The sequence below is a fragment of the Acomys russatus genome, chromosome 19, assembly GCF_903995435.1.
Source record: "Acomys russatus chromosome 19, mAcoRus1.1, whole genome shotgun sequence".
In the NCBI taxonomy this organism is placed as follows: domain Eukaryota; kingdom Metazoa; phylum Chordata; class Mammalia; order Rodentia; family Muridae; genus Acomys; species Acomys russatus.
The window spans coordinates 31,962,182-32,084,275 of record NC_067155.1 but is presented as its reverse complement, the minus strand read 5'-3'; the positions used below and the strand labels follow the sequence as shown (position 1 = coordinate 32,084,275).

Below are 122,094 nucleotides of genomic sequence, written 5' to 3'. Positions count from 1 at the left end.
AGATCCTCACACTTGTGTGACATGTGCTTTAGCCACAGAGCCATCTCCCCAGCCTGCAACATCCACTTATTTATAGTGACGTCATGTCTGCTGGACCTGCGTTTCCTACCTTTGTTTTCTTTTGGACTGGCCAAATGATTTATTTGCAACATGGTGTTTGTGTGTGTGTGTGTGTGCATGCGTGTGCACATGTGTACATTGTGTCTACTTGTTTGCCTGCCCACTGCATGTGTGCTAGTGCCCAGATCCCCTGGAGTTAGAGGTGATTTTGAGGCACCTGGTTGGATGCTGGAAACTGAGCTAGGATCCTTGGAGCCATCTCGCCAGACTGTTTGGGGATTTCTTTTTTCTTTCTTTCTTTCTTTCTTTTTTTCCTTTTTAAAAAGATTTATTTATTTATTATTACATATACAGTGCTCTGCCTACATGTACACCCGCAGGCCAGAAGAGGGCACCAGATCTCATTATAGGTGGCTGTGAGCCACCATGTGGTTGCTGGGAATTGAACTCAGGACCTCTGGAAGAGCAGCCAGTGCTCTTTTAACCTCTGAGCCATCTCTCCAGCCCTGTTTGGGGATTTCTAAACAGCACATAGGCTATTGAGGACTCTACTGTTCTCTGCCCTTTGGCACATGCCTCCGTTCTTTACTTTGAGCACATGGCGTCTAGCTATGTAGCCCAGGATGGCCTGGCCTTCGTAACGCAACCTGGGCGGTCCTCAAACTTCTGATCCTCCTGTGCAAGCCTCAGGTACTAGAATCATAGGCAAGAGTCGCTGTGCTCAGACTAGCTTTAGCCTAAGTGTTTAAGTCAGCCATACCGATGTCTTCAGAACTCCCCTCCCGTGACCTGAGGACCCACCCTTTCCTCATATGGCTATTGCCTCCTGGCTAAGTTCCCATGGCCACCCACATCTTCTCCAAAGACCCCCCTCCCCCCGTCCTTCCTGGGCCTTGCACAGGGCTGTACGGGGTCAGCCGATCCCAGTGGGAGTTCAGCTTTCATTCCCGCATGGTTGACCCAGGACTCGACACAATGGAAGCCACTGTTGACTGTCCGGCCCTGCTGCTCAGCCGTCGGCTCCTTCCTTTTGTGCAGTAAGTTTGTCCACACTTGTCTCCTCCCTGTCTGCTTTTGAAAGCAGCTGCTTCCCTGAGACCAGAATCTGAGTCCAGATTAGAATGTTATCTGTAGTACCGTCCAAAGAGCTATTAGTCAGGAACTAAGCTCCCAAGTGACACTGCATGGTTGAGGGCAGCACTCAGGATGGCTCAACGAACTCTCTCATGTCTGCCATTAGCTCAGCTCTTAACCTGCCATCCCTTATTTGGCTTTTTGTTTGTTTTGGTTTTTCGAGACAGGGTTTCTCTGTGTAATAGCCCCAGCTGTCCTAGACTTTGTAGACTAGGCTGGCTTCAAACTCACAATGATCTGCCTGCCTTATTTGACTTTTCAGACAGGGTTTTGTTGTGTAGCCTAGGGTGGCGGGTTTTTGTTTTTGTCTTGAGACAGATATAGCTCACGCAGGTCTCGTACACATTTATATAGGCCAGGCTGACCTCAGACTCAAGACATCTGCCCCACCTCTGCCTCCTGAGTGCTGAGATTAAAGGCGTGCACCACCTGGCATCTTTGTGTTCATGGGCAGCGTGCAGAGGTCAGATAACTACTTGTGTCAGTCAGTTCTCTCCTTCGACTCTGTGGGCTCCCAGGATTGAACTCGGGTCCTTAGACTTGTTCAGCATGGGCTCTTCCCACTTAGCCCAGCTCGCTAGTCAGAGTTGGAGCTCTAGTAATGGCCTCCTGGTTCCTGAATTTTTTTTTTTTTTTTTTTTAAAGGCCAACACTTGCTGAATATTTACTAGACACTAGTAAATGCTTCAGGGCCCTTTATTTACTGTGTTGTGTTGTATATGTGTGTGTCCATGTCCATGTGCTGTGGTGTGTGACTAGTGTTCGGGGACCTGTGTTCTGTTCTTTACTTTCACTGAAGGATCTGGGGAGTGGACTCAGGTCATCAGGCTGTGCAGCCAGGCACTTCGACTGCAGCCGTCTCATCGGCCCAACACTTGGTTTTCTTTTTTCTTTCTTTTTTCTGATAGTATGTTGTAACCCAGGCTGAAACTCCATATGGAGCTGAGGCTAACCCCTGCTCCTCCTGCCTCGCCACTTCCCTCATGCTGGGATGATCCGGGTCACTGTTTTTGTACAAAGCTAATTGGTATAATTTCTTCTCTTCATAACAGCACTCTGCTGATGCCTCGTCAATGAAATGAAAATTCAGAGGTGATCCTGTCACCATCCTCCTTAGCCGTCTCAGGGAATTGGGCCTGGGCTTGCTCGAACATCCAGCGCTCTCACCACCTGACACTTGGTCCTATGACCAGAGTGATATTGTAGCACCAAGCTGGACAGGCAGGTTAAGGGTGTCTTCACTGCTGGGCAAGGACAGGCCATTAGGGGTAGAGTTGGCAGTCTAGGGTCAGGTTACCCAACCTGTCCCTTCCTGTAGCAGCAGAAGACAGCCCAGGAAGAACAGCAGGGTGGAATGGGAAGGGAGCATTATGGGTGATTGTGGCACCTCAGACCACATTGTGGGTGCTTGGATGGGTAGGGTCTAATCACCAAGCAGGACTGCCCAAGTCCAGAGCTATTCAAGGAAGAACCAGGATGGAAAGGGCTGAGGGTGACAGGTACAGGGCCCCCTATGGCTGGGGAGCTGGCCCAGCCTGGTGTGCAGAGTAACTTCCACATCCAGCTGTCCTGGGTAGAAGATGTCAAACAGACCATCATGTAGCGCCTCCCCTGGACATGCTCCCCAGGCCTCCTGGGCATGCGCGTCTCCCCTCCACAGTCAACTGTGGTCACTGGGTTTTCCAGGTACAGTGACACCTTATCATCTCCAGCTGTGAACTGCAGGCCTAAGACCCCTACGGCTGAGGACACTGCCCTCAGTGTTCCCTGACAGGTGGGAGAGAACCGGCATAGAGATGCATAGAGACAGCAAGTGGTAAGTGACACCAGCCTGCCACTCTGTCCCTGGGATGCTCTTGATGAAGCAAGAGCCTCAAGGCTTTTGTGTGTCCCAACCCCCCCACCATAATTCCTGTATTGAAGTTTCAACCTTTACAATGACGGTCTTGGCAGGTGAGCCCTGGGCGGTGAATGGGTCCTAAGGTAGGATCCTCATGGAATACCTCAGGGCCCCTCACTGCTGCTGCTGTGTAAGGACACAGCAAGGAAGCACTACTGATGCTGAGAGTGGGGTGCGGCTCCCACAGATGCAGATGGGACCCGACAGTGCACTTCTCAGATGCGCACAATCTTGAGGGAAGTCTGTTGAACACAAGGCACACAGTCTGTTCCATTTTCTCACAGAGATGAAAGAGACCAAGTACCTTCCGGGAAGGAGCAGGGCTTATTGTTGCGACTAAACTAGCTGCAACCCAACTCCACCGGGGGGCGTCAGGAGGTGTGGCACCATCTCACAGGTGAGTGAATGGTATTTTTGACTCAGGACAAGTTTACCGCAATGTACTGTCTTAAGTTTTATGAGAAGCATCTGCAGTAGGAAGGGTCCTCAAAAAGTTAACATGGGGCATGCTGACCCAACAGTTCTACTGTGATGTGGATTCTAACCCATTTGTACACTTGTATTCTGGACAGCCTTATTCAAAATAAGCAAAGCAGAGGAGAGCTTACAAGGGGCTGGCTCACCAGCTGCGGTGGTGGGCAGAGCCCCAGGGAAGGCACGTGCTGCCCCCTCAAGTCCAACGTGGTAGGGACAGACTGAACTGTATTATCTACTACGTCGGGTTAGCACTCATATTTTCATTTGTTTTCCCCCAAATTCTAGCTTTTCCTTGTTTTCTTGGAGGCTGGACTTTATTGCCTGTAAAATTAAATGCACTAGAATCTTGTGTCCACATCAAACTAACAGATGGGAAAAAAAAGTAAAGTTGTGAGTTTATTGCATATGTAACAAAATGACCTCCCGGGTCCAGCCTGCTCTACAGTCATGTTTCCTGTTTCCAGCTGGTTCCACAACTGCATTAAATAGAACTAGCATTTCTTTAAATACTTTCGATTCCGACATAAAACAGAACATTAGTGTACAACTGTCACAAGTAAATGGTAATAAAAACTGGGAGAGCAACTAGGGCAGCAGCAGCACTTCAAACAGGACCTTACAAAATAAATTAGAATACATTAGAAACACATTGAAAAATCCACACTGTTTCAGAAGGCTGCCAGGTGGCCCTCTACCTGCTGCAGTAGGGTGGGGCATGTTCTCTGCAGAAGGCCAGTCCAGGGTCCACCTATCCTGAACCTGACCATGTGGCCAAGCCAGGGTAGGGGTCAACATCCCATCTTGTGGCAGTCTCCCAACAGAAAGCAAGAGGCTGCAGCTTGCTGCCTCCCCACTGTTGCAGCCGGGCACTTCCTCTCGGAGCACTGCGGAGCAGAGTGGTGTTGCTGCATCCCTGAGTGTGGCTGCGGGCCGCTGGTGAGGGAGCCTGGAGAGCAGGGCTCCTGAAGCATCTGGGTGACATGGTGACAGTGGATCGCCTGGGGCCACCAGAAGGGACGACAATCAAGATCGTATAGGAAAGGGCTTCACCCAGATCCAAAGCAGGGCAACCAGGAGCTTTGCCGTGGGCCGGCCACGCAGTGTCCTTTGAGGAGCTTCAGAAGGGCCTAACCACGGTAGACGGACAAGGAAGTGCAGCGGCACCAACAGAGGACAGTGCTACGCAGAACAGACACCTGGGGGAGGCTGTGACACTCGGAACTGGCAACGGGGGAACCCACAGGCGATGTGAGCAGAAAGATGGTTAGAAGCCTTAGTGGGGTGGTATGTGTGCCCCTGAGGGCCCGACCTCTGGCTCTTCCTCAAAGGAAACCTGACAAGGGACTCCTAAGGCTTGTCCCCCATCACTCCAGCAGCAGGAACGCTGTGACTTGACACTTCGACAGCACATCTCCCAAGCACAGGACCCTGGTTTCCTTCATCACTGCAGCCTGGGACACCGCGATGGCAACAGGCAGGGTTTCTAACCTTCAGAGTGTCACTCTGCAGGGTCTGGCTGCTTCCCATGGACTGGCTACAACTTAGGGCACAGGCTTCCTCACATTTTTTAAAAAACTCTGAGTCCTGAGGGAGCTGGGTTTTGGAATGCCCTCAGAAGCACGATGATGGATGAAACACAGAAGCCCTATTGGGGCAAGGCAGACAATCGAGAGACGAATAAGGCCCCAGGCTGGCCTGGGAGGTGGGACGGATCCAGCCCTTGTGCGACGAGGGTACCTAGCATCCTTTCTGTCTGCGAACCTTGCACTGCAACCAGAGTGCAGCTAAGTCACACTCTGTAGTGCCAGTGGCCACCAAGCTGGACAAACCTCGGGTGAGGGGGTGCGTGGGACCTGTGAATCCGGCCGCCCCCCCCCCCCCCCCCCCCCCCCCCCCCCCCCGGTCACTTCAAAACTGCTTCCAGAGTGCACTGGACAGAAGCAGCAGGGACAGGAGGGAAGACACTTCCCCACCCCCCAGCCTGAGGGTAAGCAATGAAAAGAACACAAAAGCCAGTGGCCCAACAGGACCATCCTGGTCATTCCCCACACAACCGCAACTCATGGCTGAACCTGAACCCCGGTACCCATGAAATGTCTTGCTAATGAATTACCCTGTTCTGGTTCCCAGCACAAACTAAAACAACAAAACCACACGTGGAGAATGGCCGCTGCTCTGCCTTCCACCAGACTTCAGCTGCCTGAGTCCAGCCGCTCTGGTGAGTCAACGCTTCTGACACTTGTGCAGATTGGAAGTGGTGTTTGAGATGCGGCCTTAGGCTGGCTTTGGCCTTGCTCATCAGAAGACAAAGACTGAGCAGCAAATCACCGTTGCCACTGGGGGAGAGGGCCATGTAGGGAGGTAAAGCCCCCACCCTGTTGCCACAGGCTCCGTCACACCCTGCTTTGTGCATAGCACCAACCCTGGGGAGCTGCATCAGGGGACCCCAGGTCAGCAGTCTCTCCTGCTGTCCCAATCCAGTGGCTGTGGTGACAAAATTGTTCGGTTAGTTTAGCTCTTAGCAATTCCCATATTTAAAAAAAGTCCAGTAGCATTTCAAGACAGCCAGGAGCCTCCGGATCCCCAGGCACAGGAACAGAGCTGGGTCCAGGGGTCTGAGGCTGATTTTGGTCATTCTTTGCTTAGCTCCATGACGTGAGAATTTCAAACTGGGTAGAGAACACAGCAAATTGGACTTTTAAAGATTTTTTCCCCCTGTGCAAAGCCATCTTTTCAGCCAGGATACCCTGAAAAGAAATAGCCTGGGCCTCCATGAAGGCTGCTCCAATTCCTTTACCTCTCCAAGGAGAAAACACATTTTGCCTCGAGCTTCCTGCCATGGTGGAATCCCAGCAAGCATACACTGTGTGTTTATTTCCTGCTTAGAAATCCACCTGCTACCTGGAACAGGCAGCTAGCTTGTGATGCCTGGAATCTGAGCCTGGGAAGCTATCGGCAGCTGCTAAAACTTGAAAAGGGGCCTTTAGGCTACACTGAGAGGGGAGAGCTGGCACAGAGACCATGCAAACCAAACCCTCAGGGGCCCAGCTTGGTCCTGATCATGGGTCGATACTCCCGGAGACACCACAGCCTTCCCACCATGCCAAGGAGGCTGAGGGTGAAACCTGGCTGCGTTTTATTGGATGGGTGATGGAGGGTGGGTGAACTGTAATAAAGGAAGGATAAACGGGTGGGAGCCACCTGTGAAAGTCCCCTGGCCTGCCCGCCCCAGAGGAGGAGGGAGACGAGCCTTTTCCCTCAGGTTTCTAGAATCTCAGGCCTCAGCCCGCTATGCGGGAGGCGTGCAGACGCCATTTGCTTTGGGTCTGGTGGTTGTGAGCGAGACTCTGCAGCCTCTGGCTTCTCGTCACTCCACGGCAAAGCCACAGGTCTCCTCCACTGCCGTCAGCAGCTTCTCATAGAGCTTTTCATAGGACTCATAGGGTGGGATGTCGATCCGGTTAAAGCTGGAAAAGGACAGAGGGAGCCAGAGTCACTGCTGGGCGTCACTGGGCCCTCAGACACACTGCGAGTAAGTACAGTGGCGCAGGATGGGGAGTGTCATCTTCCACTGGGAAGAACACACGGCTTCAGCTTTCAGCACAGGTTCTTGTTTGCTTTGGTTTTGTATTTCCAATCAACCCACCGCAAACCTTAAGAGCTACAAAACCAAAATGTTAGCCTGTACACTTCCTGCTCACCGTTCTGTCTCTGGCTGCGATTTCTTCACACTGGCCTGACCATCAGGTACCCTACCGCCCACTGGGGGTTGGTCAGTTCCCTACTAGAGCATGCTGGGTCTGACAAGTGAGACAACACCAAATCCTAGAAAGAGAGATGAATCCCAAACTCACCACCTAAGATTTCCAGGGGGAAACTTATTTTAAGTATTTGTGCAGAGACACACCTATTATCTTATAGTAATTTAAAAAACCAATAAAGAGAAGAGCAGTGGCCTGTCAGTCAGTCACAGGCACAGAGCAATCAGGAATGGTGGTAAGGAACTGGGTGAAGGGTATACTTTTTAAAAATCTAGATCAGAAGCCTGGCGTGGTGGTGCACACCTTTAATCCCAGCACTTGGGAGGCAGAGGCAGGTGGATCTCTGTGAGTTCAAGGCCAGCCTGGTCTACAAAGCGAGTCCAGGACAGCCAAGGCTACGCAGAGAGACCCTGTCTCAAATTAAAAAATATAAAAATCTAGACCAGAGATGCTAGGTTACTGAAGGACAGAGGCCTTGTAAAGGGACATAGTGGCACGTGCCAAAGCCACACACCCACTCTGCAGGAACACATGGCATACCGTGCTAAGGTAGCCTGGGTGTCCTACATGATCCTGGGAATGAATGTGTTAGCCCATTAGCCCATCGTGCAGATGTGAACACCAGCTGCAATACATAAACTGTTCACTCTACAAACGTCTTCATTAGGTCACAGCCAGCATTGGAACCTTCTGTCCTATCATGGAGCACCCCAGCAACCTTGGGAACTGGACCCTGAAGTAGAGGTAATGACCCTGAGACAGAATCAAACTACCAAGACACAAATCCATGGTGGACAATATTGTCAATGAAGTTCTGAGAAGGAAAAATGTGAAGACACAGATCAGATAGACAGTGACTCTCCCTTTCTGCTGGGCACCTGTGTGCGCGTACACACACGCGCGCGAGACATCTATGAGCCTTCAGGGTACAGCCCAGGTGGTAGGCACCATAGCTTTAACTGCTCTGTATCACATCAAAAGCAATGACACAGTGGGACCTGCTGAGTCTTGTGTGACCCTCGGGTGTGATCTGAGATTCTACTGAAGATGACACGACACATGAGCCCACAGGGGGGGAGCTTACCAGGTATGGGCCTTGGGTAGGTTGTCTGTGTTGGCGTCTATCAAGTGGATGGTGAATAGCCGGGGCCCTGCCGCGCCTGTAGAGCCTTACAAGACAACATTCTAGTTAATGCACTTCAGAGACAAAGCCTGGGACTGCCTGGCGAGGAGGCCCTGTGGCAGTGTGATGCATTCCTGAAGCCCCTACATAGGGCCTGCCCAGGAACCTCTTTTTTGGAGTAACTGAGGCAGACTGGTTTGTCCCTGTACTTTAGTTGACGGGAAACATGAGCCACAGGACTTTGGTCTCCTGGATGCTTGTGGCTGTTCCTAGCCTCCGCCTGTTGCTGCAGCTACAGCAGCCAGGGCCTGTACTGTGCTGATAGGTGGGTTACACAGCCAGGCTTGGCCCCGCTGACACAGGCAGGATGGGCAGTGTAGCCTGCTGGGCTGGGGAGATTAACCCCTAGTGCTTCGTAGTCACTCTGCACCTGGCCTGTGTGCCTCCAGTTGAAGGCCTTGCTCTAAGAAGCATTCGTTCTTTCTTCCCAGGGGACCAGCCACTCTGGGACTGGATGGGGACTCTGTTCCCAAAAGGGTTTTTCTCAATGGGAACGTTTAGCAAACACGCCAGCGGTGGGGGGGGGGGGGGGGGGGGGGGCGCGGCGTCACAAATATCTGAACCCCTACACAACTCACTAATGAACCTGTTTTTTCTTTAGCGGGCAGAGAATAAAGCCCATGTCTTCAGTGTGCTGCAGTGCACCATGATGTATGAGGGGCAGCAAGCCCTGCTCCGCCCACCCACTTGGTGGGGGAGAAGCAGCAAGCCCAGGCTTAGCCAAGTACTAGCGGCCATGCTAGGACAAGGTGAAGACCCCAGAGTCAGGGTGCTAGGCAAGGAGCCTTGTTGCTCTGAAGAGTCTCCTACAGGCTTGCCTATGAAAATAAGGTCGCATTTGGTCCCTCAAGGCCGGGAGGACTCCACACTTGCAGCAGCTCTGGAGTAGTTAAGCTCCTGACCTCCACCCGCCCCTATAGGGTGGTGTAGGCTGTTGCTCAAGGCTCAGGGGCATCCATGTTGGTTTGTGAACACCAGAGATGACTGGTAGCCCCTGCTACTCTTAGATTTTTAGAGAACATGGGATCCATGGGCCCACAGGGGGCACCAGTGTGACCCCCCCACACCACACCTGCCAGGCACCCCAGGACTAAGCATTTGTTATGAGAACACTAGCTACCATCATTCTCTGGTGGAATGGCCCACATTTCAGTGCTTGCTTCTGAAACCTGGGACAGAATACACCAGACAAACACCCCAGGGAGTGGCCCTGACTCCACGTCAGTCACCTTGCAGAGCCTTGAAGCCTTGGAGAGGAACGCGCGTGGATCCCGTCACGAACTGCAGAAGTCTGGCCCGCCTCTCCTCGTCGAAGGTCTCCACCGCCTGCCAGAACCACCGGACGATGTTGCTGTCGGCCACACAATGCTTCAGCCTCGTGTTTGACTTCCAGTCGTTGAGGTCTATCTTATCCAGTCCACCTATTATCAGCTGGGGAAAGGGATCAGGCTGGGGGTTACACCTACAACGCCTAAGACACTGCCCCACCCCCCTCCATGACTCCCGACACTCAGGAAGCACTGACAGTGCAACTCCCAAAGCCCAGCAGCCACCTCTGGCTGCACAGTCTGGCACACTGCTGCCAGTGGGCGACACCCCAGACCCTCAGGCATAAGACTGCTCTGCACCAGGGAAGAGTGACTGGAAATGGCTGACAGGGAGAGAACCCCACAGGGCACGTGGGATGTGAGGCCCTGGAGCATGCTCTCCACTTTGTTTAAGAGCTTGCTGGCGACTTACTGGCTCACACAGAGACGCTCCCCTCCAAAGCCCTCAGCTTCACAGTGTGCAGATGGCTATGAGAACAAGATGGAAGGCTCAGGCCACTTGGCACCAGGCAGAGCTGGCGAGGAATGAATGAGTCACTGTCCAAGTCTATGACAATGACATGTTCTTAGTCTATTAATAGCCAGAGTGGAGAGCAGAGAACTGGCCTGAGCGAGGCCTGGTTCAAGATAAGGGCTAGAGATGCCAAAAATCCAAGGCACGGACACCTGGAACTATTCAGGAAGATTCAGCCATTGCTCGCAAGGGGACAGACTCCTCCCAGTGTGTGATGAGGCAGTTCAGGTGGCCTCAGATTCCCTCCCCACAGAGGCCAGCCGGTGGCCTAGCACTTACCTCTAGTTCCTTCTGGTCAAAGGGCTTCAGTAAGTGTTGGGGAATGAGTTCATTAAAGCCTTTCTGCAGCGCTAAGAACTGGGCTTCAATGCCTCTCATAAACCTCCAGTTTACGTACAACCTGAGGGGAAAAGCCATACAACTGAAGTAATTGGGGAAAGACCATGAACGCACTGTCCCCACAGTAGCTGGAGCAGCTGTGACAGCAGGCATGAGGTTAATGTTAGAACCTGCTGAGTGGACACCAGCCTGCCCCCAGCCTCCCCTGGTAGCTCTTAGTTTGGTCATCTGGTCTTATCTTTAATTATTATTTTAAGCACATGCATGTTCTCCCTGCATATCTGCATCAAGTATGTCCCTGGTGCCTGTGAAGGCCAGAAGAGGGGATGCAGTTACAGTTACGAGCCACCATGTGGGTGCAGGTCCTCTGGAAGAGCAGCAAGTACTCTTAACCGCCGAGTCATCACTCCAGCCCCTTTTGAGACAAGGCGTCATTCATGTAACCCAGGCTGGTCTTGAACTGGCTCTCCTAGAGGCTGGCCTGGAATCCCACTGATTTGTAGCTTCTGAGTGTTGAGATTAAGGTCTGTCCCATCCTATCTGGCTTTATCTGTCTCTTTTCTTCCCTCCCCGCTCATCCTGAATAAAGGGTCTCTGTAGCCCAGGCTGGGCTCCTGTGTCAGCCTCACAAGTGCAGGACTTACAGCTCTGCACCTTTATAGCAAGTTAAAAACGAACCAGTCCTGGCATTCTGGTTTTCTACTAAAAAAGGCAAAAGGGATTAGTGAGACCTGCCAGGACTGCCAAGATTTCCAATTGGGTCTGCAAGGTGCGCTTGACAGTATGACACATCCACAGTTCTGAATGGCTAATGCATGTAACTGTCCCTCAGGTTGGCACTGAGATACTGTAGGGGAGTCCTTGGACACACTGGCAGCTACCGCTGCTGACCCCAGCTTGGCACCTCTGCACCCAGATCTGGGCTGTCCCACGGAAGCCAGCCCTGCATATTACCGGACGTATTCTTTCTTATTCTCCTCAGTGACGGGCACATTTCTGCCATTAGGTTTTAGTTCATGCTGAAGGATCCGCCCGAAAGCATTGTGCTCCACGCAGAAGGTGTGGTCCAGCACTGGCGTGATGTCATTCTCTCTGTGGACACAGGCAAACGCTGGTTAGGCCTGTGCCAGGGAGTCCTAGGGGACTGGAGAGGCCTGTGCTGGGTAGCTGGCAGGCACAGCTCAGGTTCTGCCCTGACTTTGTGACTCCCATTCCCTGGGGGTGTCACTCAGTCATCCTATGACACCATGGGACATGAGGCCTAATTGCTCTAGGGGCAATTAGTCTGGGAGGATGCTGTGAAGAGGCAGCTGAGTCAAAAGGACAGAAGCCAGGAAAATAAGGCCTCTTTTTCTTTTCTTCTTTCCTTTTTCCTTTTTTTTTTTTTTTTTAAGATTTATTTTATTTATTATGTATACAGCACTCTGCCTGCATGTGTGCTTGCCCACCAGAAGAGGGCACCAGATCTCATTATAGATGGCTCTGAGGCACTATGTGGTTGCAGGGAAGTGAACTCAGGACCTCTAAAAGAACATCCAGTGCTCTAAACCTCTGAGCCATCTCTCCAGCCCACTCTTTGTCTTTTCAGGCCCTGGCTCTTCCACAGGGACACACCAAACCCATAGCTCATCCTGTTCCTGCTACCCTGCAAAGCATTTTGGCTAACTCTAAAGCAAAGGTGACTAAATATTAATTTTGTTTTAATACTTTCTCTTGCCTTCTACAGATCACCTGAGAAACTATGGGGGTACTTGCCTGTGTGTGTTTCTCTCTCTCCCTCTCTTCCCCCCCCCCACACATCAATTTCATTCCACTACACCTGGTTTGTTAATTAGTAATCACAACACTATGTTTGTTCTTTACTCTCTGTAGTTCACTCCTATTCCCCCCAAAGCATGTGTACACACGACAAACACACTCCGAACTCTGGGGCTGTGGGACAGGAGTGATGACACTTACAGAATCCACACCAAGCTCTTGTGCAGCTCTGGATCCACTGACTCCAGATCCGACAGCTGGATGGGTTTCCCCAGGAGCTGCTTGTAGAACGGGACTGTGAAGCCCCCGTTTATGTAGTGTCCATGGAACACAGCCAGACCCATGATGCGACCCACAAAGTGGAAGTAAGACAGATGGTCCTATAGGTGGCACCAGACAACAGCAAGCCATTAGAAGGATGAGCTGCTTGCGGGTGGGAGGGTGGGGTGGGGTAGGTGACCCACAGGTGACATCCAGTCCCCACACGCAGGCTTCCCCTGACTCGAGAAATAACAAGACATATCCTCAGCAGCCCATCACAACCCATGGCCAGACAGACAAGGATGGTATTTAGCTACACATTCACTCACTTCTAACTCAGGTGGGATTGGTACTGAGAATCCTCCTGTCTCAGCCCTCAGAGTCGTGGGAGGACAGGCATGTGCCACCATACCCTGGCCTAACACTCTGTATATGGATCCAGGTCCACTATCTTGCTGAGAACTTTGACTTAACTTGCAGGGGCCTGGTCCAAAATTAACATGTGGCGGCTGCCCTGACAATTGAGAGGGTGTGTCTCCTTCCTCGCTGAAGCGCTTGTGGTGCTGAGGCAGACAAGGCTCATGTTTCTGATTCCAGCCCAGAATGACAGCCACCTCAGAACACATGTCAGAACTCCACTCCCAGGCTGAGTAAAGGTTTACTCACACTGTGTGTCTGTGCATGTGTGGTGTCTGTGCATGTTGGTATATGTCCAAGTGCACATGTATGTGCGCAGCAAAGCTCAAGGTCACTTTGATTCCTCAGGTGGCTGCCCACTTTTTTGAGCCGGGACCTTTCACTGAACCTGGATCTTACAGGTTAGCTGCCCAGCCATCCAGTTCCAGGGATCACCCATTTCCACCTCCCTGCTGCATACACCACCATGCCTGGTTTCTGGGATTGTTTCTGGTTTTTGTTTGAGATAGTTTCTTTCTGTAGCCCTGGCTGTCCTGGACTTGCTTTATTGATCAGGCTGGCCTCGAATCAGGCATTGTTGATCTGCCTGCCTCCCCGAGTGCTGGGATTACAGGCATGCACCACTGTACTCAGCTTTATTTGGAGTTTTAAGATGGAGTTTCTCTACATAGCCCTGGCTGTCCTTGAACTCACTCTGTAGATCAGGCTGAGCTCTAACTCAGAGATGTGGCTGCCTCTACCTCCCAAGAGCTGGAATTAAAGTGTGTGCCACCACACTCAGCCACATCAGACTTTCTGTGTGGGTTCTGCAGTCTGACTCAGGTCTTCATGCTTGTGTGGCTGAGCCATTCTCCCAACCACAGGTCTATTCGTATTTAAATTCTCTAGTAGAGCTTGACCCCGATTTCAACTCTGTGGCCTTGTGACACTGGCTGTGGTCCCACAGAAGTCCCCCACGGTTTCAGACCCACCCTTGGGTGTGTCTCTTATATCTACCACATGCTGAATTATGGGCCTTTTCCAATTTTGACCAGAGTACAGACTTGGCAACCTAGCTCTTAATATGACAATCAAAGGGGCATGATCTACCACCAAATGAGAGTTCCTCAAAGGTGAAGTGCTGGGCACAGAGCAGCTCAGATCCACAGCCCTCCCCTGCAGAGAGCGGGCCCTGCAGCTGAACTTGGCTAGAATCTGGGATGGAATCAGGTCTGGCAAATTAAGTGGTCCCCACCCCTGCCCTGAGTTCTCCTCAGCATCTCCAGCTGGACTCCTCAGTCCTCACTGTAATACTCACAGGGTTGATAGAAGAGTCTGGGTTGATCTGCAGTGTGTAAATATTGTCCGTAGAATACTGGAAGAGTCCATAATATGGATTCAACATTTCATGGCACAACAGATACAGCCACTCCCTGGGAACAATAACAACAGAGCTCACATGGGCTAACAGTATTGGTTTCATACTCTTTTGCTGTTTTTTTTTTTTTTTTTTAAGTACATGAAAATGTATGCTACATGCATGCAATACCCGAGAAGGCCAGAAGAGGGCATCAGATCCTCTGGAGCTGAAGTTTCAGGAGGATGTGAATTGCCATGTGGGTGCTGGAAACCTAGGTCAGATCCTTTGCGGGAGCAGTAAGTGCTCTTGACTGCTGAGCCATCTCTCTAGTTCCGGTTTCTTTCTTTCCTTTTGAGGTAGGGTTTCTCTGTGTAGCCTTGGCTGTCCTGAGCTCACTTTATAGACCAGGCTGGCTTCGAACTCACAGAGATCCACCTGCCTCTGCCTCCCAAGTACTGGGATTAAAGACCTGCGCCACCACTGCCCATTCCAACTTCTAAGCACTCTACAGTAAAGAGTTTGATAGGGGAACGTTTCACGTTTCCAGGAAGCAGAGAGATTCTGTGGACAACTATACTCTTCTAGGTTCCAGCTGAATTCTTACTCTGGGCCGCATGGACCACTTTCATTTTTGGAATTTTATTTGTATATGTGTGCGCACATGTTTATGTGAATGTGTTCATGTGAAGGTTAGAGGTTGACTTCATATGTGTTCCCTAATTGCTCTCCAGGTTGTTTTTTGAGGCAGGCTGGTGAGTGAGTCCTGGTAATTTCCTGTCTCCCTTCCCCAGCTGCAGGGTCACAGACACATGGCCTGTGCCGGGCTTATGTGGGCTCTGAGGCTCGCACTCAGGTCCTCACGCCTTCAGGGCAGACACGCTACAGACTGAGCCTCTCCTCAGCCTCTCATCACTGTATAATGTAAAAACAAACACCAAAGCCAACTAGATGAATCTACAGACATTAGAGAACGCTGAGAGTTTAGACATCTGGCAGGAATACATTGGCTAATTTACTTTCTACATTCCTTTAATGCTTGAATTACTCTACTGTTTAAAAAAAAATTCCAAATCAAAAGCAGCGAAATGCAATAACTACTTTCGCTGGAAACAGAATTAAGGGCTGTGGTGGAGCGTGAGGCACTGTGCTATGGGAAGGGTTCAATCCTGCAGGTACTTGGGGCAAAGCACTTTCCAAAAGGATAGACCTCGAGACAACAGCCTCAAGTTTTATTGTGGAGTTTCTTACTCCTTCAAACAGAGAGGAGGTAGGTTAGGGGAGGGTAGCACAGATCAAAGCCATCTGTACAAGAAAGTGATGGAAATATACCAACGATACATAGACATGTCAGACCAAATTGGCTAAGACTGATGCTCTCCCATCTGGACTTTCTGTTGGGCATCATCAAAGGACTAGGGGACCTCCTTGGTCTCATCTGCCAAAATGTGCTTCCCTGCCCTTCTGTGCTTCTCTAAGCACTACGTCCCTCATCGGGTTAAGAGTACATGACTGTGGGGCCGAAAACATGCCATGGTGTGCACCTGTACCCAGCACCTAGGTCACTGCCAAGCCTCCAGAGCTGGTGACTAGTGAGTAAATGCAATTCCTATGGAACACTCTTGTGGTTGATGGGAGGCTCTCCAGTGAGAAGACTTCATTATGCGTTAATGCATTAAATTCCTCATTTCGTACTTGTCTAGAATGGAATTCAATAAATTATTGTGTTATATGGTAGCTTAAAAACACTGCCTTGCCTCCAAGCACTGGAAGATAAGGTAAGGAACCACTGCAGAAAGGAAAGAGAAAAAAGGGGAGAGACAGAAGAGAAATAAGGTAGAAGCTGTGAGCAGGAGGAGGAGCTGTGAGACAGGAGGAAGAGCTGTGAGCAGGGGGGAGCTGTGAGCAGGAAGAGGATCTGTGAGACAGGAGGAGGAGCTGTGAGCAGGAGGAGGAGCTGTGAGACAGGAGGGGGAGCTGTGAGCAGGAGGGAGAGCTGTGAGCAGGAGGGGGAGCTGTGAGACAGGAGGAGGAGCTGTGAGACAGGAGGAGGAGCTGTGAGACAGGAGGAGGAGCTGTGAGACAGGAGGAGGAGCTGTGAGACAGGAGGAGGATCTGTGAGCAGGAGGAGGATCTGTGAGACAGGAGGGGGAGCTGTGAGCAGGAGGAGGAGCTGTGAGCAGGAGGAGGAGCTGTGAGCAGGAAGAGGAGCTGTGAGACAGGAGGAGGAGCTGTGAGACAGGAGGGGGAGCTGTGAGCAGGAGGAGGAGCTGTGAGCAGGAGGAGGAGCTGTGAGCAGGAAGAGGAGCTGTGAGACAGGAGGAGGAGCTGTGAGACAGGAGGGGGAGCTGTGAGCAGGAGGGGGAGCTGTGAGACAGGAGGGGGAGCTGTGAGACAGGAGGAGCTGTGAGACAGGAGGAGGAGCCACAGGAGGAGGAGCTGTGAGACAGGAGGAGGAGCTGTGAGACAGGAGGAGGAGCTGTGAGACAGGAGGGGGAGCTGTGAGACAGGAGGAGGAGCTGTGAGCAGGGGGGAGCTGTGAGCAGGAAGAGGATCTGTGAGACAGGAGGAGGAGCTGTGAGCAGGGGGGAGCTGTGAGCAGGAAGAGGATCTGTGAGACAGGAGGAGGAGCTGTGAGCAGGAGGGAGAGCTGTGAGACAGGAGGAGGAGCCGTGAGGCAGGAGGAGGAGCTGTAAGGAGGAGGAGGAGCTGTGAGACAGGAGGGGGAGCTGTGAGAAAGGAGGAGGAGCTGTGAGACAGGAGGAGGAGCTGTGAGCAGGAGGAGGAGCTGTGAGCAGGAGGAGGAGCTGTGAGCAGGAGGAGGAGCTGTGAGCAGGAGGAGGAGCTGTGAGGCAGGAGGGGGAGCTGTGAGCAGGAGGGGGAGCTGTGAGCAGGAGGGAGAGCTGTGAGACAGGAGGAGGAGCTGTGAGACAGGAGGAGGAGCTGTGAGACAGGAGGAGGAGCTGTGAGACAGGAGGGGGAGCTGTGAGACAGGAGGGGGAGCTGTGAGCAGGAGGAGGAGTTGTGAGACCGGAGGAGGAGCTGTGAGCAGGAGGAGGAGCTGTGAGCAGGAGGGGGAGCTGTGAGACAGGAGGAGGAGCTGTGAGACAGGAGGAGGAGCTGTGAGACAGGAGGGGGAGCTGTGAGACAGGAGGGGGAGCTGTGAGCAGGAGGGGGAGCTGTGAGACAGGAGGGGGAGCTGTGAGACAGGAGGAGGAGCTGTGAGACAGGAGGAGGAGCTGTGAGCAGGAGGGAGAGCTGTGAGACAGGAGGAGGAGCCGTGAGGCAGGAGGAGGAGCTGTAAGGAGGAGGAGGAGCTGTGAGACAGGAGGGGGAGCTGTGAGAAAGGAGGAGGAGCTGTGAGACAGGAGGAGGAGCTGTGAGCAGGAGGAGGAGCTGTGAGCAGGAGGAGGAGCTGTGAGCAGGAGGAGGAGCTGTGAGCAGGAGGAGGAGCTGTGAGGCAGGAGGGGGAGCTGTGAGCAGGAGGGGGAGCTGTGAGCAGGAGGGAGAGCTGTGAGACAGGAGGAGGAGCTGTGAGGGGGGGAGCTGTGAGCAGGAGGAGGATCTGTGAGACAGGAGGAGGAGCTGTGAGCAGGAGGAGGAGCTGTGAGACAGGAGGAGGAGCTGTGAGACAGGAGGAGGAGCTGTGAGACAGGAGGAGGAGCTGTGAGACAGGAGGAGGAGCTGTGAGACAGGAGGAGGAGCTGAGACAGGAGGGGGAGCTGTGAGACAGGAGGGGGAGCTGTGAGACAGGAGGGGGAGCTGTGAGACAAGAGGGGGAGCTGTGAGACAGGAGGAGGAGCTGTGAGACAGGAGGAGGAGCTGTGAGACAGGAGGAGGAGCTGTGAGACAGGAGGAGGAGCTGTGAGACAGGAGGAGGAGCTGTGAGACAGGAGGAGGAGCTGTGAGGGGGGGAGCTGTGAGCAGGAGGGGGAGCTGTGAGCAGGAGGAGGAGCTGTGAGCAGGAGGAGGAGCTGTGAGCAGGAGGGGGAGCTGTGAGCAGGAGGAGGAGCTGTGAGCAGGAGGGGGAGCTGTGAGCAGGAGGGGGAGCTGTGAGCAGGAGGGGGACCTGTGAGCAGGAGGGGGAGCTGTGAGGAAGTGCGACTTCTGTGCATAGCAGGAATGTACAGAGTTGGGAGCTTGGGATCAGAGCCACTCTGGAGCTAGAGATGTGTCTGGCCATGAGCTAAACAAAGTTCCTCACCATGCAGCTACTGTTAGGGGCACAGACAGAAGAAAATTTACACCACACAGGGGAGAAGTCAAGAAAGAGGCTGGGATCCCAATGTCAAGGGTCTGACCCAGAAGCAGAGGCTGACGCTCAGGCTGGAGAGCCATGGACAGACCAAGCCTTTAAGGAGACGGCTGCCTTTGGTGTCCTGGGGCATTTTTTAATTTATGGGGCATGGAAGATAAAGCCTGATTTTAAAAAGAAGCCACATGTGGTGCTTCCTATCTGTAATTCCATCACTCGAGAGGCTGAGGCTGAAAGATGACTTTTGTTTAGACCAGTCTATGCTCTGTAGTGAATTCTGGGACAGGGCAAATGGGGAGGAGTATGTGGAGAAACAACACAAGAGAAAACATGGACTCCACACACCAATCCAACTCTAAAGGGCTAAACATTATTCTGTGATTTAAAAGTAGAGGGGCTGGAGAGATAGCTCAGTGGTTAAGAATACTGACTGGTCTTGCAGGTTACCTGATTCACAGCACCCACATGGCAGCTCACAACCATGTGTAATCCCAACCCCAGTTCCAGGGGAATCTGTTTTTTGTTTGTTTGTTTGTTTTGTTTTGTTTTGAGACAGGGTTTCTCTGTGTATCCTTGGTGGTCCTCGAACTCAGAGATCCACCTGCCTATTCCTCCGGAGTGCTGGGTTTAAAGGCGTGTGCCACCACACCTGGCCCTCCAGGGGAATCTGATGCCCTCTTCTGGCCTCTGTAGGTACTGCATGTCCATGGTGCATAGACACACATGGAGTCAAAACACCCACACATAAAGTCAGTCAGTCTTTAGAAAGAAAAGTGTTTCAGAGAGCTTGAGTGGCAGGCATGGAGGGCTGAAGAGAGACCAATGTTAGAGCAGATGCTCATCCCTTCCCCACTGCTGCCCAGCATCCATGGCTGTGACCAGATCCCTGAACTTGGATGGTGCCATCTGCCTGGATGATACCACAAGCCTCTTAGGACAAACTTGGAGACTTAAGAAGCCCTTGTCTCAAAAGTGAAAAGAGTTGGGCAGGAAAGACAGGCTTTCATTATTCTTTTAAAATTTACTTTAATTAGTCCAACTAGAATGCCAGCATCTTGTAATTTTTCCTGGGGACAAGTAGAATTTACACGTGTGTCCCACCCCCATCTGCCTCCATGTTAGGCTCAGGAGCGGCCCTTGTGCTCAGATTCGTGAGGTGAAAAAGGAGTGTGCTTAAGAGTTTAATCCTGACTATGCCAGGTAGACAAAGGGACAATCACCCATTTTCAAACTGGTGACATCAGTAGCTCAAGTCAGCAGGAGGAGCTGGGTGCCCATGCGGATGCGGCCAATGGAGCAGGGCATGCTCCACTATGCCACTTGGGAAGTGAGGGGCAAATAGCTCCCCTGAAATGCAGCCACAGTGACCCGAGACTCGTGGGAAAGGAGATGGATAGTAACTCACCGTGCCACTCCACCATAGTCCAAACCTTCCTCCCCTCGGAACTTTACCATCAGGCGCTTCTTGAGGTCTTTCGGCCGCATCTTCATGATCTGGCGATATGACTCCTACACAGCAAAGCCATGGTTCAGAGAAAAGGCTTTGTGTGGGCCGAGGATGGAATGGATGGAACCCAGGTACTCCAACATACTAGACAAGTGTTACAAGTGAGCCACACCCAGCCCCTCACTGGGGGATTCTAGGCAGGGCCTCTACCACTGAGCCACACCCCAGCCCCTCACTGGGGGACTCTAGGCAGGTGCTCTACCACCGAGCCACACCCCAGCCCCTCACTGGGGGACTCTAGGCAGGGGCTCTACCACTGAGCCACACCCCAGCCCCTTACTGGGGAATCCTAGGCAGGGGCTCTACCACTGAGCCACACCCCAACCCCTCACTGGGGGATTCTAGGCAGGTGCTCTACCACTGAGCCACACCCAGCCCCTCACTGGGGGATTCTAGGTAGGGGCTCTATCACTGAGCCACACCCTAGCCCCTCACTGGGGGGAATTCTAGGCAGGTGCTCTTCCACTGAGCCACACCCCAGCCCCTCACTGGGGGATTCTAGGCAGGGGCTCTACCACTGAGCCAGACCCCAGCCCCTCACTGGGGGATTCTAGGCAGGGGCTCTACCACTGAGCCACACCCCAGCCCCTCACTGGGGGATTCTAGGCAGGTGCTCTGCTGCTGAGCAGCCCCTTTTCGTTTTTACAACTTTGAGACAGATGCTCACCAAGTTGTCCAAACAGGTAAACTGCCTCTGATAGTTTCTGCCAAGTGTCTCCACATAAGTGGGCAGGGTGAAGGCCAAACACAGCTCAGGTTTTACCTCATGAGCCACTTTCTTGTGCAGAAAGCCCTAACCATGTTGAGATTTTGACTGCCAGGAACTGGCAGGGGACAGAACCATTTTCCTTCCTCCTCTTAAGAGACAAGACCAGGCCATATGGCCACATGCCGTCTTGAGAAGGAAGCGCCCCAGCTGAAACTCTGGAAGGAATGAGTGGGTGTGAGGAGAACACCCAGGCTGAGAAATGATTGACATCTGCTCATGGCCAGCTAGGATCCCAGCCCCAAGTGACCAGCTTCTGCATAGAAGCCACTGAGCACTTAGCACTGCTGTCAGAGACAATTCCGCTCAGCACGAGCCTTGGTCCTGAAAAGCCCTGCATCTCACAAAACAAGAAAATTGACCCCTGGAGGGGGGAATGTTTGCTAGCTGTACTCATTTAAGAGGACTCATATATATAGTATACAGGGAACTCAAAAAAAAAAAAAAAAAAAAAAAAAAAACTACACAGGGAGTCCATTTCACTCCTGTCCAAACAGTAGGCAGTAAAAAAATAAATAAATGCTATTGAGAATATGAACAAAGGGAAACGCTTATACACAGCTGGTGGGAGTGGGAAGTAGTCCAGCCACCATGGAAGTCAGTCTGGAGGTTTCTCAACAAAGTATGACTGGATTACAATGTGCATGTATGTACTTCAGAGTGCTTCATGGGTCCACAGTCATCCATGCTTGTTCTCAATAGCTGAATCATGGAACCCAGCCCGGTGTCCAACAAGAGGGGAGTGCACAAAAAACATGTGGCGGGTACAGGCACCGGAATTTTTCTTATGTGTAGAATTAAGCTCTATCTTTGGAGGGAAAATGGAAGCGAATGGAGATAATCAAGTGAGCAAATTAAGCCCGTCCTAGAAAAATATGTGGTTTTTTTTCTCATTTACAGGATTCCTAAATTTTATAGATACATAAAATCATACACATATCTAAAAGCAGAAGTGAAACTTTAGGGAAACAAGACTATGGGAGGGAAGAAAGTGGAGAGCGGAGGCTGGGTGAGACGGGCAGAGAAGAGTGTGCAGCAGAGCCTTGTGTAATGACGAGCCCTGATGAAAACAGGCTTTTTTTTTTTTTTGAGACAGGGTCACACTGCATAGCCCTGCCTGTCCTGGAACTCACTATATAGACTACACTGGCCTCAAACTCATGAAGACCCACCTGCCCCTGCCTCCCTAGTACAGGGATAAAAAGAAAGTGCTACTACACCCAGCTATAATAAAATATTGAACAACAGAAACAAATCAGTACAACTGATCCTTGGAATACCAAGCAGAAAGCAGAGTCCACCAAGGTGGTAAACACAGCTCACCTGACACAACACCCTCCACCCCCGTGCGTGTTTCTCCATGGCACTACACGGTTTAGCAAGATGTAATTCTTTACCTCAAATATTTCTTCTCTGGAAACTTCTATGCGACAATGACCAGCTTGGGGCTGCTGAAGAGAGAGCTCGTGCCTCAGAACTTTGAGCTTCTGGACTAAATCTCTCTCGTATCTCTGGGCAGGCAGCTCCTCGTCCTCCACTGAGCCCTCGCTGGGCACCTGCAGCGGCTGGCTGGGCTCCTTGAGTTGGCACTGGTGACTGCAAAGAGACCCAGCCGTCACTGGAAGGCCACACTAGACCCCAGCAAGCACTTCTAATGACAGGACTGCTCAGATGAATGATGCTGCTAGCCTGGGGTGCAAACACAGAGACGCCCAATTCCCAGCAGTCATTTATCTATGCAATGGCTATTCTTGGTTGTTAACTTTACTACAGGGATGAACTAAAACCCAAATGGCTGGGCACACCTAGAAGGTTTTGTTTTTTGGTTTAATTAGGCCATCTGAGGTAGAAAGATCCATTTCTGATCTGGATCTGTAAAGTGGGGAGGTACGAGCTTTAATCCAGATCCTTTAAGGTGGGAGATCCATCTTTAATCTGAGCCACACCTTCTGGTGGCAGCCTAGATAAAGGACACAAGAAGGGAAGGTCGCTATCTTTGCCTGCTTGCTCTTGCTCTGGTGAGTCCATTTCCCTCACTGGCAATTAATGCCTACTTTCTTCAGGATCTCGAATAGACTGAGCATATACTGAGGCACCAGGCTCATGGACTGACCAGCTCCTGGATTCTTGGACAAGCTGTTGGTAGACAGCCATTGCTGGATTAGCTGGACCACAGCCTGTATGCCACCTTAATCAATCTGTTCCTCTAGAGAACCTGACTAATACAATCTGCTATATTATTACTGAAAATTACGACAGAAATTGTCACTGTGTGTCAGGCATCTATGTATGTCCCTGATGCCAACTAGTACGCCACTGGAAGGGTCTTGGCAGAGATGCAATGAGGCTGGCAGGAGACTGTCACAGGAGGTCACTGGGAGCCAGGCCAGGAGGGAAAAGCAAACTGCCCGTGACACCCAGTGGCACCCACTCCTCTTCCTGATCAAGCTAAGAATGAAATCAGTGACAGGACTCGGGCCACTAGGGACAGCATGCCATTTTGCTTTATTCAAGTTTTGCCACTACGCCAGCCACACTGCAGAGGTATGTGTGAGGCTGTGTCTGTGGACTACAAAAGATCACACCCACTTCCAAGGCAGGAATGCCAGGCACGGGAAAGCCTGCAGCAAGCAGCAGCCCCGTAGCAGCAGGGCCTTACAGAATGTGCTGTGAGCAACGCGCTTAGCCTTAGGAATGGTTATGCTAATCTCCAGGCTTATTAAGCGGTGTCACTGTTCAAATGTCTGCCTTGTTTTCCTCGTGCCCACCATCAAGCAAACACTACAGGAGATACATTAAGAAAATTATTCCTGTGGGGTTGAGCGAATGGCTTCAGGAAGTCAAGTGCTTGCTTTGCGAGCATGAGGACTTAAATTCAGATTCCCAGCACCTAAGTAAAAACTCTAGTGCTGGGGGGGTGGAGCCAGGCAGACCCCCAGGACTTGCTAGACAGCTAGACAAGCCAAAGGGGTGAGTTCCAGGTCACTCTGCTCAAAAATTAGGGTAGAGAACGATGGAGGAAGAACTCGACATTGACCTATGGCCTCTGCAGGCACCCACACCATTGCTGGGCGCTCGCTCCACAACCCGCCCCCCCCAACACCAATGTTGATGCAAGGAAGCATCCAATTATAAAGCAAAGATGCTAAGGTCTTACTTCATGATGTGGTGAAGCCGTGGGTCTGTAAACTGGGTTGTCCTATTATTGTGATCTACAAAATAGATTCTTCCCGACACTGTACTTCTGACTTCCCAGCCTGGAGGCAGCGGCCCGAGTTCATCGCAGTTCACACTGTTAAGGTCTCTAGCAAAACGGAACATACACAGAGCTTTAGCCCACTGAAAACCAAGGAGTAAGACGGAGCCCAGCGCCAGTGGCCATTGGGGTTTCCCAGCAAGGTGTTCACGTCCCTGTCACACTGCTACTCGTGCCAAGCCCAGTACGTCCAAGCCTCTGGCCTACAAACAGCAGCCACACCTGGCTAGTAAGAGCTACCACAGGAACGGAGGCTACCCCAGGGACACCCTTTCTTACACAACAGAGGGCCAGACTAGCAGGAGGCACCTGACTTCTGTCCGTAAGCTCTTGGGAATCACAATCAAAGGAACCAGATGTTTGGTGTAGCAAAGATTCCTCCACTGAAAAGCTCCTGAGGCCCCCACACTTTCAAGACTGGGGAGGGCTGGCATGACGGCCAACTACAAGGCCTCCCCAGGTTCAGCAAGTGCTTTCGCTTCTGGCCCCTTGATAACTTCACTGTGATCCAGGCATAGGGGACCTGTTATTTCTTACCGATGCACGCCAGGAGGGGTCTCATTCATTTGCCGGTAATACTCCCATGCAAATGACAGGCCCTGAGTACTCAACTCAACACCAGAGGTGGGAAGCTGCTTTTTGAGGGGAACAAATTATGAATAAAAAGGAAATGAACATTACCCAAGGTCTCTTAGGGAGTAATGCTACTGTAGAAGGGAACAGAAAAGGAAGGAAAACAGCAAGGAAAGAAAGAAACTTAACTCTGGCACGGGGTGGGGCGGGATCTCTCTGACCTGGGCTCGGATGTATGGCCTTGCAGAAGGAATTCGTATAGAAAAGCTTCATGTCCCCCCGGAATGGTCCCCAAGGGACTGAAGCAAGAGGGGCAGCAAAGCAGAAGAGAGAAAGGGTGACTAAGTCTTTATCTTTCCTGTTTTAACTTTTTATCATGGAAGTTTATACACTTACAAAAACGTAGAGAGAGAGAGAGAGAGACCACAGTAGGTGGCCATGTGGCCAACTTCAACAGCGACTGAGGCCCACCATATTTCTGCTCTCCCCCACACTCGCCCCTGCCCAGCAAGTCCCAGCCTCCATCTCCCCTCCCACAGCGCTGCACTGTTAGCTTCCAAGAGCGAGGCTGGCTCCTCAGGCCTGTGAGGCCTACCTGGGGATCCTGGGGTCGTGCCACGTGCTGACTCCAGTCTGTGTGTGCAAAAAGTAAACTTGTCCCTGTATTGTCGTCCTTTGCTCTGCGTGAGAAAGGGGATTTGTGTAAGTAAATTCAACCCCAGTTTCTACTCTAATCCCAGTTTCAGACTCTTTTTTTTTTTTTTTTTTTTTTTTTTTTTTTTTTTTTTTTTTTTTGGTTTTTCGAGACAGGGCTTCTCTGTGTAGCCCTGGCTGTTCAAGACTCACTTTGTAGACCAGGCTGCCCTTGAACTCACAGTGATCCACCTGCCTCTGCCTCCCGAGTGCTGGGATTAAATACTTTCAGACTCCTAAGATTTTTATTTTTAAGTTATATTATGTATGATGTATATATGTACGTGTGTACGGATGTACATACGCTGGTGTTTTGACACAGGTCTTGTGATGTAGCCCAAACTGGCCTTGAACTCGTGACTCTCCTGCCTTAGCACCCTCAGTAGTGTATAGGTGCGCACCCCTGTACCTGTCTGACACCCTCAGTGGTGTATAGGTGCGCACCCCTGTACCTGTCTGACACCCTCAGTAGTGTATAGGTGCGCACCCCTGTACCTGTCTGACACCCTCAGTAGTGTATAGGTGCACACCCCTGTACCTGTCTGACACCCTCAGTGGTGTGACTACAGGTGTGCACCCCTGTACGTGTCTGCAAGTGTGCACCCCAGGTACCTGCTTCTTTCAACACTCTTTATGATCACCGAGAACAGAACTGTAAGGCTGTGGCTGGCTTCAAGTCCACTCTGTCCCCATCTTTGGGGAGAACCCATTTCTCCTGGGCCTTCCCTCACTGAGCCACCCTGAAGCAGATGCCTCCACCCACTTCTGCCACAGACACAACCTTCCATCTCCTAACGTGCATACATCTGGGTGGTCTGCTGCTGTGGTCAACACCCCCTCTTGGCCCTTCACTCCACCAAAGCCACGTGGCTCTGCTCACTCCATCCCGTGACATCCCTTCCATGCCCAAATCTCAGACCACCATGAGTTTACTTGCTTTCTTCACACTGCCTTGTCTCTTTGGTATGGATGTAGCTAGCATTTCCAGGTGGCCTTTCCACAGAGAAAAAGGATGCCTGCTCCAGAGTTCATTACGGCTTTCCTATGCACATGTGGCCAGGGCCATCCAATGTCACAGCCACGGAAGGCACAGCGAGGCCACTAGCAGTGGTGCACAGGATACTTGAAAATGTCTCCACCAGATTGGCCTGTAGGCCAGTCTGTGGGGTACTTTCTTGATTAATGATTAACTTGGGATGGCCTAGCCCGCTGTGCAGGTGGTCCTGGATAGTATAAGAAAGCAGGTGAGGCTAGGCATGGTGGCACATGTCTTTAGTCTTAGCACTTAGGAGACAGAGGCAGGTGGAGCTCTGAGTTCAAGGCCAGGCTGGTCTGCATAGTTAGTTTCCAAACCAGCCAGGACTTCAGACCCTGTCTCAAAAAACAAAACAAAAAAAAAGCCAGCAAGCAGGGTGGACGAGCTGTGAGGAGCAAGCAGCAGCAGCAGCAGCAGCACTCCTCCATGGCTTCTGCTGCAGTGTCTGTTGCAGCTCCCACGCTGCCTGCCCTCAGTGGCAGCTATAGCTGGTAAGCCTGAGCAAACCCTCCCCCCACCCCCCAATTACTTTGAGTGTTTAGCACAGCAACAGGGAACAAACTAAGACACTCACCATAGCCTTCAGGCAACTCCGGTGACTGGTGGCCATGTGGTCGATTCTGGGGCGTCTGTAGGGACCCTCGAATCTCAGGATTTCGGAGGCGTTGTACCTGGAGTCTCTGGTCTTGGCTTGGAGACTCCACAAACCGACAGTTGCCACCTCCGGCTGCTGCACCAGTACCGTCTGTATATGGGGCAGGTTCCTCCATGAGGCAGCTGAGCGGCCTTCCGGGGCCTGAGTCCTCATACACTGTTCTGGAAGGGGGCAGAGCAGGCGTGGAAACATCACGAAAGGTCTCAAGACACACTCAAAGGTCACACGCATTTGCTTTATATCCCTTTAATGAGGGACAGTGTTCCCACTGCTAAGTTTCATGACATTCAGAGTGTCCAATGAGAGAGGGATCCTGACGAGGAACAGGAGGCCAGAGCGAACCAGGCCTAAGAGCGCTAGCAGAGGCACCTGAAGTGCAGCTGATGATGGCCTAGGAGAAGCAGCAGGTGCTCCTCCCATTTCATTTTTCCTGATTTTATCCAAATGCTCCATTTTTCCTTGTTATTTTACTTGAGGATGGAACTCGTGGTTACATAAAATACTATGAGTCTAAGTGCTTTATAACTCTCCCCACCCAGCAGTTTAAAAAACAATTCACCTTAATGAGTCACTTCCCCTTATGATCAAATACTTTAAAAAAAAAACCTCATATTAAAATTTTTCAAATACATGCACGATGTGAAGGACCAGAACAATGGGCCTCTGTCGGGAGCCAGCAGCCAGTTATGGCGGTGTCACCAGGCTGCTCTCCATTTCTCCCGCCACCAGGTCACCGTCAGCCCCATCCCGGCATTTTACCACTTACCATTTTACCTGTACACATTTTAGCACAGAGTCTTTTTTTTTTTTTAAAGAAGACAATGGCCTCTCCATTACTGCAGATGAACACCACCACCACCGCAAATCACACGCAAGCCAATGTTCAAATGTCTAACTGTCTTATAAATTATGATTAACATCCAGGGCCTGAGGAGATGGCTCCGCTGGTAAAGTGCTTCCTGTGTAAGCGGTGGGGACCTCACCAAAGCCCAGCTGGTGTGGAAGCCTGTGCTGGTAATCCCAGCGCTGGGGAGGAGACAGGTGCATCCCTGGGGCTCACTGGTGGGTCCTAAGCCAATGAAAGACCCCATTTCAAAAGCCAAGGTGCATGAGTCCTAGGGAGTGACATCAAGGTTGACCCATACAAACGCTAGCTGTTTCTGTGGCCTCTTCTTCCTCCTCCTCCCTACCTCCTGCTCCTCCTTCCCCTCCTCATTCTTCTTCCTCCTCCTCCTCCTCCCTACCTCCCGCTAGCTCAGGCTCACCTGGAACTAGGGATCTTCCTGCTTCCGGCCCCTTAGTGTTGAGATTACAGTCCTATCCACCATGTCCAGCTAAATTGTCACCTCTAGCTGGTAGGAGGAGCCCTGACTTGGCTCCTGAGTCTTTGTGGTAGAATCCCCGAGCTAGTTACACCTTCCTTCATAAACCAGCAGCCTGGAGCACAGTTTATCCTACACAGTCACATACGGTTTGGCGTTTCCTTCTATGGGGAAAGAGAAAACGGCTGGCATCATGGCAGGCGTACGTACCCTTCATTTTCCAGCAGTCCTCTGCAGTCCACCACCGATCCGCCACTGCCTATTCTGTCTCGAGTCTGTAAACTAACTACAACACAAAAGAGAAGCTTGCATTAAAACCCAGGGCTGCTCCGTGCCCCGTAGCACAGCGCGCCACTGACACTATAACATATGTCTCCTGCCCTAAAGAGGAGGGGAGTACGCAAGCCCATGCTTTCAGTGCGAAGCATCTCAGGCCGACAGCTGCACACATCACAGATCATCTGAACACTCCTTGAAAGTAGAAAGCAGAAGAGGTGCTGGGTTTCTCATGCCCCCCCCAAGCTATAGAATACAATATTTAATTCCATTGAGTTATTCCATCTTAAGAAGATTTGATTTATGTTTAGTGAAGGTACAAACAAACACCATTGATCTTAAAACAAAACAAAAACCAAAAACATTCATGTTCTCGCCTCACTGGTGCAGACGAGAAAGACGTTTTGCTCCTAGGTTTTCAGGGTTTTGGTTTCTGCCCTCACACCTCCCTCCACAGAGGAGAGAAGACATTCAAGTGGGAATGCAGTGCGTGAGAACTTTTTCCTGAAGTGGCTTCCGGGACAGATGCGCTGTTCCCTGTCCTGGGGCCTGAGGCATGTGGCATCGCAGAGTGACTCAGCCTGGCTGCTGCTCCACTGACTCCGTGCAGTGCACACAGCCAACATGTGCTTTCCCCTAAAACACTGCCAAGAACAGGGTGGGCAAGGGGACGGGCGACTCGGACAGGTCACTCCTTCGGCGTGCCTCCAGGCAACGCTATAAGCACATTTTACTCTCTCTCTCCACACAGTGGAATCCTCTGACTAGCAATCACATTACATGGAATTTGTCCTACATTTTCTTTGCTTTTGCCATATAGGATGGGGCTTCCCAGAGAAGCCATATATTCCAGCTCTTACGTATGTGGCCGCCCCAAGTCCACTCTTCAGGCATGTGGCCTCAGCTCATATTACCCCTGCATAACCTAACAGCCAACTGTCCATGCTGGTGGTAATTAGCATGGTACTTATGAGTCACAACCTCCCATCTCAACTGGAGTCACATGAACTCAGTTTCAATGACAGGATGAAGGGAACCAGAGAAAAGAATGAAAACCACACAAGAGGAAAGGCTTAGTACTGGAGAGATGGCCCGATGTAGTCTGCCCTGGGAGCCTGTCCCCCATCCATACTGGGAGCAGGACGGCGGGTTCCGTCAAAGTGCCCTTTATGCAGATGAGAAAATTCTTACCCACTATTTGGCCACGAACCGCATCAGTATCTGAGGGATTTAGTTTGCATAGATCCAAACGCTGGTCTGCAAACAAACAATTCAAAACTTAACCCAAGGATCGTTAACTAGGGAGGAAGGCAGGAATTCTGTATTCAGCTTTCAAAACAAATCAAAGAGAGAAAAGGGTGCCTCCTAAGCTTTCTGCAGCTGCACTGAGAGGCAGCAGAGCATTTGGTTCTTACAGCCAGTGTCTTTCAATCTGCTGATGGCGTTGGAGAGCAGGCGCACGCAGCCCAGGAAGCCAGCCCCCTGCTTCTTGTGAATCTTCTTGTGGTTCCACACGCTGATGGTTATGGAGTCGGTCTTCCCAACGTACCTGCGGGAGCACACGGTTTTGTTCAGGCACACTTCTGAACTACGACAGCCGCATCTACAGTCATCTGGCTGACTCAGAATCCTTGTGGTGGACATAGAGATGGCCGTGTCTCACAAGCATAGGAAAAGGACCCCAGCCAGACACACAAGCACTGAGTGCTGGGAACCATGCTGTAGTAAGTGTTTTAAACTTTGTTTTTCCTTTATTCATTTATTTATTGTGCTAAGATGGAGCCGGGCGCCTCCTTCAGGTCAAAGCAAGCACTCCACCACTGACCTACACCCTTGACCTCTCCCTGGCAGGGGTGAAGAACATTAGGCACATGTTCTGTCTGAGCCACATGATGAATCCCATCCCACTCCACCCCTTTTAAAAACAACAACAACAACACCAACATTTTGAGATGGAGTCTAAGTTGCCCATGCTGGTGTTGGGAAGCAGTATCCTTGAAGTGAAATATCCTATATGAGGAGACTTATTGAGACTCAGGCAATTCTAAAGGAATTGCAATAAAACACAGGAAGTAAGCAACTCACAAGTCTCAGGAAGTCCTTGAATTTACCATATTAACAAGGCCCCTCCCTCCCCTTCCAGGTTGTATGGTAAGGACTGCTGAGGAGAGGGGACTCTCCAAGCTGCTAAGCTGCCTGCAGGTCTTGCAGAGAACAGGGCCCACCTTCTAGGGGCTTTCACTGGTGCTGGTGGGGGAGGGGGGAAGGGGGGGAAGGGGGTGCTTTCAGAACTGCTGCTCCTCCTCTAAGTCACCCCTTAGCCATCCTCCTGTAAGTAACTCCAAGCTGAACTCTGGTGGAGTCACTGCCTTGGTCTGTATGTGTTTGTGTTTATGTCTCCCCATGTAACCGCTAGATTCAACTGGCTCTGTAAACCAGGCAGGCCCTCAACCTGCAATGCACCTGCCTTAGCCTCCCAAAGTGCCAGGACTACAGGCCTGTTCCAGCAGGCCCAGCACGTGGTAAGGTCTTGTAAAGAGGCTGACTACGCTCTGGACTTCTGGAAGGCCACGGCCCAGGCTTAACAGAGAACACGGGGCTCCTTACTGTCCCGCGGTCCATCCAAAATGCACAAAGGCACACGCAAGATCAGAACCTACTCAGTGCTAGGGGTCGTCCACAGGGAGAACTATCAAGATGGAGGCAACTACATTCCCAGCCATGTGAAGAAAATCACAAAATGTAACTACTACTAACAACCCCACCCATGCATGCACACACAGGGCAATTTGTGTTACTAATCATTATGTGGGGACATGGGTCCGTATAAACACAGGATCCTAAATTTGGAATGAGTATACAAAACTGTACGATGGGTTGGGTAGAGAACATTAGTACCAAAAAAACATTGTTTCACTGAAAAAAAAAAAAGCATTCTCAGGCATGAATCATAGCTCTTTTTTGTTTTTCTGCTAAAAATGACAAGGAGGGTTGAAATGTCCAAGATAACAACAAATCGTGAAAACCCGTGAGAACAAAAGCCAAGAACACCAGAGGATGTTAACTGTAGAGTCGGCAATGAGAATTCGCTTGGCCATCCCTTTAGCTATCAGTAAAAAGTCAGCCATCCTTTTTCTTTCTCTAAGTGTGTTTGTTGTGTCTCTTCAAAGTTTGACACCTGCTTACCCGCAGCCCCAGAGCCTTATGGGAGGTTTCACTCACAGGTCATAGTGCTGGTTCCACTTTGGGTCCAAGGTGTTTTTCACAGTGTCGGTTGAGTGGCACTGCCCAGAGCCGTCCACTACAATCTTGGCAAAGGGGTCAGGAAGTCCTGGGGGAGAGAGAGCAGACACACTCAGATGAGAGGACAGTCTACCTGCACAGTGCATCCTACAAGCAGAGACCGGCAAGATCACCCCTTGGGGCAAAGGGGCACTGCTCACTCATCTCGCTTTGACGGTCAGTCCTCATTAGCAAAGACAGTCTGAGACATGCCGCACTCCGTCACACTTGGATTATCAGAAGAGCCTGAAAACAGGCTCAAATTCAAATGTCCGTCGCCAGTGAGTTCTACATTGCTACAGTTGCGTACATGTGTGTGGGTACAAGTGTCAGATCTCCTGCAGGTGGTGAGCTGCTGCTGAGAGGGATGGGACACAGACACTCCAAGCCATGTGTCGTCTCTCTCAGCCAGCCCCACCTCTCGCAGTCATTAAAGAGACTAAATGTAGGAACAGGATCTGTGAGGAAGTACACTTCTGGATAGTCACAGTCCCCAGAAACTTTGTTTATTGGCCTTCTGCCTGTGTTAGCTATGGCATCATAGAGTCCCCAAGTCGTAATTGGGCTAAGTCCCTAAATGCTAGCATATGAATCTGACAGGTTTATGGCAGCTGACAAGTGGCAAGGCAACATGGGAGGTTTTGGAACGGGCTGGCTGTGAGTTCCCTGGCCACTTGGATAAAGCCTTTGAGCCGAAGTCTCTTCATCTTGAAAGTGTAGATGATGCCACTTAAGCACTGAGCCCCTGGGGACCGGGAAGTGAGAGTTTTCAGGGCTGTAGGCGCTGACTTCACTGTGGGTGAGGCACACTCAGGGCCACGGCCCTCACTACTTTATAGTTCCTCCCATTACAGATATGTTAAAATGGGATTTAATTTGCAAAATTGGATTGGCAATTTTAGTCAAGCCACTTACATCGGAAAGGCCTCATTTGCATTGGAGCAGAGAACATGACCCCACTCAGCAAAGTGCAGGGTCCTACCAGCTACTAGGTCAGGAAGCAGGGGACACGGGCATGCTGGGATGGAGGATGAGACTGATGCTGTGTGCAGCTGGGAAATGTTTGTCAAGCCCTGGACTCCTAGACTTTTATAAAACTACATTCATGTTTAAAAAAATTAAATATCAGAGCCAAGAAGATCTAAATTCAATCCCTGGTACCAATATGGAGGAAGGGGAGAAGTGACTCCTGCAAGCTGTCTTTGGACCACCACATGCACGCTGTGGGAAACACACACAGACACAAGCATGTGTGTGCATATACATACACACATGTAAAAATTAATTTTCAGAAGTACATAAATCGCATTATACAAGAGCAAAGCTGGATGATACTTACTGAAGAAGTCTTTCTTTGCAAGGTTCTTGGCACATAATACTGAAAACAAACAAACACTGTAGTTAGCACTGATAGAGCAGACTTCCATGGCACTTAGTGTTTGCAATGGGAGGGGGAAATGACAGAAGTTAATGTGCCAGTGATCTCTCAAGCTTAGTGTCACATTAGATAAACATCCCTAGCAACTATCGGAAAAGTATCTTTCCTCAAGTTGGGGAATCAACAAATTTAAACACTGCAATTTAAACTTAAAACATTAAATGCACAAACACAGAGATGGAATTACTGGTATGTTTTAAAGCTTACACAAACACTAATTTTTAAAGAGCTAGTGCATTTACCTTTACAGAGCTGCTAACAACATAGGCAGCTATGCATTCTGGGTATTCTGAAAACTAACTGTGTGGGGGGGGGGGGGTAGAGAGGGAGAGGAGAGGCTTTGCATCCACTAGGCAATACAGTCTGTCGCTGAGCCATACATTATCCTGTACTTTTGCAAACATAAACTTTGGTACACTGGAGACTAGAAGACAGGAAAGAATAGTAGAAAACACAGCTATGAACAGAATATTGTGGGAAAAAGTAAGGCTGTATGTTTAGAAGGTTGTACAGGATCCAGGCAGTGATGGTGCACACCACAACTCTGGAAGGCAGAGGGAGGGGGAATCGTTTAAGTTCAAAGACAGGTTAGTCTGCAGAGTGAGTCCAGGACAGCTAGGGCTAAAGAGAGAAATCCTGTCTCAAAACAAACAAACAAACAAACAAACAAACAAACAAAAAACAAAAAAGGAGGAAGAGGAAAAGGCTGGCAAGAAGGCTCAGGGGAGAAAGGTGCGTCCTGCCAAGCCTGACACCCTGAGTTCAATTCCCCAGGACCCAGAGGTGGAAGGACACTCCCACAAGATTTTGGGTGAGCTGCCCTTGTACCATCCCCCACATAAATAAATAAATGTAGTAACTTTTTAAAGAAGGTAGGACAGCGAGAACGTAACTAATTGTATCCTTATCTTCTGAGTGAAGGCCTCACATCTGTAGTGGAGGCCACCACCAGGCTGAAGCAGGGGACCATGAGTTCAACCTGGGCTAGCTAATGAGTTCCCGCCAGCCTGAGCGACGTGGCCAGGCTCAGACAGACAGATGCTAAGTGAATAGCTGGTGTACCTTGCCACACATCTGCCACACGGTGGAAGCACTGAGAAGATGCACAATCCACTTCCCTGTTGTACTGTTTCACAAATCTTGCTAGTTTTCAGGGATATGCTGTTTTATGTTCAAACTGCACTGTCTACTTTTCCACTTCATTCTTAAGGAACAGCTATAGCGATGCCATCCACACACCACACAATTCCCCGACTCCAGACACCATATAACCCAATGGTTTCTCATGCACAGCTATCACCATGATCCATCTTCAAATTTTTTTTTTTACTGTCCCCAAAGAACTGCTGTCCCATTAGCAGCCACGTCCATCACCTCAAACTTTCCAGCCTGAGGCAACAACTGGTCTGTTTTTTGGTGCTGGTAATTTGCTTAATTGTGAACATTCCTGATGAGTGGAGCCACAGGCTGTGTGGCGGCGGAAGGCTGGTACTACGTTAATGTTTCCTAAGGAGACCTGCGCAAACAGAGGCAGTCCTAGCTGAACCTAGCACACCTTGACCTCTACCTCCACATTACTCACTTGCCACAGCTGGGCCCCAGTTTTCTGGGGCCCTGGAGCCTGACGACTCCTGAATGGAGTAATTCTGATCTCACTTTTCAAACCTAAGAATCATCATTCATATTTACAAAGCTACTGATGGTTTCATTTGAGCTCATTCCAGTGGAATTTGGTTACATCATAAAATGGAGACAGTCTTGGTAATAACGTTAGTGTCAAGAAAACTTTGCCTCGGTTTGTGTACAGGTCACTGAGGGTCACTGAATCTAAAGAGACGGAACTTCTCTTGCTAAAGCAATAGCTGCCAACCTGCAGTCTCTGGCCTCTCCTGATCCTCCTGCCGACACAGGAGGGATACGGGATAATGGGAGCTCACTCTTCCTACAGTCCAAAATGATGCTGCACAGAGTGGCCACTTTTACCACCCTCTGTTGCCCCAATTGGCCTGGAACTTGCTATGTAGTCCAGGCTAGCCTCCAACTCACAGACATGCTCCTGCCACCACTCCCCCCGCCCCCAAGTGCTGGGATTAAATGCGTTCACTACCACGTCTGGCTCTGTCCTTTGTTTTTTAAACAAATTCATTTATGCACTAATTACACGTGGGACTCTGGGGACACGGCAATGAGTCGAAGACATTTACTCAGGTTGGGGTTGAGACTCGGATGGTAGAGTGCTTGCCTAGCATGCACAAAGCTGTGGGTTTGATCCTTAGCACTTCATAAAGGTTTGTAATCCCAGCACCAGGAGGTAGAGGCAGGGGTGGGGGGTGGGGATGGGGGGATGAGGAGTTCAAGGTCATCCTTAGCTATGTAATGAGACAGAGGCCAGCCTGGGCTACACGAGAACTGTAATGTCTAAAAAAGTAAAAAGACAAAGAAAAGGAAAGAAATTTATGGAAAACTTGACTTATTTTTCAAAACAGACCACTGCGCGGTTGCCGCCATTTCAGCTCTTGGTTTTGGTTTTCATAGAGCCTGGGTCTCAGGTAGTCCAAGCTGGCCCTGAACCCATTAGACAGCTCAGGGCGACTGTGACTGCAGACCCTCCCTCCAGCTCCCAGTGCTGGGATCACTGCTCCTTATGCCCGCTATTGCCTAGTCTCTACTCCTGCAGGTGTGCAGCACCAGGCGAGGCTTGCTTCCAGCTCTGAAGTGGCCTGGTCCTTGGCCCCCTCTCCTGCATCCCATGGTCTCCTAAGCATATTCCACTGCTCTCCCAAGCTGTGGCCACGCTAAGAGTAACCACGTTCCCTGAGCCTTAAAGTTTGGGAGGGAGGCGTTTTTGCTCACAAAATGGCTATTTGTGACAACATACCATCCACATCAGAAGTTGAGAGCTTTATTCTGGCCTGAGAAATGGCCAAACTTGTGTCACTGTTTTACTAGCTTCCTAGTCTCAGTTTCTAGAAACTGTTGCTGCAACTTTAAACTTTCTTTTGGGGGATCGAGTCTCACTGCATAGCTCACAATGGTCTTACACTCGAGGCAGCAATCCTCCTACCTCAGCCTCCTAAACCCTGGAATTACAGCACTGTGTGTTTGTGTGTCCACGGCATTCTTTTTAACTCCTCTCTCGTCCTCTTAAATATCTAAGCTCACCCACCCAAAAAAGCTCTGACCGCAAACCCACCCTGCCTAGGAGAAGAGCAGGGATAAAGATAGAGCAGATAGTGGAGAGACTGAGGGAGTGTCCACCAATGCCTGGCCCGACCCAAGAGCCATCCCATGGGAGAGAGCTAACCCCTGACACTTAAGAGATACTCTGCTATGCTTGCAGACAGGAGCCTAGTAGAGCCTCCACCCAGCAGTGGTTCCAAACAGATGTGGACACTCACAAACACTGGATGATGTGTAGGGAGTCTTGTGGAAAACTGGGGGGAAGGAGAAAAGAACTTGGAGGAGACAGGAGCGCCTCCACAAGAAGACCAACAGAGCCGAGTAACCAGGGCCCAGAGGAGCCTGCTAAGACTGAAGCACCAACCAAGGACCCTGCATGGACTGGATCTAGGGCCCCAACACAGATGTAGCTCAAGTTTCATGTGGGTCCTCTAGAAAAACTTTGTGGAGTTAGTTCCTCCTTTCACCCTTCTGTGAAATGTTGTCATCAAATTCAGGTCATCTGGACTTGCAAGGCAAGTGTCTTTACCAGGTGACTTGGGTTTTGTTGTTGTTTGTCTGGTTTTTGTCAGGGTTTCTCACTGCATCTACAGCTCCATGCTTTGGCTAGACTAGCCAGCAGGAGCCCAGAGATCTCCCAACATGTTTCCACGCCCCAGCCCTAGGATTACACGTGTATACCACTGCACCTAGCTGTTCCTGTGCGTCACCAGGTAGTCTCACCATGTAGCCCAGGCTGGCATGAAACTACGTAACCAGACTCATCATGAACTTGCCATCCTCCTGCCTCAGCCTTCACGTGCTAGGATTACAGGTGTGCAACACCGTGCCTGGCCACAGGTGCATCTGTTGAGCCATCACTTGTCTGTTCGTCAACTCTGTATTACATCACACTGCGTGCTAGACTCCTCCCTGTGTTCTGAGGTTTCCCACGCCCTCGCGGCACATGGCCTCCCCACTACTCCTTGTTCTCCACTCCTGGCTACCCCAGACCTGCGACCGGCTACTCACGTCAGTTGCCCGGCACTTCCCCCATGAAGCCTCACTCAGACCAGATCTCCACAGCATCCCCCAGGCAGCACTTTCCCCAGCCCCAAAGAGCACAGACAGACAATGGTACAGTTAAGCAGCTATGCCACATTCTGACACCAGGCCCTTGTCAGTTTTTCATCTTAAAATGTTCTTTAATTAAACGAGACAAACGGACATCAACGGCTTTAACACTAACACCCTGGCCATACTGTGTGGATACCCACATTGACATAAACGTCTTGACTGTCCTGGTAATTACTGCTCCATCCACCTGTGACCTATTCTCTCCCTTGTAATCACATTTTAAGAAGTACATGGCTGAAGGGGGCATGGTGGCACAAGCATGCTGTGAGGCAGATGAATCAAGAGTTCCAGGCCTCTCTGAGATCTTGCCTCTAGAAGGAAGGGCGTGGGGTGAAGAACCACATGGCTTGAACGCTCATAATGCAAGTAGTCTTGCCACCCCAGTGAGGTGGGTTTCTCTGAAGGGGAAGGTTTCCACCATTAGAAATGGTCTGGTAGTGACAGTGGCTATGGCATGAACATACATAACGGGCCTGTGAAGAAGAAGCAAATAAATAATAAAAGGAAGGAAGGAAGGAAGGAAAGAAGGAAGGAAATTATGCTGAAAACTATTGTTGTAAAGCTTACAACCCATTACTAAAAACAACTGTTAGAGAGCATGGGTGCGGCTCAGCTGCTGGAGGAGAGCGCTCAGGGCACACAGCGCTGTAGCTTCTCCCTAGCACCATATAAATAATTCATGCCTATAACCCCACACTCAGGAGGTGGAGCAGGAGGATTTTGAGTTTCCGGGTGGCCCAGGCTACATGATGAGCCCCAGTGTTCAACTGACAGGGACTAAGTACAGCCCAAGGCAGGGCATGAGGCTCTTGAGTTCGAGGCTGCTGTCCCAAAGCCAGTGCCCGTAAATTCTCCTACAATCTCAGGAAATCCCTAAATGTGTATTAAGTGGCAAAATGAGAGCTGGAGAGCCAGCTCGGTGGCTAAGAGCACAGACTGGTCCTCCGCCCTGAGTTTTCAGCACTGATGTCAGCAGGCACAGAGCCTGCTACTGTGCTAGCTAGCTCAAGGGTCCAACGCCCTCCTGCAGCCTCCAAGTGCACTTGCACACATACAAACAAATGTGGTTTTGTTTTGTTGTTTTTCAAGACCAGGTTTCTCTGTGTAGCCCTGGCTGTCCTTGAACTTTGAGATTCACGTAGCTCCGCTTCCTGAATGCTGGGATTAAAAGTTTGCACCACCACCACCATGCATATTCTTTTCTCTTTTCTTTCCTTTTCAACAAAATATTTTAAGACAAAGAATGAATTAACGAATAAATAAATACACGCTTAATCACATTGCAGCTTATATCTAAATAGACTTGGGAGTGAAACCGCAGCACAGGGCAGAGCTGACTACTGCATGAGCAACCTACCAAAACACCTCTCCCCGGCCCTCAGCAACTTCCCATCACACATGAACTCTTCAGACACCACTAAACTGACAAAACTTGTGTTCTCCCTGCGTCAAGTTACAAAGGAACAGAAACGCCCGAGAACTACTGCCAGGGAAGTGTGGAGTGCTGAGCTGCACTCACGCCCCAGAACCTGTAGGTGAGGGAGGTTGTTAAGAGCATGGCCACCTGGGTTCCTTGCTGGGACTGAGGTTGTCTGCCCTGCTTGTCGCGACACTCTACCCACTACTGCCACCTGTGAACACCTGTATCACTTAATACGCTCTTTTGGGCTGAGGAGGTGGCTCAGTGAGTAAAAGATACTCTGCCAGCAAGCCTGACATCCTGAGTTCAAATCCCAGGCCCCACTAAGTAGTAGACGATTGATTGCCTTTCAAAAATTGTCCCCCGCTCCATCCACACCGCCCCCCCCACAGAGTAAAATGTACTGAAAGTATGTATATATATATCACTTGCACTCACTCTCACAGGATGTGGCAGCCCAGCCCAGGGCAGGGCTGCTTCTCTAACTTGGTGGGTTAAAGTGTCTGATCCGGTGGCTGCACACTGGGGTCTACCCTAGTACCATGAAGCTAATCTCACAGGCTCCAGGCACCTCATCCACTCCACTCATTATCAGACACTGCTGTTCTCTTCAGAGGCTGAAACCAAGTCCCCTGCTACCCGTAACCTCCTAGACATCCATCTGCACCGGAAAGAAGGCCGTGACTTCCTTCTTCCCATGTGTCCCCATGGCCAGGCGGACCTGCTACCCCCAGAGGTAACTTTAGAATCAGCTACTAGGCAGATGAACTAGGCAATAACCCAGTCTCGCCAGCTTCCTAGGACTGCCTATCTATCCACTGAACAGACACTCAAAGGGACAGGGCTGTCTTCTGAGCCATCACACCTAAACACCGCACAGGGCGTAGGAAACCAGTGAGCAGTAAATGCTGAGATGAATGAAGCACATGCTTGGCTGGCTGAATGAATGAAGGCAGTTGATCTGCAAGAGCCTCTTCAGGGACACACCTGGGTCCTGTGACAACTTCCCAAGACCAGAGTTCAAAGCACAGCGGCCCTGCATCCTGCCATCCAACAGAGTTTATTCTTCAGAATAAGCTGCATTTCTTATGGCAGCATTACTGACAACTTTAGCAGAAGAAAAGAATACTCTGTAGTTTCAAGCCTGAGGTGCTCTTACAATAAAGGAAAGGAAAGTATGTGACAAAAGAATGCAATAAAATCCCAAAGATGTTTGGAACTTTTAAGAAAGTCTCATGAATGGACAGAGCCATTACACCTTAAGGTATGCGCTCTAAGGATTTGTTTGGATGCTGAAGTCTAAGAAAACTCACATTTGAGCTACATGGTTTCTAAATTTTACTTTGTGCAGTACTAATAATGAAACCCAAGGCCTCGTGCCTGGTAGACAAGTCTTCTACCCCTGAGCCACACCGCAGCCCCTCACTGGGGGATTATAGGCAGGGGCTCTACCGCTGAGCCACACCCCAGCCCCTCACTGGGGGATTCTAGGCAGGTGCTGTACCACTGAGCCACACCCCAGCCCCTCACTGGGGGATTCTAGGCAGGTGCTCTACCACTGAACCACACCCCAGCCCCTCACTGGGGGATTCTAGGCAAGTAGGTGCTCACAGTTGAGCCATGCTCCAGCCCCTTCCTAGGGATTCTAGGAAAGCACACTATTGCTGAGCTACACAGTAACCCCTAAATATTGTTTTTTTTAATCCCCTGGGTTTGGCCCCCTGAAACAGTATGGCCCCTTCCTGGCAAAAGAAGTTGTTCTCACAGGACATAATTTGCAGAGCTCCGTTTTTTTATCATTTCTTTTCAAGTATCACTTATTGTACCCCATAGCTTTGGGAGATAGGAAACCAGTCTCAATTAGAGCCTGTCTCAGTAGAACCATTTCCATCCATGGTGGTTTCAGTCAGAATGGCCCCTAATGGCTCATATATTTGAACACTTGGTTTACAGTTGTTTGAACTGTTTGTGAAAGATTAGGAGGTGTGTTACCGGGTGGACTTTGAGGTTTGAAAGACCAGAGCCATTTCCAGTTAGCATTCTCTGCCTTCTTCCTTTCTCCCTCCCTCCCTCCGCTACCTGTGTGTGGATCACACACAAGCTCTCAGCTACTTCTCCAGTGCCATGCATGCCTCACTGCTGCCATGTCCACACTATGATGGCCATGGCCACTAGTCCCCCAAAGCATGAACCCTAAATTAAACGCTCTCTTTTTATAAGTTGGCTTGGTCATGGTGTTTTGTCACAGCTATAGAAAAGTCACAAAGACACTATGCAGGTCTTATCTCTCTCCTATCACCAGGACATTTCTCAACAGTGGTCCATAAAATCAGGGCACTTAGAGGTAAAGACAGATTTCCTTCCCTTGAACTAAAGGAAGACTTGTGTTTTATCAGTGGACGTTTTAGTTAAATACTATAACCCAGAAGTATTCAGAAATCATTAGCTATTGAATGCTGTCTCCATATATAATTTACTTCTCCTTTCCAGTATCACTAATTGAAAAACCACATGTGGGACAGTGCTTATTAATCCCCCAAATGCATCCCGCAATCATTAGTTGTCACCCATCTCCTAAAGAGCTCAGGGTAATTCTATAGCCAGGAGCTAATGAGCAAGTGCTTTGCAAAGCAGGTGCTTCCAACACCATCCCGGGGAACAGACTGTCACCCAGACAACCGTCTAACCCATCCATGCCCTCGCCGGAAGTATTCAGTGAAATTTATCAATGGAATGTGCTGGGCTGTTGGCACATCCTGTTATGTGAGAATTTAAAAATACAACCTACTTCTCTTCAGTGGAGCTAGTCACAGGGTAAGCAGGCACTGCCCGTGCAGCACAGCTAACCACCATCACGGTTCCACCAGATGGCCACAACTCTACCACCATTTCATTGGTCATAGAAAACTAAGGTTTAAGAGCCGAAAAAGCTCAGATTAGGAATGTATCTGCGGGAATGTTTGCCCAGCATACATGAAGTCCCATGTTCCACCATCAGCATCACAAAAGCCAGGCATGATGGCGCATGCCTGAAATGCCAACATGTGGGAGGGGAAGGGGAGGGGTCAGAAGTTCAAGGTTTGTGTCTTGGCTCTGTGGAGAGTTGGCAGCTAGCCTAGGCGATGTGAAACCTTGGTGGGAGAGAGAATGAGAGAGGATGAGAGTGGGCCCTGTCCTAAACAGCTTAATAAGTCACAGTTGGGAAGATCTGTGGGTTCTGAACTGCAATGTCATTTTCCATTTAACCAACAAGTTACTGTTGGTGGACCACACACCAAGGTCTGACGGGAGCTGAGGACACTGGCAGGAACAGACACAAAGGCTGCTTGTCCTTGCCAGACCCCAAGGGCTTGACTTTTAAGCAAAGTGAACTAAGATCACTCTCAGTTTTTTGTACTTTTTACAGTAGCTTACAACTGACGTCTTAGGCGTGGTCCGGCCTCTTTAAAGCTGTACCATAAAAAACAAACCTTCTAAAAAAGCAAAGAACTTTAACCCCTAGCTGTCTCTCAATTGCAAAATGGATCTGATCATCACCCCAGAAGATAACAGAATTAATTCTACCCTTGGAATTAACCCCACCCCTCACCCCGCCTCTTTTGAACAATGTCTCTCACTGTGTAGCCCAGGCTGGCCTAGAAGCTGAAGCCCAGTCTCTAGAATGCCAGATCTACAGGCATGCATGCACCACCATACCTGGCTCCTAGAAACTGTCCATGCATCTAAGACATAGCTTTCTTTTGATGGAGCCAATTTAAACGCTCAGAGTAAAGGGGATGGCTGGGTGACTTTACAGATAAAAAGTGAACGTAATTGGTCTCTAATTCCATCATCAGACCAGATAAATGGGGGTGGGGGTGAGGGGGAGAGTAAATAACAGTGAGAAACAGCACTGCCAGAATGTTCTCTCTTGGCTGCTGCCCCATCTCAGCAGCCTAAGTACTACATTACCAAAGCCACATGTAGAAGGCCAAGAGAACTGCCTCTGGAGAGGGACGAGGCTCAGCAAGGTGACATGCTATGAAAGCACACACATGCCATGGAGACCCCCCCCCCATATCTATCACCAGCTACAACAAGCTCCTCTGGCCTTTCTTTCCTGCGTAGGTTTCAGAACACCTAAGCACTCAGGGCTATCTTGCATACAGTGTAATTACTTAGCTAGCCATCACTCATAGTATAAATCAGGTAGTATAAACGACAGTAGATAAGAAAACAGGTGCCGAGATCAACGCTACTGCTCAGGATGACCCAGCAGAGCTGATGACTCATCAGCACCCATCTATCTGGGGCTGGGGCTCAGCAGGTAAAGACACCAAGCTTGAGGACAGGACCCACAGGGAGAAAGGAGAAAACCCACTCCTGTCCTCTAATGTCCACAAGCACATTGTGGCATGTGCATTCCTCCCCACAGAAAGCAAATGTAAAAAAAAGCTTCTTAATTGATCTACTTTATGAGTTAAAGCTCCAACAGGACACTGGAGTCTGCTGCTGCACTAAAGAACCATGCTCAGAACGGGACAATGTTTCCAACATTAAGATGCTCAAAGCACTGTGTCCAAAGACAGAAAGGAGAAGATCCTTCAAAAGCGTCTTCTTTTAGCTGATCATGAGCCACCAGGCTACCCTGTGGTATGTAGCCAATGGAAATGCATGTATGAAGTATGCATATATCACTGTTCACAGTACCATTCCAGGGTCATAGAGCGACAAGTAAGAGACAAACCACTGAGATGCAGATGTGCCTCAGTGCACAATGCATGCAGGAGCCAGGCATGGCTCTAAATGGTTCAGTTACGGGTGAGGGGGAGGTGGGACAGGAGGTCCTCTTAGGCACAGGAGTTAAGGGCCAGCCTGGGTAACACAACAAGACAATATCTCAAAAGAGAGGGGGGCGGGAGATCAATGGGCTGGAAAGATGGCTTAGCAGTTATAACAAGTACTGTTCTTCCAGAGGACCTAGGTTCAATTCCCCAGGCCTTCTCCTGGGCTCTAGGTCACATGGTACAGGGGCATACATAGAGACCATATACTCATACATATAAAATAATAAAAATTAAAAAGAAAATGCTTTAAAGGGAGATCAGCCCAGACTGGCTGAATCATTCCAAAGGATGGAGGAGTCAGTTAACAGCTCATAAAGACCAGCCTGGAATGTTCTATACAATGAAACAAGGCAATACTAAGCTTTAACCAAAACAGGACCATCAGTGTCCATGAAGCAGTCATACTGATATGGCTAAATGAGGCAGTAAAGTAATTAAAGTAATAACGAAGACATCTGAATGCGCAGAGGCACTCCAGATCAATGAGGCTGACTCCGACCTCACAATGTTGCAGAACTGCCCACACCCAAACACCGACAGGTATGCAAGGAGCAGAACAGAATGCCTTTAGAGTGGGGATGCAATCAACACAACCAACTATAACCAAGTGGCCACAGTCACAGTCAGCACTGTTAAGTCCCATTGCTAGTGCAGCATGTGACATGGCACATGACAGCGGTACCCAAGGGATCTGCCTCCTACAGTCTCTTAGTGGGAAAGACAGCCAACAACTGAGTAAGTCCACAAAACACTCAGCTAGTATGTCTAGAAACTGCCCAGGCTTCCTAACAAGAAAAGGTTGAAAGACTGTCTCCCCAAGAGGAGCCCAAGGAGTGAAAAAGAACACTCTGAAAGACTAGGGAAACCTCAAGACCGCAAGGACCCCAGCCAACAGTGACGTATTAATACTGGTTCACTGACTCTAGCCAGAGCTCATGTCCATTGGGACTGGGAAAGCTCTCAGATGATTAAAACAAACAAACAAACAAACAAACAGGAAAGGACAAAAAGCACAGGTTGTATAGTACGACCCTGTCTGGAGGATGTATTGCTCTTCCATGACGGATCATACACAATGGAGTATGGGTTGGTGGGGTGACTCCTAGCACTGTAGAAATCTGGCATGGAGGCACACACTTCCAAGTCCAGCATGATACATGACGGAGGATTAGAAATTCAAGGTCATCCTTGGTGACGTTGAGTTTAAGTCTAGCCTGGACTATGAGATACAATGCACCACAAACAAACAAACAAACAAACAAATAAAAAGACAAAACAGGGGCTAGTAAAATAACTCCGTGAGTACAGGCATCTGCCACTAAGCCTGATGACCTGAGTTCAAAACATGAGGCCTCCACATGCACACACAGCAAGTCAATGAGGACATGTACACACACAGTAGGTTTTTTGCTAGGTGAGGTAGAGCATGCCTTTAATCCCAGCACTCAGGGGACAGAGGCTAGTGGTTCTCCATAAACTACTGGCCAGCCTGGTCTACAGTTTCAGGTCAGCTAGGGCTATAAAGTGAGACCTTGTCTCAAAAACAAAAACTCACATCTGGACACAAGGGCACATACCTATAATCCCAGCAGAAGTCAAAGTATTAGCAGTTCAAGGTTAACCTCAGCTTTGTAGCAAATTCAAGGACAGTGTGAGCAACTTGAAGTTGTTACAAAAAAGCTGAGAATAATATTAAGAAATAAGGCATAATTTTCTTACTTTAAGGTTGTAATGTTTTTATTTCCTTCCAATTGACTATATGAAAAACATTCATGAGGAAAATCTTACCTTTCACATTATCAATGACTTTGTAGAAGAGAGGGGAGGGCTAGGAGCTGGTGTTCTCGTCAGCTTCTTAGCCAGTTGCCAATGCTATGCTAGCTCACCCCATGCAGCCTCTGCTTGGGTTATTAATATGCCATTTATGATTCTCGCCATCAGCCAGCTCAAAGGCTGACCACGGCACTGCTCCAGGTCAGTGCATAAATACACCAGAAGAGGACAAAGCAACTGAAAAAGGGATGAGGTTCAAGACATAATAGCAAAAAAATTACAGAAAACCCAAGACTATCCTCAGTATATACGCTTTCAAAAATTGATTCACAAAATAGTTTTCACAGGGCTGTGAGGATGTCTGTTTGCTTGTTCTGTTAGCTGTGCTGCCTTTTTTTCCACTTAAAAAGGCAAACAGAGGCTGAGAATGCTCTTGCCTCCAGTACACAGATCTGGTTCGATCAACCCCAGCACCAAGAGAGCACAGTGAGGTGTGTGACCATGTTGGCATCCCGAGTTCCCACTTCCTACCAAGGCGGGGCTCAAATGTGGAGGCGGAGGTTGTCAGGCTGCCCATGCCGCTGCCTTCCGCCTCCTCACTGAATAATAAAGGCAGCAGGACAGAGCTCCTCCGCGCACTCGCAGAGCTCCCTCATGGGCAGCATTCCTAGCATGCCCATGTGGGTGTGTGGGCAGGAGAAGTCCAGAAGAGATCTCAGGAGGGAGGTGGGAGCACAGGACAGAGCCTCAAGAGAACACCTCTGCATCACATCCCCACCTCCTCCCGGCTCTCAGGCGCTGGATGGAGAGGCAGGAACCCCAGCTGCAGAGTGAACGCAGAACTAGCCACTGCCAAACTCTCCCACAGAAGTCACAGGCATAGAAGAAAAACACCAACTTCATCAGCTAGAATCAACCCGCACATAGAGAGATTTTTCAAGTTTTCTAACAGCTCTTGGATGAAAAAGAAAGGCAATGGGGAACTGAAAGCAGTGGAATACAATAACAAAATCCTACCTCAAATTGCAGAGGCAAATTTCATTTGTTAGAAACCAGCAAGGGAGCTGGGAAGGCAGCTCAATGGTCAAATCACCTGACACGTAACTGCAAGGACCAGTGTTCAGATCTCTAGAACTGATGTAAATGCTTGGTGGCCATGGCAGCCAGCCTGTAATTCCTACCTCAGAAGATGAGGATGGATCCCCTGAGCAAAGTGGCCACATAAGTGAGCTCTGGGCTTGATTCATAGAGGCTGACTCAATGAACAAGGCACAAGAGCTAGAAGTTAACTCCAGACACCAACCTTGAGCCTGTGCACACATATGGACGGGGAGGCACACAAACACACACGGGCGCGCACGCATGCAAAAATATGCCTACACACATGAAAAAAATAGTCTAGCAAAAGCAGCAGCAGGGGGAGGGGTGGGTGTAGGACACACCCATAACTCTAGCACCCTGAAGGCTGAGATAGGAGAATCTTGAGTTTAAGGCCAGCCTAAGCTAAGTTATAGGACACTGTCTTAAACAAACAACCAAAACAAAACAAAACCAAGGACTGTAAACAAAGTAAAGCTTCTAAGTAAAGAACAATAAATAATTCTAAATAAAGCTGACAAACAGCCCACATTAATTTACAAAAAGACTATAGGAGTACTGACCATCAAACTAGAGTCCAAGTCCTGATCTAAAAGGTTAGGCTAGGCAGGCATGGGAACACACCCCTTTAATCCTAGAACTCAGGAGGCAGAGGTAAGCACATTTCTGAGTTTGAGGCCAGCCTGGATACAGACTGAGCTCCAGGGCTACAGCTACCCTGTTTGAAACAAAACAAAACACAAGTAGACAGGCACTGGCTAGACAGCTCAACAGGGTGGAATGGCAGAACACACAACTGGGTATTATCCTCCAACCTCCACGTGTCCACACCCCTGATCTCCACAGCCACGCCTTGGCACATGCGCACACCTTAACACACAAAATAAATAAAAACACAACTAAACAAAATAAAAAGAACACCTTGTGCCAGTAAGCCAGAGAAAAAAAGAAATTACAACTAATATCTATAAAGACCAAAACCAGGGGCTGGGGAGATGCCCCGTGGTTCTCAGAGTGAAGCACCCTTGCAGAGGCTCCACAGTTGGCTCCCAAACGCAGGTCGGGCAGCTCCTATGCCTCTGGCCTCTCCGGGCACCTACTCTAGTGTGCCCACCCACACAGAGACATGCATACACCACATAATTAATACGGTGCTTTTAAAATCTTTAAAAGATAAGGACAAGATGGGTAGTGGCAGCGCACATCTTTAATCCCAGCACTTGGGAGGCAGAGGCAGGCGTATCTCTGGTCTACAGAGCTAGTTCCAGGACAGGAACTCTCAAACAGACTTTGTGGGGTCAGACGTGGGAAGGAGGACAGTGGGAGCTGAGGGAGGCAGGCATGCAGTTCCTTTGGGGTGAAGGAAACGCTCTATAATTGACTATGGTAGTGGTTCTAGAATATCCTAAAAACCACAGACTGGTATACTAGAAGGCGACATTTTACGGCATATAGTATTTATATCTCAATTAAATGTTACCGACCAAGAAAGAACAGCGTTCCTCTGAGTACCAAGACTAACTAACTCAGCATACTGCTGCACAGTTACCTAGACAGGATCTGTGAGGCCAATGCAGAAGACACACTGTTACAACACTGGGGATTTAGTCGAGAACTTTTGAAGTTTTTGAGACCAAGTCTTGCCTCATTTTTGCACAGCCCCAGAGACTTGGCCCAGAGTAGGGAAGTGAGAGCAGACAGACAGATGGACATGCAGGAAAGCTGGGCTCTCTGATGGAGTAGCTGCAGCACTGCAGAAGCGGCGTGTGTTGCGATCAGATGGACATGGAGGAGGCGTTACTACAGACAGACAAGGCGGCAGGTAAGTATATACAGCTGAACAGGAAGCAGGCTTAGCTAATCTTAGTGGGAACAGTCTCTGCAGGAGAGCAGTCTGCAGGTGGGAAACATCCAGGGGTAGAAAGCAATGATGGACATTTCTTAACAGCCACACCTGGAGCAGGAGGAAGACCGCCTTCTGCCCAGGGGCCTGAGGCTGTGGTCCCTGACATGTTCATGGCCACGCCCGGAGCACACACCCACTCAACGCCTGCCCCACAGTCTCATGTGCCCCAGGCTGGCCACAAGTTCTTTAGGTAGCTGAAGAGGGCCTTGGACTTGGTCCTCCTGCCACCACTCTGAGTGCTGCCACCTTACTAGGTTTTACTCAGAAGCCGCACATTTCTGTTGAGTCAGACTATTAACGAAATTCCAAATGATTGGCTGGAATATGAAACCATCAGAGGAGGAGAGCAAGCCTCTGCTGCTCCCTTTTGCCAGTTATTAAGTGGGACGCTGATGGACTAACACTTTAGACTGACACATTAGTAGCCGTCCCACTATCTTGGACAACGATTCACACTACCCCTGCTACCTATGCTGAATTATTCTTCAGCTTTAGCAAAATCCTCCACAATTCCCCAGACTCTCCACTGCCTCAAAACTGCTCCCTTTCGAGTTCAAGGCCAAGACCCTCGACGGCCCCCCTGGTCTCTGGGGACAGCTGTGATTTTTCTCTCTAAATGCACAGATCTGCAGATGCAAACACACAGAGCATATGTTCTGAGGTCAGAGATCAATCCTTCCACTAGCTTTGCCACGTAGGCCAGCCTCCCATCCCATTGCACTGGGGTCACAGGTGCTGCCATGCCTGGCTATTTATATCAGTCCTCTCCAGGAGGAATGATTCAAATTGGAGTCTTCATGAACATCTTCCAAACTGAGCCATTTCCCAGTTTTAGGCTCACGCAACAGCTGAGTGGTATAGGAAAGGGGAGAGAAACCATCCGTATGCCTATCATCTGATTAGGCAGGAACCAACTGTGGCCAATCCGTCATAGAACATCATTCAGCTGCAAAATAGAGGAGGGACCTGCCATATGGGCTGAGGTGACACACAGCTGGAATCCCAGCATTGAGGGGACTTAGGCAGGAGGATCATTAGTCGAGGCTAGCCTCAGCTACACAGCTCAAGATGTTTCAAAAAATAAAAACAAACAAAGGCCATAGGCGGGGGTACTAACATGACAAATACATGTAAAAGCAATGTAGTATGAAAACTCTGAAAAGCCAGAAGTAGTAGACATATGTCGCACAATTCCACTCATAGGGAATACCCAGAACAGGCAAGCAGAAGCTAAGGACACAGGAAGTTGATTAGTGGCTGCCAGTGGTTAGAAAGGAGAACAGGAGAGGGCTTTGCATATACTAAAAGCCTGCCTTGGGGGCTGGGGTGATAGCGCAGAGGTTTCGAGCACACACTTCGCTTGCAGAGGACCTGGTTCAGTTCCCAGTTCCCACAATGGGCAGCTCACTACTGCCTGTAACCCCAGTCCCAGGAGCACACACCCACACATACATTAACAACTAAAAAGTCACACTTTAAAGACTGAAATAACTTCCAGGTGTGAGGTCTACCGTAGTAGAGAAGCTTATGGTCTAATTATATTTCAGTAAAAATCTGGCTGGGGCCACAGCCTGAACAAAACCCTGGAATCCATCTCCAGCACCACATAAATCAGGCATGGTAGTGCACAACTACATGCCAGCATCCAGGAGGTGGGAGCAGAAGAAGCAAGAGTTCAAGGCTGCCCTCATCTCCAGTGAGTTCCAGCCCAGCCTGGCCCAAGGGAGTCCCTGTCTTAAAAACAAAGAGCAAACGTAACAGTGTCTTGGAAATTACTCAGTAGCATTTGCCCCTTGCAAGACAAGCCCTTCAGTCTTAGGGCACTGTACTGATGAGTACTGCAGATGGCATTGGCTAATTGCACATAACCCCTCACCCGGTCCCCTCAATTCACCATTGTCACAGCTTCCAGTCGGCCTGTCCTTGGCTGCAACTGCTCAGCCCCAGGCAACTCTCCAGTCAAGATTGCCACAACAGGCGCTGGCACCTCTTTGCTCTGATTCATTTTCAACGTGAAATAATGATTTGTTGGATGAGTGAATAAAGCACTTCATTACACAACACCCGGGGCAGCTAAGATTAGCATCACTCACAAAACAATGTAAATAAATATAACAGTCCTGTAAACTGAGTCTAAACACCTAGCACTCGGCATCCACTTCCCACGTGATCACCATCATCCCGAAGCCTTCCCTGGGGTAGACAGCCAGGTGCGCCTGCTTGTACTGATGTAAGCAGTTGTCTACACACAGTGTGTGCACACTGTCATAGACACACCTGAACACACTGCATATACCTCCAGGTCCCCAGAACTGCCGCACAGCCCTGTAACATGCTCCTCCATCTAGCGCCCACCACCTCCTCCTCTCCTGTCCAGACCTTGCCCCAGGAGCTACTTCAAGCTTTCCTTCCCGCCAGCTGTCCTTTATGGCTCTATAAAGCTCCTCATATCTCTAGCAGCTACCCATACAACTCTCCAAGCAAGTTTTCAACTCCCTTGATGCAGAATCTGCAGCAGGTAGGGGTCTTTCTAAGGTAATGGATCCTGACAAGTGGGACAACACTTCAAAGTGAAGAAGACGAGAATTGAGGAAAAACCTGGGCTGGGCTGTAGCTCAATCTAGCATGCATGAAGTCCACCGCAGACCGGGTGTGCTGTGCCCACCGCAATCCCAGCCCTCGGGAGGAGGCCAAGGAGAATCAAGAATGCATGGCTGAGCTATATGATATCTGTCTCAAGATAGTGTGCTGCACTGGGACCAGGAAGTCTGCTTTTATCTGAGGGTTTGCTTTGGTGCATGTGAGACCGGCTATCTGCAGGAGTGGGTGGATTTGGGACAGACATAAAGGATGTAGGATGAGAAACCAGACATGGTGGGTAGATCTCAGCACTTGGCTGCCCATTGCTTGCATACTGTGAGGTAGATGGGGTTACAGAGTCTTGAAAATCTAAATGATGAGGATTCAGTGTGGCTCCTGGGAGAGCTCTTGCCCAGCATACTAAAGGCCATGAGTTCAATCCCCAGCAGCCCCTCCAAATAATAAAGCAACAGGACCAAAGATGGCTTGGTCAAAGATGCTTGCCGCCAAGCCTGATGACCTACTGTGATCCTCAGAACCTACATGGTTTAGGTGGAAGGAAGGTTCAAACCAACATCCTGAAAGTTGTTCTCTGACCTCCACATGTGAATTGTAGCACATGCATGCCTTCCCCCTGCCACCATAATAATTAAAATTAATGTATACATATAAGTTGATAATTTTTTTAAAAAGGTAAGAAAAAACTGATTAATGATTTTTTTCCTGAAGCCTTTAATAAAAAGCTTTCCTGTCAGGACCAGCCCACAGGAAGAGAAAGAACACACACTAGGTAGCTCAGTTTGCTCCAGCAGTCAAAGGTCAAAGTTCCCCTCTGTGACCTAAGGCAAGCTTTTCTGCAAACCCAGCTGTGTCAGTCTTTTATCTCACTGCTGCATGCACACAGCTTTTCTAAGAAGTGGGCTTTCTACTGACTGAAGAACAAGTAATCACTGGCCAAACAGGTTGACCCTGGCTGAGAGGCTCGAAATCTGGCCCTTCCCTTCCCTACAGCAGAGGGGTGCTGAGGCATCTTGCTGGGGGAGGGAGGGAGAATTCTTGACTTTGCTGCCACATAAACTGCCAACCTCTGACAACCAGCTCCCATCATACCACAGGATGAAGAGGGGAAGGGGAGAGGCCAAGAAAGGGGAACATGGGAGCGCAGGGTGAGGGTGGGGGTGGGATGATGAACAGACGGACAGGACTGACCATGACACCAAAGCAAACACTCTGCTTTCCATTTGAAAAATATCAAATACAGGAATCTCTCACATCTTAGGGCCTGGTTTCTGAGGTATCAGAGGTCAATTAACAGTCTGAAAGCATTAAACAAGAGGCGGGAACAGTGGTTCACTGCTATAAACCCAGTCCTGAGAAGGCTTAGCCAGGAGGATCACAGCAGAATCCAGGCCAGCCTGGGCTACAGAGTTAGACCTTGCCTTAAAAACTAAGGGGTATGTGTCTGCAGTTACGGCTGGCCGGACAATAGAACACTCCATGTCAGAGAGAGAGGCAGCACTCACTAACTTCTCATAGCTGGCGCTCTGGCTCCAGGACGTCCTGTGCTCTCTTCTGGACTCAGCACATACCTGCTCTTACGTGCTCTTACTCACACACAGACACACAGCTTAATGATAATAAACGCAAACCTTTAAAAAAAAAAAAAAAAAAAAAAAAGGACACAATGCCCAATGACTTGACTGGTTTGGTATTATGATCTTTTTCTCCAAGTTCCATGGAAGTATCTTTCTGACATGGTATGCCTCGGCTGCCTGTGTGCAGGCCTCTGCAAGGGCTTAACCCTAGCTGCTCTGAGCTAGCCCTCAGTTGGTGAACTGGGCCTGGTTTTATATAAAATTTCACTGGCACCCAGCCACACTCAGGGGCTTGCTTGGTTTCCATGGCTACAACACCAGAATCGAGTAGCTGCAATAAGGACCATATGGCTGCCGAGCATAAAATAGTTACTATCTGGGCATTTCAGGAGTTTGTGTGTAAACCCCAAGAATCTAAGAGAAACGCATTCCCAAACCACAGCACCAGCTTTTGGGTACTTATTCGTTTCTTTACATGAATTGGAAATACACACAATTTGGAGCTCATATAATGTGTATCCACCGAACTTGGAACAAATGTAAATATGATACAGTCAGGCCACAGGCAGCCCAGGAAGCATTCCTCTCAAGTTGCTATGTTGGCATCTCCTGAAAAATATTTGCAGGATAATGAAGAGGAATTAGGAGAAAGCTTGCAGGAGGCTCCCTAAGAGCTTGGACTCCTACAGGTTCGCTTGGCCTGGGCTCAGAATGTCCTTTCGAGGATGCTGGGAGGAAGAGTGGAGGTGGGTGTCTTCTTGAGGCCTTACACAGAATTGGGGCTACACAGGAAATGAGATGGCCCCCAATCCGTTTCACATACACACCCCTGCCGTGCCAATATTCAGCAGCACTCCAGGAATGAGCTAAAGCCCGCTGTGGTGACACGTGCCGAGCTACACACACCGAGCCTAGTCTCAGAAGTGAAAAGGCACCAGCACCTTTCCCATGTCAGCTGTCCATAGGAGCGAAGGTTCTCACAGACTAAGGACTTACCAAAGTCAGGAGCTGCCCAGGCCAATGAGGACTGACTAGTCTTTGCAACTTTAGGTATGGGAAGCTAGGAAGGTGGCCCAACTAACTGAAAATACCAAGAGGCTCAAGTCACAGCCTTCTTCAAACACAGCAGGTGCCCTGCCAGGTTCCTTTCCCAGATTTCGGCAGTCATAGCCACCAAGCAATGGATTTTATTTTCTTTGCCTCCCAGGATGGGCCATAGAGCTTAATTTCTAGCCACATGTCACAAACGCCCCTGTCCCCCTTTGCCCTCAGTGGTGTGAGTGTGCCCCAAAGTCGACTATGCAAGCCCCGGGCCACGCAGAATCTTTCTTCACTACCCTAGGCCAATAGGCAGGTGGGGGTTTTAAAAGTACTAACGCACAGTCCAACAATTCATACTTCAGCTCTTTATCAGATGGCGCCATGAGGGAAATTATTCAACTTCTCCAGACCTTCATCTTCCCACCTGTACCACGAGGATGCCAGTGCTACTGCAAAAAAAAAAAAAAAGCGCAAAACAAAACTATGGAGTCACCGGCAGTGTGTGTTCCTGGCTGAGGTCAGATGAGCCGCTACTCTACCAGACTCGCTACTATAAACAAGCTACCTTTCACAGTCTGCCTGGTGTCAAGTTTTTTGTTTTTGTTTTTGTTTTTTAACAGATTCCTGGTTTGTCTGTACTTAACAACAATCCCCAAACATCATACTAAAGTGCCGGGTAGTGTTTCCAGGCATGGATGCGAGGCTGAGCCATCTCTCCAGCTCCTTGATGTGTTGTCTCTTTTCAATAGGGAGGGAAAAGCCAACCAAACAAGAAACCAAACAGCCAAACCTGAACGGAGACTAGAAGCCAAGTCTTCAACTGTGAACTAATTCTATGTTACCCCGATAGAGTAAAAGGCTTGGGGCCTGCGAGTGTGGCTTGGTGGATGCTTGCCTGGCAAACACAGAGTTTTGTCTGGACCTGGGTTACAGAGTAGTTAGCCCAGAGTTCAACCATCACGAATCAACAGCCAGAAGCAACGTACGTGAAACTAGGCTGTCTGTGAGGCAGCTGGTGATGGAGGCTGACAGAAAGTGAGCTCTGTGTTCCTCCAGGAGCTCAGACCTGGTGCTCACTAATTCACTGTCCTCAGAGGACCTGGGGATCTTAAGGGCTGTGAGCAATGAGAACTGACCCATCTGCCACCCTCTTTCCACTGTCTGTCAGAGCAGTTTTATTCCCACTGGGTAATATACAAGTCTCTGGTGACATTCCCTCCCCTGGCCACACCACATCACCCGTGTGACACGCAGGTGAAGGGCTGGGAATGTGGACGTGGGCAGGACCAAGCATGCCACAGTCAGGAGGCGGCAGACAGAGCATCCCCAGGCAGCCTGTGGGGAATGACAGAGAGAACTCAGCTGCACACTCAGAACACACTGCTCCTCTCTGCCCACTCCTTCCAGGATGTATAAGCAGCTTTGGTGTCCCTGAAACCGTCATATTTAGGAAATGTTCCCCAGAGTGAATTACGAATCAATCTAATTAAAAGCCGCCTTCAGCTCGGCTCTGTGGATAAGTGTTGGCTTCACTCTCCTCCCCTGGCAGAGCCCCTCACCCACTGTTTCCAGCTGTAGTTACAGAAATCAAGTGAGAAGTAATTACCACCATAGTGATGTGTGGAGTTGTACCTGGGAGAAGAGTGCCAACACGTCAACAAAAGCCATTGCCCCCATAATAACAATAAACTACTGCAAATGCTGGAATTTTCTAAAAATGGCACCCAAATCCCAAGCAATTCTGCCATTTCATGCCTAAAATTTTCATATAGAAGTTATCGTGTGCCAAGTGAAGTACAGTTCATGTGTATACTATGCTCATATGGGAGAGTTCACTTAAGAAACCTGGCCAGAAAAACTGGCCCCACTCTAATACATACATTGTATACTTTTACACTTTTACTATTTCTATTATTTACGTGTATTTGTGTTTGTGTGTGAGTGTGGACATGTGTATTCAGGTGCCAGTGGAGCAAAAAGGAGGGCATGGAATCCCTTGCAGATGAAATCATAGGAGGTTGTGAGCTGCCCAACATGGGTGGGTGGGAGCCAGAGTAAGGTCCCCTGGAGGAGCAGCAAGTGCTCTTAACAGCTGAGATTTCCCTGATGCACACGACAGGAGAAGACTACTTAGCCCAAGCTGAACTACCATAAGAAGCCAAGTCTTCAATTATGAGGTGATTATAAATTAATCTCAGGTATGGAGTGGGGGTGATGTAGCTCAGCATCAGAGAATTTCTCGCACGTACCAAGTCCTAGGTTTAATTCCTCGCACTGTACGATGAAATGAAATGAATGAATGAACCAAGCAAGCCTTTTCTAACTTGGCCTCAGCATGAACCTATCCTCAGGCTGGGCCTCGATGCCAAGCTGAGGGCTCACCAAGCACTGGCTGCTGTTGGTGGCCTTTACTTACAGCCAACCATCTCCCCAAATGCCACCACCCATGCATTACTCAAACACTGCCAGGCTTCCACTTTGCAGGGCTGGGCCCTTAGTTCGGTGGGCAGTGTGCTTGCCTAGCATGCACAAAGCCTTCAGTCTGCTCCCAGCACCACATAAACCAGGCCTGGTGGTGTTCACCTGTAATCCCAGCACTCAGGGAGTGGACACAGGAGCTTCTAGACATTCTTGGCTAACAGCAAGGTAAAAGGCCAGCCTGGGCCACATAAGACCTCATCTCAAAACACATACTAGGTCCAGATCCACAGCAGTGCCTGAAGCTACCGGGAACCCAGGGGCCCGATCTTTGTCTCAGCCTTAGCCTTAACCAGTGCCTTCTGGGTGAGACTGTGGTTCTCTAACTACTCAGGGTCCCTGATGAAGTGTTGGTCCCTCTGGGTCAGCCCTCAAAAGGACAGTACCTGGGGGTAGTGTACGGACAGCAGCCCTCGCCTGGGCTCAGGGTGCTGCACGACAATGGGTGGCTCTCAATCACAAATGACTAGCCCCGGGTGCCACGTGAGCACCAAGCAGCAAACCAACGGACAGACAGCACTGTCTTTAGGCTGGAGGCACCATAAAGGCTGGCTACAATATATGTCCTGAGACAAGCAGCAGTGCCCTCCTACAATACCCATTCATAGCACATTGAGTCTTACTACATACAAGTCAAAAAGGTGGGGCTAGAGAGCCGGCTCAGTGATTAAGAACACTAGCTGCTCCCCCAAAGCCTTGACTCAGGTTTGACTCTCAGCAACTGTGCGGTAGCTCACAACCATCAGTGAACACACTCCCAGGGCATCCACGAGCTCTGCAAGCACATGGTGCACAGACATGCATGCAGGCAAAACACCCATACACATAAATTTTTTTAAAAAATAAATAAATCTTTTTTTTTAAATGGTCAGAATGTAACTCTGGTTGGTACTCAGCATATGAATAGCGATGACAATCTCAGCTCAAAAAGGAAGAAAAAGGGTTAACATGTAAATAATAATCATAAACAGACTGGACCAGCTGCATCCACACACACCAAGTAGACTTCAGGGCAAAGAAAATCACGAGGGATAAAGGCGGACATTGCATAATGACAAAAAGATCAGTTCACCAAAAAGTCTGCAGTTCTATCTATGTCTATGCCTAAATCCTCAAAATACATTAAGCAAACATGACAGAACTCCAAGAGAAATAGAAAAGTCTAGAATAGCAGCGGAATATGTCAACATTGTAATCGCTAGAACTGCAACCATGCGATGAATGTTTTCTAGTCATGGAATGAAAGCAGGAAGCAGTGTAAGAAGACAGGAAAATCTGCAGACACTTGGCTATTAAGCATCGCACTTCTAAATAATCCTTGAATGGCTCATGTGTGGAGGTCACAGGACAGCTTTTGGGGCCCTGGTATCTCCTCCCTCCTGCTGCGGCATGGACCCCTGTGTTTCTGACTCGCAGCATGTCTCAGGCCAGCATGTCTCAGCTGTAGGGCAATTCTCTTTACTCTGCTTCCCATCCTGTCTTAGGGATGCTGGGGTACAGGCGTACACTACCACATCTGCTTTTGTACAAGGGTTTCAGGGCTGAACTCAGGCATTCACAATACCTGCTGAGCCATTTTGTTGTCCCCTTTATAGGAGAAAAAAAAAAAAAAACCTTAAAACTAAATGTCTTTATTGGAAAAGAAGGGAAGCCATAAATCATGAGTCCATACCATGAGTCTGCCTTATGAAACAGAAAAACTGAGCTGGGCGTGGTGGTGCCTGTCTTTACTCCCAGCACTCGGGAGGCAGAGGCAGGTAGATCTCTGTGAGGTTGAGGCCAGCTGGTCTACAGAGTTCCAAGACAGCCAGGGCTACAAAGCAAAATCCTGTCTTAAAAAACAAACAAACAAAAGAGAAAGAAAAACTGAACTCACACAGTAAGAAACTCTAAACTGAGCGTAAGTGGAATCGCAGAAAGAGAGGAGGCAAAAGGGGGATAGAGGCTACAATGGAGGGGTTTGCAGCTGGGGATGTTGAGGAAATGATAAAGCAGGACACGGTGGTGCAATCTGCCCACTGTCTCTGGGACTGAGCTCCATCAAGTAATAAAAGAGGGAGCTGGAGATATGGCTCATCCTGAAAAACACTCTGCAGTGTGAGCCTGAGGACCAGAGTTCAGACCCCCAGCACCCACAGAAAAACCCAGCACACTCAGTGCCAGAGACACAAATGCAGATCCCTGGGACTGCTGCCAGTCACTAAGCGCGTGAGCTCTGCGATCTGTGGGAGAAGTTACAAACCAGAAGCTGGAGAGTGACAGAGGAACACCTCAACATTGACCTCTGACCTACAGGCGCAGAAGCAAACCAAACACATGAACCGTAAGTCTGCATAAAATAGCTCACACGGAACAGGCAAAAACAGTATGAGCTTGGCTAAGACACCCCAGACCTGCAGGTAATGAAAACCAGCAAGGTCTTAGAGGCAACCCCCGCCCCCCGCAAGGGGAGCTCTTCCCAAGTACAGCTGACCAACTTCCTGGGAGCACCTGAAGGCACCCACGGCAGCCCTCAAATCCTCTACACTGCACAGCAGTTTTCACGAGTCAAGAGGACATCAATAAAGACTACTCAGCCCAATTCTAACTTAGGCATCTCCAAGTCGCCATCATTACCACGAGAGATACTTTGATCTGAAGCACACAAAGCAGCTCCTGGTTGCGAGCTCTTACAGGCACACGCAGTGGCTTCCCTGGGGATCAGTGACAAGCTGGGTAAGTCGTCACCCCTGTTAGAACAGCCATCCTTAACTAGAGTCAGAGCCTGAAAGCCAACAGTGGAAATGCTCTATTAATAGTCAAGCTGAAGCTCGAAATAGAAGACTAGAAAGGAAGAGTTCCTGGCTACAGTGAGGAGGAAATTGAGACATCTATGCCCTGGGACATACAGGGACAAAAACACAGAGGCGGAGAGGCGAGGTCATCCCTCCAGAGTTATCCAGGGATGTTCAGACATGAACAGAGCTTCCCCAACAAATGCTGCACACACTGACTTGATTTTGAGGTCCTCATGTGTCCACCTGTGTTTGTGTCTGTAGCATATGTATGCGCATGTGGCCAGGGACTGATGTGGGGGTGTTTCCATCAATCCATTCTCCACCTTACTGTTCTGAGATGAGTTCTCTTGTTGAGCCTAGAGCCTGCCATTCTCGATAGGCTAGCAAGCCCCTGGGACCCGCCGATCTCCAACCACCCCAGCACTGAGATTACAGGTGCACGCTGCCATGCCCAGCCTTTTCATGGGGATGCTGGGGATGTAGACATAGGTCCTAATGCTTAACAGGCAGAGGGTTTCTGCTCATGTTTGGAGCACAAGTTTAAACGCAGGAAGACAGTGTATACTCACACTCCAAAACAGACAAAATACATACATATATTAAACATGTACAATCCATCTTGTAAGCGGGACGCTGACATTTCAAGCCCATGCTAATAGAAGAATAAACAAAAAAATACTCAATTCAGATTTTCTTTTTCGTACTGGCACATACATACATACATACATACATTCATTCATACATACAAACAAGTTCAAAGACTTTGAATGTGATACTATAACGAATATTTGAATTTTTTTAAGGTGATGGAGCTAGAGAGATGGCTCAGTGACTAAGCAGAGGCCCCAAGTTTGACTCCCAGCACCCAGCTCAGGTGGCTCACAACTGTCTGTAACTCTAGTTCCAGGTCTAACTTCCTCTTCTGACCTCTGCAAGCACCTGAACACACACACACACACACACACACACACACACACACACACACACACACACACACTACATAATCCTTTGAAAAAAATAAGTGGCCCTTTCAATAATATCAAGATGAAATACGGCTGGTATGGTGGTATGCATCTTTAACCCCAGCACTTGGGAGGCAGAGGCAGGAGAGGCTCAATATAGCAAATACCAGACTAGCCAAGGTTACATAGTGAGGCCTTATCTCAAAAATCCAAAGCAAACAAACAAACAATAGAAGAAGAAAGCCTTGCCACTATTTAATTTCTACTATTGTTTTTCTCTTTGAGTATCTCACAATATAATCTTAAATTCTGCGTTATGTTATTGTTTGTGTATGCTTACCCTATGTGTGCACACATGCACGTGCACGTGCAAGCAATAGGATTACATACACAGGATCCAAAGAAGGCTGACAAGAGCACTGGATCCCTGGAGCTGGAATTACAGGCAGTTGTGAGTGCACGGTATGGGTGCTAATCCCCGGTCACCCAAGAGCAGCAGGTACCATCAATGTGACTTCAGGTTTGAGCTGAGACAATGAAGAGCAATGGAGCAGAGTTCTTGCTGCCCAGTCTCCTCCAAACACAGCACTCATGGAACAACCTACCGAGGGCACATACTGGGCCCTTCCCCTAAGAGTCCTCTGAAATCAAATGCACTCCTGGGAAATTTCACTCCTCAGAAGATGTGTAGACACAGAAGAGGATTGAAAATGGGTGCCGCAGTGCCAGCTAACGCGCTTGCCATGAATTACTGCGGTAAACGCATGGCTTTCATGCTACAACATGACAAAGCAGAAATTTTTACAGGTAGGTATTATGTCAGGCACTGATTTCAATCTATGACTCAGCATATTTTAAATATATATGTATGGAAACCACAGTCTCTTCATAACCAGACTTTATAAACAAATGGATGCCAAGATGTGACAGACGCACATTTTCCAAAGCTGCACACAGACCTTCCATTTACAGCAAAGACGATCTCATCTCTGTTTTTCTGTCAGTTCAAGGACACTGCCTGGTTTCATGGTAACTGCTCTCACAGCCTATGGTAAAACACTGGATGACACACAAGCTCAAAGATGAAATTCCTCTGCCAGTGGAGAGGATGGCTGGAGGTGAGGTTCAGGATTCTTTTCCCTTTGAGACACGGTCTTACTATGTAGCCCAGGCTAGCCTCAAACTGACAAGGATCCTCCTGCCTCAGCCTCTCAAGTGCTGGGATTATAGGTATGAGCCATCACACTTGGTTCACAGGATTATATGTTACATATAAAAGAAATTTCTGAAGCAGGCAAGATGGGTCAGGTGGTAAAGGCACTTGCTATTGAGGCTGGAGACATGAATTCAAATCCCAGGACCCACATGGTAGGGGAAGAGAACAGACTACAAGTTGTCCTGTGACCTCCACATGCAGGCCAAGGCAGATGCATGTGCCATGGCATACACACTTACACATGTGTGCATAAATATACATACACATATACAAAATTTAAAAGTAACACAATTTTTAAAAAAATTAATAAAACACGTCTTTAACTCAAACACTCAGGAGGCAGAGGAAGCAGTGTTTGAGGCCAGCCTGGATAACATAGAGGGACCTGTCTCAAAGAAAGAAAGAAGGGAGGGAGGGAGAGAAGGAGGAAGTGAGGGAAGGAGGGAGGGAGGGAGGGAGAGAGGGAAGAAGGGAGGGAGGGAGAGGAGGGAAGGAGAGAGCAAAATAAATTCCCTATGGGATATTTCTAAGACATAATTTTTCACCTTGATAAAAAAAATTCTAAAACTTTCTGGTTTTACATTGCTAAATATGAATCAGTTTGAGGTCACCTAAAGACTGCTCCTTTTTTGTCTCTGTCCAAAGACAAAAGAAGTGACCAGGCATGTGATCCTGGAGCCTGACCCTCCAGCTCCAGGCCTCCCCATCCACTTAAGCAGCTGCGTGACCTCGGGCAGAGCAGACAGCACCTCTGTCCGACGTGACTGGACAACAGGGCCTGTGTCACTGCTTTACACCCTTTTCGCTAGCTACCATCCGCACTCAGTAAAACCCAGGCCCAGCGTTGGAATCACCAGTTATTCTTCTAGATGGCAGGTAAAGCGTGGAACTCGGGCCATGGCCATTCTACCATCAACTCAAATCTCATGAGAGGCATTGCAGCTGCTCCTAAACTTGTCTGATAGCTTGTCATTGGGCAACGACAGGAGAAGAGACAATGCTCCTCTGGAGGAAAACCCCAGCTACAGAGGCAGCGGCCACAGCCCAGGCTGCCTGCTCAGGTCCTCTGCTGTGCTTCCTGGACACCCAAGCCTGTCAGGTCTTCCCTGCTCTCAACCTCGGTCTAACCTTCCACCATTCCAAAGGCCAACAAGACCCTTCCATTACAGTCTCTTCAGTGTAAATTAGCCAAAGTCAGACTGCCGACTATCACTGCAACACCTCATCGACAGACAAGAATCCAGTAACTCCAGCTGGGCGGTGGTGACACATGCCCTTAATTCCAGCACTGGGAGACAAAGGCAAGCCAATCTCTTAGCCAGCCTGGTCTACAGAAAAGCCAGGGCAACACAGAGAAACCCTGTCTGGAGGAGTGAGATGTGAGGGGGGAGAGAGTCTGATTGCTCTGATCCACAGTAGCCCCTTGATTCCAAGTTGACACTGAGAACCTGTAGCACAGGCACAGGTGTGTTCAAGTGTGTAAGTGTACACACACACACACACACACACACACACACATATAAACTCATATTCATGAAGCCAACCTTGACATTCCGCCATGGCCCAGGCACACCTGCCTTGCTAAGCAAGGGCCACATCCCATTCCAAGGGCAGTTTTGCTGCTACTCTCCACATGTGACAAGCCTGGAGGACATAATTTTACCATGTAAAACTGAACAAAATATACAAGCTTCAGAAAGACCAGTTTCCCTGCAAAAAAAAAGAAAGCACGTTGTACCCATGTATGTATACAAAACCATGCACTAACACACATATTGCATTATGTCATGACTACACTACATAAGCCTGTATATTCCTCTACTATATGCCACCCATTGTTGTACATATTATCTGAACCATCTAATTCTAGCAATTAACCTGTAATAGGTAACTATTATTATCCCTACATTAACTAACATTAGGAGACTGAAGGACAAAGGCACCAAGAAGACCAAGTAATCTACCCAAGATGGGAGTGCTAAAGAGTCTAAGTTTGTTTATTGTTTATATATTTTCCAGCGCTAAGGATGTAATCCCCATACTAGGCAGGTGCTCTACCACTGAGCCGCACCCCAGCCCCTCACTGGGGGATTCTAGGCAGGGGCTCTACCACTGAGCCACACACTCAGCCCCTCACTGGGGGATTCTAGGCAGGGGCTCTACCACTGAGCCACACCCCAGCCCCTCACTGGGGGACTCTAGGCAGGTGCTCTACCACTGAGCCACACCCCAGCCCCTCACTGGGGGACTCTAGGCAGGGGCTCTACCACTGAGCCACACCCCAGCTCCTCACTGGGGATTCTAGGCAGGTGCTCTACCCCTGAGCCACACCCCAGCCCCTCACTGGGGGACTCTAGGCAGGGGCTCTACCACTGAGCCACACCCCAGCTCCTCACTGGGGATTCTAGGCAGGTGCTCTACCACTGAGCCACACACTCAGCCCCTCACTGGGGGATGCTAGGCAGGTGCTCTACCACTGAGCCACACCCCAGCCCCTCGCTAGGGGATTCTAAGCAGGTGCCTTACCACTGAGCCACACCCCAGCCCCTCACTGGGGGATTCTAGGCAGGTGCTCTACCACTGAGCCACACCCCAGCCCCTCACTGGGGGATTCTAGGCAGGTGCTCTACCACTGAGCCACACCCCAGCCCCTCACTGGGGGATTCTAGGCAGGTGCCCTACCACTGAGCCACACCCCAGCCCCTCACTGGGGGATTCTAGGCAGGTGCTCTACCACTGAGCCACACCCCAGCCCCTCACTGGGGGATTCTAGGCAGGTGCTCTACCACTGAGCCACACCCCAGCCCCTCACTGGGGGATTCTAGGCAGGGCCTCTACCACTGAGCCACACCCCAGCCCCTCATTGGGGGATTCTAGGCAGATGCTCTACCACTGAGCCACACCCCAGCCCCTCACTGGGGGATTCTAGGCAGGGGCTCTACCACTGAGCCACACCCCAGCCCCTCACTGGGGGATTATCAGCAAGTGTCCAGGCTACCAACAATCTGAAATCAAACAATTGAGCTTCATGCTGTTACACATAACCACCAGGTGTGCTGTTCTTCATGTTTGTTTTATAAAGACAGATATTTGAGTTCTAATCACATATCTTAAGCTTACACTGCATTTCACAGATGAGACCTAAATGGCAAAAGGATGTTCACCACACAGTTGGGCTCCCATAAACACCATGATATTTCCAATATTGCTTCTCTCACAAGAACGTGCCAACCAAGCCCAAATGACCCACCCCTTCCCTTACCATACAAATGGCACCTGCTTCCTTGCCCCATGCCTTTGCCCACTTTTCCCCTCATGTACCCAGGCCCCAGTCCACACCCTTGTGGTCTTCTCTATCTCCTGGATTATCATTTGCTCCTTCCCCGAACTCCTTTACCAGTATGAAATTCTAGAAAGCAAAGACTTTTAGTCAAAGTCTCTCCCTTTGCAAAGGAAATAGTGCACAAAATAGCTGTCAATCCATCACTCCTGAAGTTAGAGGTGTCTGAGGCATTCAAACTTCTCTCTCGAGATGTGATCCCCCAGAAACCAAGTGGGAAATATCAAAGAGTTAGGAGTGTTCCACCCATCATTAAACTGCTCCAAGACCTCTGCAAATCTGAGTTTTAAAACCTACCATTAAGACACACTGTGTGATTTCTGGAACTTTAACATTTATCTCAATGGGTCCTTTTATGGGCTGAATGTACACTATGTGAAATGAAGGGCAAAATTTGGGGGAAAGTATTTGAAGCATTTGGTAACAGTGGGAACACAAGGTCACAAGAACCACAGGAAAACAGCCTGAACTCTGGCTGCCACTACAGTGAACAGTGGGGGTAAGCAGGGCACCCAGGCAGACAGGTGGCAGGTTCTCACTTTAAGAATTCTAAGGCCTTGGGCTGGCGACTGCTTGCCTAGCATCCACAAAGCCTGGGCTCCATCTCCAGCACCATCTATAAACCAGGAGGGTGGCCTGTGTATGTGACTCCAGCACTTAGGAGAGAGAGAAAGACAGGAGACCCAGAAGTCCAAGGTCACCCCCAGCTACATAAGGACTTAGAAACCAGCCTGGGCCACCTAATACCCTGTATTTAAAGGAGTAAGGAGCCCTTGCCTAGTGCAGTAGTACACACCTACAATCCTAGCACACAGGAAATAGATTTTTGAGCTCAAGGCTACCCTGGGCTAAGTAGTGAGTATACATTTAACCTGAACCACAGGCAGGGGCAGTCAGAGACTGAGTGAATGCCACATCCTTCTGCCTTCTTTCCCTCTTAGCTGGCCCTCCTCAGATGGCCCCAAAGTTGTCAACATTAAGAAGCACTTCCTAGTTGTCACCCAGGCAACAGTGCTGTGCTGAAGATGAACCATGCACTTTCCCAACTGTCTTAGGGTTTTCACTGCCATGATAAAACACCCTGACCAAAAGCAACGTGGGGAGGAAAGAGTTTCTTTCCGCTTAAAACTCTGTGGTAACAGTCCATTGCTGAGAGAAGTCGGGGCAGGAACCTGGAGGCAGGAGCTGATGCAGAGGCCATTAAGCAATGCTGCTTCCTGGCTTGCTCAGCCTGCTTTCTTATACACTTGGGACCACTTGCCCATGGGTAGCACCATCCATTATGGGACTGGACCCTCGCACATCTGTCATTAAGCAAGAAAATGTACCACAGGCCTGCCTACAGGCCAATCTGATGGAGGCATTTTCTCAGCTGAACTTCCTCTTCCCAGATTAGTCCAGTTTGTGTCAAGTTGACAAAACACTAGCCAGCCTCCAAGTATATGTAGCAAGATAAAAGAAACACTAAAGCTGCTTTATTACCAACCAAGAGGAAAAGTAACATTAGAATCAGTGACAAGTGTTTAATAATGGTACATCCTGTGTCACCAGAAGAAACAAGATTGAACAAAAAAGTGACTGGTGGCCCACATTGCTATAGACCAAGGGAGAAAGAGGTAATCTAAGAAGCAGTAGACATGACAGCCGTGCACGCGTGTACACACACACACACATACACACACACACACACACACACACACACTCCTTACAATGGGAAGTGTGTTGTCTGAGTAAAAACTAAAGCCTGACAATGAAAAATAGGATGTAACCCTGAAATCGCTCCTGACTGGGCTTTCTGGCTCCTCATGACCCAGCCACAAGCCTTTTCACGGAAACCCCCTGGTCTCATATCCTCTATAAATGGGGACAACTTCCCTCAAACACAGAGAAGGTGAGTATTAATCCCAGCAGTTCCCAGCAGCAGCAAGCTTCCACTCAAAAATTCAGGAAGTAAGAAAACCGGGCTTTCCCCTAGGCTTGCTGAGGCCAGCTTAAGGGACCTTTCATGACTAAAGAGGTGATCTTTCCTGCCTCCTGGGTCTTAGTAACAACAAAGAGCTATTAAAGACATTCTGCTCCTCTTACCAGAAAACTTAATTTTATGGACACACAATTGTCCCAGAAAACACGTGACAAGCCTCCAAAAGGATGAAAAACAAGGCTGCTTGAGCTTGTCTAAGAACTCATTGCCCACAGACACCTCCAAACACAGAGGTTTGAGGAAAAAACTATGAGAGCCCCCAAGAGAGGAAAGCAAGTCAAATGTGAGGAAGCCACACCCTGCTCACACGCATGAGGCACAAGGCCGATGCCATAGTCTAGAGCCTGAGTAAGAGGCTCACAAGCAGGCATTCCCTGCTAAGCCCTTGCACTTAAAAACTGTAACTGTGAAATCCTAACAGGCTCGCTCATCTTGAAAGAACTGGCCCGCCCCCCAATACTCCCCTGGCACTGAGGTATACCTCAAGGCAAGAGCTCAACCACTGAGTTATATCTCCAGCCCAAAGAATTGTCCCTCTATTCAACAATAAGAGCACTTAACACTGGAAACAAGCTCTGGGAGCGAAGGCCCTCATTTGGGGCCACAGAGACCCCTTTCTCTTTGCATGCCTGCCTCACATGGTGTGACCTTCAGAAAGAGTGAAAACATGAGAGAATTGTAACTTTAAAAGGTCTAAAATAGAGAGTGTTCTGGAGAAGCTAGCTCAGACATCGGTCAGGTAGATTTTGTGTAAAGCCGCTCTTCAAACAAACCAGAGAACTTCCTAGAAAAAGGTCATACTATAATGATGTCAGGACAACAGGTTAGATATAGAATTGGTCTAGACAGAATCAGAAACTGGGGCTATCCTAGAAGATGACCTCCAGGAAAAAAAAAAAAAAAGAAAGAAAAAGAAAAAAAAAAACTTTCCTTTTTCCAGGAAATGATTTTCTGTGTGCCACAGATGCCACACCATGACATCACCCATCTCCTGTTAAGCCTATAATTGAGCAGGGTGTCCTGAGAGTACAGACAGAGGCAAGCTACGGCAGGGCAAAGGCTTGACCTGAGCCTTCTTCCCATAAGCTAAAGCAAGAGCCGGCTCACCCCCTACCCACTGCAGGGGGAGCTGGGGCCCAGCAGTGCTGCCCAGCACAGGTCAGGGCTCTGCAAAGCCACCTTTTCTACCTAGTCACTAGAGACACCGCTGTCAGACTAACGCAATATGTACAACTTTATTCCACCAAGACATCAGCCATTTAAAGACATCAGCTTATCCTGACACACTATGAGGAAGTGACCGCGCCCCACAGAAAAGCACTCTGGACACCCAAAGCAGCATGAGAAAGATGAGGCACCCGTCTTCATGCAGTTACTTGCCCATTTGCTCTCTTCTCCAAACCCACTCTGGTACGCTCCCCTCTGAAGTCTCCCAGAACCCAGCAGGCCGGCTCCTACAAAGGGAAGTCTCAGCCTACTGGACTGGACTGGACTGAAAAGTGCCTAGGGGGGACAGTGAGATGGCTTACACACAGGCCTGAAAGAATCCCACAGGGTGCGAGGAAAAAAGCAAGAAAAACAACAAAACCAATGGCAAAGAGCTAGCGTCTGACCGTCACACGTGTGCTACGGCATCCGCCTGTGAGCACACACACTCACACAGACACTGAACATCTTTTTAATAAGTAGCACCCAGAAGATTGGTACAGCACACTTGTGTTTGCAAGGGCTTTTCCACATCAAGAGGGACCCGATGGCCAAACCACTGACGCATTCGAGATTGGAAACTGGCTATTGGGAAGCAGAGCTGTGGGAAGAGGCACTGCCTCGTTCAGGTTTGTGGGTCCCTGGAGATGTTTCCTTAGGGGCTAGCTAGGTCTTATCCAGGCTTCTTCCTGGTACTGTTTGGCTCTACTTCCTGCCCACCATGATGTGCTCCGTCCACACCTTCCTGTTTGGATGGATGGAACCTTCTAGAACTATAAACAAACAGTCCTCCTTCCCCTACACTTCTCAGGTATTTTGTCAGAGCTCTGAAGTCTGACACCAAGAGAAAGATCCTTCCTGTTTCCTTGTTTCTGTCAGTATCAGCACAGCAGAGCAGATGGTGGCTCCAGCCTCCACCTTCTCTCCTCACTCTTATCCAGCCTTCCACACTCCTCCAAGACACCCTGTAGGCTGAGCTCCAGGCTGTCCTCCAAACCGCCCTGAATGGCTGGAATCACCACAGACACCAAATAACATGTGAAAAAAAAAAAAAAAAAAAGCCTCACATCCTTCATCATCTTCAAAAACCTGACAAAGAAGGCAGAAGAATGTTCCCAACACAACAAGAAATATCTACTTCAACTTAAAGCCTAGGGTTAGGCTTCGCAGGAAACAAGAAATATTTCCATCAAAGGCAAGATCAGGCAAGGACACCCAGAGCCACCAGCTCCCCTACCACTGCTCACGACTTGCACAGGATGCTAAGGCCTCAACAGGACACAAGGAAGTGTCAAAAGTAAAAGACAAGCTCCTCTGCCATCCCAATTTTAAACACTGTGATTACTTCAAGAACCAGCTGAAGCACTATCCACAGGGATTCCGGAAGAAAACCAGGCATATACACTAGTCTCAGTTCAAAGGTGAGTAGGTGGGAGAGCTCAGGAAGAACGTATAAAGGTAAGATCCCCAGCTGTAAGTGTCAGCGGTAACACTGACAGGAATTAAGAACTGAGCATTCGGGGGAAATCTAAGCTGCGGAGGGAAAGAGTCAACATTATCATGTTCTTTCTAAATTAACCTAGAAACCTAAAGCAGCAGAAGAGCAGCCCCACTCTTCTCCCGGAGAGATGATATCAACAAATAGTGCACAGAAAATAACCCTGACCAGCACTCTCGACTCCGTTAAGATGCTCAACCTCACACAACAGATGCAGATTAAGCTTCCATGGAGGTGCTATTTCTCACCAGCCAGACTGGCAGAATCCAAGGTCAGCAAACAATTCATGAAAAGACAGTGAAGAAAACAGACTGGGACAGACATAAAATCATACAATGCTGCACAGGAATCCAACCATCTAGAACAGTTCTCAAAATATGTGTGCCTTTAGTGGGGAGCCTTAACCTTTCATGGCCACCATCCCTCTAGCCCATGTGTGTGTTTTATTGAATTCAGCAGTCTTGCTCTGGGAGTGCAGTCCACAGACTCCTGGCGCATGTACAGAAATGTTGTCTGCAAGTGTTAGCTGGTGCATCGCTGAAGACTGAGTGGTCCAACAGCACAGGATGGGGTGAGAAAATTGGCCCAACACTGTATGTGGTCATAAAAAAAAAAAAAAAAAAAAAGATAAACAAGATCTGGAGGGAAACAGTAAATGACAAAAGCAGAACACTCCACGTGGGGCACTACCATTAGAGAAAACAGGCAGATCCCTGTGAGTTCAAGCCTAGTGTGGTCTACACAACAAGTTCCAGGGCAGCCAAGTCTAAGTAATGAGACCCTGTTTCAATAAAATAAAATAAATAAAGGAAAATACAAAGGTTAAGTCTAAAGCCCAATACTGTAGTTTTATCCTGTAACTTCTTTGTTTAGACAAACTACTTACCTATGGTGATTAGCACAACGTAGAGACATATATTTTTATAATAATAACAAGAGAAATGAGAGCATATTTTCTATATACTATATCAATAACTAGATAGTCATAAATTAAGATTTTAACTGTGACTGGGCATGGTGGTGAACGCCTTTAATCCCAGCACTCAAGAGGCAGAGGCAGGCGATCTCTGTGAGTTCGAGGCCAGCCTGGGCTACAAATAAGTCCAGACAGCCAGGGCTACAGAGAGAAACTGTCTGGGAAAACAAAAACAAAACAAAACAAAACAAAAACACAAAACAGCAATGGAGGAACAGAGTGATGAAAAATATGTAAGATATGAAAACAAAAGGCAGACTGATGCTGAGCACAGTAGTGCATGCCTGTGACAGCAATTTGGGGAGCCGGGACAGGAGAATTCAGAGACGAGCCTAGGCAACATAGTGAGTTCCTGTTCAAAAATTGTTTTTTAAATGGATGTGTATGTATGAGCCTCTGTGAGTTTAAATGCAGCATGTGCACCCAGGTGCCCTTGAGGGCCAGAGGAAGATGTCCAGTGCCCTGGAACTGGAGTTATGGGTAGTTGCAAGCCATCTGATATGGGTGCGGGAAACAAACCCACGTCCTCTACAAAACACAGCAAGTGTTCTCAAACACTGAAATCTCCTTCTAGCAGCCCACCCTCCAAAAACAAGGTAAGCACATGAACACAAATAAGTTCAACTCTTCAAGTAAAGGTAGAGATTGACAGGATAGATGGCAACACAGTTCACAATACACTGTCCGGTTTAGCAGAGATCCTCTTCAATCTAAACACACAAAAAAATAGGTTGAAAGTGAAATGCTAGAAAGAGCTAGTCTACACAGAGTGCCCTCCAACAAGCGGATGGCTGTATTAATACCCGCTCAAATACACTTGAAGCCAAAAATTGTCACAGGGGACAGACTCTCGTGTAATGGCAATGGTACAAGAACTACAAACATGTGCACTAACTAACTACAAGGTTCGAAACACTTGCATGGAGACTGACAGACCTGAGGGAGAACACACAGGCCTCCAATGGCTGCTGGAGACATAACCCATTAGAGGAACGGACAGAAAACCATACTGGTCAGCAAGGAAACAGAAGACTGACACAAGATCATAATCCAACTAGACCTAACAAGGCCACAACACCCACCCAGCCATAACAGAGGCCATATCCATGTTGGGAATGGACGGGGCATTCTCCAAGGTGTCACTAGTTGGGCCACAAACAAGTTTCAATTAATTTTAAGAACTGAAATCATTAAAGTATCTGGAGTGTATGCACATGTGAAATCATTAAGTATCTCCTCGGCCCGCAGGAGATCTGGAGTGCATGCATGTGTGAAATAAATGGCAAATTTACCTCAAGGGAAAATGACAGAGGAGGGATGGGAGCCAGTGCAGTGGGTAAAGTGCTTGCCATGCAAATGTGAGGACCTGAGTTCAGATCCCCTGAGTGTGTAGAGAGCTGGGCACTGCAGCACATCTCTGTAATCCCAGATGTCCTATGGGGAGATGGGAGACTCTCCAGAAGATCTCTGGCTGGCCAGCCAGTCCATACTGCACAGTAGTGATGAAACCCTGTTTCAAACAAGGTAGAAAGCAAAAACTGAGACCCAGGGTTATCCTCTGACTTCCACATGAGTGCCAGGACACACACACACAAAACAATAACAAGGCAAATTAGAAGTTCTCCAGAGAAAGAAATAAAGATGAACTACTGAAGTGCTTGAGATTCCACAGAAGTGGTGCAGTGAAGGACAGTTGCAGCCATAAAGGCCTGCATCTGCCAGCATCCTCATGAACACAGATGCAGACACTCCTGGGCAGCACTAGAAAGCGGAACACAGCACTGCAAGGGAAGCGCTATGCACCACCACCAAGAGAGTCATCCCAGGGACAAAAAAGCCATTCAGTACACAAGTCAAGGAGTGCAATGCATCATAAAAACTATGGTATAACCGGAAGTAACACAGAAAGGGTATTTGACAGATTCCAACAGCTTCTCCTGGTGCAAGCACTCAACAATCTACCAACCCAAGGGAACTCCCTCATTTACATAAAGGGCATCTATGGGCCCCACAGCTGACATCACACTCACTGGTGAGAGACTGGCTCATCTCCCTTTTAGTAACAAGAAAAAGGCCGGGCTGTCTGCTTTTGTCAAACAAGAGGCATACAGATTAGAAAGAAACCTTCATGCAGAAATGACAATGCCACACACAGAAGGCATAAAAGCTACGAGAGCCGGCCAGGCAATGAGTTCTGTAAAGCTGCAGAATAAGAATAAACTAGGTTCAAACGCCCTTTTGTACACTAGCCATGGCTATCCCTATGTGAAAGTAAGGACAACGATCTCTATAGAGACACCAAAGAATAGAATACACACGAACAAACATGAGCAGAGAAGACTCACACACTAAAACCTGCAACACACTCCTTCCAGAAATACAACGGAACGGAAAGCTAGCCTATGTCCACCAACAGTCTGAGCTATTAACAGGAAAATGGCAACATGCTGGAGTCAGTCTAGAGTCAAACGACCTCATCCTAAACCCCAGCCACCCCTTAAAAACAGAAAGTGTGCACTCCTGCTAAAATCCCCATCAATTACAGGAATTCCAAACAGCTAAAGCTATCTTGGAAAAAACAAAACACAACAAAAAGGAAGAAGGGGGAAGAGGAAGAGGAGGAGAAGAAGAAGGAAAAGAAGAAAGAGGAGGAGAAGGAGGCCTTTCGTCTCCTCTCTAACCTTACTGAGAAGCTACAGCAACCAGGGTGGAAGCACTATATATCAACAGAAGACAGTGACTCCAAATAGCGCGCACACGCACACACACACACCTCATACACGTGAACATCCATACCAACAGGTTAAAATTTAATTAAAAAAATATATAAAGATACAGAAGTCCATAATACAACAAAGACAACTTAATAACTGATACTTGTCAAAAAAAAAAAAAAAAATACAAATACTCCAGAAAGGACACAAATTATCATCAGCCACTAAATCAACACCATCAAGAAACACTTCAGACCCATCATGGTGGCTATAACACCTAAAAACAACCAATCCAAAACAAGCAACATAAAATATCAGGTGCTGGCAAGGATGTGGAAGACTGAGGCCCACATAAGGCACTGGCTGGGGGTGGTGAAACAATGTCACCTCAGGGGAACAATGTGGAGTTCCTCAGAACTGAAAGAGGACCCCATCGAGCCCAGCCACTTCCATACCCAGGTCACCCAAAAGCAGTAAAGACAAGCTCACGCACGGTCCACAGATGCTTACTAGCATATTACGTGCTAGCCAAAAGTACAAACCCCTGCAATGTCAACAAACTGACTCGTGATCTCTCTGGACGACAGGATACTATTCAGTTATAACAAGGAGGCAAGCAGGCCAGCTGTGGCGGCTCTCACCATAGACACAGTCATCAGGAGGCTGAAAGGGAAGACTATGAGCGCGAGGCCGTCTTGGACTGTGTAGCAGACCTGGTACTAACAGATTCCAAGATGAATGAAGTCTGAAAACATGCACCAAGTTAAAGAGACCACATGCTACACAATCCCTTTGTTATGAAATATCTGGGACATGTATGTTCTTAGAAACAAGCGCATTAGTTGTTGCCAAGGCTGGGGTGGGGGTGGGGGTGGGCAATGACTCTGCCTAAGGTATGCTGATTTCTGCTGTTGTTTTGGGGGGTAGAGGTGGGAGGTGGCAATGAAAATGTTTTAGAGCAGTGGTTCTCAATCTGTGGGGCATGACCCCATCAAATGACTCTTTCACAGGGGCCACCTAAGACCATAAAAACACAGATGTTTACATTACGATTCATAACAGTAGCAAATTGGTTATGAAGTAGCAAGGAAAACGACTTTATGGTTGGGGCCACCACATGAGGCGCTGTATTACAGGGTTGCAGCCTTAGGAAGGAATGAACTATGCAGTGAGTATCTGTCTCTAATTTTTTTTTTTTTTTTTAAGATTTACTTATTTTGTGCTGAGTGTGCTGCTGGAATGCATTTCTATAGCATGTACGGCCTGGAGTTACAGGCAGTGTAAATGGCCCACCGTGAGTGCAGACAACTGAACTGGTGAGCCACTTCTCTGGCACCTCAACTTAAGGTTCAAAAGACATGAAACCGTGCTGTTGTATACTGACAAAGGAAGATGTCCAAAATACAGTGAGTTCAAGCAGCAACACAAAAAAACTATGAATAGCAGGCTCCCCCTTTAAGGGGGCACAGAGGACGAGGAGATGAACAACTGCAGCTGCCCCTGTCGAGAGCCATTTGCGGCCATGGGCCAAGCACGACACCTCAAACGGTCCACGTCACAGCTTCCATGCTGCACGTGCATACATTACCTTCTCACCAAAACAAATTAACCTTTTTTGAAGGAATAAACATTTAAGGAAAGGGAAGTTATAGAAGGGGAACTGGCTCCCGGCTCCCGGCTCCCAGCTCCCGGCTGCTGACCCACACTGGGGAAACACTGGGACTGAGATTCAGGGTGTTTACTGAACAGTAATGGACCTTGGTATAATTCTCAAGAATGGGATAAGGCCCTAGTCATGCCGCCTTTAATCCCAACACTCAGAGGCAGGTGGATCTGAGTTTGAGGTCAGCCTGGTCTACAGAGTGAGTTCTAAGACAGCCAAAGCTACACAGAGAAACCCTGTCTCAAAACAAAAACAAAAACAAAAACAAAACAACAAAAAAAACCCCAAAATGAAATAAAAACCAGATTAGGCAAGTCCCACAGACACACTGCAGAGCTGAAGGCTGTGCGGGAGAGGCAGCAGGCGAGGCCTTCTCTAAGCTCTTCCCCAGCAGACACCTCTGAGGACACAAGTCCCTCAAGGGCAAGAACATCTCCACATGGGCCTCCCACAGCATCCTCTGCAGGGCTCTTCTGTCTGTGCCTCCACTTCAAGTCCTACGAGATCAGAGAGTGCCATGCCAAGAGAAGTCTTAAAACACCGCTGCTTTAGTAGGGCGGTGGTGGGGCAGGCCTTTCATCACAGCGGAGCCAGGCAGATCTCTCTGAGTAGTTTGAGGTCAGCATGGTCTATACAGTGAGTTCCGGGACAGCCAGGGCTACACAGAGAAACCCTGTCTTGAAAAACGAAACCAATCAACCAACCAGAACAATGAACAAACACCACTGCTTTTCATTTGGTTTCGTTGGCAATGGGTCTCCTTACGTAGACCAACCAAGGATCCTCCTGCCTCAGCCTGCCAAGGGCTAGGGTTACTTGCCTTAGCCAGGTGACTCAGCTTCAAATACCATTTCTGTGACTCAAGGAGGGAAAGTCACTGTACAAAACACCCGTGATTCAAAATCTTCCAATTCCATCACTATCCTTAACCCCCAATGTCCAGATTCAACTCAACCACTGTCTATACACTGATGGTGTGTGTGTGTGTGTGTGTGTGTGTGTGAAAGAGAGAGAGAGAGAGAGAGACAGGTGAGGAAGTCCACCCAGGTGCTATTGTGAGTGCATGGCCCCCAGCTCAGATGACTTCCACGTCTGCCATACTACTACCAAATCCTCTCTCCAATATGAGAGAGGAGGGAGAGGGGGAGAGGGAGGGGAGGGGGAGGGAGAGGAAGGGGAGATTCTTTTAAAATTTGTTCTTTGAGAATGTCATTCATGACCTTCCATTTTCTTAAGACAGGGTCTCAGGTAACCCAGGCCAGTGTCCAGCTCACTACGCAGCCTCCACCTCACAGCCGTGCACACCATGTGTGGTGTCTGCGGGGGGGGGGGGGGGGGGGGGGTGCAGTGCCACAGCATGCATATGGACTTAGAAGACAACCTGTGGGAGTCAGTTCTCTCCTGTCACCACATGAGTTCTGGAACACAGTCATCAAGCATGGACAGCAAGTGCCTTCACCCTCCAAACCATCTTGCCAGTTCTCCCTCCCAATCTTGATTTTTTTTTTTTTTAACAGAAGCCCCCAGTGAGGCAGTCCACGAAGGCAGAGCTGGCCCTTCCAGCCCCACGCTCACTCTCACTCCCCAAGGGAGGCGCATGGCATCACCGCAAGCCCTCAGTCGGCAGCAGCCTTTGCAGCCTGTGGATTTGAGGAAGTCCTTTCGAAGCTTCTGAAGAAATCTAAATTTAGGTTCAAGACTTGCACCACTCTTGCCAGGCACGCAGCTGGGAGCCCACACGTGCAGCAGTATGGCGGGGAGGGACACGCTACTTTCAAAAACAAATCAACGCACTGATGGTTAGGAAGGAAAACTGTGCTTCACAGCCAAAGACACTGGCTCCGGGCATCACCCACACCCTAATTAGTGATCAAGGGCTCCAAAGCCGCACAAAATCTTTTAGCAAAGGGAACCGTGAACTAAAGGAAAGAGGCTTTGCAGAGCTTTTCCTAAGAGCAGGGATATTCTGTAGTGGGTGTCAGGGGCACCAGAGCTGAGTTAGGAGAGAGGGGGAGATGGGCCGCTTATCGGACAAACTTGGAAATAAGAGTCAAATCTGCTGAGACTTCAGATGAATGCTTTGTTTTTAGATGGGCTCTCACTATGTTGTCCCTGGCTGGCCTGGAACTCACTCTGTAGAACAGGTTAGCCTCAAGTTCACAGAAATCTGCCAGCCTCTGCCTCCTGCGTGCATGATTAATGCATTTTTAAAATACCATGAATACTAAGTTAAAAGCTAATTTTGGGACACCCCATTACCAAATTAAAACAAAAGTAGTGCATGTTATTTTTTAATTACTAATTAGTTGATCTATCCTGCTCCGAAACAGCAGCAGCTTCTTCTTCTTCTTTTTTAAAGCTGTGCCTACAGACAGACCTCAGCAGAGAACTTGTAGCGGAGAAAAGAGAGCGAAGTTTCTGGCTGTTCTTAGATCTCCTCCTCGCTCCACCCCCAGATTGCTGGGAAACATTCCCAGACGGCGCTCCAGCTCTGGAAGTGACGCTGGACCCATATAAACAACAGCCCAGGAAAAGCCTGGGGTCTCAGGCCACCAGAAGAACTTCCTGTGCCCTTGCCCAACAAGTCTTCTCACGGCCACTGTGATTGGCAGGTGGCTAACAACATGTCCACTCACACTTCCACAGTTAAATAATAGCGCCATGCCCAAGAGGGGCTCCTAGCCTTCTGGGCACTGTGGGAATGAGGGTTGCTGGCAGACAGGGTCCCAGTGGGGCCACTGTGCAGGCTCCCTCACTGTACCACCTGTGACGTTATACTGTTAGCAATGAATGCCCTGGGATATACAACAACCATAGCGACCTGCTTTTAGTTTTCATTTGATTGGGGTTTTTTATTGCTGTTGCTGGTTTTGTTTGTTTGTTTGGTTGGTTTTTGGTCAAGGTCTTGCTATGTAGCAAGGCTGGTATCAAACTCACAACTTTCCTGCTGTAGTCCTTCAAGTATGGGAATTACAGGTGTGCGCCATCAGGCCTGGCTTAAGCCTTCAGAATTCGGAAAACATCAGCAGCCTTACCTGTACATTATACACAGGCAAACTCAAGCCCAGAAGCACAGTTTCATGTCCCTCCTCTTGGGGCTCTTGGGCAGTTAGGTCCCACTCAAAAGGGCTCTAGAGTCCAGCAAGTGTTCAGCTCACAGAGCTCCCCTGCCCCTTGTGCTCAAGTTCACAGGCTGAGTAAGCAGAGGTGCAGGCCTCTCTGCCTCAAAGTGGCAACCTGCACTGTAGACTAAATGTAAACAAAGTGAAGAGGAGATGGTGACAAGATCCAAGGAAATGAATCAAGAGTCACAACACAGCCAGGGGTGGCTGAGACAGCAAGAATTCTCTATCTCTGGGAAGTCACTGGAACTTCATGTTGGTGTTTTGACAGAGGCTCTCGTGTAGCCCAGGCTGGTCTTGATCTTGTGACGTGCTTGCCTCCACCTCCAAAGCACTGTGAATGAGTACAGGCATATGCCACTATATGCTTCTCGATTTTTTTTTCCAGCCCTGAAACTTTTTAATGGAACTGCAATTACTGAGTAACATTTCCAAAAACCTAAGCAATAACTAATAAGGCAAAGCTTGCTCTATTTTTAGTAAGTCATCAATAGGAGAGGTCAGGCACATTGTAAGTGGCCACAAAAGATAAATAAATACTAGGTTGGTAAAAGTAGCACAATGCAGACAGAATAAACATTCTCTCTCCTTGTTGTCTTATCGCCCAGGAAAGGGACAAACACTTCCTGATCCACACATCCCTGGACTGATCACTTCCAGGGCAGGTCACAGGGTTCCAAGCTCAATGACTGGCTGGCTGTAAGGCCTTAATTTGGATAAAAAGGCACAGAGGCGGGTCTGAAGATGTAGAACTCTGAGTTCCATACCCAGCATTTAAGGTTGAAGTCCACTTGGGCTATGTTATGGCAAAAAATAATATATATCAGACACAATCTCTCCTCCACTTCATAAAGTAAGAAGCCAAGGGCTCCACACAGCACTTCAACTTGAGTCCACTTACAAAATCATCTTAAGTAAAGCCTTGGCAAGGCCAGTCCCTGCTGGGAGCTAAGCAAGAGCCGAGTGTTGGGTTTCCTCATTGGAGCCTTGCAATACTCGGATGAAGGAGGGATTGTCTGGCCTGAAAGATGAACCTCCCCAGTTGGCCCAGGGCCAAGGGTGTGGGTTAGAACTGGGCCACTGACTCCACTGTCTTGCGTGTCTCCAAAATGAGGACAGGAATCCAACCTGCCTCCTGAGTTTCCGGAAAGGAGGAAACTCAACGAAAGTGAATAGCACACTTCCTGCTTGGAAAACAAAAGCTTTAATAACGGACTTGTCTTTACTACTACATGGCCCAACGGTGTACTCTCTCTAACATCTAGCTAACATGACCCAGGCTGGCCTTAATTCTCTCTGTAGCCAAGGCTAACTCTCCACTTCTGGTCCTCCTATGTTCACCTCCGAGTACAGCCGTGCATCACCACTCCTGGTTTCTGTGCTCAGGATAGAACCCAAGGCTGCATCCACCTCCCAACAGGCATGCTCTCCTAAGAATATGCTAAAACAGGGAGAGATAGATGGCCCGGTGGTTAAGAATGTTTACTGCTATTTTAGAAGATCCTAATTTGGGGGCTGGAGAGATGGCTCAGTGGGTAAGAGCACTGTCTGCTCTTCTGGAGGTCCTCAGTTCAATTCCCAGCACCCACATGGTGGCTCACAACCGTCTATAATGGGGTCTGATGCCGTCTTCTCACGTTCTCTTCTGTCATCCAAGCATATATGCAAATAGAGTGCTCATATACATAGATAGGTAAGTCTAAAAGAAAAAGATCCTAGTTTGGTTTCCGGTACTCATGTCAGGTGGTTCACAGCTGCCTGTGACTCCAGCTCCAGGGGATCCAACACCCTCTTTTCTGGCCTTCAGGGACTCTGTATTCAAACATACATACCAGCACAGAGGCACAAATACATATAATTTTTAAAAGAACATATAAACTCTGACCTTGTTTCCATAAAAAGGGACCAGGAGAAGGAAGGTACACCCCCCCCCTCAAAGAATTATGTCCCAATCCTGAAGCATTAAAGCTAGTCCTTGACAGTATCTTGTTCTAGAATATTTGGGGGATGGCTCCAATCACTGGGTGTGAAAGCTACAAAGCTCTAGCTTTGAGTGAGCCAGTACAGACCTAAGGAAAAGGAAACAGAAAGAAGCTTCTGGCGCATTCAGGCCTGCTTACTCTAGGCTTGACCAGCCATCCCTGCAGTATGAGTGCAAGTGGATCCGGCCCAAAGCCAAAAAGGGAGGGAGGAAAATCACCGCACAAACACCAGCTTACCACCCACTGAATGAGCCACCGCTGGGATCCAATTAGAGCTTGTAAGAAGGGTTTAAGAAAGCAAGCAACAGTACACCAGCATGATAGCCAAGGCAGGCCCTGCATTTCCAAAGCCTTAACCTGACCCCAGAGGAGAACACAGGGTGTCCTGCTCTACACTCTTGAGACAGAGTTACTCACTGAAGCCCAGGCTAGGCGGGCAGCCAGAAAAGCCCCAGGGAGCCTCCTGTGGTTACAGGCTTTCAAGAGGATGCTTTCTGCATAGGTGCTGGGGACTCAAACCCCGGCCTCATGCTAACATACTAAGTGTTACTCACCAACTCAGCCATCTCCCCAGCCTCATGGCTACCTTTCATCTAGAGTTACAGTGTCTTTGAGACTTGTGTAGAAATTGCTCAGAGATGCTTCTCAACCTCCTCTAACTACAGTGGTACCCACCACCACCACCAAAGGCCAAACAGAAACAGAAAGTTAACTTTGTAACAAAGAACTGGCAATAGTGTTTCTCTTCTCCATCTTAGCAGTCATCCGCTACTTGCCTGACAGCCTACCACTTTTGTCTTTCACAAGTTTTCATTTCAGTACCAGAGAGACGGCTCAGGCTCAGTGGTGCATACTGCTCTCCTAGAGGTCTGGGCTTGACACCCAATACCAGCGTGAGGTGGCTTGCAGCTGTCTGTAAGTCAGCTTCATGAGAACCTAAACCTCTGACCTGTACAGGCAACAGCACCTGCATGCATGCACCCACATACATATACATAGATAACAATAATAAAATAAATCTTTTTAAAAATTATTCTGAATTATACATTTGTTTACATGGCTATGCACATGGAGACCAGAAGAGGGTGTTGGACCTCCTGGCGCAGCAGTAACTGTTGATTGTGAATAGTCCAATGTGGGTGCTGGGCCTGGAACTCCAGTCCTCTGGAAACGCAGTGGTGCTCTTAATCACAGCAGCATCTTTCCTGCTCCAACAAATGTCTTTTGGAAGAAACTGTAGGCCATTTAGCTCTAACCCAGTGCTAACTTAGGAGTCCCTATAAAACACCTAAGAGACTGTCAGCCTGCACTTACAGAGGCAAAGGAACATGACAGTTCCTACTCTGTGGAGGGGGAATTTATTCCCTCATTAGATAGCGTTCTGTCACTAGGTGCCTCTCCAAGTGACAGCAGCAGCGGTGGCGGCAGCAGCAATCAGAGTGAGGACTATGTGCATCCTTCCCACCATGTCCTAGACTTAGATGGCAGCCAGGCCAAGATTGGGATCCAGGCCACTTGCCTCTAGTGCTGGGGCCCACCTCCCAGCCATCCCAGCTGCTGAAAGAAGCAGCCCCTTCCTTCCAATCCCCCAGCCCCACTGACTCCCACGCAGGCACCCTCTGCACAGTCAGTCCCTCTGGCCATCTTGGCCCTTGTCTGCTGCCCATGCAGAGCCATCTCCTGAGCAGCCAGACAGCTCAGGCCCACCAACTGCTCCCCGCCAAGCGGACATTTTTCAGTGCCTCTTGGCATTTCAGTCAGCGTCTTCCACCTCTGCCCTGTGATGACCCTGCAGAACACAGGAGCTCTTTCCAATACCCTTTGTCCTGTGGGCCTAGCTTGCATGGAGCACAGCCAGTAGCCATGGCTTCCATGTTTATTTTCCCCTAGAAAGAACCTCAGAACACCATATTCTAATACAAAAATTATGTCCAAAGAAGGAAGACTTGAACCCATTAAAATAATTCTCATGTCTTCTTTATATTTTTTAAACAAGTAGGTAGGGGGTTGGTTTTGGTTTTGTTTCATAAAGTATCCATTGGTATGTATCCATTTGGGGGGGAAGGGTTTATCTGATGTTTATTTAAAACTGGTACTCTTCAATTCTTTGTTCTTTAACAACCCATGAGATCATCTGAACTGGGTTCATTTAAAGTATCACACATTTCACAGCTGTCAAAAAGGAACAGGGTGTATCAGTTGGGAGGGGCTGAGATGACAGAAACAAATTAATATTAACAAGGGCTGGTTCCCTGGCTGGCACTGCCTTACCTGTGCCCAGTACCAGCTGGCTAGGGGAGGACGGGGACAAAGATACAGCTTGGCTCTGGATGACTGTTAAAGGACCCAGGTTGATGGAGAGTCCACGGTGGCACAAAGCTTCAGGTACCCCATGACAGAGCGGGATCGTTTCACACCTCAGCCGCACTAAACAGCAAAGCAACCAGGAACTGGGAAAGAAGACAGGGGTCCCACCGAGCCACTCAGGCAGACCCAGAAGCAGGAAAAGACGCTTTACTCCATTGTCTGGGTTACCTGAAAGGACAAGTGCTAAGGTGATGGTATGTACCACACCTGTCTGCAAGGTCCTGGGACTGAAGCCAGGGCTTGTGCATGTCAAGCCAGCACTGTACATCAGAGCTGCATGCAGACCTCGGTACCCTTCTCTGTCACTAGCAGGCACACTGCCTATTTAAAAACACTAAGATAAATCCCAGGCTATGAGGCATGCACTTCTGATTAACGAGGTTTTCTTTTCTGAGTAAAGCTCAGTCTATACCAGTGTAAGACTGCCGAACCCTTGACTCACCCTGCTGGAGCTGAATCCATGGGACAACACAGGCAAATTCCTGCTTTCTGCAAAGCCTGCTGGGAGGTCTTACACCAGCTTGGTCTGAGCTACACTGGTCCATAGGTAATGAGGAAAAGATTCCAGCTGGTTAACTCTCCCCAATGGAGAGTAATTTCCTTTTATTTCAAATTAAGTGCCATCAGGTATCTTTCTACCTTCTGAACGTGTCACCTAAGTTTACCTTTAATATATATGTCCTATAGAACAGCACAAGCGGCTGCCTAGGCAGCCTGTGATTCAGTCAAGCCCTACAGCATACTGTCCATGCTTAGCTCAGGGTGGAAAACCAACTGACACACTGCTTTCAAATACCAACACTGTTCTTCCAAAGCTGCAAGTGTTTGGATGTAGCTAAGGTGTTCTCCAGGGCAGGCTTTCTGCCAAGAACCCTGAATCATTAAAAAGGTGCTGGGCAGCGCCACCCCTCCCCCACCTTCGGCTCCCAAACTGGTCTGTCAACAATCCCTGCATGGTTTCTGACAACATGCCTCATATCAAAATCTGGCTCAAATATACATATATTTTTTTCTAAACTGAAGAAAAGTAAATGATGCACCCACTGATCTGGAGTGCCATCCAACTCATTCACCTAAACCTAAGGTAACTCAACGTGCTAATTTCAAATTACTGCAATTTACAAGACCAAACCCAACATACATCTAGTACGGAAAAAAAAAGAAAGAAAGAAAGAAAGCTTACTCACACTGTGATATATTTAAACTGAGGACAGATGGTATTAATTTGCAATATGCAAACAGTTTTTAGGACTTTAAGTCAGAGGAGCCACACACACACCATCTATCATCAATTCATACTTTGGAGTGTCTGAGATCTTCCAATGAATGGCGTATTATAATTACTGGCAGTCATGTGACTCACGGGCAACGTCATGTTGGAGTCCCTAAAATGAGACCATTGGAACAGCAACTGACACGTATGGGGAACTGTCTGGGCGCAGCCAGCCTGAGTGCATCTCCCATTCATCCTGATACTCTCAATGCTTCTAATTATCCCTCACACACATCTACTGTTCCTGGGCTTTTTTGTTTTGTTTTGTTTTGTTTTGTTTTAATGCAGCCAAGGCTGCTGGGCGTGATGGTGCAAGCTTTTGATCCCAGAGAGGCAGGTGGATCTTTGTTAGTTCCAAACCAGACTACATAGCAAGGCTCCGTCTATAAATAAAAAAATAAATAAATAAACAAACAAACAAGCCAGCCAGCCAGCCAGCCAGTCAGCCAGCCAAGGCAGTTAGGATGGAGACACACTGTCTAAAGCAGTGGTTCTCAACCTTCTTAACGCTGTGAGCCTTTTATATAGTTCCTCTCATTGTGGTAATCTCCAACCATAAAACAATTTTTGTTGCAACCATAATTTTGCTACTGTTATGAATCATAATGTAAATAGATATCTGGGTTTTCTGTGAAAAAGCTGCCCAGCCCCCCCAAAAGGGGTCATAACCCATAGGTTGAGAACCAAGGGTCAAGACAGCTCTCCTAGGCCATGCCCACCTGAGATCAAGCTCTGGCTGGCCCACATGTGCCACAGCATCTGTGGTGGTCAGAGGGCACCTTGCAGAAGTCAGGTCTCTCCTTCCACGTGGGCCTGAGACTGAACTCAGGTTATCAGGCGGGGTTATACTCCTTTATCTAAACAACAATAACAACAACAACAATATTTTTGCATAAAACCTAGATCACCTCTTTCTATGCATGCTAAATTCAGCTTAGAACCATGATGATGTACTTACTGTTCTGCTTTCTCTCAGAAACGCCCAGTTCTCTCCAAAGAAACATCAAAAAACATCCCTACCGTCTGTACCTGAATCCTGGGTAGTCCCAAATAAAGTATCATACAACCACACGGTGTTTTCAGACAGATCTCCTATGTAGCCCACAATGGCCTTGAACTCAAGACCCTCCTGCCTCAGCCTCCTGAGAGCGGAGGTCACAGCCACACTCCACCATACCTGCTGTAATCCAGAAGCACGACACACAGCTCACTGAGGTAGACTCACACACACATACACACACCCCTTTGGCTTTATTTGCACCGCTATGAAGAGGCTTGCCTGCCGTCCTTTCCCCCAGCACATGCAAAGCCAGGATCACAAAGACGCTACTTCAAGAGCGTTCAACCCCGAGGCATGGGAGCCACAAAGCCGACTGTTAACTTCTTGTTGGATCTAAAGCTAGACACCAACTGCCAGCAGCTACTTTTGTCTGTTTAAGGGTTACAAGGAGAAGGAGTGGTTGCCTGTTTTGAGACAGGGTCATGTAGCTAAGGCTGAGTTCAAACTCTGTAAGCAGCCAAATATAACCTTAAATTTCTCCCCGTGGTGCTGGGGATGGAGTCTGTGCATGTAGACAAGCACTGTACCAACTGAGGCACACTCTAGCCCCTAACTGCCACCTTTGGGCACAAGAAGAGACAGTCACTGAGAAATGGTGAGGAGCCAGGCCCTCCCAAGCCACTGTAACTGCTTTGGGATGTTTTAATTAACTGACCGAAAGTCTCCCTGTGGAGTCAAGTTAAGCTGGGTATCCAGCTACTTAAATCTGAAAGTACCCTGCTTTTGAAAAATAACTGGAAAAAAAATTGTATCTTATAAATGAAAACCAGAAAAAAACCAAACCCGGGCTAAAGAATGGAAACACGGTGAATATAAATGACAGGCCTCTAACCTCGCCAGAGAATTTAACTGAAAAACAAGCAGACTGTGGGCTGACATGGCCATCAAAATGAACAGGGGTATTATGGGACACTGTGGGCAGAATACGAAGTGAGGCAGTGTGCTGCTGGAGGTGTGTCTGCTTTTCACAGAAGTCAGGGAAGACGTAGAAGAAGACAGAGTGTGTCTGTGCTGGGTGAGGCCCCTTCCACTACCAAGGCAGGCTAGGAGCCCGGAGTGAAGGACATGGAACACACTGAGAGATCCTGTCTCAAAAGGCAAGAAGTGGCTTCTCACCACTCAAGAGCATTCTCTGGCGCGCGCGCACACACACACACACACACACACACGGTCTTACCTGGGAAATCCAAACAAGCACCACTGTACCAGAATACATGGTTGGATTGTACCCATGAATACATGACTCTCCTGGCTTTTGTATGATGCTACAGTTATACACGAAAAATAGAGAAGAAACAGGTCTAGGTGCTCGCACAGCAAGCGTGAAGCCCGTCTCTAGCACTAGGTGTGGTGGCGCGTGCCTGCCATCCAGCACTGGAAGGTGGAGCAGGGAGAATCGGGAGTTAGTGGGTGGAACGGTTAGTAGGAGATAAATTTAAGCAATGAGGGCTTGTAAGATGGTTCAGTGGGTAGAAGCACTTGCCACCAAGGCTAACAACCTACAAGGTCGAAGAAGAAAAACAACTCTCACAAATTTCTCTCTCACCTCCACATGTGTGCTGTGGTATTTGCATAACACGGATGCACACAAAAATAAAGTAATAAAAATTTAAAAATAAAAGATGAGTAAAGCTGAGGAAAGGACACAAAGAACTTCCTGTGAAACTATAATTATTTAAAAATTAAGACTTCGAAAGAAGCAGCTTTCTAAGCCTGCTATTTAAGGCTGGGCTCAAAGACGGTTTAAGGTAGAGACCGGAGGGGGACTGAAAGTCACAGCAGAACTGACAGATGACTATTCCACGCCCTGGTGCTGAAAGGGTTCACTGAAAAGAGCTGAGAAGACCAGGGCTGGCCAGCTGGAGCTCTCTCAGCGGGAGGCGGGGGTCACCTGGCATCCCCACACTGAGAAAATGTTTGGCAAGCTTTGTCTTGGCCGAACACATGCAACTTGATCCCTATCTAGCAACTCTGACTACCAGAACTGCACAGATGCCCATCTCAAGACAAGGCATGGGTGCCCCGACTAGAAAGCCAGTCACCAACCAACAGGTAAAGGAAAGCCTCGCTTACAGGTCAGTGATGCCAGAGTACTGAGCAAAGAGGACAGATGATCCACAAGCACACCGTGTGCACAGATCTCACAAACACAACCCTGAAGAAACCAGTGACAAGAAGGAACAACGTGAGCCCATCAATATGGAGTTCAAAGCCAGGCCGCTTCTCCAGTCAGTGAGGACTAAGGGCTGAGGGGAAAGAAGTGGGAAAGCGCAGTGTGGGGCACTGCAGCAAGTAGTAGCTCACAGCTTCCTTCTCTTCCGGCCTTTTCCACTACTTGTTTAATAAATCCAACCACAGTTCAGACCGCAGATTTCATTACAATGGTTATTTTCTATTGTGTCTGTACTTCAAAATAAAGATTTAAAATGACAAGTCTCTACACTACATGCAAGCATTCTGTTCCTCAACTGAGACCCAGGTTTCTCAATTGCTATGCACAATCTGAACTGAGTTTTTCACGCATAGGGTGTGCAACGGGGCCATTCAGCCACCACTGGCTTTCACCCATGGCATACCAAAAGCACACACAAAGCCAAGACAGGCACCAAAATGTGTGCAAACACTACCTGGGGTTCTTGGGAAAGCAAAACACCCTTGCTTGGGAACGACTTATCTAGATGCTCGCTTGTCACACAACCGTGTTCAGACTGTAAACACACCAACACAGGGCTGGGGAGCTGACTCAGTTTCCCCACAAGCATGAGAACAGGAGCTTGGATTCCAGAACACACCTACGTGGGCGGGCAGAAGTGGCTGCTGCCTGTAGTCCTGGTGCTTGGGAGGCTAAGATGGGATCCCGGGACAAGCTGTTGGTGACAAGCTGTTGGTGACAAGCTGTTGGTGACAAGCTGTTGGTGACAAGCTGTTGGTGAGCTCAGGGTCCATGAAGGACTTTGCCATACTACATCAAAGTGAAGAGCCACTGAAGACGACTCACACACACACACACGGACATGCATACACAGACACATATAAGCACACCAAACACACTAAATAAATAAATAAATAAAATATGTACATCAACACAAACACATGGGAGCTGCACTTTTCACCAATAAGGGACCAGTTTAACATGCAGAAGCAGAGACCCCAGCTTGGGAGACTTTGCATGCAGTGCCTACTTGGCACTCTCACGTCTCAAATGAAAGTCTTCAGCCTGGCTTCCTGGCTGTGGGACATACCATCCTGTGCGGCTGCCCTGGAGGCGATTCAGCTCGTCTCTGGCCATCTCTAGGTCATCAGCCTATGCAGAGTTCCACCTCGCACTGACACAGACCGCTGACCAGCCTCAGCAGGCCTGTTGTAGGAAGGACAGAGGAACAAGGGCAGAGGCTGAAGCAGCCAGGAGAATAGGCGAAGACAACAGCCAGTCTCCATCCAGCTCCATGCTAAACCAGTGGGAACAAAAATGTTCTTACTTCCTTTTTTCTTTTTCTGGGCTTTGTTTTAAAATGTCTTACTATGTGGCCCAACTGGTGTGAAACTGGTAGTTGCCCTACCTACATGTCCTGTGTGCTGGGATGACAGGCATTCCCCACCATGCCCAGCTATAACCACTCTGAGTAGCTTTGACATAGTGACGGTAAGTTACATGGTAACTGATGGTTTTAGTGACAGGAAAGCATCTAAAGAAAACAGTTTAAGATGTGGTTGTGCAACCAAGAAATGATCAAACTTCAACCACGATGGGGGTTCAAGGAGAGGCAGAGTCCAGATAAATACCAGTGCCAGAGACAGAGGGCCTGAGGATAAATCAGGTATGAGGAACAATCTGGATTTTTATCTGAGCAATTGGGAAAATACTATCAATAAATGCAATCAATTTCTAAAGGTAAGTCATCTTCTCTACGACCTGAGAAGAGCTACACAGATGCCATAATTAAAGCGGCCCTTTGTCTATACGTGGCAGTGATTATTCTGAGCAGAGTGGCACGCGGCAGTTAAGTACATCTCCTTGTATCCTGCATCCTCGCAGAAGGCAGCTCCTCACTTAGGATGAGAGAACACCCTTTTTCTCTCTGGTACAAAGTGTTTCCAGAGAATAAAATAAATCGTATGCTATTTTTTTAAACCTACAAATGAAAGAGCACACAGGGGAAAAAAGGCTGTGTAAGCTAGGCCTCGTGTCTTGCTCCAGTGTGTCGTGCTGTCTACAGCTCCCAGAAGCTATGAGACACTGTGAGGTGGCAGAACAGAGCTAAAGTATCACCAACAAGTGTCAGTCTGCAATCTGTAACTGGACTATACCAGACGCAGAAGTTCAACTGGATGCAACTTTGGATTCTATCCCAAAGATCTAGGAAGCAAAAACAAATTCAGATCTTCCGTGGGAGCTGCCACTTTCTCTGCTTTTATAGACTCAGATGTTAAAATATCCTTAGGCACTTCAAAAATTCAAATAAACAAAACCTCTTGGCCGGCAAGACGATCCAGTGGGTAAAGACACCTGCTGTCAAGCCTAAGGCTTTCAGTTCGAGGCCTGGGAGGCACATGTGGAAGGAGAGAAGTGACTCCCAAAAGTGTTCTCTGACCTCCACATGTGGGTCCGTTCCCTACCCGCCACTAAGTGTGTGCAAACAAACAAGCAAACTCTTCAGTGCAGGCATATACTGATCTATAAATCCTGTTCAACACTTCACACCTTCCACCTTGGGTGGCAATGCTGAGTGTTTCACAAAAACAAGTCAGAGATGTCCCTGAATAAATAAATGGTACAAACCAACAGGAGAATTCAGAGTTAAGCTCCCAGGTTCTCAAAGCGCTCACGAGCTACACGAGCTGGGTCAGAGTCTGTAGAGAATGACTGACATACACTTTAGCAAGCCAGAGCAAGATCGGAGGGAGGGTGCCCCAAAAGGAGAAGGTTATCCCAAGCAAAAGACAGGTGCTCCAAGTTCCCCGTCCTGCACAGTTGGCGAGGAAGCATCCCAAAATATGGGCATACGCTGGGATGCTATTGTAGTCTTTAAAATACTTTGGGCCAGGCATGGTGGCACATGCCTTTAAAACCAGCACTTGGAAGGCAGAGGCTGAGGGGTCTCTGTAAATTCAAGGCCAGCTTGGTCTACAAAGTGTGTTCCAAGAAAGCCAGGGCTACACAGTAAGACCCTGTCTCAAAGAAGAAAAAAGAAGGGGGGAAGTGCAGAGGAGGAAAGGAAAGGAGGGAAGTGGATGGAGGAAGAAGATGAGGAAAAAGGAAGTGTTAGATAAGATGACAGAAAATGGATCTAAGAACAATAAAGCGCTGGGCGTGGTGGCGCACACCTCTAATCCCAGCACTCGGGAGGCAGAGGCAGATGTATCTCTGTGAGTTTGAGGCCAGCCTGGTCTACAAAGTGAATTCAGGACAGCAAGGCTACACAGAGAAACCTTATCTCAGAAACCCAAAACAAACAAAGAAAACAAAAAAAGGGCAATAAAGCAAAGTATCGTTTCATGGGTTTGAAATTACCTCCCATAAATAATAAAAAAATAAATAATAAATATTAGCTAAAAAGAAGAAGAAGAAGAAGAAGGAGGAGGAGGAGGAGGAGGAGGAGGAGGAGGAGGAGGAGGAGGAGGAAATCTACATCTCTTTCTCTTTCCCATGGTCTGTCCATCCATGTCCCCGCATTCCCTATTCCTGCCCCTTCCCTAACTGACTTCTGAAAGCACTTTACACACTAAAAAACCCACACTGGTCACAAGTTCCTTTCCTATTTTGCATGTTTACCTCATAGTTTTTTAACCATGGTGAAACTGTCTACCCAGCTACTTTATCAACAGTCTACACTGTTTATAATTGATGTTTAGCTGATCTTTTGGATTAAAAAAATAATAAAATAAAGCTCCAGACTCAATGAGGAGACCTTGTCTCAAGAGAGTAAAGTGGACAGTGATAGAACAGGACACAACGTCTTCTGGCCATGCATCCATCTTCCTCCCCCAACCCCCCCCCTCCCCTCCTTCCCCTCTTCCCCCCCCCCTCTCTCACACACACACACACACACACACATACACACACACACACACACATTCATTTGGGCTCATTAACACTATTGTGCCAGCAAACTTTCTGAATACATAAAAAAAACGATTCAAATGTTCATTTCTAAGCACTTTTTTCATGTTTACAAGTCAGTTTCATAGACTGTCTTCAGTCTCAAAGTGCAACATTACCTTTATCGTCCCAGTGTTTTTCAACTAACCCTTTCACAGGGTTGCAGATCAGCTATCCTGCATATCAGATATTTACACCCTGTTTCATAATAGTAGCGAGATTACAGTTAGGAAATAACAAAATCATCTTATGGTTGGGGGCTGCCCAACATGAGGAACAGTAGTAAAGGTTGAGGACCACTGGTCTATTTAGTTACGTAGGCATAAGAAATAACAGCTGGCTAGAGATGCAGATTAGTAGTGGCAGAGCATCTGCCTAAAGTGGCCAAGGCCCTGGGTCAAACCTCCAGCACCACAGAAAGGAATGAAAGAGAGCCTGGAATATAGCTCATCTGGTAGTGGGCCTGCCTCACACGCAGGAAAGCCTGGGTCCGATGCCCAGCTCTGGAGAGATCAAAATGGTAGCACGTGCAAAATGAAAGCATTCTGCAAGGAAAGGAGAAGTGCCGAGGGCTGAAGCCATTCTGGACTGCATAATGAGTTTGGGGCCAGAGAACTCCTTCCCTGCAGAGACAAAACAAACATCCCCACCCCTGACACAGGAACCACGACAAACCAAAGTCCAATTCCACCAAAGTCCAATTTGGGGAAATCTATGAATTTATTAGGCTCATTTACAGAGCATAGGTGCGGGGTTACTTAGCCCCGAAGGTGTCCCCAAAGTAGCCACACCACCAAGTCTCACCCCAGCATGGACAAGACCCCAAGAGAGCCCCTCTACACACTATGCACTCTAGCCCTCCCCAGACCACAACACAGAGTTATAAACAGCAAGCTACGGGGTGCAGGAGGGGATGGCTGAGATCAGGTGAAGTGAGGGAAGGCGGACAGGACAGGCCTGGTGGGTCCCTGGCAGGCAGCTGCAGGTGCTCTGATGAAGATAAAAGCTGGAATGTTCAAAAGGTAGCTAGCGTTCTTCGCTACCGAGCTACATGAGACAGGGAGGGAGGGAGGAAAGAAAGGGAGGGGGCGATGTAACAGCTGCCCATAGCCCTGTGTTTACATTACACTGCTTTAATACTATAAATAAGCCATAACTAGTCACTGAATTATTTAACCCACTTTGGTCAGGCTTTCAGTGATATGAAAGGAGAGACATTCTCCCATCCCAGATATGAAAACGCAAGTCATGAGAAGATGCTAATTCTGTGCATCTAATTCGCCACAGTACTTCTGGGAAAACTGATTCACACCTGATTCCTAAGTCAGTGACTATAGCACCACATTGTCCCCAGAGACAGACGGAGTCCACAGACAGGCTGCCAGCTGCAAACAAAGCGGCCCTAGGATGCAGCTAAGGCAGCATCTGAGTTTGACTTGAGAGCTTAAAACATCTGAACTGCATCTGCCAGCAACCTGGGTTCCTGCCTGCCTGCCTGGTGATACTTGTAGCGACATTCCTCAGCCAACTAGAATTCCTTTCAGCTGCAACGGAGGTGCCCGCAGCTGGAATTACAGATGGGGTGTAGCACCAGCTCCAGCAATCGTCCATTAATTAAGCCTTGTTTTAAAACGATAAACAGCCCCCACTAAATGGATTAGATCTGGTCTGGAGCTGCAATAGCATTCTAACATGTGAAGAAAGAAGACGCGCCAACCTAAGGCTGTGCTTGGTTTGGTTTTTGAAGCACTTCCTTCAGGCTCTTCTTTAACTGGAGTGGCTGTAGGGACCTTTAGTCAGGGAGAGAGCAACAAAACGTGCTGGGGCCATAAGCAAGTGCAAGACACACTTTCTCTAAATAAAACTCACCAACAAAACCACCAACCAGCCAGTGTTTAAATGGCTTAGTGATGAAAACAGGTTTGTTTGTTTGTTTGTTTATTCTACATTTGTTTAAAATAATTTAACTTCAACTGGGCAGTGGAGGCTCCCACCTTTAATCCCAGCAAAGGTAGGTGGATCTCTGAGTTCAAGGCCAGCCTTGTCTGCAGAACAAGTTCTAGGACAGCCAGGGCTACAAAGGACTACCTTTGAAAAAAAAATATTAAGTTTCAACATTGCTTTGAAATTACAAAAATATTGACCCATGTAAGACTCCTGAAAGTTAGGCTTTCTCGGTCAGGAAACCATTGTGATGAGATAGATTTCTTTTGTTGAGGGGGTGGGGCTGAGCCATAATTTGGCTATTATAACTTTTAATCAGTGCCATAAGCGAGGTTCTTGGGCCAGCCTAGCTAGCTGATGGTTAACTAGCAACTTGTGCTAAAGCTTAAACAGTACTTTTGGTGGGGGGGGGCATTCCTTCCCATTTCAGTCCTTGAGAAAACTACAGGACTTCACTGCTGAGTGAAAAGTCATACAAAAGGTAAAATCCCATTGATATGTATGTCTGTCTTTTGTCTGTGTGACTACGCGCCCCCCCCCACACACACACATGAACACACATACAAATGTAAACATTCTAACTGAGGGCCCTGCTACCCCAGTGCTGGGCAGCAGGAAGGAATGGGGGAGCAGAGATGAGGGGATCCTAGGCTGGCCAGTACGTCCACTGGAATCAGCAGGCTCCAGGCTCAAAAACTAGAGTGCAGACTGAAGAAAAGAGCAGATGACTGCTTCCCGCCACACACATACCACATGAAACCATCCACCAAGGGGGGAAAATTTAGTTTGCGGCAGATTCGCAACTACTTAAAAATACAGATAGGAATAAAGTACACGAAAGGCTCCCTTCGAGCACACTTTTTCCTAAATTGGAGGAGGACCCTAAGGAAAGTACTTGGAAGCTGACGAGATGTCGGCTACACGCTCTCATATGGTCTCTCAAGCTATCAGATCATCTGTCACCATATTACAGTGGTCAAAATAAACATTCTGCTGGTCGTGGGTTCTCTGCTGGAGCAAAGTGGCAGCCAGCCCTCCTAATGGCTCCCTTAGTCTTTCCTAAGAGCCACTTGGAATCAATTAGGCCACCAAACTTGTGACTGTGAGATTGAAAGTGCTAGCAACTCTGACTACACCCATCTCACTGCAACGTACATCATGCAGACGGTTCCATGCAAGCAGGACCTTGCTGCAGACCTTGAATAGGGGCTTCAAGTGTCCAGACGCCGCAAGCCACGCCCCTCTCCTTGCATTCAGACTTTCTCTTCATGGGACACAGTCCTGCCTCCAAAAAGCAAGAAAATGTAAGAAGGTCCAAGTGGGTTCATGATGGAGAAGCAGGACTGGAGAGACGGCTCAGTAACTACAGGCACTTGTTACTCCTGGCAGAGGCTCCAGGTTGGAGTCCCAGAACCCACATAACCCCTCAAAATGGTTACCTCCAGTTCCAGAGGATTCGATACCCTCTTCTGACCTTCAAGGGTTTGAGGTATGCATATGGCATTGGCGCGCGCACGCACGCACACACACACACACACACACACACACACACACGCACGCACGCACGCAGGCACGCACACACACACACACACACACACACACACACGCACGCACACACACGCACGCACGCACGCACGCACGCACGCAGGCAATTCACTCATGCACATAAAATAACTAAATTTAAAAAGAAAAAAAAGTTAAAAAAAAAAAAAAAGAAGAAGACCTAAAAAGATGAGACAACAGCAGCAACAGAGACAAATCTAAGTTTTCTGATGAGCAGCAAGGAGCCTCAGAGGCCAGGTTCTGTTTGTCCTAGGTCCTAAGTGAGTACCCCAAGCTCCTTTATGGGCCACACGGGAGCACAGTTCTCACAACTCCTGCTGAATTTGATAGTTAAATATCTGACAATACCTGAAAAGCTTGCATTCTCCAGTGAATGCTACAATGTCTGCAAGATAATGCTCTCCAACAAGACTACTAGATTTTGCACATATTGATGACCCTAAACTGCATGAAACAGTTCCCGCTAAATACCACAAAGACAACCATGAAAATCATATTAATTCAAACACAGAACTAGTTCTTTCTGCTGTACAGAGCAGCTTTCCAAAGCACTTTGACATGAAACCCAATAACTTAAAGATGGGGGTGGGCGGGTTCCATGGGCAGAAAATAAAGACATAGATGTAATTAATGCACCAAACTGTGGCTTGACACACACCAAACAAAAGTGCTGCCCTTTAACACAAATTTCTGAGGGTCAGGGTTGAGAACAGAACGCACACACACAGGCCAACGGTAGCGTGAAGCACGTGGGTAACGGCATCGCTGGGTCGCGCAGGACATCAACCATGTTTATAACAGGGCTGAACTCTCACTCAAAATGAGGAAACTGAGGCAAGTAGTTGGCTGTACATCATGCAACTGCTAGCCTGACCCATCCAAGTGGCCTGATTTGACAGGCTCTGCTCCCCAAAGCCCATTAACTGTGAACCCCAATGTTCTCCACGCTGTGAACCACTCCAGGGTCTTTGTGCTTTGAGATGCTGTGTGGTTTTCAACTGGGAGGTTACAACAGTCCTCTTTTTTTTTAAATTCTGTCTATGCATTCAGGTTTGTGTGTGTGCAGGCCAGAGGTCAACCTCAGGGGCTGTTCCTCAGGAGCTGTCATCTTGTTTTTGTTTTTTTGAGATAGGGTCTCTTACCAGGACCTGGGGCTCACTGTTAAGGTGAGACTCTCAGCCGGCCACAGCCAATTTTTTTTTGTTTGTTTGTTTGTTTTTATTTTTTGAGACAGAGTTTCTCTGTGTAGTCTTAACTGTCCTGGACCGGCTTTGTAGTCCAGGCTGGCCTCGAACTCACAGTGATTCATTCGCCTGCCTCTGCCTCCCGAGTGCTGGGATTAAAGGCGTACACCATCACTGCCTGGCTTGCCACATCCAATTTTCAGCGGGTGTTGGGTTCCAAGCTCAGGTCCTCATGCCTGCTGGACAAGTACTTCCTGACTGAGCCATCTCTCCAGCCCCAATAGCTCTCATTTTAAAAAAGTCATTTTTCCCCAAATACAAATGCTGTATTTAATGGTATTTAACATTAGAGAGATTGCTACCTAGCCATTCTCACTTCCTGTAGCATCGTAAAGATGAAGTCAAAACCTACCTTGTCTGCAATAAAATGGCTGGTTCCAAGACGTTCACACAACTGTCATCACATAAGCACGCACTCCGCCAACCCCCAATCCTACGATCGTGCTCATAGCTACTCTCAGACCACAAATTAATAATACCCATTCCTTGGTTCTTCCCCACCAAAGGCCACCCAAAAACTCTGAAGCTTTCCAATTCTTCAACGCGAAAATTTACCCATGAAAGCCTCCCTTTTACCAGCTGACTAGGATCTGCTAACAGACATGAACGCCATAATGAAGACTTCCAAGGCACTGATTTCATTTCTCCTAAAAATCCCCAAGTTCAGTTACTTTAACAGGAAGACTAAAACCATCTGGATTATAACTAAAATCAGAGCCCTGTGTCAATGAGCAAACTTTCACAAGGATGACTGTTAAAGAACCTAACTTTCGAAAACTAATGGCCAACCCAGAGTGCATCACTGCATTCCACCGAGTGAGTTTCCTCCGGTCACCTGCTGTTTGTTCACGTGTAAAGATGTCCAACAAGACCAGGGTCTGGATTCTAGATCAAAAGTCATTAATAACCCTGACATCTTCAGAGAAAAGTATCCATCTTTTCTATAAAGAACACTCAACAGCTACAAACTTGCCAAGAATTTCCACAGTGGGGGAAGGACACCGCCATGGTCACAGACCTTACCCAAAGGCTGGGTCTGAAAGGACAAGCAGAGAGCTTGAATCCCCACCACGCTGCCTTGGAACAGAAAAATCCAGGGAAATCCCTGCAAGGCCTCAGACTTAATGATGTATTTCCTTTCCTGAGCTGGAAAGCCCCAAGGCAGGCCCTACGCCAACCCTGCCATCCAGCCTTGGGGATGGATTCAAACTGGTACGGTCTGCAGGAAAATGAGAGGGAGAACGGAAGAGGAAACTGAGGGCAGTGGTCCAGACTCTGGACCAACGAAGAGGGGCAGAGAGCTGGCCTCTGCCCTGTATGCAGACTACCCTGCTGCTGTCAGACACACGGCAAGCTTTGCGCTCACCTTTGAAGACAGCACTACTGAGCACCTAGGAAGCCCGAACACTCCTCTGAAGACTCAGAATGGAGCAAGGAGCCTGCACTGGAGCAGCTGCCACAGCTCATCAAGTGGGGGGGAGCAGGGGGGGGGGGGATCGCGCCACAACAAGGACTCAAGGATGTGGCAATGAGTGAGGTGGTGGTGAAGGCACTGCAGAGGAGGTAGGAACCAAAGACGCCGACTCTGGAGTACTAAGTGGCCTGGCCTCAGGGAGAACGGAAGTGGACTAGACTGGAGAGGTCTGGACCATTGATGAGGTGGGGGAAGTGAGAACAAAACTAGGAGAGAGACGTTTGGTCCCAGACAGGCTTGAGGAATTTGCGACTGAAGGGTGGAGGCTGTAAGACAGAAGCGAGGGGGCGGGACTGAAAGATAAGTGAGGGCGGGATCAGGCGAAGAGGAGGGGCGGAGCTAGGGAGGGGGCAGTGGAGGGGGCGGGACGCTAGAGAGATGGAGATGAGGAAGGGGTGAGAAGGTAGGTGAGCCATCAAGAAGCAAAGCAGACCAGTAGTGGCGGGGGGGGGGGGGGGTGATTTGAGGGTACTAGGAGGGAGAAGTGAGACAGCAGGCGACAGGTCAGGGAAGAGGATGGGAAGAAAGGAAGGAAGGGAAGTGATGAGAAGCGACAAGGGAAAGAGAACAGGTGGGAGGGCAGTGAAGGGTGGGACTAGAGGGGGGAGAGCAGGTAGGAGGATGGTGAGCGAGAAGAAGAGATGGGTGGTGAAAATGTGAGGCGGGGGCGGAAAGAACAAAAGGAGGTGCAGTGAGGGGGCGGGACCTACATGAAGTTGAAAAGGAGGTGCAGGACTGAGGGAGCTAGGGACAAGACCCGAAGAAGAGGAGGGAAGGTGCAGGTGTGAGTCAGAGGATGCCCGGGAGGGGGGGGCGGGGCAGAGAATCTAGAGAGGGACACAAAGGGGCCGGTGGTGGACCCTGAAGGGTGGGACCTATATGCAACTGAGGGTAGTTGTGAGGCAGAAAAAAGAGCCAGAGAGTGGAAGAGCCAGGGGGCGGGACCTGATGCAGAAGGGTAGATTAGAGATAGGGGAGGTTGGGGGGAAAGCGGCTAGGGGGCGGGGCACATATGCACCTGACCATAGATGCTGGGGGGGGCGGTTAGGGGAGAGGGACCTGAGTAGAGGGAGGAGCCAGAGGCGGGGCCTAGAGAGAACCAGCCAGAAGGGTGGAACCTGACAGAGGAATGAACAGGCTTCATGCAGAGCAAGCAGGGGCGGGGCAAGAGGGCGGGGCACCAGGGCTACAAAGTAGTCAAGGGGTGGAGCCTGTGCGGGGGAGGGGGCGGGAGTCTGCAGAAAAGTCGAGGGCTGTGCCTAGTTAGAGAAGGAGGCGAGTCTGCAGCTCGGTGCGGGCGTGGCTTGATGCAGAGGGAGGCGGGGCTGCCGCAGAGGGGGCGGGGCCTGATGTGTCGTGGGCGGGGCCTGATGCAGAGGGAGGGGACCGGGCGGCCGGGGGCGGCGCCTGCAGAGCAGCCGGGGGGCGGGGCCGGGAGTGCGAGCAAGGGGCGCACGCCGTGGGGGGTGCAGCAGTCCCGGGACAACGGCCGGTGCTTAGGGGGCGGGGCAGGGGGGTCCTCTGGGTCCCTGGGACCGCCTAGGAGCGCGAGGGCCGCGGCCCTGTGGTGCCTACCTGTCAGACGGATCTTGATGCTGGAGCCGTTCCTGCGCGTCCCAGGGTTCGACATCTCCCGCCAGCGGCCGGCCGGCCTCGATTCCAGAGCCGCCGCCCCCCAGCCCGGCCCGGCCCGGCCCCGCCGCCGCCTCAAGGTTACGGCCACGGGCTGGGCGCCGGGGTCCGAGCCGGGACGCCGAGTGCACGGCGCAGGCGTCGGGACGGAGGCAGGAAGCTGGAGCCGCAGGACCGAGCGCTCGGCCGCGCCGCCGCCCGGAGCCGCCCCTGGCCGGCCCAGCCCGGAGCCGCCGCGCTCGCAGCCGGACGCCCGCCGCCCTCGCTGCTTCCGCCGCCGCCTCCCGAGCTGCGCGCGCCCGCCGCCGTGCCGGCCCGGCCCTGCGCGGCCTCGCGCTTACGTGCGTGCGCGCGCCCGAGGAGCACGGCGCTACGCCCACCGCGCTCGTCCCGGGCGCGCGCGCGAGGGTCGGGGAGCTGCGACTCCTGTGGTCGCCGGGGAGCCTTGAAACAGACATTTCGCCCTCTCCCGCGGCGCAGTGGGAGCTGGAATTTAGCCTCAATCTCGGAACGAACTGATTTGATTGTGAGACGATTCAGGGAACCGAATTGTTTTTCCAGTGTCGGACTTTCCAAGGCTCCTGATGGAAGTCGGGGTGTTGAAGAGAACCGCCCCCCCTCCAAGCACCATGCGCCCGTGCGCGCACGGGCACGCGGTATCATTTTTGAGGCAATAGCGTTTAGATCCTGCAAGTTCCAAGGGAAGATTTCTCTCAATGATCGAGTGTCGGGTGTGCCCTGTGCAACTGGTGTAGACGATTGACCAAGTGGCTAGATTCGCAGGAAGTACAGCGTTTGAAGCACCTAAACTAGAGGAAGGTTTTGCGGTTAGGGACCTGCATGCAATTGAACTAACCTAGAAAAGTAAGCAGTCGGGTTTGCGATTCCTTGCCTTCTGATGAACGAACACACACACACACACACACACACACACACACGCCCCCAGAGCATCGGGCAGGTAAAAAGTAAAAACAGTGCTTTCCCCAGCAAACAAACCCATCTCTATAGTGACCCATTCAAGAAAAGAAATACAACGTTTTTGAAAATACCGAGTATATTTACCAAACTCAAGTCTGACCAGAATCTAATTCATTTCACGGACAGATTCTTGCGGTGGCTTTATGTGGCTTAGCACGGCTACGGCTACCCACATCACTTGACCACCCTCTTTGGGACCAGGGGCTCATCTCTAGCTCAGGCTGGCCTCGAACCTGTGGTTCCCTCTGCCTCCTGAGTGCAGAGATTACCGGCCTGTACTAGGACCCACCTGGCCCTGTCCTAGGTGGTTTGGTTTCTATGACCCTGTGCAGCCCAGACTTTTGAATAGCAGTAGGGAAATATCTAAGAATATGATAACAATTAAGAATGGGCAACAGGGCTGGAGAGATGGCTCAGAGGTTAAGAGCACAGGTCTGTTCTTCCAAAGGTCCCGAGTTCAATTCCCAGCATTCACATGGTGGCTCATACGCATCTATAATGAGATCTGGTGCCCTGTTCTGGCCTGCTGGCTCACATGCAGGCTGAATACTCTATAACTAATAAATAATAAGTAAATCTTTAAAAAAAAAAAAAAGAATGGGCAATAGTTAATCCAGACTCTAACTCTGTCTCCATTTCTAAACAGTTGTCACTGAGAGCAAGACCCTAAGTTGGAATAAATCCATTTAAGAGTCTTTGATGAGGCCAGGCGTGGTGGCGCACGCCTATAATGCCAGCACTCGGGGAGGCAGAGGCAGGTGGATCGCTATGAGTTCGAGGTCAGCCTGGTCTACAAAGTGAGTCCAGGACAGCCAAGGCTACACTGATGGGGATTGGGAGGATAGCTCCATTGTTAGTGTGTTCGGTGCCCATGCATGAGAAGCTGAGTTTTGTGAGGCTTTTTACATATCTCTTTTCTCCGTTCATCGGTGCTTTGCATGGAAGGTGCTGGATCTGGAACAGGTGGATGCCAGCCACCATGTGGGTACTGAGAACTAAACTGAGGTCCTCTGGAAGAGCAGCCAGGGCTCTTAACTCTCAGCCCCAAGGACCAGGTGTGCTGGTGAGTTTGGGTGATCCCAGCCTGGGGAGGCCAAGACAGGAGGATCCATCCCTGGGGCTTACCGGCCATTGAGCTGACTGTGGAGGCTTGTGCCAGTGAGAGACTGGGAGTGGAGGGGTGGGAGTTGGGAGGGCCAGGGGGGTCGGGGGGGGGGGGATAAACTGTTAAGAGTTAATCTCTCTGTGTCTCTGCCTCTGTGTCTCTGTGTCTCTGTGTCTCTGTCTCTGTCTCTGTCTCTCTCTCTGTCTGTCTGTCTGTCTGTCTGTCTCTCTCTCTCTCTCTCTCTCTCTCTCTCTCTCTCTCACACACACACCACTTCTCAATTTCTTTCTCCTTCTCTCTACCTCCCTCTCCCCACAGTTCTCTCTCTCCCCCCGCCCACCTCCCCTCCCAGCCCCCTGCACCCCTCTCCTTCCCTCCGTGCCTCTCTCTCATCACTTTCTGTCTCCTCAACCATACCTCCCTCCTTCCTCCTTCTCCCACCATTACCCACTCCCCTACCCCCACCCAAGTGTATTTCCCTCCTTTCTCTGTCTCTTCCCTCCCCCATAGCACCTCTCTCCCCACCTCTCGCTCACAGGTGCTTTCCTTCCCCGGAGGCTTCATTCCCCAGCCGTCCCTGCTATCCTTCACCCAGGACTCTTGGATTGCTGTGCCTCCTGGTCTTCTTAACTGCCTAAAAGGCTGGACCTTTCTTGGCCTGGTTATCCCAACCCCTGAGTCACAAGTGTGCCTCCCGGAGGCTACTCACTGAAAGCCCGTTTCCTCTGCCCATTAACTGGGAGCCAGCGCTGCTGACTCCTAACAGTATTCTGCCCTGCCTAGCTTTAAAGAGAAGACTGCCCTCCACGGAAGCTGGTGAACATCCTTGTTTGCTGTGTGCTCTTGTTTCTGGGTGCTGCTGCGTGAGCACATCTGTACACACGCATCTGAAAGATGCAGTCACACGTTCAGTGGATGTCTTTCCCAATCGCTCCCCACCTCAATTCTGAGACAATCCCTCACTGACCTTGGAACTTAGTGATTCACCTGGACTGGCTGGCCAGCAAGCCCCAAGCATCCTTATCTCCCCGCTCCCAATGCTGGGATTACAGGTGTGGGGTGCCACACCCGGTGTTGACTATAGGTGCCTGGAATCCAGCTCAGATCCTCATACTGGCAAGGCAAGTAGTTTATTGACTAAAGTGTCTCCCCGGCCTGTTTGCCTTTGACACAAGAGCTCATAGCTCATCCTGGTATTCCAATAGGCCTTTGTGATCTCTCTCTCTCTCTCTCTAAATTACCCTCTTAAACTAAACATTATCAATATGTGAGCTTTCGCTTAATGTGTGCGTGTTTGTTGTAGAGACAGCTACAAGTAGCACAGGCTAGCCTTGATTTTGCTCTGTAGCCAAGGGTGACCTCAAACTGTGATTCCTGCCTCCAGGATGACAGGATTGCACCACCTAGCCCCACCAACCCACCCGTGTTCCTACTAAGAGCCGAAGCTCTAATCTTACCCCAATTGTGCAAAAGTAGAAACAAGTAGACTAATGTGATAAAGACTCCCTCAGTTCCCCTCCCCCCCAAAAAGTGGGACCTGTGCCTCCTTACCTAAAGGCATGAATATAAACAAATTAAGTTAATTTGGGGTTTAACAGCATCTAGTTTGTGTGAGGGCAGGATGCAATCTAATTACTGCTGATTTTTCTGCCTAGGGAACAGGATCTTTTAAGGGCTAGATTTGTCTAATCTAGTTTCTGATGTGCATCATAGCAAGTTAGTGTGCAAACTAACTCTGGCCCTCTTTCGGTCCCTCTAATCTCCATCAGCCTTCTAGGATTCTCCCTAAGCCAGGGGTTGCCTAAAGCCATCAGAAAACACAGATATTTACACTTCGATACATAACAGTAGCAAAATTACAGTTACAAAGTAGCAACAAAAATTATGTTGCAGTTGGGGTCACTGCATCCCCAGGAACTATATTAAAGGGGCGCAGCACTGGGAAGGTTGAGAACCACTGGACTAAGTGAGTGGGTCTTAGTCTCTGATGTGGTTTTAAGGTTTCCATTTTGGGGTCAATGCGATGGTTAAGCAGGTCAAAGTGTTTCACACACACACACACACACACACACACACACACACACACCCCACCCCACCCCCGTTCACTAAGATGGCCGAAGTTGAACCCCCAGGCCCTATGTGGTGAAAAGAAAGAACCAACTCCTTAAAGTTGTCCTCGGACCTCCACTCCACACACATGCCTTCACACAGGCATACCCACACATATATATGCACAGAAAGATTAACATAATTAAAAATTTTTTTCAAAATGTCAATATTTTATTTTTAAGGACTACATTTTAGAAAATACAATTGTATCATTTATATGCAACTATTAGTAATGTTGCTTCATTGTTCCTCTTTGTTAGTCTATAGGCTGGTGACAAATGTTTGCAGCAATCCCCTGTGTGTGGGTAAAGTGCTATTTTGCAAGGAATTTTAGGATACCTCCTTGGTTGGGGGAACCTGCAAAGTGCTTGCCTCGCATGTATGAAGCCCCAGTCCTGTCCCGAGCACCACGTACCTACCATGGTGGCACTCTACCGACTGAGCCCCATCCACAGCTCTCAGCCTTTTAGGTTTCGGTCCATGTGCTGTGAACCCACCTGTTCACAATCGGTTGGTTCATGTGCTAGGAGCTAAGGCTTCACTCTCTGCACCCAGAACTTTGCTTAAAAAGCAAAACCGGGGCTAGAGAGATGGCTCGGTGGTTAAGAGCACTGGCTGCTCTTCCAGAGGTCCTGAGTTCAATTCCCAGCACCCACATGGTGGTTCAGAACCATCTATAATGAGATCTGGTGCCCTCTTCTGGTATGCAGGTATTACATGCAAATAAAGCATTCAATATGTATATATATATCCCTTTTGTTTGTTTTTGCTTTTTGGTTTTTGAGACAGGGTTTCTCTGTGTTATCTTGGCTGTCCTGAACTCACTCTGTAGACCAGGCTGGCCTTGAACTTACAGAGATCCACCTGCCTCTGCTTCCCAAGTGCTGAGATTAAAGGTGTGCACCACCATGCCTTTAAAAAAAAAAAAAGCAAAACTGGCACTGCACACCTGTATTCAAAGCATCCAGAAAGCTGAGGCAGGAGGATTATTCAAGACCATTGTATCGGTTACTTTTCTAGCACGTGGATAAACGCCATGACAGAGACAACTGATAGAGGAAAGAATTTATTTTGGCTTACGATTCCAGAGCGATCCGAGTCCACCATGGTAGGTAAATGGCAGCCATGGTGGCTAAGGTAGCAAGGTGAAAGCTCTCATCTTGAACCACATGCACAAAGCAGAGAGCAAACTGGGAGAGGCTCAAGTCTTTAAATTCTCACACCACCCTCAACCCTGTACTTCCTTCAGCAAGGCCACACCTCTCAAACCGTCCAGACACACTACCAACTGGGATCCAAGGGTCAGGTGCCTGAGGGACATCTCATTTAAGCCACTGCAGCAATCCTGGGCTAAATAATGAGTTGAGTTCAAGGCCAACCTGGGTTATATAGATGAGACTTTCTCAAACACACACACACATACACACACACACACACACACACACACACACACACACACACACACCACTCAGAGTTCCAGACCAGCTTGAGTTTCAAAGTTTCTACTTTAAAGAAAAAAATAAAATAAAGGCAGAGTGAGGACACACACCTTTAATATCAGCACTCAGGAGGCAGAGGAAGGTGGATCTCTGGTTCAAGGCCAGCCTGGTCTACATATGGAGACAGCTGAGGCTACATACCAAGACCCCATTTAAAAAAAGACACTGACACCTGAGCAGACTGCAGTGCGCTCTCTCTCTCTCTCTCTCTCTCTCTCTCTCTCTCTCTCTCTCTCTCTCTTTCATTTTTCTTTTTTCTTTTTTCTTTTTTTTTTAAACAGGATTTCTCTGTGTCGCCCTGGCTGTCCTGGAATTCACTCTAGACTAAAAGCATGCGCCACCAACCACCCTGTAACGGTTAGCTTTCTAAGTGACAGTGACAGCCTGTAGATGCAGAGGTGAGCAAATCTTTCAAAGCAAATCTTAGCCTTCATGCTGTGGTCTTGTCATTGCATCACTCGGGAGGTGGAAGCAGGAGAACCAGAATTTCAAGGTCATCCTGGGATACATAGAGAGTTTGAGGCTAGCCTGGGCTACCTGAGCTCTGTCTCTTGAAGCAGGGTGATGTGGCATATGCCTGTGATTCTAACACCTTGGAGGCTAATCTGGGCTATAAAACAAGACTCTGATCTAAAAAAGCAAAAAGGAAAAGTAAAGTCATGTGCTGCTAAACCCAACAATCTGAGTTCAACCTTCCATGGTGGAAGGGGAGAACTGACTCCCACACGTTGCCCACACACACACACACACACACACCAGAGGCTGTGATAAAACATGGTGACCAAAAAGCAACTTGGGAAGGAAAGGGTTTATTTCCCCCTTACAGCTTGCAGTCAGTCATGGGAGGACATCAAGGCAGGAACTCAAAAACAGGAACCTGGAGGCAGGAACACAGTAAAGCAGAGGCCATGGAGGAGTGATGCTTACTGGCTTGTTCCTCATGAGTTGTTCAGCCTACTCTCCTAGAGCCACCAGGACGACCAGCTCAGGAGCGGCATTGCTCACAGTGAGCTGGGCATTCCCACATCAACCAAAAAAAAAAAAAAAAAAAAAAAAAAAAAAAATATATATATATATATATATATATATATATATATATACATATATATGTATGTATATATATATATATATATATATATACATATATATGTATGTATATATATATGCTGCAGGCTTGATTGCCCACAGGCCAACCTGCTGGAACTATTTTCTCTTTATTTTTTATATTTTGGTTTTTTGAGACAGGGTTTCTGTGTAGCCTTAGCTGTTCTGGACTCGCTTTGTAGACCAGGCTGGCCTCGAACTCACAGCGATCCACCTGCCTCTGCCTCCCAAATGCTGGGATTAAAGGCGTGCACCACCATGCCTGGCCAAAATAAAAATTTGAGATAGATTCTATCTATATAGCTCATGCAGACCTGTGTTTGTCCTCTACATACTAGAGAGATGGCTTGGTGGTTACACTACCCTCGCAGAGGACTGGAATTAGGTTCCTACCACCCACATTGAGAAGCTCACAGCTGCCTGTAACGCCAGCTATGGAGGACTCTAACTTGTCTGAGCTCTGCCCCCACATGTGCACATGCACACACGTGCACACACACACACACACGCACACACACACACACTGTGCCTGGCAGTAGTAGTGCACTTCTTTAGCCCAGCACTTGGGAAACAGAAGCAGGAAGATCCAGCCTAGCCCTACAGAGTGAGTTCCAGGACAGCCAAGGCTACACAGAGAAACCTTGTCTGGGGGAAAAACAAAAACAAACAAACAAACAAAAGAGATGTGGTTATGTGCCAAGTTGACAAGGAGTGGACTTGTGATGGCTGATTTGGGGTTGTCAATTTGACTATCTGGAATCAAGTAAAACCCAAGCAGCTGGGTACATCTGTAAGGGATTTGGGGGTTGGGGGGGGGGGGGGGGGGTAAGGCAGGGTTTCTCTGTTTTAGCTCTGGGTATCCTGGAACTCAGAGTCTCTAGACCAGGCTAGCCTAGAACTCGCAGGGATCTCTACCTGCCTCTGCCTCCGAGTGTTGGGATTAAAGGTGAGTGCCCCCACAGACTGGCTGATGAGGGATTTTCTTGATTGGATCATTTGGGACTGGGACCAACCCTAATGCTGGCATTAAAGGTGTTGCTGCGGTACCATGAGAGTGATAGCTGAAGACACTGACATCGAACTCCGAGCTCCACACACAGATGCACAGGACACTGCACCCACATGCGTGTAATCTCACACGTGCATGTACTACGTGTAGTTGCACTCACAGAGAAACTGGAAGCCAGACATGGAGACTCGCATCTGGAATCTCAGTACTTGGAAAGTGAGGGCAGAAGGACCAGGAACTCAAGGCCACCCTCAGGTTTATACAGTCTGCCATGCTGGAGAAGGCATGGTGTGGCCGGGCAGAGCATGAGGCCGCTGGTCACACTGCCTCATCCACAGTCATGAAGCAGAGGCAGGAACTCAGCTGCTTCCGTTCAGTCCAGAGCCCAGCCAATGGGATGCTTGCCACCGACGTGTAGCGATCTTCCAATCTCAGTCAATCCAACCTAGATGCCCCCTTAGGTGATTCTAGACCTATCAAGTTGTCAGTGTGGACCACCATGCACCACTAAAATGGAGATTACTCCAGGGTCTCCCCTGTCTCCACATTGTGTTTTAAGTTCTATGCGTATTTTTTTTTTTTTCTATTTGTGTGTCTGAATGAACGTATGTCACATGTGTACAGTACCCGCAGACGCCAGAAACGGATGTTGGATGCCCCGGAGCTGGAGTTACAGGTAGCTGTGACCCTGGGAAGGGAATTCTGGACCTCTGGGAAAACACGGAGCACTCTCAACCACTGGGCCATCTCTCCAGACCCCGCTCTCTGCATATTTAGCAGAAGAGAAATTTGGGTACTTGCTAGCTTTTCCCAGAATGGTTTGCCTCCAGGTTGAAGGGGAAAATAGGAAAAAGCCATGTCTGGGTAACCGAGAACTCAGGATGCAAAGGTGGAAGGGGGGTTGAAAATTAAGACTGTTTAGCAAGCACCGGTAGGTTGGGGAGAACATATCACAAGAGAAGCAAAGGAAGGGTGAAGGCTGGCCATTTGCAGCACTTCCCCTAAAGGACTTCCGAGGAGTTGCTGACCCCAGTAAAGCAATGACGTGCAGTCACGAGCCTGCCTGTGTGGGCTCTCCTGGGGTTACATCCTCTCAGCGTTATGCCCCACTTTTACATGGGTACTAGGGGTTCGAACTCTGGTTCTCTTGTTTGGCCAGCAAGCGCCTGACCCCTGGGCCGTCTCTCCAGCTCCTCCTTTCTCACGTCTTGACTCAATCAATTTAAGATTCTCTTGTCAGCTGGGCGGCCTGTGGTGCACCCCCTTTCATCCCAGCACTTTGGGAGGCAGAGGCAAGTGGATCTCTGTGAGTTCGAGGCCAGCCTCGGCTACAGAGCAAGTTCCAGGACAGCCAGAGCTGTTAACAGAGAGAAACCGTGTTTCAGGGACAAAGGGGGAAAAAAAAAAAAAAAAGACTCTCTTGTCTCCTCACTATGCAAGATGGGGCGCCGGGTAATGAAGACATCCTTCCTCCTGCACCCACTTCTCGCTCCCTCCACCTCCAGTTTACCACTCACGGTCCCTTCCTTTCAGACTGAGGCTGGTTTACGACCTCTGCTCCTCTTCCCTGGGGTCTCAGACTCGTCATCTATCAGCTGAGCCCTAGCAACAGCAGGGACAGCAACATCACTCCAGTCACCCGGCATTAACTTCGTCTCTTGGTTCTCCGTGTTCACCATCCTTTTCCCCCTACCCCCTGACCCCCACCCCCACCCCGGTTTCTCTGTGTAGCCTTGGCTGCCCTGGGCTCGCTTTGTAGACCATGCTGGCCTCGAACTCACAGAGATCTCCCTGCCTCTGCCTCCCCGAGGGCTGGGATTACAGGCGTGGGCTACCACACCTGGCAAGGTTCATCATCGGTTTAGAAGGAAGATCAAAATCTTACTGTCTCGGACTGGCCTCACATCTGGACCCCTCGCTTCTTCGGCTGCTTCTCCTTTCCTTCTTCTCTTCTTTCCCCTCCTCCTCCTTTTCTTCCTTTTTCTCCTCCTCCTGCTCTGACTTTTGGAGACAGGGTCTCACGCTGTTCCTCTGTAGCTCAGGCTGGGCAAGAACTCACTGTATAACTCAGGCTGGTCTCAAATTGTCAGCAAGTCTCCTGCCTCAGTTTCTTTTTTTTTAATTTATTTATTAACTTATTTATTTATATATTTATTTATTTTTCTGCCTCAGTTTCTTAAACTGGGATTATAGGCACACCTCACTATATCGTACTTTGGAGATAATTTTTTTGTTTGTTTGTTTGGTTAGGCTTTTAAAACGTGAAATGTATTGGCTGATTGAGACAGGGTCTCCTGTGGCCAATTCGGCAAGCTGGTCAGCCAGCCCCAGGAATGCATCTGTTGCCACATCAGCAGCCGAGATTACGGATGTGCGTCAACACCCCTGACTTCGTTTTGTGCTTCCCCGAAAGTTATATTTTTCTTGCTTGTTTTGGGGGCCCAATCCAGGGCATGACGCATGCTAGCCAAGCTCTTCACTCCTGGCCTCCATTCCCCAGCCCTTCACTGCCTTATCTTAAAGCCTCGAGTATACTGTTGACTACTACTGATGCTGGAATTTGGATTGGTACCAAATGGTTTGATTGGGTGTGTTTTCCACTTTTCGTGTGGCATGTGTATGCATGTTTGCATGTACACAGGCATCCATGTAGGTGCCTCTGTGCGTGTGTGTGTGTGTGTGTGTGTGTGTATGCGCATACATGCATGTGTGTACATTCATGTGGAGGCCCAACATTGATGCCTGGAATCATTCTCCACAACTTTTCTGCTTTATTTACTGAGACAGGGGCTCTCAGTCAAACCCAGAGCTTTGTCGATATAGCTAGTCTCACTAGGGTCTCCCGTCTCGTCCTTCCAAGCTTGGCATTTGTGTGGGTTTCTAAGTGTCTAAACTTGGTTCTCATGCCTGGTAAGCCCTCTAGCCACTAATGCCTCTCTTCAGTCCCCGGGTTTGGGATTTTTGAGCCTGACTCTCCACCCTAGGCAGCCTGGAACTCCCTGTGCAGCTGAGGATCACCTCGAACTCCTGATCCTCACAATTCCGTCTCCTTGGATTGGTGCTTGGATTACAATCATGCACCATCACTCCCCCACAAGTATATGCGGTACTGGGGACCAACCCCGGGGCTTCATCCATACGAGGCAAGCGCTCTGCCAATTGGACTACATCTCCAGAACCAGTCATTACAAGATGCAGGAAAGGTAGTAAGTGACTGTGGTCTGGGTGTGTCTGCCAAGTGTCCCTGGGATGAAATTTACTACCTACCGTAAAGCATTTAAAGAATGGAAAGTTAAACCAAGTGGTTAGAGGTGGGACTCTGAAGAAAGTGACTAAGGTAAGATTAGATCACCTGGGTGGAGCACCCTTCCTTGAATCCTGGTGGCTCTCAAAGGAGGCTGGGACTAAGGCATATGTCTCTTGCCATAATGACACCTTCTGTCACTTTGGGATTTTACCAGCAAGAAGGCTTTCACCAGGTGTGGGCCCATGAATCTTCAGACTTATAGGCTCTAACTAAACCCCTTTTCTCTATAAAGCTATCCAGCTTTGGGGATTTTGTTATAGTAACACAACCCTGATTAAGGATATACTTCTTTTATTTTCTGACAGTACCTCAAACTCACTTTGTCTCCAAGACTATAGTTGAACTTGTCCTGACCCACCTGCCTCCACCTCCCGAGGGCTGGGATTATGGCAGTATGCCCCCCAACCTTGCTGTTTAGATTCTGATGCCTCGGATTATTTTGTTCTTAAGTTTTGTTTCTTTTAGTTGGTTTCAGATGGCTCTCACAATGTAGTTCAGCCTGGTTTTTAACTGGGCTAGCCTCCTGCCTCAGTCTCCCTAGGTTCTTGGATCAGGCATGCTCAGCTTAAGAATAAATACTTTGGAGCCGGGTATGGTGGCGCACGCCTTTAATCCCAGCACTCGGGAGGCAGAGGCAGGCGGATCGCTGTGAGTTCGAGGCCAGCCTGGTCTACAAAGTGAGTCCAGGAGAGCCAGGGCTACACAGAGAAACTCTGTCTCAAAAAAAAAAAAAAAAAAAAAAAAAAGAATAAATACTTTGACTTTAACATTTTTAACATTTGTACTTCTTATTCTACAGACGAAAGCCAGAAGCCTCAGTGGAAAGACAGTGAGGCAATTAGTGAATAGGAATGCTGAGATTTCCCTGGGTTTAAGCTACTTGGGGAAAAGAGCCAGAATGGAAACTCAGACCTTCAAGTCAGGGTGCTTTTCCTACAGTGCCTGCTGTGATCGCCGCCCATGGCTAACCACGAGAGTGATATTTCTTCTATGTTCTATGACAAATTTGGGGGCACAGGCAAGGTCAGAGTTGTCCCAGTTCAGCTTTCACACCGTAAGCCAACCCACTGCCAGTCTCCTCTTCCTTCCTGCCTTTGTTAGCCTACCAGTCACCCCAGCGGGCTGAGTCCAAGTGCATGGGCGCTCAGCCAGAGGGTGACTAACGCATGCACCCAGACCACGTAGGAAAGGCGAACAGCACCCGACCCTGCTAAACCAGTTTGCATCTGTAACTCTCAACCACAAATGCTTCTTTGTCTTGTAATCCAAGCACAGAATGACTGAATGAGAGAAGAAAAGAGAGGCAAACCCCGTGCAGAGGGAACAATTTTTTGTTGTTGTTTTTCTAGACAGAGTTTCTCTGTGTAGCCCTGGCTGTCCCTGAAATTCACTATTGTAGACCAGGCTGGTCTTGAACTCATAGAGATCCACCTGTCTCTGCCTCCCTGAGTACTAAAGACATGTGTGCCACCATTGCCTGGCTTTTTAAAAAAGTGTGTGTGTGTTTGTGTGCTTTTCTGGACCTGAAGTTACAGACAGGCGTGAGCTGCTATGTCGGGGCTGGAAATTGAACCCAGGTCCTCAGGAACAGCAGCCGGTGCTTTTAACCACGGAACCATCTCTCCAGCCCCCAGAGGGAACAATCTCAGCAAGGTCTCTAACATTTGTTTTGATTTGTTTTGTTTTTCTTCAGGTAGGCTCTCACATAGCCCAGGCTGGCCTCAGATTATATAGCCAAAGATGGTTTGGAATGTCTGGTCGTCCTGTCTCTCCTGCTCGGATGCTGGGTTTGTATGGCACCACAACTCCCGGGGCGTAGGGAATGCTGGGATTGTATGGCACCACAACTCCCGGGGCGTAGGGTGCAGGGCTTCGCGCGCGCGTGCTAAGCAAGGTACTCTAACAACTGAGCCACACCCTCAGCCTAAACCTGGGCTCCTGATCCTCTTGCCTCCCTACTTTGAGTGCTGGGATTAAAGGTGTGCACAACTATGCCAGGTTTTTACAGATGGGTTTTGTTATTTTTGAGACAGGGTCTCACTAGCTAGCCCTAGCTGCCACAGAGACCTTGTTATGTCTGCTTCCCAAAGTGCTGGGATTAAAGGTGTGCCTGGCTAGTGATGCTTTGTTTCTTTCTTTCTTTTTTTTTTTTTTTCTTTTGGTTTTTCTTTTTCTTTTTTAAAAAATTTTTTATTAATTTATTCTTGTTACATCTCAATGGTTAGCTTTGTTTGTTTCTTTGTTGTTGTTTGTTTTGTTTTGTTTGGAGGACATGTTTCAAGACAGAGTTTTTCTGTGTAGCCCTGGCCATCTTTTTTTTTTTTTTTAAGATTATATATATATATATATATATATATATATATATATATATATATATATATATATATATATATATAGTGTTCTGCCTGCATGTATATCTTCACACCAGAAGAGGGCACCAGATTTCATTATAGATGGTTGTGAGCCACCATGTAGTTGCTGGAAATTGAACTCAGGACCTTTGGAAGAGCAGACAGTGCTCTCTACCTCAGAGCCATCTCTCCAGCCCCAGCCCTGGCCACCTTGAAACTTGTTTTGTGGACCAGGCTGGCCGCAAACTCAGAGATCAGACTGCCTTTGCCTCCCAAGTATCGTCAATGTATTTTTGGAAAAGCCACCTGCCTTCTCTCAACTTCAGTCTATTGATAGGAGTGAGGGGAGGCGATTTTTTGTTTGTTTCTTTCTTTGTTTTTTGAGACAAGCTGTTCTGGAACTCACTATGTAACCAGGCAGGCCTTGAACTCATAGAGATCTTCCTGCCTCTGTCTCCTGTATGTTGGCATCAAAGGTATGTGCCGTCCCACCACCACCACCCAGCCTGGGAGGTGATGTTTTTAAAAAATTGAAAATAATCTGACCCTAGTCTGATTAAAAGTATATGAGTGTCACTTTCTGGTCTTTGGCCTAACATCACCTGTAAAAATATACATGCATGTGGACCCAGGGTATAAGGACAATGAAAATGTAAATATAGTAGTTTTGGACTATTAAGCTCATTTCCTTCCACTAAAACATTTCTGTTATATATGACATATAAATATTATAATTACTTATGCATTCCTCATATTCATATGCTATACATAATTTAATTTTTTTGAGACTGAGGCTTGTCATGTTGCTCAGGCTAGCCTCAAATTCCTGGGCTCAAGCAATCCTCCAGCCTCAGCCTGTTAAATTGCATGGCATTGATGGGTTGTGTGTGCACACTCATATCACAGTGTGTGCATGTTAAGGTCTGACAACAACTTATGGGAGTAGAGTCTCTCCTTCTACCATGTGGGGCTTGGGGACCAAATCAGTTTGTCAGGCTTAGCCACCATGCCTTTACCCACTCAGCCATCCCACTGGCAAATAACCTCAGCCCCTTGAGCAGTTGGGTCATATATATATATATATATATATATATGTGTGTGTGTGTGTGTGTGTGTGTGTGTGTGTGTGTGTGTGTCTTATGATATCTCTTGTTGTTGTTTTCAAGACAGGGTTTCTCTGTGTAACCCTGGCTGTCCTGGAATTCACTCTGTAGACCAGGCTGGCCTTGAACTCACAGAGTTCCACCTGCCTCTGCCTCCCAAACGCTAGAATTAAAGGTCCGCGCCACCACCGCCTGGCTTTGTTTTATTCTATCTTGAGACAGGGTTTCACTGTACAGCCCAGTCTGGCCGGGAATTCTTAATCTTCCTCTCTTTGCTTCCAAGTCATGAGGTACCACCACACCAAGCTTGAAAAGCCATCGTATTGAGTATGTAGCCCGTGGGGCCCTGGCAGTATGTGCTGTGATGACTGGACTTGGTAATCTCTACAGCTCAGACACTGAATAGAAAAAAAAAAAAAATCTTCCTGAACATGAACATCTTGACCAGGAGACTGTGCTGGGCCCGGAGAATGGGAGCACAGGAAGAGAGAAATCTACATTTGCCGGATCTAAAGGATTCATCTCCCAGTGCTTGCCAAGTGCACTCTGCCCCGCCCCCTCCCCCCAACAATCCACCAGGCCAACATTTTTAGTTTGCAGAGTTGCGAGCATCTGCGTGAATGGCCCAGAACCCTGCAGTCACCCAGTGGCGGTTCTTCCCATATCTCCAATCGGCATGATGGCTTTTTATTATTATTATTATTTAGTCTTCTTAAACAGTGCTTTGGATGGAAATTGGGGCTGTGCTCTGCTAGGGAAGTGCTATAACTCCCAGTCACAGCCACGGTCCCTGACTTGGGGAACTCTAAGCAAGTGCTCTACTGCTGAGCCACACCCCGATGCCCTGAGGACCTTTCGAGTTGGATCAGAGAAGGCAAGGCCAACAGATCTTTCATGGAACCCTTGGACTTGAGCACATCAAGTTAAAAATAGCTACAAGCCTCCCCCCTTTAAAGGAGGAAGCTGGTTCCACAGCTGTGGAGATAGGATCTTGGGTTAGTGAAAAGAGGAATCTTTTAAAGGGAAATCCATATAAACAAATTCCTCAAATTAAGTGGCTGCAGAAAAGAAAAGCCTTCTGCAGGGGAATGATAAGGGAAAGTGGAAGAAACCACCCAGTGTAGAAAACACAGTAACGGCAAATAGGAAAATTAGCAACTTCTGGAACGCTTACACTAGAAATTCCAGAGGAGAAAATGTGTGTGTGTGTGTGTGTGTGTGTGTGTGTGTGTGTGTGTGTAACTTGACACAAGCTACAGTCATAGGAAAAGAGGGACCCTCAATTGAGAAAATGCCTCTATAACATGAGGCTAAAGGGCATTTTCTTTTCTTTTCTTTTTTTAACTTTATTTTATGTGCATTGGTGTCAGATCCCTTGGAACTGGAATCACAGACAGTTGTGAGCTGCCATGTGGGTACTGGGAAAAGAACAGATAGTGCTCTTAACCACTGAGCTATCTCTCCAGCCTCTTCCCCATAAAGGGCATTTTCTTAGTGATGGGTAGGAGAGGGCCCATTCCAGAGTGGGTGGTTCACTCCTGGACTGGTGGTCCTGTGTACTAAAAGGCAAACAGGCTGAGCAAGCCATGAGGAGCAAGCCAGTAAGCATGCCCTCCTCCATGGCCTCTGCATCAGCTCCTGCCTCCAGGTTCCTGCCCTGTTTGAGTTCCTGTCCTGCCTTCCTTCAGTGATGCAATAAGAAGGAAACACTTTCCTCCCCAAGTTGCTTTGGTCAAGCTGTTCAATCACAGCAATAGCAAGCCTAACTAAGACAGTGTGTATGTGTACGTGTGTGTGTGTGTGTGTGTGTGTGTGTGTGTGTGTGTGTGTGTGTGTATCTGTTGTGTGGAGGTCAGAGGACAACTTTGGGCAATCAGCTTTCATGTGGGTCCTGAGGATGGAACTCAGGCCCTCAGGCTGATGGGAAATGCCTTTACCTATAGAACTGTCTTGCCCTCCCACAGACACCCACTCCCACCCTCCATACCCCCGTGTGTGTGTGTGTGTGTGTGTGTGTGTGTGTGTGTGTGTGTGTGTGTGTGTGTCGTACCCGGCATGAGTGTACATTTTTAAAGTATTGAAGAACGTGATTCTAGGCTCCGAGGCTGGTGCTTGGATATATAGATGTTAGCACTCTACACAAGCACTACCACTCATTTTAAAATGCTGCAAAGACCGGGCGTGGTGGCGCACGCCTTTAATCCCAGCACTCGGGAGGCAGAGGCAGGCAGATTGATGTGAGTTCGAGGCCAGCCTGGTCTACAAAGCGAGTTCAGGACAGCCAAGGCTACACAGAGAAACCCTGTCTCAAAAAAGGAAAAAAAAAATACTTCAGAGAAGGGGCTGGGGAGATGGCTAAAGTGGGTAAGAGTGCTTGCTGTGCAAGCGTGGAGATGTAAGTTCAAATACCCAACACCCACATGAAAAGGCCATTGTGCCGTTCATGCCTATAACCCCGGCATTGTGGGGTAAAAGCAGGCAGTCTCAGGAGTGCACTGGCTGGCCAGCCTGCCTAGCTGAGAACTCCTGTCTCAAGGCAGCATGCTTGTCCTGCTCTGAGCTTCTCATACAGAGACATAGGGTTGGACACACCTGGACACTCATGTGTAGGTAACACACACACACACACACACACACACACACACACACACATAACCACTTGCTATCAAAGTGTCGCTTGCTATAGAAGCGTGAAGACTTTGAGTTCAGAGAACCGGATCTCACACCAGCATGTGTCTACAAGCCCTGAGCTCCTGAGACAGATGCTAGAGAGATGGCTGCGTGGTTAAGAGCACTGGCTGCTCTCGCAGAGGACCTGGGTTCAGTCCATCAACCACATGGGGACCCACAACCACCTGTAACTCCAGTTCCGAGCTATACGATATCCTCTCTGGCCTCTGCACGCACATGGCACGTTTACACATGTGCAGGCAAACAGTCACAGACACAAAATAAATACATTTTAAAAACTGAAATCTTAAGCGTTTATTATTGTAACAAACAGTTGAGCTAGAACTGGATACGGTGGTGCACTCCTATAATCTTAGCACTGGGAAGAGGATCAGTTCGAGGCCAGTGTTGCCTACGTAGGGATCTTGAGGCTAGCTGGGAATACATGAGTCCCTACTTCAGAAAAGGAAAAGAAAACGCCAAATACAAAGACTCAACGTAATGACAGGAAATAACACACACTTTTCATAACAACTGTAGATCAATGATCTCAATTCCCCAGTCAAAAGAAACAGACTAACAACTGGAAACAACAGCAAAACCAACCAAACAAACAAACAAAACAAAACACCCAGCCGGTTAGATTCTTCAGCTGGTAAAACATTTGCCATGTATATTGGACAACGTTTTTACTTCCCAGAAACCATATCTAAAAGGCTGGTGTGGTAGTGGGCACAACGATCCTAGCTGGCCTGTGATGATATGGGAGGTAAAAACAGCTGTGCTCAAGTTGAAGGGCCGAGCCAATCTGGAGTTTGCAACGCAGCAAAGACAACAAGAGGCCCCCTGGCTCAGCAAGCTGGAGGAAGAGAAGCAACTCCCGAGTGTTGTCTCTGACTTGCAGAAATCCACACCCACACTCAAAATCCACTCGGATTAAAAATAGCTTCTGGGCCGGGCATGGTGGCCCACACTTTTAATCCCAGCACTCGGGAGGCAGAGGCAGGTGGATCGCCGTGGGTTCGAGGCCAGCCTGGTCTACAAAGTGAGTCCAGGACGGCCAAGGCTACACAGAGAAACCCTGTCTCGAAAAAGCAAACAAACAAACAAACAAATAAGAAAAACCAGCTTCCATCTCTGCCACCTCTGGGAAATGAACTTTAGCATAAAGGCCAGATGCAAGCTCAGGGCGAAAGGACAGAATGACCAGGACAATAGTCATGCCCAGTGTCGGGCACCGAGGACAGGGTGGTACACAGTGCTCTGGAGCTCCCAGGCTACAAGCCCAAAGGTCTAGTAAGGGCTGCGGGCTGAGCCTTGGGGCTGCAGATTTCAAGGGTGGGGAGGCGTGTAGCAGCCAGTGGCTCACACGGAACCTGCTCCCAGATGCCCTGCTTAGTGGCAGCATCCTCCTGACTCTGGGCAACAGCAGGGTATCCAAAAGGAGTCTTGGCAATGGTCCAGTATCTATTGTGGTTAAGAACCTTGAACCAGACCAACGACTTGTTGCAGTGAATATTTGCATGTAAAGCTGTTTGGGCAAAAACAACAACCCTCTGTGACAGTTTTCAATATGGAGAGGTGGGAAGGATGGAAGAAAGGAGTGGTGGGCGAGCAGTGAAGAGAGGCAGAAATAGAGATGGGAAAGGTGGAGACAGGTGTGATAGAAGGCCCAGGTGGATGGGTGTGAGGTGGGGTGATGGATCCATGTCCTTGCTGAGTGGGGCTGGCAGTGTGGTGTGCAGCAGCCTGGAGCTTGTGCAGACACCCGCCCCCCGCATGCCCGCTCAGCCCCCAAACACACTGGCCAGCCACACAATTGCTACCCTGGTTCTGAGCAACAATGACAGGATGTCTGACTTAAAGGCTTCGTTTTCTGCTTTGGACCTCCTTGAAAAAGACCAGACAGATACTCCGACAACAAAAGAGAAAATTATAGACCAGTCTCCCTGATGAGAACAAATACAAAAATTCTCAAGAATTCACAAGAGGACCGAGGGTTTCAGACATGTTTGATGGTTAAAAGCATGCACTGCTCTTGCAGAGGATCTGAGTTCAGTTCCCAGCACCCACACTTAGCAAAACCACCTGGTAATTCCAGCTCCAGGTGATTCCATTCCCTTTCTCGCATCTGTGGGCAACTGCACTCTCATGGCATATATACTCAGTCAGATACATGCCCAGAAACACAAATACAACCTTTTAATAAGAAAACAACTAATAACAAGTGCTGGTGATGATGTGGACTAAGGGGAGATCTTATCCACTGCCTGTGGAGACACAAGTCAGTTCTTCATTATGGAAGGCAGCATAGAGATGTCTAAAAAAAAAAATAAATAAAAGTCGACGCATCCTACAACCCAGCTATACCACTCTCAGGTATTTATGCTAGGGGCTCTAAATCAACACAACACAGCGACACCTATATTGGCTGCAGCCCTCCCTTCACAAGAGCTAAGTTATGGAACCAGGCTGGGTCTCCAAAGGCAGCGGACCTATAAAGGAGATTGTGGTTTCTACACACAATGGAAGGTTTTTAGCCACAAAGTAGAATGAAGTCCTGTTATCCTCGGGAAAAATGGATATAACTGGGGATCCCATTAAGACGATGAAGGCAGAAAGACAAAAGATTGTGTTTGTTTACAACAATGCTTTCTGGCTATGCAGAGGTGCATAAAATCATATATGTTACATGCCAGGAGAGTAGATGCGATGCTGCTTAAAGGAGCAAAGGGGACTAAGTGGGAAGAGCAGTGAGAAGCAAGGGTACAGAGTAGAGAGGGAAGTGTGCTCAACATACAATACAGTGTATGAAAACATCCTGGTACCAGCGCCATGGCGCAGTGGTAAAGACACTTGCCTCCAAACCTGCCCATGGTAGCTTGATCTCTGGATCCTGCATCATTAGGAGAAACCCAATCTCAAAAGTTGTCCTCTGACCTCCACTTATACACAGTGTGGCATGCACATGCACACATGGATAAGTGAATGCAATTTAAAAACACCCCAATGTATATAATGAATATGCAAATGACATTTTAAAAAGACTTCTTCAACCATCCAAATCCCTGGTGGTTAATATTGCTGCCTTGATGAGTTCTAGCATCACCTCGGAGAAAAATTCCTTGGCGTGTCTGTGAGACATTATTTTGCTTTGCATTTTGCGTGTGGGGTGTGCACAAACACACGGAGGCCCCCATCTCTCTCCCACCCTGTTCATTGAAGCAAGGTCTTTTAACCAAATCCAGAGATGGCTTCTATGTCCAGCTAGCTAGCTTGCTCTGGAGATCCCAGCCCATCTTCATCTGGGATTACTGACAGGCTGTCATCCCCATGTGGCATTCCCATGAGTGTCCTGGGACCCAAACTCCAGTCCTCAGGGTTGCACATAAACACTCTAACCACTGAACAGTCTCCCCGGCCCTCAGGAAAGGGTTTTCAGGTCAGGCTTACTGAGGTTGGAAGATTAATTCTGATCCCAGGGTAGCACTATCACATGGGTGGGGATCCTAGTCCAAAGAAAAAGGAGACAGTCAAATACCAGCATTTCTCTCTTTGCTTCCTGATTATGGGTTCAATATGACCAGCTGGCCGGACTGTACCCTCAAACTGTGAGAGGCAGAACAAATCTTTCCTTAGGTCACTTTTGTCATAACAAGAAAAGTGACATGAAAGCACACATAAGAAGTGGAAAAGCTGAACGTTTTATTAAGACTTTATAGGTGACAAAGTAAAAGTTAGGGGTGGTGCTTCTCAAAGACGTTAACTCTGTATTACTTGGCTATTGAGGTGCTCTGAGACATCTCTATTTTTTTTTTTTTTTTAGGTGCTTCATGTTTTCACACTCATGGCCCTGGACTGGAAAAATCTGTCATTATCTGTGTCCTTCAAGGAAGAACAGATGCTGTTATGGCCCCAAGTCACCAGCATGCTGTCACAACACCTTTGACTCTAATATCCCAGGTGGACCAGAATTTGTTCCGGCGAATTCTTGAACTTATCTCAAGTGACCTTGTGGCCCCTCAGAGACACAAATCATGCAATACTTCTTAGGATGGGCTTGGGGGGGGGTCATGGAGGGGCGATGCGAAGCAGGAGTTATAGGCAGCTGTGACTCCCCTATTGAGGGTACTGTGAACTGAACTCAGGTCTCCTGGAAAAGCACTGTGTCCCCATAACTATTGACCACCTCTCCAGCCTTTACCTTCTTTGAGACTTGATCTTTCACTGCCTTGGGGCTCACTCATGAAGGTAGGTTTCCTGGCAGCCAAGCCCCAGATTCTCTCCTGTCTTCACTTGTCAGCTCTGGGGTGACAAGTGTATGACGTCATGCTTAGCTCTTCTGTGGGTGCTGGCGCCTGAAACTCAGGTTTCTCATTCTGGAAAGGTAGGCCCTGTAAGACTGAACTATTTCCAGAGACATAAAGGGCTGGGCATGGCACAAGTACCTGGAATCCCAGCATTAGTGACGGCTTAAGGTGGGCACTAAACACAGTTGTGGATGTAAATAAATACAGGCTAACAAAAGTTTTCTTTTTTCTTTTGAGTCAGGGTCTAGCTATATAGCCCAGACTGGCCTCTAACTTTCAACCCTCCTTAGTCTGGGACTTCCAGTTGTACAACACCATGTCTCATCCTCTTAACTTTTCTTCTTTAGAGAGATTGTCATGTAGCCTAGGCTAGCCTAAATTCCTACTATGCTTTGCCTCTGCCTCTCAAGTGCTAGGACTACAGCTGTGCACCCCATTACTGTGTTTAGCTTCATTCTGACAATTAAAAATATTGTATTTGCAGTGTGTGTATGTGTGTGTGTGTGTAAGTGTGTGTATGAGAGAGACAGACAGACACAGAGAAAGACAGAGACACACAGAGAGACTACACATGTACACATTCCAAAGCACGTGTGACAGTTAGAAAACAACTTGTGGGAGTTGCTTCCCTCTCACTAAGTGGGTCCCCAGAATTGAACTCAGATCCTTGTGTTAGACAGAAAGCACCTTTACACGCTGAGCCATTTTTACCAGTTCCACATTAAGAATTTTTAAGCAGACTTGGTTGCCATTGAGACCATGTGTGCTGTGAACCCATCACTTCTATCCCTTTCCTTCTGCCTAAACTGAAACCCTCTGTCCCCGTTTAACACTAACTCCCATCATATACTCCTCCACCCAGCCCCTGGGACCCACCACTCTCTACTTTCTGTTCCTATGCGTTTTCTCACTCTCAGGACCTCACAAAAGTGGAATCAAGGGCTGGAGAGATGGCTCAGCCATTCCAGGCTAGGCTCACAAGCAAAAAGCAAAAGTGGAATCCAATGAGATCTGTCCTTTTGTAACTGGCTTTGTGTGTATGTGCAGTATGTGTGCCTACAAGTGTGCAAATGTTCGTGTTCAGGTGTCTTATGGAGGCATATTTTTATTTTTCTCCTCCTCCTCCTCCTTCTCCCCACCCCTCTCTTCCTCCCTTACTTCTCCTTTTCCTCCTCCTCCTCATTTTTCTTGTTAATGTGAGCACTATCTGCATGTACACCTACATGCCAGAAGAGGGCATCCACCTTAGTATTTTGAGACAGGGGTGGGGTGGGGGCTGGGGGGGGGGTTGTCTCTCACTCAATCTGGAGCTCACCAGTTCAGATAGACTGGATGGAAATCCAGCCCCTGTCTCTGCCTTAAAAACAACAGGATTCCGAGTGTACACACCACGCCCAGCTTTCTACATGGATGCTGGGCTACAAGCTCAGGTCCTCATGTTTGTCCAGCAAACAGCCTTGAACTCACTATGCACTCAGGGATGGCCTTGAACTCACTGTACACTCAGGGATGGCCTTGAACTTGTGACCCTTCCAGTCTTTATTTCCTGAGCACTGGGGTTACAATCTAGAGTCATGGTCCCCATCTAAATGGTCAACTGGTAAACTTTATGCTATGTGATCTTTTTCCCCCCTACTCTACAGACCTTCATGAAAACTGCTCTCTGATCTCCACTTCCCCAGGCAGCAGACAACTCAGACATTTTGTGGAGTAACTCATCCCTAAACTATGTATTCTAGAAACAGACAAATGCAATCATTGGGAAATGGTTTTCCAAAAGCTGGGTCAGACTGCATTGTTTGCATTCTTAGATAGAAAATCATTTTTGTGCATGCCAGTCCCTTCCCTTCCAACCGCTCCCCCTCCCCGTCAGCAAAAGTGTCAAGAAAAAAGGCAGTTTTAAACCAAAAACAAA

At 48.7% G+C, this 122,094-nt stretch overlaps 1 protein-coding gene across 1 annotated transcript; it reads right to left on the bottom strand.

Annotated features, from left to right (window-relative positions):
* Positions 1 to 5,900: 5,900 nt before the first annotated feature.
* On the bottom strand, positions 5,901 to 98,845 carry Smurf1 (SMAD specific E3 ubiquitin protein ligase 1). The gene is made up of 18 exons (XM_051162972.1): positions 98,578 to 98,845; positions 33,429 to 33,467; positions 32,030 to 32,138; positions 30,223 to 30,356; positions 29,999 to 30,064; positions 28,742 to 28,817; positions 27,129 to 27,370; positions 25,421 to 25,505; positions 24,154 to 24,300; positions 22,394 to 22,592; positions 20,129 to 20,232; positions 14,430 to 14,544; positions 12,656 to 12,834; positions 11,651 to 11,788; positions 10,637 to 10,757; positions 9,745 to 9,946; positions 8,417 to 8,501; positions 5,901 to 7,038 (listed from the first exon to the last, which is right to left on the bottom strand). Exons 1-18 carry the CDS (start codon positions 98,630 to 98,632, stop codon positions 6,939 to 6,941), a joined length of 2,196 nt encoding a protein of 731 aa, XP_051018929.1. The 5' UTR covers positions 98,633 to 98,845; the 3' UTR covers positions 5,901 to 6,938.
* Positions 98,846 to 122,094: the final 23,249 nt, after the last annotated feature.

Coding starts and splice junctions, on each gene's coding strand:
- Smurf1 (XM_051162972.1), bottom strand. CDS start 98,632: ATGTCGAACCCTGGGACGCGCAGGAACGGCTCCAGCATCAAGATCCGT. Junction 22,593..24,153: donor CGGCTTCACCACATCATGAA/GTAAGACCTTAG, acceptor GTCTCTTTGCAG/TCACCAGTGCCAACTCAAGG. Junction 7,039..8,416: donor CTACCCAAGGCCCATACCTG/GTAAGCTCCCCC, acceptor GTCCTTTTCCAG/CTTTAACCGGATCGACATCC.